Genomic DNA, 144,179 nt, shown 5'->3' on the forward strand with positions numbered 1-144,179 from the left:
CACCCAAATATAAAGTTCTAGCTACGCCTATGTTTGCAAGCGCACATCCGCCATATTGAATTCAACTCAAAATTTTTAAATGAAAAGGGTGTGATGTAATGTATCAAATCAGGTTACATTTTCACAATAAATGCAACAGTTAAGATTTTTTCGGCGTACCTTTGAGCAATAAAAAGTTATGACTACATGATTCTAACAAATTTCTTATTTTCCATGTGTGAAAAAACAGTGCCAGAATGCTCCTAGCGCGTGAGGAGCGCATCGAAATCGTGCTGCTGTCTGGAAAAAGAAGTTCACGCGCCACTGCAAATGATTTTAATCAACGACACCCCCAATGAGATCCAGTGTCGCATGTGACAGTTGCACAATTACTCCGAAAGTTGAGACAGGATCAGTCAACGACAGGCGACGATCAGGACGTCCCAAAACTTCCACCGACGCCTTAGAATTCTGGCACTGTTTTCTCACATCTGGAAAATGATACATTTGTTACAATCATGTAGTCACAACATTTTACTGGTTTAAGATACTTCGAAAAACCTTCACCTTTGTATTTATCGTGAAATTGTAGACTTATTTGATACATTACATCACACCATTCTCATTTAAAAATTTTGAGTTGAATTCAATATGACTGATGACCGCTTGTAACACATCAATATGGTTCCCACTAGGCCTAACCTGCTTCTATCATGACCCTTCTTACCCAGCCTAACTCCTGTAGGTGTTAAGATATTTTTTAATTACTCTGAATGTAAGAAGAATAGTTGGAAAACCAGGAACAGGTAAAATTAGGAATCAAACAATTATGATAACACTAAACTCCAATCCAGTGGAACAAAATGTCATCGAGGCACAACGGAGATGGTTTGGCCATGTTACTAGAATTTCAATTTCAATTTCAATTTTCCTTTATTCAAGGGCAAGGTTCAGAAGAATGGAAGAATACTGAAGGAAATATTGGGGGCAAAAACAAGAAGAATGGAAAACAAGAGGTTAAACAAGAGACCACGGCAAACATAGAACAAGAACATTGAGCAGATCCTGACCAGAAGAGGCATTAAATGGGGTAAAGCCATGAAGATAGCAATGGATCGTAACCAATGAAGAGTTCTCTGGAAAACCTTGTTATCTGTGTAGTACCAAAACAGTACGTTTATGGGTGCCTTATCAAAACTTGATCTAGAAGTGTGTAATAGGAATTCTGAATCACTCTGTAAATATATGGGAATAGTAATAAATTTATATCTTTGAATTCATGAACTTGTTTTTTTTATTATGTATCTCTATTATCTCTATCATTGAATGTATTGTATAATTGTATCAGTTAAGTTTATTATAATTATTATGAACGAGTACAATGCAACAAGTAAGATCTTATGCATGAGATTATAACTGTTCTTAGCCTTTGTTAAATACATTGTCACAGTTCAGTTTATAGAACGCTGTAATTGGGCATCTGCCTGATGTGTTCTTAATAAATTAATAAAAACTCCTCAAGAACACTCACGCCCAGGCCGAAATTCGAACCGGAAACCAATTGCATTGTAGCGACTGGCTGTGGCTGTTCTAATGACTCCGCTACGTAGGTCAACAGAAAGATCGAGAAGTTGTAGCAGAAAAAATAAGGTGTTTCGGTAATTACCTTGAACGGATTCGTACTGAAATCGTTTCTGAAGAATTTGTATTACATTCAGTGGGCGGGGGCGTGCTTGTATGGATCAACATGGAGACATTGCAATTGTTGTAGGGATGTTAATGTAAATATTCCTAGCTAGAGAGCTGCTTCATGAACATTTTCTTAACTGGGGGTAGCATCCCCCGCATCCCCCACCTAGCAACAAAGGAATCATTGACCCGACAGGTGGACGCAGTCAAGCGATCCACTGAGCGTCGTCTGTTGACAACACAATTACCACGTGAATCCAATGGCATCCATTTCTATATCATCGGGCTGAATATCACTTAGACGCAATTAGAATGACAGGTTATGAGCCGTTAATGTCTCGTAAAGATAATTCTATCCATTTGTGACACAGGAAATTACTATGATGCAGTAGGGCTTCAATCGCTTTGCCATATGTGATACGTAAATTTATAACCTATTCACTAGTACTATTGCCGAGAACTTGCAACTTGGGCCTTCTCGAGTGTAGAGGTTAAGGCTTGTATACAAGGGTTCCGGGTTAAATTCGCAATGGGAACACATATGGAATGATTCGAAATCCATATTAAACCATCTATCCGGGTCCTGTAAGCCTATCAGAGCATAAACTCGTCGAAACACAGAGATTGAGAAATATTTGTATTGGTAACTTGCCGGTTTCTAAAATCTTGTATGTTTCATGAATCTCATTGGAATAAAATATTTTTGGTTTACTTAAAACAAATAAATGGCGTTCTATTTCCTTCTGCTCTTAGTGGAATTTAGCTCTCAATAATACAATCGCCAATCCATCTCCTGGCCACCCCAAGTAGGTTGCATGAGAAATTTACGAAATCATTTAGATCAAAAAAAGGAGAGAAGGAAATAGAAAATAATGATAGATGGGACTTGATAAACAGTGGAGAAAGAGAGAGAGAGAATAAAATGAAAGAGAGAAATTGTGAAAAATAAAATAATAAATAGAGAAATGTAAAAATAAAGATAGGAAAATAAATATCAATACAAAGAGACAGAGAGAGAGAGAGAGAGAGAGAGAGAGAGAGAGAGAGAGAGAGAGATAGATAATAATAGATACATACAAATAAACAAATATGGAGAGAACATCGAAGGAAAAACTTTTGAAAATGTTGTGTTTACTCTTGACTCCTTCTGAACAAATAATCTCTGTCGGCGGAATTAGTTTTCTATTAACCAACTACCTTCCCTATTACTTACATTATTTCTCGCTCCTTGGCATGCATGGTGCTGGATTCGCACTTCGTAGTAGTTTTTTTCCCTTTCTCTGGCAGTTTCGTCACAGAAAAACATCTTATGAGCATATGTAGAAGTACAGGAGGAAAACCTCTGTGCTGACCTCCTGCTGAGAATTGCCCTCCTCAAAAATTTTCAAAATTATCCGTTGAGAGGCGCCACTCACACTTTTGATTCCACTTGTTCTGACAAAAGGAATATGAGATGGCGCTGCTAAATATCAACGCTGTCGAGGGCTAAGCCTGACGTCACCAGACCCTCTGGAGAAATGGATGTTCCCGAGAAAACTTTTATCTGCAAAGCCTTAGTGCTTCGTCATTGAAAATTACTGTGAAGGCTTGGCTTTTACTAGCGGTTAGGAACAAGAGAATGATGTACTGTACATCTATGTAAAGACTAGATTCTGGAGAATACATGGATATTATAGTCATTCCTCACAGATAAGTGGTTATGACGGTTTACGGTCATAATTCCCTTGTTGATAAAACGTAAGTTAGCTACAGTAAAATTCTGATGGTTGGAGAACTGATCTAACCTATCGAGATTGCTCGTCCATGGTGTGTACGTACAAGAAACTCGGAGAAATTTACGGGAGAGGGCAGCCGGTTACGGGAATAACTTGATCTGGAAACTAGGGTTACAAATTTAACCACTAGAGGTCGCTCCCTCTTTGTATTAATCTAAAAAAGGGAGGAAATACTAGTCGACTTAGTAGTTAATATTATTAATTTTTTTGTAGAACTTTCAGTTTATTCATTGGGAACTTGACAGCCATCAAACATTTATTTTCAAAATTACGTGAATACTTTTAATCTAATTATCGCTCGATGAGGGACATTTTTACTAATCAAAAAGAAACGGTAGTGTTCGGAAACTCGGAGGGGGAAGGGATGGAAAAAAGACATCAAAATATCTACGTCTCGAGGGAATATTCTAATGTTAAAATTCTAAAGTTGGGATATAAGCAATTGATAATTGTACCTTAACACACGCACCTGTAGTAGTTAGAAACAAGTGGACGTTAAAGTGATTTGCGTGTGAAAGTGTGATTGAATTTGGGTATGAAGTGTTCGGAGACTGCGTGTGGCGTTGAAGAGACAATGAACGCACCCAAAGTATGGTGGGAAAAGCAAGCTGGTGGTTGACAAGAAAACGGCGCGATAGAATTGACAAGTTTTGCACGGTTATGGACGAAAAACCAGAACGAAAGTGTATTCGTGACCACCCAAATGGGGATGCAGATGGATTTTGGTTATAATTAGCAGTGAGTAACAGCTGCGTGGACTGTGAAATGCGAAAGATGCGAGCTCGCCCATGATTAAAATAAAAATAAAGTGTTCCCCTGTGCTTAGCACCACGCCATGAAGGCGTATAGGGGGTGTGGGGGTAACGCCCCACACTTTCTTGATCCGGTCGTGAGTGGGGGTGATGTGATCAGCATCACGCCCCTGACCGCCTTTACCCCCCAGGGTTTCCCCAAGATACCCATGTTATTCGACGCTGGGTGGGCGCCGGGGCCGCTTCCATCGTTAGAAAAGTTCCCGGATTTGAACCGGCCGGGGATCGAACCCGGGACCTTTAGCATGAGCCATTCGTTCTATTAATTGCAGCAACGGTCGAGACAAAGGAAACAGCGTCGGCTAAACCTACCCTCACGTCAATCGCGACGAGAGAAAATAAAATAAACGTCACATACAATTTTTAGTTATTGTAATAAACTTTCATAAGTGTCATTCACACTACTGGATAGCAATGTTCAGCTTAAATCCAGGAATGCATGTGACTCAGAGGAAGCCGCCATATTGAAATGAGAAAAGGTACTTTTCCTCAACGGAATTTTCTGTAGAAAACTAAATCTAAACCATACATAAAATGTTCCGCAGCTGGTAAATGAAGAAACGTGACAAAAACCGTATTAATTTTGATCATATGATATCGTGACGTCACGTATACATTTATTTGCGTTGCTCGAGCATGAATAATTGATATTAGCGCTATTGGGTTGGGGTAACGACCAGTGCACGGACAAATAAGATATGAAAAGCTAGTAGAAAGTACAATTGATAATATTTGAATGTATTGAAACCTGCTTTGACATAATACGAGGTTATTTTTGTAATATTTAGTTCGTGCATGTACTATTTAGATATACTAGGTGCACCAGCTGGTTTATTAGTAGGACATGAGAATTTATTTTGGCGATTAATCTTAAATTCATTCTAGTTTTTGAAAACGAGGTACCTCAGGTATTCTATCATTTTGATATCTTATGAAGTACATTAAAGTTAACGTCATTGTTTGTAAATCAAGAATTAATAAACATAAATTGTTTATTTTGAACCAAAGGAATATCACTCAAACTAATTGCAACATTTGATGTAAATTTGGATTCATCACTAAATTGAATAAATAATTGAATGTACGACTAAGTTATAATTCACCAAGGTGCTCATGCATGATGTCTAGTTCTCCATTTGTGAATATTTACTAACCATGAAATTTCTTTCAGGTGAGAGAGATGTCTGAGTGCTTGTTTGATATTAGTGACATTTTTCAAGCATGACACTGAACTAGTTTAAATTCATAAATCATAAGAGTGAAAGTGAATTGACATAATCACGTCTTGCCGCGATTTGATCTTTCAGACTTATCAGGCATGATGCAGGGAAAGAGCAAGAACGCTAATTAAGAGATTTTCAGTAAATGCTTTGTGCATCTGCTTAATACAGGGCGGTTCTGAACAGATTGGCTATTTTTTTAATTTCTCTTATTTCATCTTAAATCATAGTAAACTTGAGACATAGTTATGCTATTTGACTTAATTAATTGACCGACCACCAATTAATCGTCGCCGGTGAGACCGTACGGTTATTCTATGAGAGGGAACTGATCGCAAGAAAGTTAGGTTGTTGGAATCTTAAGTGTGATAGGTGGGAGTGGTAATTTAGGAGATATAAGTAACCTCACAGAATAGTTAGGCTTGGGCAACCTCGCTAGAGCCAACCGTTAAATGGTTACTGAAGAAGTAACGTCATAAAATCGGATACTTTTTCAAGGAACAGTCCAGCAATTTACCACAGGTATATCGTTTATAAATTCTAGGAGACGAAATCGCTGATAAGCCTTCGGACTCCAAGCAAATTAAATCTCAGTCAAACAAGGAGTTTGATTCTATTATCTACAATATCTTCGTGTTCACACGAAGCACTTGCAACCTATCCCATGAGGCCCCAAATGCAATACTAGATCAGATCTCGGAAGGTTCACTTGTAAAAATTTAGCTAAGAACTAAATATCCTTGGCGGACTGGTCAAAAAATGGCCCTACGACGCCAGGTTTCGAATTCCGGCTTGGGCATGAGTATTCATTGTGAGTTTATTTTGATCAATTCTATGATATCATTACTCATCCTCATCTTAGCGATTATCCGGAAGTGGCAGAAAACAGAATGAAGTCAAACCTCTCTACTTCCATTGTTAACAGTTTGGTGTCCATGAAGCAATGAACAAAACCCCTGCCTCATATGCAACCCAAAGTGCAGATGTCATTTGGGTTGCATAAAAATAAGGATGAGTTTACATATCTTCAAAGTTCCTAAGATGCTCTTCGCACGCTTAGTTAACGTCACATTTTCTAGCAGAAAACAAATTGTGGAAATCCACTCTCTGGTCCAGGTGAAAGTTCCTCCGTGACGCTTTCTATAAAATATATAGCTAAATGGGAATGCACAAATGTATGTACAGTTCATCAATCCCTACCACGAAAACTAGGTAATAAGAAAAAATGAAACTAGTAGAACATATTACAGGCACCACTAAAAAGGCCATGCGTCTCTTAGGTTTACTGTATTGTTTCACTTAAATTAGTGACATCTCAGCCCTCACCTTACACTTCAAGTCATTCATTTCCCCAATAATATGTAGAATACTGCTCTCCAGTCTGGTCCATGCCATGTCCCACTCAGCTCTCTAGAATCGATTCGGTCCACTTTTTCCTGGCTATAGTTTGTAACTGGGTTCTCCAATTGCGGAAATTTTCATCACCGCATCTCCTGCCCTATTTCCACTTACAGACTCCCTATCAGCGCCATTTACTAAATGATTTCAATTATCTTTACATAATTGTCAATGGCAAAATCCGCGGCAACACACTCCTCCAGGACTTTCACTTTCGAGTGCCCATGAGCACAACACGTAACACAAATCTATTTTACACAGAATAGCATAGACTGAAAATTCTAAACAGGTCGCTCTTCCACATACTTCCCACTCAATATAGCGATCTCCCATCCACAGAGTACGCCTTTCGGTCTTCCATCGGAACTATGTTGCTAAATAATATAAAATTGTGCCATCTTGACTTATTTTTGTTAATCATTCGTGGTTTTTGTGATTTTTACTTTGTTTTTCATTGTTGACGATTTCAGTGTAAAATAGTCATTCCTGTCGTATTCAGACTTGTGTTAAATTATCAGAACGTTTTCTGTGTGGGCTTCTGTGGCACATATTCTACATATCGTCAAGATATGTGCTTTCTGTTTGTGGAGTATACATTTATTTACTGAATTGTGGACATTGTTATACAAGCAGGTTCATACCCTGTTGTTTTCAGCTGAGTTACAATGAAGTGTGTTTCTTCCCTTTGACTTTCAAAATTTGTAGGATAAAGATGCTTATGCCGAATGACTTAATGAGTCTTAGAAATGCAACAATACGAAAATTGGCTGCCAACTCGTGCCTACTCGCACTTACGAAATGTAAAAAGAATGACAGTTGCATACGACTTCACAATGACAAATAAGTCTGCGTTGAAACAGAATTGCATTAGAACTCAGAATTTAACGTAAACCGAGCAAAATCTGAATGTACTGGAGACCAGATACAACATCTCAGTCCTACATACTTATCAATTGGCATTCGGGAAGATCTGACAGTTTTTCTCATATTAGTTTGTAACAAAGTGAGCGGTCCATCATTACTCAGGTGTGTTGCATTTGTGGTTTTTGACCAACAAAAATGAAAACAATTTTGATAAGATAACAAAGAGCGACAAATACTCAGTTCTGACTGTCAATACTGCGTGCACATGATTTGATTCTCGAGTTCTTCCTTCACATGTGGTTTCGGATAGAATTCAAGAGGGAGGAGGCTTGTGGAGAAGAAAGAAAAAAACGAAAGTCCGAAAACCGAAAGTCCAGAAGAAATTCAAACGCTTCACTGGCATTGTCATTGGCACGCCTAAAGAAGATGGTAGTGCCACCTCCAATAATGGGAAGACAACACATCAGTTCTTTCAGAGTCCCAAAAAAGCCAGTCGAAATCACCGGAATCAACGAGGTGTTAATCAAACGATGCAACTATTTTCTAAACACAATCGTCAAGCCACCGTACTAACGTCCATAGTTTTCGTTGACATGCGTTGGAAACTGTGAAACTTCTAGTAGTAGAATGTGTCTGGTACTATATGCCCGATGGGGTACCCAAGATCTTCTTTCATGGTCCAGATGCCGTAGCAGAAGCTGTTCTTCCAGTCGGCAGCTCTGGGAAGAGGCTCATAAAGCAAGAATCTCTAGGACATTAAGAGAGTGACTTTCCCGCTAGAGATCCCGAATTTCTATCACGATGATCTTATGCATGATCTGCTTATCTCGTCTGATCCACTAATAACAAATCTTTGTCTTTTGCCTGCTAAGAAATCATGTATACTCTTAGAAGACATCACTCACTTGCTCGACATCACTGAGCATCAGATGATCTCCAGTATTCTGCCTGACGAACGAAATTCTATCCACTACTACAGTGAAAGTAAAGATTAAGGTTTATCTCAGTCAGTATCTGAACACAGGTCATTTTAAATATATATACGAGGTGTGGCTAGAAAAAAAAACGGATTGATGTTGCTGTCGACAAACGACAAACGCGGCAAGGTCAAGCTGTGCATGAGTGTATAACGTGATATCCTGCCTATCCACTGTGTGATATCCCATGGTTTGTGGCGCTCAGTTCCGCTGTAGCTTGTGGACGAAATGAACCGTACATCTGTGCTCCGTCGGAAAAATGCTAAGTGTGAGAGTGGAATAGCTTTATCAATGTGAAGTTTCTTATGAAACTCGGAAAATCCGCCACAAAAACTTATATTTTGTTGCAGGAAGTGTACGGAGATGAGTGTTTATCACGCACGGAAGTGTTTGAGTGGTTTCAAAGGTTTAAAGAAGGACGAGAAGTGACCGCGAAAGACTTGCGTTCTGGACGCCCTTGCACGTCAAAAACGGAATCAAACATTGCAAATGTCGGTGGATTGATTCGAATTGGGTAGCCGCAGTTCAAACTGTCAACCAATATTATTTCATTACGGTGCTGACGAGCCTCCATGAGCGACTACGAAGATGACGACCTGATTTGTGGAAAAGCAAGTCATGGATACTTCATCAGGAAAATGCTCCTGTCCACACGGCATTGTCAGTCAAGGCTTTTTTTGGCCAAGCATGGGATCCCAGTGTTAGAACATCCACCCTTTTCGCCGGATCTCGCTCCGACGACATTTTTCCTCCCAAAGGTCAAATCAGCACTGAAAGGAACGAGATTTACGACCGTAGAATCTGTGTAAACGAAAGCGACGGAGGTCATGAACATGGTTTCTGAAAATTATTTCCAGCACTGCTTCCAGCAATGGAAGATTCGTATGGAGTGGTGTATCGATAGTTCAGGGGAGTACTTTGACGGGGATAATGTTCGTATTGCACAAAATAACAAATAAAATATTTTGTAGCAGCAGTCCGGTTTTTTCTAGCCACACCTCGTATATATATATATATATATATATATATATATATATATATATATATTTCATAGTGTCAGCTAGATGAATCACCGTGCACCCTGCATCGTGCTATGAAGGAATATAAGGGAATGAGAAGACTCCACATATTCATGATGATCTCGCTCATTTGTGGAGGTAATGCGATGACAAGCAAGCTGCCCCCTTCCCCTTCCAGGGTGCATTCAGGTACCCATTTATTACATGTTGTGTGTAAACTCCAGATCCGTTTTCATGCAGAAAAAAGGCCTGAAACAAATCCGACCGTAGATCACCCACACCGAGAATCGAACCCGAGTCCTCGCCTGGCAGTCAGCCGCTATACCGACTGGACCACGAGGAATCATTTGTTAGTGTTTTCTTGTCAACAAGCACAGGATTTATCTGAGTTTATGTAATATTGCAAACTGTAGTTTTTTCTCAGTACGTTAGCACGAAGCATTCTTTGTACACAAGACGTTACTTTATTATTTTGCACTGTCATTATGTGAATAATTACAGAATTTAAATCATTTTATGTTTTTTATGTATTATATTCTGTTCATAGAAATATTGACAGCGTGAAGTATCCCTCTTCACCAATTGAGATTTTTGTCCCCATTTTCAGAATTCTGACCCACTGTGGGCTGGTGTGGTAGCGCGATGTGCCAACCACCCTGTCGGTGGCCGCAATCTTCATTCGAGCAGCGAGTTTCATGAATAACACACTAACATCATAGACATTATGAGCAACTAACCTCGTCTACCTTAATAGCAACATATTGTAGACACTGCAACGCAATTTCCTTCACATCGTCTCCAAGGACAGTTTCTGTACCGTGCTGCAAATTGCTCCAAGCTTTGTACCTCCTCGTTTTTGCTGCCGGGAAACAACAATTACGGCGTCTTCCGATGGGGAGACTTTCCCCCAGCCCCCCAGCAGCGTCTTGGCTTCGGCGTAATCCCTTGGCGGCATATATCATGATAAAAGGAACATCTGTTACGCTGGGTTTTATTAGAGCCTGTCGGTCCCTCCATTGCATTTCGAAACGACCGAGGCAAAAAGATCATATTTCACTTCCATGTCATTTGTGTACATCAGATAGCGATCTCGCAATTTCGGAAACAACCGTTGCACACGCGGTGTTTTGTACGATATATGGCGCAGTTACCTGCGTCAAAACAGGTGGGCTGTGGGCCGAACATATCTCGATCCTAAACAATTTATACAATGAAATTGGGGAATGGTTTATACTGAGGAAATGCGATATGTTCTTTAGATGGAGACCCGATACTGGCCAATCGAAAGTTCATTGCTTTCAAATTCTCGAACCAACTGGCTTATCAGGTTATTTATATTGCCCGGACTTAAAATATGTCTGTCGATATACGAGGGATGAGGCATAGGTCATGGCAAAGTATTTTTATCTCATGATGAATTTCATGACGAAATTGATGATTGATTTGCTTTATTTTACTTAGCTTTTGTGCCACTTTTGGCTAATTTGCAAAGATGAGGATGAGTGATGATAAGATGAAATTGATGAATGGACACTCACAAACATCCATGCCCAATCCAGGATTCGAACCCTGAACCGTAGCGCGATGTGCTAACCACTCTGCCACGGAGGCAGTAAAGATGTACGGAGAGCGGGGAAACAACTCACACAGCGATATTCGTTGAACTGTAGAAACTGCGGGCTGACCCAGCGAGTCAATGCGTGTGCGGTGTTGCCACATTCCACGTGCATCTTTACTCCTTTGAATAACAATCTGCATAAAATTGGTTTCGCAACGTGAACTAGCAATGACAATGGATTTTAAACACAGATGCAAAGAGTTTCAAAACGATAGCAATATTGTGTTTGTAGGACTATCCAATACCAAGGAAATGTAATTTCGCAAAACTGAAATGAACGATTTTTTGACAACTTTCAAAAATCTGAAAATTTAGAATGGTATTTAAAACCTTTCTCTCTGCACCATACTAACATTTCATCACGATCCGACCACCCGCTTTTTTATTCATAGAATTTCAAAGGGAGCGATCGTTTGCAAAACTCGAAAAAAATTGGATGTTTTTTGTTCTCACGATGATAATAACTAGAAGACCTACTAAAGCAGAATTGAATAAGCAAAATGTTCATGTAACTCGTTTTTACGTAGATCTACTAGTAAACTTTTAATTGGCGTCCAAACAAGGTATCTATAATTTTTAATCCGACAGTAGGTGACGTCAGTTCCGGCAAGACCATATTTTAAAGCTGCTTTCTGGCCTTTTCGGAAACAGCGTTAATAAGAATATGATCACATTTTTAAAAAGAAATATATCACATAGAAGCAGATATATCATATTTCATCAGCTTCATAATAATGTGTAGTAAGTACGAATACAGACTTACGTTAGCACTAAACTTTCCAGTGTACCATATAATACTTGGCTTGGTAGTTTACTGAATTGGAATAGTAAGGATGCATTCGAACCGTGAAACAGAAGTTATGGCATTAAAGCATTTGATGCAACCAGCCATCAGATAACTCGGAAATCTCTTTGGATGTTAAACAAGTAAGCAGTCCCCCGTCTCCCTCTCTTGCCGCAGGCGGTTCGCATGAAAGTCTTCAGTTTCCCCCCAGAGCAGTGGAGTTAAGTTGTTCTTGAGAGTTGCGAAGCAAATTCCCTCCGTGAATCTCCAGAGAAGTGGAAAGCGTTTCTCAGAATCCCCGAGTGAAAAGTCACCGCACGAGTTCTCTTGTCCGTCTGTCATTGGGAGATGAGTGTGTTACGTGGCTTACTCTTTCTTTGATCTGTTCCGTGGGTCTCCTTCCGGCAGTGGACATCTGGAATTACTCTGAAAACTTTAATTATTAGCCTCGTCAGCTAGGAATCAAATTAGCAAACATTTTTTTTAACCAAGTTGGAGCATAGATTACTGCACTGAAGATCACTTCTTCTTCTTCTTGAAGCGCTTCATAATATTGAATGTTTTTGCCTTCTCAACAACATCTCTCCACTTTCTTCTATCCTGGATGCCCTTAGTCCAATTCGTTACTTTCACGTCTTTCAAATATTTATTTCTTCTTCTCATCGTTTCTTTGGCCTGCCTAAGCCTCGTGGTTTCCATTTATATATTTCTTCTAGTAATTATTCATCAGTCATTCTATTTATGAGCCCAAACCATCTAGATCTTTCTGATTTTATGAAATTTACAATGTTTTTATTCCCTCTTAAATTGTTGACTTCTTTGTTAGTTCGTATTCTCCAATTCTCAAGTTCTGTCAGAGATCCATAAATTCTTCTTAAGATTTTGCTATCAAATATTACTGCATTGAACATCACTAATGTTGAAAATATCCTCTAGGATTATTTATTTATTTCGTCTTACTTTCCATGCGGACATTAAGACAGTGAGAACTTTCTTTACCACATAACGATGTTTATATCTACACTTTTCATTGAGTTTTTTGAAATTTGTTATTAAGTCCACTTTATGCACAGAAAGGCTAATCGGAACTAGAATACAGATTAAAGTGGGACCCAAACCTCATCTTGCCTTCACCGGGTATCGAACACGGGACCCCTAGATTACAAGATAGCGAAGTTACCATTACGCCATCTGGGAGGTCTATAACAATAAATATATTTTCATTCATTTTCAATAGAAACAGTCTCATTTTGGACATATTCCGCTACCCTAATTAACCAATCTGCGTATAAAAGTCTACTTGAGCGCAGGCGGAAAAGATCGCGCGGAAGAGAGGTCTGTGCTCTGGATGGTCGTAGGTTCGATTCATCGATTGATTTGCTTTATTTACTACTGCCACTTTTAGCTAATTTGAGAAAATGGGTATGAGTGATGATATGATGAAATTGATGAAAGGACACCAACATACATGCCCAGGCCAGGATTCGAACCTGGAACCTCTGGCGTCGTAGCACGATGTGCTAACCACTTAACCACGGGGGCCGACCGATGGGGAAGGGGAGAAAACTTAGCATTACGCTTAAGGGAGTATTATTTTAGTTGTTCTCTTAGGAATATAAAACTTCCGATGGTGTAGAAAAACACATCAGCGGGAACAGGACAGGTTGAAGATTTTACTAGTTTCAGTTTTTGTTTTAGGTCCACTTTATGTACACAAAGGCCAGTTTAAAGTGGATCCAAATAAGATTTTACTTGTCTTTGAAAAAGTGGAAACTTTCATTTGATTAACCGCTTTTGACAAATCGTATCTAGTTACAAATCAACTTACATAGCCGCTTCCACTTGGAACATAGGAAAAAAATTATATTCTGTTTTACTGTGTTTTGCATTTTTCAGTAGCAGTGAAAATAATGAAATAAAATAACGTCTGGTGGGAAACTGTCGCTCTTCACCTTAAAAAAAAATCAAACTTCTTTCTGCTGACGTCACATTACTACGACGTCCTGTCCGACGAAAATTAGTGCAGAAAACAGTCCCGAAATTAAGGAAAACCCTTCCCTGTTCTCTCGTTGTTCGAAAAGAGCGTTTACACTCTAATATCATGAGTTCGTTAAAACCGACGCGTAGTACATTTCCACGCTGATGTTCGCAAAATGGCGGAGTTCGTGCCACGGCAAACATTTTCCGCGGGAAGTGACGACACATAAACGCTCTCGCCTCTCTCTTCGCAGAACGAAAGCTGGAGATATATATTGGCGAATCCATCGGCTATCGCGTCAAATCTCCTCCCTGCGAAGTCCCATGGGAGGGGGAAGGGGAAGCGGGGGAAATAAGGATGACAGGATATAGCCTGGAATCCGTGAGAGCATTTGCGCGCCAAATCTGCCTCTTGATCCAGCGAATTGTATTCTCTGCAGGGACAGGGGTTTTTCATTTTCAGGTTCTACGAGAGTTATTTTTTTCCGTGACGTCGTTGGAATTTGTACTCTGGTCCTCGGCTACAGGACCTTTCACCTTAAAGTCAGAACAACTCACATTCATTCGTTCTTTGGTATAAGAAAACACGTGCGAGCTAGCAATGTCTCCACAACTTCTGCAGCTATAAGCATAGGCCTGCGCACGGGGTGTTAGAGGGGCAGTTGCCTTCCTAATAGCCTCGCTTAGAAATTTATTGTAGAGAAATCTTATCACCGGTGTTAAGCTATTTATATTATGCTATTTACAAAATAATTAAGTATTCTCAAGTCGAGGAACGTTCGAAACACTTATGGAGTGGGAGAAAGGTGCATTTTTCCTATGAACTTGAACTAGCCAACGTTGTTATCTTTGTTATTAACATTCCCACCACACACTTTATTCCTTAGTTGTAATGTTACCTCTACATATAAAATGTTGCTCATACATTGGAAATTAGTAGTGGCGATTGGGTAACACAAGTGGGGAAGTGGGGCAAGGACAGTTTGCTTTTTCTTTGTTGACAAGGCATAGTCCCCCATGCCCCTCTAATCCATGTCCCTTTTGGAAATGAATAAATTATGTGTATACTCTGTCCAGGGAACCTCTGGAGCGAACGGACGAAAGCAAGTCTCTGCGCAAGAAGTGATTCAGGAGTCCTCGACCAATGAACACGTGCGAAGGAACGGGTTTGCTTGGAGGGGGAAAGCAACTGCCGCTACAAACCTTTAAAGCAGCTTGTACTGCTTGGCTCCGCCCAATGGCTTTCTTCTATTCTTCACAGCTATATGCGGGCTTGCTCCAGAGTTTCCTGGGATATAGTGTAATTGGAGTTATTGTATGAGTATCATTGTTCACTTCACAGCCAATCCATTTTTCACGAACGTTATATCACCCTCCATTTTTGTTAATGTAAAGCTAGTCTCAGCTACTTTTCTTTCTCAATTGTAACGGAAAGATAAGTAGTGCCAGAGTGGTTAGCACAGCTCGCTACGACGCCAGGAGTCCCGGCTTCGATTCCCGGCCTGTACATGCTTGTTCTTTGTGAGAGTCCCTTCATCAGTTTCATCATATCATCACTCACCCTCATAGTCACCATTAGCCAAAAGTGGCAGAAAATCTAAGTAAAATAAAACAAGCAAGTCAATCAAAGAAGTACAATAAAACTTCTCCTAACGGACACCTCTGAATAGTAGTCACCTCTAAATTACAGAAATTTTTAAATCCTCCGGCAGAAATACATGGGGTTTAATGGCAATATTAGTTCTCAATAACGGACATTCTTAATAACGGACGCGGACACTGAAAACTACCTCCACAAGGCAAATAAAACTTCTTAATAACGGACAGCCTGAAAGAAAACGGTCACAATTCCTGGAATTCGACACAACAATGGCCAGTATTTCATGTTACACCGAACGTATTTCCTTTTAAAAGTGCAGACAGTAGACAGTATTCCTTGTGGTTATCTTGAGAAGTGTGTGTCACTTTTGCTACGATGTCGCAGAAACGCAAACAACTGACTTTAAAGGGAAAATTTGAAGTCATCAATGTCTACGAGAAAGAGAAACTTAGTGTTCGAGACATGGCCGTGCGATTTGCTGTTGGAAAAACACAGATCAGTAACATTTCAAGAAACAAAAGTGGCATCCTTAAGTTGTGGATTGCAAATGAAAATCTTTCTGGTAAACACTGATTTCCCAATACACCGGGCTTGAAAGTTTACAACTTAACATTTGAATGGTTTTGTCGTGCTCGTAGCAACAACATGCCTCTGAGTGGACCTCTTATTCGTGAAAAAGCACTCGAAATCTCTAAAGAATTAGGGTATCATGAGTTTAAACCATCCGTGGGCTGGCTTGACAAGTTCAGGATTAGGCACAAAATCGCTTTCCGAAACGTCTGCGGCGAATCGGGTTTGGTTGACGAAAGCATTGTTTCGGAGTGGGTAAAAAAAGTTACCGGGAACTTTGAATGTAGGAAAAAAACACATTATGTTCGTAATGTACGTACTGTAATATGCTTATCCTATTGTGTAATATCCTACACTTTTTTCTGAATAGCGCACTTCTTAATAACGGACATTTACTTTTCCCCCTTCCTGTCCGTTATTGAGAAGTTTTACTGCAGTAAGTACTTAAATAACCCTGTAGACAAATTCACATCAACTAAAATAACAACATTGTTCGATAAATTGAAGGAAAAAATGCGGTAACGGGTGTTAACAAATTTGTGAACTGTTTTGCAGCTGGAAAGCTTTAAATTATAACAATCTGGTCTCTGAATGAACCTTCTGCATTTACATGTATATTGTGTTATACAGGTATACAAAAAGTCACGCAACCAAGATTACAGACATGAAATCTGCACTGGGTATTAACATTATCTATGTGGATGTTTTTTAAACATTAAACAAGAATATTATTCTCTACATGAACGTCCAGTATTGGGAAAAAGTTACAAAGATGAAAAGTAAAGGCAAACATGAATAACAGACAGCAGTGGAGTCGCTTGCAATAATTTTCGCTGTGTATGGATAGTGTCCGTGATTATTTATCGAATTTATAAATGAACGATGACGTTTCACGCATTTTGTGCATTAGAGAACGATTTCAGGGGTTAATTATGACCAGGGCCTGGATTTTGATGACAAGTCAACTTCTTTTCCTTATGTAGTATTTATTTACTTAATTATTCGTTTGCTTCCAACAGAGAGAATCTCCAATTACATGAAAGCTTACATGTCTTATATTTAAAACATAAACATATAACAGTGTAGATTACATATAAACACACACACAAACAAACGTATGCATTGGTCTTGAGTATTAAGATCCTGAATAAGAACCTCTGGTTGTAAAAATGTGAATTTTATTGTGTATTTTTCGTCACATTTTCTATTTTCTAAGTTTTAAGTCATTCATTCAAATTGTACGTCAGTCTTAGTCAAATCTTGCGTTTTACGTCCTTTTCTGGTCTTTTTTTTAAGTAATTACAAAGAAACTTAATGTAATTGCATTACGTTACACTTACTCACGTTTAGCTAGGAACTGACATTTATCTGATTTAGATTTAGATTTATTCTTTCATGTGCGATCCATAAGCTGTATGTATACATATATATACATACACACATACATACATACATACATACATACATACATATATATATACATATATATATATATATATATATATATATATATATATATATTGCATTAAGTTTATCTTATATGCTGTCTCTTAGTTTGTCCCCTATGTACACAATTTATCCCCTCCTCTAACAGCTCATTCATTCCACTCATTCTTCTTCCGGTCTTTCTCTTTCTTCCTTCTTCCTCGCCTCTTTTCCTTCACTTTCACCAAAAAACACTCCCACTTTCTCCAACCTTTCAACACTTGCTTCACTCTGCTCTACAACTAATTTGATCGCTTCTTCTTTTCCCACACCCTCCAGCCATTTGTCCTGCAGGGCGGGAATTCTCGGGCATGCAAACAGATACTCCGTCCCGTCATTCCCCTTACATATTATACATTCATATGAATCCCCCTATCTTTTCAGCGCACTGTGTATCCACCCCCCAGTCTCAGCCATGCTAATCCCTCTCTTGCTTCCTTGCTTACTTTATTAATATAATTTGCTAGTCCCCATTTCCCAATGTCCCTTGTCTGGAGGTCTAGTGATATTTTAGTTGCAGTTTCCATCATTATTTCTTGCCGATCTGTATCTTCTAGTCGCTGTTTAACGAGTTCAAGTGTTCCTTGGGCTACGTGCTCTTCTTCCCATACACATCACAACACGATTTGAAATAGTTTACTTTTAACTTCTTTTGCCCACGAGCCCATTTCTCCTCCCCTTACTTGTTGTATGAGAGCCTTCCCTTTGATAGTGTCTCCCCCTGCTATGATAAGAGTTGCCCAATATTTAGCCCTTCTCCACGTTAGTCTGGTGTTCTCGCCCATGTTCCTGTCATAGTGATTGTTATACCCAAGTAATTTATCCGTTTAACCCTTTCCAGTTCTTGACCCATAAAGTTCCACTTCTCCCCCTTTCCCGTATACATACCCATTTGTAAACATTTATCGCTATGATGTCGGTAACAATTAAAACAAAAATTCTGAATAAGGTAATATTTGTATACCTAAAATTCACATACACCTTGAAATTGCAGTCCTGAGGTTACAGAAGTAAGAACTGTGCCTTACTAACTATCATGACCTGAAATAAAAACATTTTAAAGTCATTTTGTAGGTCATTTTGTAGGTCATTTTTCAGATATTTTTAGGTCATCAAAATTCAGACCCTGATTATAATATATTATTAAAAACTTGTAGTTTTTCTTTCTAAATTACGAGGCGTACTGGCAACATTGATCGTGTCAGAGGACACTCGTACAAAAAGATAGGTAGGTCAGCCTTATAAACTACAGCCCACACGGCCACGGTGCGGGACGGATTCGAAATCTATGCATTATCAAATGAGAATCGAGCATTATAGTAACAATCTCACTACCGATAACTGAACGGGTTAAAGTTACAGTGGTGTAAGTCACTTTCTTAAAAAGTAAAAACAGTCTGACTCACACCACTCTCCTAATCAACACAACGACTGTTTCCTTTATCACTAGACCTTAAACTGTTATCTGTTGACAGTTAAATGCGTCTCTGATTTACTTGACGTTTTCTGTTAAGAGATTGACTTATATAGATCTGGTTTCTGTGTCTAAGTCTTTATTTTTAAAAAGTGACTTACACCACTGTAACTTTAACCCGTCCAACTGTTGATTCAATTCTTAACCAGGACTTGAGTTTTCCTTCGTGAGTGTTCCTGCATCAATTCCGTCTTGATTGATTAATAAATTTGATTTATTTTACTTCGCTTTTCTGCAAATTTTGACTAATCGCGAAGATGAGGATGTGTGATGATATGATGAAGCTGGTGACGGGACACTCAAAAAGAACATCCATACCCAGGCGGGGATTCGAAATCCGGGACCACTGGTGTCGTAGCGCGGAGTGCTAACCACTCTGCCACGGAGGCCGGCCATCAATTCTGTCTAATCATCATTCCATCGCATCGTCGAAATTAGCCTAAAATTTCAGAAAACTGACGAAAACATTGAAAAGCCTTGATCAATACAATGCAAATACGAATACAACATGTGGTGCACGAATTACACCCTTAAGATCTCCGCAATTTTTCCCTAGAGAACTTCAAAATACCATTCCTGTTAGTAAGTAGAGGAATTAAGTTAGAAGCCTGTTCGTGAATAGAGAGAAACTCTGCTCCGAGATGTTCCAAAACAACAGCATCCCTGGAAATATTATCCTCACCTACTCCGAGCCTCCTCGCGAAATGAGATGCAGGATCGGAGACTGACGTTTCATCTCGGAAGAAGACGCGGCGCGAAATTGGCCAGAAGACAGGAGAAGGGATTGAGCGGGAAGCCGATGCGAGATTACTCTGTTTCTCATCGAACGGATGAAGGGGATTCCCCCGATTGTGTGTCACTCAACTCTCGGGCCTTTTCCAAAACCTCAACCACTTTTCTGCTTTATATTGCGAATTCTGTTCTCGTTTCAAAGTTTTCTGGAAACAGTGGTGTCTTCAAAGGATGAAGCCCACGGGCGTCGCCAACAGGTGGGCGAAGGTGGGTTCTAGCCCAAACTTCTGTCCTTAAAACAGCCTGCATGTGAAATTTGGATTAAGATTAGAGAAAGAAGCATACCCACAGAGGGAGAAAGCGTCAGAAAGAGTGAGAGAAAATAGAAAGAAAGAGTTAGAGAAAGAGATTACGATAAATAGAAAGGAAGCTATAGAGAACAAATAAGAAAGAGAGATAGAATAAATGTGATGAAGAAACAGGAAGACAGAAATGCAGAGAAGAGGATGGAACGATAACTAAAGATACAACAACAAATGAAGAGAGATAGAAAGGAAATGATAGAGAACGGACACGAGAGAGAGAAAGAATCAGGAAGAGGAAGAGAGAGACAAGATTACATAGAAACAGTAAGAAGAAGGGAAAGTCAAGGATACACAGAAACAGGAAGTAGAACGGAAAGTCAAAGATGCATAGAAACAGGAAGTAGAAGAGAAAGATAAGGATATATAGAAACAGGAAGAAGAAGGTAAGTCAAGGATGCATAGAAATAGGAAGTAGAAGAGAAAGACAAGAATACATAGAAACAGGAAGAACAAGGGAACGTCAAGGATGCATAGAAACAGGAAGAAGAAAGGAAAGTCAAAGATGCATAGAAACAGGAAGTAGAAGAGAAAGTAAAGGATGCATAGAAAAGGGAAGATGAAGGGAATGTCAAGGATACATAGAAACAGGAAGAAGAAGGGAATGTCAAGGATACATAGAAACAGAAAGAGGAAGAGGAAGTTAAGGATGTGTAGAAACAGGAAGAAGAAGGGAATGTCAAGGATGCACAGAAACAGGAAGAAGAGAAAGTCAAGTATGAATAGAAACAGGAAGAAGAAGGAAATATCAAGAATGCATAGAAATAGGAAGAAGAAAATAAAGACGACGACTCATAGAAATACAAGGCTACATAGAAGAAGAAAGAGAGTAAACCAGAGGTTGATAAGGTGAAGGAAATATTGACAAGTAGAAAGGGATAGAGGAACAGAAAGAAAGGAAAGGAGATATAGAAAAATGAGACACATATAGATTCGGAGTAAGCAAGAAGAGAGAGAAAGATATACGTGATACAGAAAGTGAGAAAGAAAGGAAATAGATTCAGAGAAATTCTTACTCTTCATGACCAAGAAAGTAAAGCACAGCTAAAAAATATATCTTCTACTCTTCTGTCCACGGAAAATAAATTTTCCATGTGCGCCACTGGCGGAGCGGATGGGATTTGAGCCACGAAAATGCTCCCTATAGATGGGAGGGAGTATTTATAAATTTCATGAAGTCCAACGACATAATACAAGAAGCCACAGTTTCTTGAATGTTCAAAAAAGGGAAACTAAAACGTCAATCAAGGCGAAGCCACAAAAATTGAAGAGAAATCCAGTTGCATATTTCAGCATGGAAACAGTTAAGATTAGTGGAAACGTGTCGTGTGTGATATATCCAAGAGGCAGTACAGTGGTTACTTATTTCCCTACCTTAGTTTTCTTATTTCTGCCAACTGTTTGTACATTGTATGTGATAAACTAAGTGAACATTTTCCTATTCCGATAGTATACGAGTCGGTGAAACCGTGCATAGTGTGTTAATGATATGCATTTAAATCTACGTAGGGAAATTTTCATTCGTTTTGTATTGATACGAGTTATAAAATCGTATGCACACATATCGAGATACATTCTTTCTCGTTGCTTGCTGAAAATCACACATCCAAGAACACTTCTAGTGTACTTTCCATCTCTCATCCAGGTGTTTCATAAATACTTGAGGTGTTACAAAAATTTATTGCAAGTAAACTATTGAACTTACGTTAATGAAACCAGTCCGGAACGATCGAGGAAAGCAAACGCTTTGTACGTCTTTGTTTTGTTAATCTGAGAGTTGACATTCCTACCGCTAGGCGACACTCAAATCACCCACATCACTCACAGTGTTTTGTTCAGTGTCTTGGTCCTCAAGATGACGAGACTTTAGACCGCGTAATTTCGTTTTGTGGTGTTTCATAAAATACAGGGTATTCATCTTACAGATGCCGCGTGATATCGCAGCCCTAAGGGAAGCGTATCATCGCAGCGATAGACACTATCAACAAGCTCGTGTTGATGCGTGGCAAGAAGTAAAGGTGGTGATGATACTCATGATTGTTTTTTAAAGTCCACTTTATGCATAGTAAGGCTAATCGAGACTAGACCTACAGTTTAAAGTGGGATCCGAACCACTTTGTGCCTCCAGTGGGTATCGAAGCCGGAATCCCTTGATTACAAGGCGAGGACGCTACCTCTATGCCATCGGGGAGGCCTTCTAAGAAGTAGACCATCGTGTCGATGTGTGTCCTGTCAACTGTACCAAGAACCGGCACAGGGCATTGTTTCGGAGCATATTGGACGAGAAGGGTGTTGGACCAAGTTGTAACTTTTCCTCCAAAGGCTCATTCTCCTGCAACGATCTCGACATCCCGGTGTGACATTTTATGTAAATTGCATTGCGGTTTGCTTTAGTAGGCCTTTTCCAAAGTCTGCACTCAACAAGGAACTGCAAACGTATGGATTATCAAACCTAAAGTTTCGTAGAATTCAGTCTTCTGATGCAAAGCATATAGACACGCAAAACGAAAAGGAACCCAGGTTGGAAAATAAGAAGTCATGTTTAACTTTGAACCATGTCAACGATTGAATATATTGAACGTGGAACAGGCTAGCACGAAGGTAATATTTTAACAGGTACGTTACGAAACAAACATTTATTTTAAGGGAACAGATCGTTGACATTTGAAACATCGTATCGCCTGACAAAAATTCCACAGAGATCACAAAACCTGGAAAAGATCAATATTTACCAAACCGGTTCTTACACACAGCACTCACGAGTTGAAAGTCCCACACGTTGTCAATGTCACAACGTTACTTCAAGCTCACCTTGTCGGAAGAACTAATAGACTCTAAGATACACTTGCTGAGTTAAAGTATGAAAGGCGCCTGCAAGAGGGAGGCAGAGGAGGCACATGACCCTCATGAATTATCTGGAAAACGTTCGTGTAATTCGAATGGTGGGATTGTCGTGAATTTTATTACAAATAACAATGGTTTCTTTGATTTACAGGCTGTAAGTACAGAAACTGCCATATCCAACAAAATAACGAGAGAATGTTTTCATCAGAGATATTACAATCCATTTGACTGCCGTAACTAGGGGCGTGCCAAACGAGAAAAATGGTCAAGCTTGTATTTGAAAAGGAAAATCTTTAAAATTCCGACGTTCGTGGCTGAAAACAGTCGTCATTTCTCGACCACGTCACTGTTCTTTCCTTTCTTTCTATTTCCATTTTTATCTGTATCTCTCTCTCTCTCTCTCTCTCTCTCGCTCTGATTCTATTCCCTTCTCCAACTCTATTTCTCTTTCCTGTTTCTTCCTTTCCTTCAAACTCTGTTTCTCTATACTTTTTCTTCCATCGACTGCATTTCCATCTTTCTCTTTCTAGCTATTTATCCTGTTTCAATTTTCTTTTACTACTCACTTGTTTTTCAATTTTTCTTTCACTAATTTTTCTTCCTGTTTTCTCTTTATCTGTTTACATTTTTATATCCCCCCCCTCTCTCTGTCTGTTTATTGTTTCTATATCCTTCTGCAACTCTATTTCTTTTTGCTGTTTCTTATTTTCCTTCTATTTCCATCTTTCTTTCTGTCTCAACTTCCTTTCCCACTCTCTCCGACGTGCTGAAAATCTCGAATTCTACACTCTCTAGTGACTCTTTTTGCACTTCTGGAATACAAACTTCAGTAAATTTCAGACACTTATAGTCACTTTTAAATACGATTTTTGGAATTTCTAGACTGTTCTGGATCTTGTAAAGTCTGGAAATCTGACCTTGAAAATTCAATTCAATTTCTTTGACTGAACGACAAGACACGGAAATCTTACTCTCCCCCCTTGTAAAGACAATTCTGATGGCGCCCTTGCTAACTATTATTTACTTTCAAATTTATTTAAGGCATGGTGACCATAACCATATCTCCATAGAAATTTTGCGTTTTGTGAGAGATTATAACATTTCTGATATCGTGTATACAGGGTGTATCAGAAGTCCCTTACCACTCCTTGTAAAATCGCCAGTGATGTATTTTCTTGGAATTTGATATGGGCGGTATATAATAGGCCTAGGGGGACACCTTTTGGAGTATGTCACGCGGACCATCTTGGTTCCGCCATCTTGAATTGAACTGTTTTTATTTAAAATGATAGGTGGGTCATGTGATACATGTAACATCACAAAGTCTTTACGACTTTTTGTGATAGTTACACGTATGAGTACATACGAAAATAGAACTTATTTTTTTATTTAAGTTCTCAGATCCGCATTCAGGCGGCAGCAGCTCTGCACGTTGACCTTAGTCGCCGTCAAGCGGAACAAAATTAAACTAACTTCCACCTCCCTCCTTTCACCCTACTGCGATCGGAAGCAAACAGTTGCTATCTTCGCAATAGACTCTTCTTCGTACGCTTCGCCAGAAAGGTGTAACGGAAGCCTTTTCCTGTCGCCGAGTGCTTCGTATTCATCTTGCAACATCTAGCCGTAAAAGTGGGTACCGTACGGTTATAAGAGGAATCATCAAGCCGGCGTTAAGGAATACAAGGTAAACCAGTGACTTTATAATATGTTCCGTTACTAGTTCTACGATACATCATATTGTCCGCGAAGTTAACTCCGGTTAAAAATTCGCGAGAACTATGTGTCTCTTTGAATGGTTGTTATTCAACTCATAGTAAGTGAACTTGAATTTATGCCAACACGTCGGGTAATCATGGCACTTGAATGATTTATACGTGTCAACATAAGTTTGAACATAATAATGTGCTTTCCATTTCAAATTATATTGAAATAGCCTTTTTTTACTTGCATGTTTGAGAAGGACGGATAAGGAGCTTGTCCACATATCCCTGTTATCATTCTTTACGATTTGATCATTGAATAGAAAGAAGAACAACCCCCCCACTTTGCACGAAAAATTAAAGAGGAAAAATGACCCATGCATTCCTTGTCCTTGTTAGTAGCATCAATCCGCGAACAAAGGGTTAAGCGCCAATAATGTATTGAATAGAAAGTAGGAAGACCAATATTGTAGTTACTGACCCAATTTAATTATTTGCATTATTAATGAAATTTGACGGACAATTGGTCATTGCATGTCCCCCATTGTAACGTAACTGTTAACGTTAATCGCTGAACCAGAATTAATGAATTGTGCGACTGTTTGAAAACAGCGTGAATTTTAAAAAGGTATTTATTGTTTGTAAACAAAATCGCGAAGCATTCGCCTGATATACGTGTGAATATGAATAGTGCAGTTTTTGCACAATGTAATCGTTGAACGGGTAGTTATACATATGTATGAAGGGAAGCCTTTGTGGTGTCATTGTTGATGTTGAGTTTAATTGATTAGGTGTGAGACACAGAAATAAAAAGGAATTGTTAAATTTGTGAAAATTAAACCAAGATTATTTAATTGAACCTAAGTGTGTCCTTAAGTTAAATATTGATATATATATATGTAAATACACATTCCCTTTAGTTGTTTTATGAATCTGCTTTAAAAAAAGGATTATATAGTTATAATCGCCCTGTGGATAGCATGTGTCTTATATATATAGGCTATACCGCGTGAGGCACCTAAAAGTACCACCTGAAATAGCGAAGAAACCAGAAACAGTAGCCATGTGAGGTTTGCGGGAAACAATAATATCAAATGGGGCTCGTAAATCGGAGGTATGGGGTGGGTCGAAAAATATCAACTAATGGGGCATCTGGAGCAAAGTCATATTTTTTTAAATGGAACGATATACAATAACATGCATAATATAAAAGAGCACACGCAGAGAAACACAACGCCGTTGGTCTCATGCATCTACTGCACATAGGAACGAAGATATGGCCATGTGAAAATATGTAAACAAACTAACAAGTGGCCCACTTGACCGTCAGTACCACGGCATGTACAAGTATGAGATGTCGGAAGCCATTGGACAAGATGAAGACAGAACGTGTTAAAGGAAGAAAAAATACAGTAGATATCGTCAGCACCATGTATTTGACAGTGTTACAGCATAATGAAAATGACCATGACAGTATGTCGAAGAAGCACTGCGTAAGAAGCGAAAACCTGTCAAGGTGTGTGTTCAAAGTGGTGGCCGTCAGCTGCGATACAGGCAACGAGGCGCCCACGCAAAGATCGTTGCACAGAATGTAGCATCTCGTAGGGAATGTCCCTACAGGCCGCAGTAATGCAATGTTGCATATCCTCTGGTGTTGTGGGCACATCCCGGTAGACCTTCAGCTTTCCCCACAGGAAAAAGTCTAACGGTGTCTAATCTGGGGAACGAGCCGGCCATTTGACAGGCCCTCCACGTCCAATCCAACGATTTGGAAATGTATTTTCCACACATGCTGTAGCGCTTCTTGCACTGTGAGCTGAGCACCCGTCATGTTGGTACCACATTTCCCTACTTGTCTGAAGTGGTATGTACTTCAATAGTACAGGCAGTTTATGTTGTAAAAACTTTATGTATCGGTCAGCATTCAGTGTCCCTTGTATAAAAAATAGGGCCAATGAGATGTTCACCCACTATACCACACCACACGTTCACACTCCATGGGCGCAGGCGTTCCACTTGGCGAAGCCAATGTGGATTTGTCACCGACCAACAGTGCATGTTCCTTAGGTTGACATTTCCATGATTGGTAAAAGTTGCCTCGTCAGTGAAGAGGATACGTGACAAATCGGGTGTGTCGTGTCGTAACATCCATGTGCAAAACCGAACACGGTCCACAAAATCATTCCCGTGAAGGTCCTGATGGAGGGAGATATGATATGGGTGAAACTTGTGTGTGTGCAGAATGCGAAATACACTTCGCTGACTCATCCCAGCATCCCTGTCAATTTCACGGGAGCTAACGTGCGGATTCACAGCAACAGCGGCGAGAACATTTGTTGCACCTGCCTCACCTGTAGTTGGCTTGTTCCGCACACGTGCTCGTGGTGTTATGCTTCCGGTGTCTCTTAATTTAATAAATAACTTACCAAACAGACGTCGAGATGGCTGTCGTCTGTCCGGATATCTCTCTGCGTACACACGGTAGGCTTCTGAGGCATTCTTTCGGCATTCCCCATAAATCAGGATTATGTCCGCTTTTTCTATGTTTGTGAACACCATAATCTTCGCTCTTACCACTACGACTGCTTGCTATGAACTAACACGATCTCTTGGACCTGCTATCAAAACGTGCTCTGCGTAAAGGCAGTTCTGTCAGGCACCTGAGAAGTCTTACATGCCGAAGTACTGACGGTCCAGTGGGCCACTTGTTAGTTTGTTTACATATTTTCACATGGCCATATCTTCGTTCCTATGTGCAGTAGATGCATGAGACCAACGGCGTTGTGTTTCTCTGCGTGTGCTCTTTTATATTATGCATGTTATTGTATATCGTTCCATTTAAAAAAATATGACTTTGCTCCAGATGCCCCATTTGTCGATATTTTTCGACCCACCCCATACCTCCGATTTACGAGCCCCATTTGATATTATTGTTTCCCGCAAACCTCACATCGCTTCTGTTTCTGGTTTCTTCGCTATTTCAGGTGGTACTTTTAGGTGCCTCAGGCGGTATATATATACAGGGTATCGCAAAACTCTTTCAACAACGCTTGGGTGCTGGTAGATATCATAAAAACAAGTGACTTTTCCCTATAAAGGTTACCTCGAAAGCGCTTAGTTTCTGCGCTATAAGCGCTTAAAATCTATCCTGTACGTATGCAACCCAACACAGCAAACGCTTGCTCTGACATAATTACCAGGGGCGCGTGGCAGGGTTGCCACTAGCTTTCCTCGTTAAGAGAGACGACTTGAAAACAACAACTTGGGAGTTTTGCCTGAGCAAAATCCAAGACATTAATGATACTTGCCATTGACAGTATTTATAAACTGACCAAGTCAAATAATGGCAGACTGAAATTCAAGATTGGTCATTCTAAAATATCTCCATAATTGATTGATTGATTTGGTTTATTTTAATTCGTTTTTCTGCGACCTTTGGCTAATCGGGAAGATGAGGATGATATGATGAAATAACAAATGACACCAATGTCTAGACCATCATTTAAACCCGAGATACCTGGCGCCGTAGCGAGCTGTGCTAACCACATGACCACGGAGTGTTTCGTACATCATGCGATATCAACAATTGCAAGGGACACGTGAGATATAGGAAATCCACGAACAAACAAATGTACACATGGTGTGTTTGCTGCCTCGTTTCGAACACGCAGAGCTGCCCTCCGTGCCGGAGTTAGTGTTGCCCACGAGACGAGACTTTGACCTGTCTCGTCTCGTGGAAATGCTATGAAATGCTGTCTCGTCTCGAAAATCTTCGTTTGTCTCGGGACACATGATTAATCTCGTCTCGTCTCGAATTTTTAAAAGCCTGCCACGTCTCGTCCCGTGGGCAACACTAGCCGGAGTGGGTAGCACATCGCGCTACGACGCCAAGGGTCCCGGGTTCGAAACCTGGCCTGGACATGGATGTTTGTGAGTGTCCATTCATCAAATTCATCATATCATCACTCATTCCCATCTTTGCAAATTAACCAAAAGTGGCACAAAAAGCGAAGTAAAATAAAGCAAATCAAGCAATCATTAATTAAATTAAAAGAGCATTGCAATTATTTCCTTATGAGACGAACACGATTAGTAATAACACAGATAGGAATAATTTTCTAATAAATAAATTGTAATAACATTACAGTCTGCGTGTTCGAGACGAGGCAGCAAACACATCATGTGTACATTTGTTTGTTCGTGGATTTCCTATATCTCACGTGTCCCTTACAATTGTTGATATCGCATGATGTACGAAACACTCCGTGGTCATGTGGTTAGCACAGCTCGCTACGGCGCCAGGTATCTCGGGTTTAAATCCTGGTCTAGACATAGGTGTCATTTGTTATTTCATCATATCATCCTCATCTTCGCGATTAGCCAAAGGTGGCAGAAAAACGAATTAAAATAAACCAAATCAATCAATCAATTATGGAGATATTTTAGAATGACCAATCTTGAATTTCAGTCTGCCATTATTTGACTTGGTCAGTTTATAAATACTGTCAATGGCAAGTATCATTAATGTCTTGGATTTTGCTCAGGCAAAACTCCCAAGTTGTTGTTTTCAAGTCGTCTCTCTTAACGAGGAAAGCTAGTGGCAACCCTGCCACGCGCCCCTGGTAATTATGTCAGAGCAAGCGTTTGCTGTGTTGGGTTGCATACGTACAGGATAGATTTTAAGCGCTTATAGCGCAGAAACTAAGCGCTTTCGAGGTAACCTTTATAGGGAAAAGTCACTTGTTTTTATGATATCTACCAGCACCCAAGCGTTGTTGAAAGAGTTTTGCGACACCCTGTATATATATATATATATATATGTGTGTGTGTGTGTGTGTGTGTGTGTGTGTGTGTGTGTGTGTATGATTGTTTTTCAGGTATGGAAAGATAGCAGCTCAAAGAAGGAGTAACACAATCTGATATTAATAATTATAATCATTCTTTTGTCCTTACATGGTAAATAGAACGGAATCCGTAGGGTTAGTCCGTTATTCTGGTTTCTAGTAATTAGAACCTAATGTGACCTCCATGTTAGCGGAGTAGTTCCTTGAGCTCGCGCGAAGCAAGGACGTCGCATTATTGATTGTTTGTATCGCTCGGGTGGGTTATGTTAGTTGTCGATATGAGTTTCCTTTACACGCATTTTCTTTATATCATCTAATATTGACTGGTGTAAATCGATAGCAGCCCATTCCGACCGTTACATACATGACCATAGACTAGAATTTCGTCAGGATGTCAAATCTGAAATCAGATGTCATGTAACTTCATTTGGTGAAAGGTTATTGGCAACTTAAAGTGATGTTTATCTGTTACATAATGTGCTCCACATGATGGCCGTGTTGGGCAATACACGTCTGTGGACACCGAGCAAGGTATCTGGTGCAATTTGCTCAAAGGCAGCCATGATACGTTGTTCCAGATCACGAATTTTTACACCATACACCATAGCCTTAACGTGTCTCCAAAGGTATAAGTCCATTGGCGTTAGGTCTGGTGATCGGGCAGGCCATTCAACGGGCCAACGTCGACCAATCCATGCCCCAGGAAATTGTTCATCCAGGTACTGACGCACCTGGACGCCGTAATGGGGTGGCGCACCATCTTATTGAAAAAACCTTGGGAAATGTACCATCTTAAGACATCAGATCTGGCAGTATCTGTTCCTGTAGCATCCCTAGGTATCTTTCCGCATTAAAATATCTTGAATAAAAAATGACCGATTTTCCGTGATACCCATATGCCTGCCCACACTATAATCTTTCCTGCGTTGGTCATTTTGGAGGGATCTGTCCATGCGGGGTTGTCAGGCTACCAATAGCGCATGTTTTGCCTATTCACCTCCCCATTTACGTAGAAGTTCGCTTCATCGGAATGGAGTATCTGCATAGCGACGTTTGGATTTAGCCGTAATTGCACGATAGCCCACTCGCAAAACTGCACGCGGCGATCTGGATCGTCCTCGGAGAGGTGTTGCTGCATTTGCACCTTATACGGAAGCCACTTTGCCTCTGTAGCACCCGGTACACCGAACTGTGACTCATAGTACATTGCATTGCTATACAACGTGTGGCTTGCTGCGGTGACGTCGAGAAAGAGGCCAACACTGCCGTAGCTTGTGCTTCATCCGTGACTGTCCGCGGTCGTCCACTACGCGGTCTGTCCAAGACCATGCCCGTCTCCTCGAATTTGGTTAATAACTGTGTCACTGCAACATGTGACACAGGGTGACGTTCTGGATGACGCAGGTTGAAATCGGCAGCCACTGCACGGGGCACTTCTCCCACCCCACAGTTCGACGATCTGGATGCGTTCCTCAGTTGTTAACGGCATGGTTAAGCACCTGCAACAAACAGGTAAACACCACTTTCAGTTGCCAATAACTTTTGACCAAATGAAGTTACATGAAATCGGATTTCAGATTTGACATCCTGACGAAATTCTATCATTTTAAATAAAACAGTTGAATTCAAGATGGCGGAACCAAGATGGCGGCCGTCGGCGTGACATATTCCAAAAGGTGTCCCCCTAGGCCTATTATGTATCGCCCATCTCAAATTCCATGAAAATATATCACTGCGGATTTTACAAGGGGTGGTAAGGAACTTCTGATACAGCCTGTATATTCACCAGTTGGTCACTGATAGTAAACATTAGGAACCGAAAGGTAAATTCCGTTAGAGACGTGTTAAGAAAAACAATCAACAATATCTTTTTAATGTAATGTTTCATAAAATCATATTTTCACCGAAATAAAATTAATTCAATTTTAAACTAAATATAAACATGTGTTTCTTGAGAAACATCGGTATATGTTAAATATATTTCGATACATTGATTTATTTTGTTTATTTCACATCGCTTTACTGAATATTTCAGCTAATCGCGAAGATAAGAATGAGTGATGATATGATGAACGGACACTCGCAAAGAACACCCTTGCCTAGACCGGAATTCAAACCTGGGACTCCTGGCGTCGTAGCGCGCTGTGCTAACCATTCCGTCACGGAGACGGGCTAAATTCATTTCAAGCTTATAGTACTCAAAGTTCCCATTCCTATAAACTTTGTCGCATATATTCAGATATATCTTGTTGGTTTCAAAGTAGAGCGGCCGAAGCATGGTAGAAATTTCGTAGTTATATTTGTTACTATTTATGTATTATGATTGAATTATAATGAATAAACTTTTCTCTCAATAATTTCAACAAAAGAATGGGTTCATACATCTTATTATATTAACCAAAACTAAACTTCGTTAGAATTTTGCTTTCAATTTTAAAGCACTTCGTGTGTGATGTTAATAACTTTCATGACAGTTTCAACCAATGTAGTGATTTCACTAATTTTGAGAGGTTGTTTCCTTGATTACACAATTAGTGCATAATGTTTATTATACCAATTGGAATAGGTTTGGACCCATTAAACTCTTTCCTTATATACGACCAGATGAATGATGTTCAATTTCAATTACATTATGTAAAGAACTGTATGACGTCATTGATGATTCGCCATTCTGTTGGTCATTCCCATCTTGCAGCACCTCATCATACAACACGACCATATAGGACTGGCCCCTGATACTCAATCTAAAAAGAGGCTATAAAAATGATCAAAATGCTCTCCGCAGGGGCGTACGCTGAGTGGTCAAATTGTACAATTGGTAAAATATTACTTTCGCGCATGTAGGTGAATGGATCTGGCCGTACTCTGTAGCTTTTAGTCACTTAGAACTTTAGCTGCTAATGCGTGTTGTCCATTAACACATTTTAAAGCCACGCATGTTTATCTTCGGGGAAAAAACGCATACGCACTTTTTTAAAAAAATTCTTGCATCAAGTTATTCTTGGTGGGGGAAATTTTCCGACGAAAACAGAATATTCTAGGAACATGTTCTTCTATAAGGCACAGAAAGCTAGATATAGCGGTAGAAAATATAAATTTCTTTTGGTGTAGGAATTATTTACAAATGCGTTTTAATGTTTTTCCATGTTTCAGGTGATACTAACAACATAAATGAAAGTTGACCTTCCACGTAATAAAAGCAAATTATCAATCTCACTTCCACGTAGTACACCCTGGACTGCATTTTGTAGACTAACGAAGCTCTGGCGACTGGCATTATGGCCAGTATAATTATGTGTGTTGTCTTTTGTTTTGTCCTTATGTATGTTGAGTGCCTCTTTATAGCCTCAATTATTAAAGAAATCAGAATGTTTTAATATTTTAGTTACCCGACCCAACAATTATGTTATTTTTGTAATGATAAGGGGCTGGACCCCGTATAATGTGACGGGTGCAAAATAGCGTACGTTCTAACGCACCCAAAGTTTTAAATTCAAATCGTAACGATCCGTAGTATCTTCTAGTTATTATGGACAACGAACTCCAACTTTCAGTCATTCAACCATCGTTTTCCAATCAGGAAATATTCAGAAACATCAGAGGAATGCAGTGTCAGACAGCACTGAAGCTCTTCCTGGTCAGCGGTATAAACATGTAAACGGACGAAATCCAGGAAGAGGCTACAGTCCTGATTGTGCATTTGTTTAGTAAATTGAATTGCAAAAAATGTCTGGGAGGCAGAGAGTTCGGGGTCAGTGCGAATTGAGTTATTGAGGAGGAAGATGCGATTGAATAGAGAAAGAGGAGGAGGTTCTAGGGAGAGCGTGTTAACGCTAATCGCAAGTCAGACTCTACGTACAGTCACAAGCATAACCTCTCCCAGCAGATCTTCAGTTGGAGTACAGAGACAGGTATATCCTTACATTACCCATGCTGATCCAGTCTTTAGGGGTGTGAAACTCAAGTGTCATGTGTTGCCATTCAAGTGTGTAAATTTAATACCTCTAGAGCCTTACCACCAAGCTCACCGCGAGCAGAGAGTGCTTTACCATCAAGGATGAATGATGATTAGTGAGCTACATTCCCAAAAGATCCCCCCATACCAGAGGGTATGAGACGAAATAAAAAAAAATAATGAAAGTAGTAATAACGATGTTTTTATGTAAGATGGGGTCCGGACCCCATTCCCCTATCCCGAAAGACTAAAGACTAAGTGCTACAGTCAAATAACGAAAATTTACTTGCTTAGGATTTGTTGCATATTTATTTCCGCCGAACTTATTGGAAGGCAAGGATTATATTTGGATCATATGGCTTCGAATGACAGTACCAAGGCAGATTTATTCGCTACTTATAATAATATGCATAAAATGTTAATCAGAAACGTCAACTGGATCTAACACCTCTTTTTGCTATTCATAAAATTTTCAATTCTTTATCTTTTTGACATTAATTCCTTGTTAGTGCAGTTGTTCTATCCAAATTTGGCGTTCTTAACTACACGTAAGCTAGATAATGAATACGTGCTGTTATATCTCTATTCCTAAGTCGTCTTTTTACCTATTCAGGTAATAATAACAATGCAATATAAATTTACATATTATTATATGTGCTACATCTCTCTATATATAAAAATGGACGTATGTGTGTGTATGTGTGTGTTTGTTTGTTCAGCAAGAACTCTCGAACGCCAGGAGCGATTTCAACTAAACTTGGTACACGTATCACTTGCAACTTGGAAATAAATACTTTGGGGGTAAGACACCCCTGGCACCCCTAGGGGTGAGGTGGGAAACTGGTGGCATGTCTAAATAATCGAGAACCCAGATATTAAATTCCGCACAAACAGACATCCGTGACTCTATGCAATCCGCACAACGATAGTGTTTCTCGGGTTGTCTAACATTCAGGCGACGCCAGGTAATCAGCTAGTAATACAACATTACATAATATTAATGTCCATATTATTATTACATATAAATTACATTTCCATATTAATTTAACATTTATATAATTTATTATGGTAACACGATTAAGCCTTGTTTCCATGACAGAAAAAAACATAACATATGCTGGACCAAGGCAGCCACAATTTAATTTAATTTAAGTCTTCCTCAGACTTGAAACAAAACCTTTTTAAGTTTTTTTATTTGGTTTAGCTTTTGACAGTTTCCTACACTGGGAACAATTTTCCATAACTTGCCTCGCAACAAACCGACCTTACCGCTCTCGTGTGGCGGCAGGCGTGTACTCGATCTCCCGTCATAACCACACCACTTTTCTCGGAGAGGTAAAACATCCTCATAGAAGGTGAAAAATCGTAAGAAGCAACTATTTACATTTCATTTAGCTGTCGGGATTGTTCCATTAAACACGTACGAATTTAGAATTGGAATAAAGTTTTCGAATGAACGCATAAATATTGTACATTTATTTGTATCCTGAAACATTATTCGCGTTCGATAACAAATTCGCTTTATTTCGCGATTTCGAATGCACTGCACAATCATTCAACACCGGTTTGCACCAATTAATGTTTGTTAAATATCAAGGTGCCTAGTTACAACATATTCCGACCCAAAACAAGAATTTACCTTTGCAGTGCAATGGTTATCGCCTTCCTTTGTCCTTCGTCCGTTGCAAGAAGCAACGACGTAATTAACCAAACGCAGGCAAGCGAGAGAGCATGTCATAAAAAAGTTTTATTGCGCCTGCGAGAGAGGCTAGGAAATGCACGTCAAAGCAGACGCAGCCAACATATGGGGCGGAAAGGAAGCCTCTTCGCAGGGAATGAGCTACTTGCACCTTTTACTTGGTCGTTTATTACCCGGATTTACTACGCCTTAAAAAAGACGAAGATAACGAACTTCCACATACTGGGTGCTTTTAACTCGGCATAGTTACAGCACTGTTGCCAACCGACGAGTTTCGGAACCAGATCTGGCATGACTTAGAAAGTACACAAAAATCTAAAAGTAGAAGTCCCGGGTCCTGTGGCAGAGTGGTCGCGGGTCCCGGGTTCGAATCCTGGCATGGGTATGGGAATTTAGAAAATAATGGCAAAGGAAAAAATGGCAAAGTGAAAATGTCAAGCGGAAAAAATGGCGAGAATAGTAATGGCAAATGCAATATATTCTGATTTTATCTAAAAATTAAGAAATTATGTGTCTCGCGTTGCAATATTTGTAATTAAATTTAATATAATTGTCATGTCTTAACACTGTATTTGAATAGGTACATTGTATTTGATGTTCCCAATTATTATTATTATGCCGTTTAAATTCTTCATTCTCTAATCTGGTAGGATTTGCTGCCCCTATAACATTACTATAAAGCTAACTAACTAAACTAACTCTCTAGCCTTCTTAAACCCGAAGGTTCATTGCTGCAGCAATACAGGCCTTCCATCTGTCCCTAACTTGAGCAAGATCTATATACTCTTTTCCATCCCTACCGATTTCCTTTAGGTCCATCTCAACGCTGCCCCTCCATCTTCGTCTTGGCCTTCCTACAGGTCTCTTACCATCAGGTTTCCCAACAAGAATCCTGTAAACTCCTCTTTCCTCTCCCATTCGTGCCACATGGCCTGCCCACCTAAGTCTTCTTCATTTAATTATTCTAATAATATCTGGACATGAATACAAATTATGTAGTTCTAAATTATGTAACCTTCTCCACTCACCTGTCTCCTCATCCCTTTTAGGTCCAAAGATTTTCCTAAGGATCTTATTTTCAAATACTCTCAATTTATGTTCCTCTTTCAATGTAAGAGACCAAGTTTCATACTTATATAACACTACAGGCAATATTACTGTTTTGTATATTTTAACTTTTAGTTTCTTAGATATTAAACGAGAAGACAACAGTTTATGAATAGAGAATAACATGCATTTCCTGAATTAAGCCTACTTTTTATTTCCTCTTTAATATCTTTTTCATTTGTTAATATTACTCCTAAGTATTTGAATTTGGAAACTGGTTCAAACGAGTTGTTATCAATAATTAGATTTTGAATATTACCTATCACTTGGTTTCGGCCTGGAAGCAAAAATTACTATAAAGTCACATGTTAAAGAAAAGTGACCTTGTGAATAATTTGAAGCAATTGAAATGAAACTTGGGGGGTAGCATAGCAGGTCTTTTAATCTTGACTGAAAATAAGCTTACGTCTTGCGCTCACCTGCTGACCAATGACACGTGTTTATTTATAAGTATGAATTCACCCCAACCCTTATCTAGCCCCCAGTACTAATTTGTGACTTGCGGAGGAAGCAATGAACAATTTCTCATCTACGACAATGGTGCTGACTCTGAAATTCGCATCCTAATATTTGGTACGAGGTAATGTCTAGAGCTTCTTTCAAAATCTGACACTTGATTTATGGATGGAAATTTCACCGTTACACAACAACTGTTCGGCCAATTGTATGTTATACTGGTTCCATTGGGAGAAAATTCTGTTTCTGTTGTCTACGCACTACTGCAAAATAAAACAAAAGCAACTTACGAGGAGTTATTTGAGGTAAACATTCATTCCATTCCAATGTAGTCAGGTCAACATAAATAGCATAGGTATTTTCATAAGTTAGTCCGGAGTTTATTTTATAACTAGGAACACAGTCCTTTCTTAGATGATTAACAGATTCCTTATTAATCATTTTTCTTTCGAAAATAATGGCCATAGTGTTGCCATAAATGTGTGTTTCTTTCAGACAGAGTACTTCGGGAAAATGACAAGAACTTGGGCTCTCGACTATGTATAAAGAGAACAAGCAGTTTTCTTTATTTTGCTGTCAAATTGATTCTCTGGCTTTTTTACCATGTCCAGATGTGATCTCCGGCTTGGTACCTTAAAGAAATTGCTCCTCCTGAGGCCGAAGAACTGGTAGACTACTTTGACGCGACTTATGTGTTGGGAGCTTCTAGAATAGTTGGAACACATGTTGACAACTCATGGCTCAGAAGCGTCCCTCCACGCTTCCCTCCACATACTTGGAACACTCACGAGGCAACGCTCACAAACAACCCTTGTACAAACCACATCTGCGAGAGATGGAACAACAAGTTTTTGTTTTTTTTTTATTTGGTGGGCAACAAGCTTCAAAGTTTCAGAATACGTGCCTATTACTTTGCCATTGTGTGTACATGCAATCGTGCACAGTCTAAATAGAAAGAAGACTAAGTCTGTAATAATCCTATTCTGATACTTTGTTACGTTCATGAAATCATGTAAGATTTATTTCGAACTGTACCACGAACATTTATTAGGTTTGGTAATGTTATTCGGTAATATAGTGCATAAATTATCATAAACTAATTTCACACGTATCAGGTATTGCATTCTTAAGAACCTGATGAATACTCTTTACAATTTACATGTGAATTATTTATATCAATTTTTTATCATTTGGTTTTGCTTTCTTTTTATCTGCATTTGTACTTTCGCCATTCTCACTTTTGCCAGTTTTTCAGTTTGCCATTTTTACTTGGCCATTTTTACCAAAATTCCCATGCCCAGGCCAAGATTGGAATTCCTGGTGAAATTTTAGCCCAAAACAATACCCCACATGCACCCCTTCCCATTTAAAAAAATTAAGTTGGATCCAAGATGGTGGTCACCACGACATGTATTACTAGCATGACCAATTACTGCAATCTACATTCCATTTCATTTTATAAGGGATGGTCAGGGACTTTTGACTCACCCTTTGTGTGTGTGTGTGTTTGTATATATATATATACACATATATTTACATGAGATTTCTGAAGGGAACACCGATTCCAAGGTTGCCACAATAAGGGAATTACAAATAAAAGTACAACGTGCTTCCTAAAGCAACTTGATACCTAACCATTATAGCTAATTGATGAGTACTTCAAAATATCACGAAACTTTACCATGCTTTTATATACGTTTGACCATAGCTTCGTACAAATTTGAAAATCCACAGTTGTGTTTGCCTTAATGTTACGTGAAATTTAGTTAGTTTCTATTCCAGAAGTTGGAAACACTGATTTCCGCTCCTTTGCTCCACTAAGCTTGCCTTCAGAGCAAACGTATGCATATTCATTTTCGGTAGTAAAGTGCCGAAAGGTCCCTTAGATCACGCGGAAATATTAATCGTTTGGGGAAGAAAAAACAACAGTGGGCACAGTTGCCAGGTCTTTACGACTTCGAGTTTACAGAGATGAAATATAACCTAAACCATATAATTCTTTACTTCTGCCAACAACGAAATGCCATAAATATTCAGAAACAGGGACAGAAATATTACTCTATGTTGTGCAATAATTTTCACCTTATTTCAGTGATTACAAAAATGTCATTTTTAATTATTTTGATGCCATTATTCTCACTTAAAACCTTGAGCTTCTGTGTAGTCACCTATTTTGACATCTTATCTAGGATCATTTCTCTATTTACGAATAACACAGTTTAATATGTTTTTCTTTTCTATTGACAAAGGCTTGATTCAGAAGTATATGATGTTCGAATTTTGAAGTACTGTGTATTTAGTAAATACATGCAATGCAAGCGAATCTAATATTTATGCCTTGGGTTATAAATCGGATTTAACGGTGGACGATCAAAAGCTCCATAATGTATAAATACTTACACTATTAAAAAATCTATTGTACTTCGTACAAGGTTATCACTAATTTACTATAGAAGTTATTTTCATAAACGTAATTTAAAGCAACTTGAGTCAAGTGTTACCAACTGTCTCTTATTTACGCTTTCTGAATATTAGACAAATTTGGTACAGAGTTCGGAAACATTTTAGGAGACTAAATCCTTGAAGCGAAAATATGAAATTCGAGTTAATTTAATAAATTTCAAAATTATAAATAAAGAGGATTTTACTGGGTGGGCTATACAAAACTAACCTTCTGTACTCCGTGATTCGATATTCACACCATAAAATAATATATCATCATTATCTTTAACACTATGTCTTTTTTAACATAACAACAATGAAGTTGATAAATAATTCTTCATAACATTGCATAAGCAAGTTGATATCAAACGAAATGAAATATTTGCTTATTAGTTGATTGTTGTTGGTTGTTAATTTAATATAAGATTTAACAAAACTTGTAAATTACAAGCACTACAGTTACTTTGAAAATTACTGAAACTTGGTATCGCGTAAAAACAAACTTATGGTAGCATTAAATAGCTAGCAGAGAGAAAGTTTCCATGGCCTCCATTGTTGTTGTTGCTTTTGATTGATTGATTGATTTAGTTTATTTTACTTCGCGTTATGTGCCTCTTGGCTAATTTGCGAAGATTGGGATGAGTGATGAAATGATGAAATTGATGAATGGACATTCACAACAACCAAGCCCGACCGGGATTCGAACCCGGGACCCTTGGCATCGCAGCGCGATGTGCTAACCACTCGGCCACAGGGTCGGGCTGTTGTTGTTGCTGTTGTTGTTGTCTCTAATAAACTTGTTTCGTATTTTTACTGTCCGACTCGTAGTCTCTCGTTTGTTTTATGTTTGTACAAAGTATAAAGATCTTAAGAGAAAGAAATAGTGAACTTAAGGAGAGTCTCCTTGAAATGCATGATGGTCTGACTACTTTCTCCTGTCTCTTTTGTCCTTAACTGGACCAATGTTCACACTAATGCACTGTCAGTTTAGTCAGTGTAAAGGCTAAGGCACGGATAGAGCTGCTAGTCAGTTTCAGGCACCTTAGTTCCTGCGTTAGCAACTTTGTCTGACTAGTATTTAAACTAGGACAGGCATAGAGAGTCACTCGCTCCCCTGTGAGTAACATTGCGCGAGCTATATGGACAGAACCTACCTGTCGTGTGACACGTTAGCCTATCGTGAGTGTTATGAACACCAATTATTCCCTGACCTAGGTTAAATTTTAACAGTATTTCAATGGAATCGTACAGAATGACAATAGCAAGCATACACTGTACTTACCTAGCGGCTACTTTGATCACCTTCTCGTGCCTCCTTTTATTTCCCAATGCTTAACGATGCCAGCCTCTGATGGACACGGTGCTGAAATTACAAAGGGATGCCATCAAGACCGCCTGTTTTATCGTTTGATTTTCCTGTAATAAACGAAACAATTTTCGTAACCAGTAATCACATGTACAACAAAATAATAACTACATCAGTGTCGGCGATTAATGGGGCGTAGGGGACAGTCGCCCCCTCAAATTTTTTGCCTCCTTGGCTTCTTAATGTTAATCCTTGTGTACCATAGAAAGCAAACTGTCCTTGCTCCCACCCCCCGAGTTTTGGCGCCCAAACGCGACTACTGATCTGAAAATAAGGCAGTGCAATAGTTCAAAGTAATATTTCCAGACAATCAGATATTGATGGCAACAAGTGCGAATGATTCAAACTCTGATCAATTCTTACAAATTATGACATAACAATTTCAGAGGATAAAATAATGACAACAAATGTTAAAATACTTCCTAGAGTAAAAAAAAAAATAGTGATAAACGATCAAATAATTGAACAGATATTAGACTTGGAAGCCATATTTAACAGTTCGAACAACAAAACATGTTGATAAAAAGTTAATAAAGTGTATAATAGATTAAATGGAAATTTGAAAAGATGTTTTAGAAAGCAAATGAGAAAAGAAATTTAAATTAGATGCCATAACATAATTTCAAAACCGTTTCTTCTATATGGTAGCGAATGCTTTACTCTTTGTCAACATAAAACTAGAAATAAATTTTTCCCAAATTAAATTCTTGCGGTGTTTAAGTGGAGTAACCTTACTAACAAAATTAGAAGTGAAGAAATCTGAAATAAATCGTGGTAGAAATTAAAAATTATCAGTTAAAGTGGAAGAAACGTGTTCTTAGGATGCCAGATAGCCGTTTGCCTCGACAATTATTAAATTACAGGCCATGAGGAAAAATAAATTCAGGAAGATCATATCGCGGATGAAATGGTCAATTTTTGTAGTGACAGAACAGACTTTGGTTACACAGAGCTGCAAGAGGAAGCGGAAGAAGAATATCAGTACAAATAAAGAAAAATGAATTTTCGATGTGAAAACAAATCTGCTAAACCGGTTGAAACATAATATGTATAAAGTTAGAGAAGGCATGTGGAATGGTGATTGTAAGGGCTGCGAACATCACAATAATTCACTTCCCTTCTGAAAGTACATTTGAAATGGAAAAACGACCTTTTGTACTCGACATCTTCGGAAAGCGTCGCTCTACACGTGAGTGTGAAGAAATATATCAAAAGCAGCCCCTAGAGGACGATAAAGATCCCTGAAATCAACGTAAGGTGTAAGAAGGAAATGAATCCATTCGTTCTTGCTGTGTGCCAGGAACCTTGGCAAAATAAGAAGCGAGGACCGAATATACACACCTGAGGACTAAATGTATAATGACATGATAAGAAGTGCGAAAAAGACCGGTTACTCGATGACAAACATTGCGTCCGTAAACATATTGGACTTTAAGAACTGGTAGCCCAAGTGTTTCAAGAAGTCCACGAAATCCGTTGAGAAAACGGAGACTTTTTCCCTGTCGAAATACCGACATCTGCAGTATGATTCCTCCAGTACAGATTACGTAACGGTTTGCAAGTTTATTGATGGATTTGTCAAGAGGAGTTTTCTGCTGCAAAAACCAGATGCTGCTGTGACAATCCCCAAGAATGAAGATTACAATGCCACATTACCAATCAACGAAAAAAAAATAATTATGTTAGGAAAATCATCCCCTACATTCGTGGCGACAAAACGTCATTCTACGACGTCATGGTAACTTGGCCTACAACTTCTCACACCACGATGAAGATCAGTCGGTGGATGAATGGCTGTTTGTTGTTTCACTTACCTTCAAATTTCCAACATTTGGTCATTATTTTGTATTATTCATTCCCACTTTCCTGTTGTAAACTACACGAGAATATATTTTCTTTTCCATACGTTTTAAGAAGGTAATAAATCCACCACCTTTTTTACATTTTATACAAGTTCTGGTTGCATGTACTCCTCTACACCTACACAGGGTTCTCACGTTCCACTACGAATTTTGTTGCTCTTGGACGCACACTCTACCACTTATACAGTATTTTTTTCCCCATAAATCTTTTTGGACTTACTCCTTTCTTAAAGAATATTGTAATCTGGTGGCCGCGGTGGTTCAGTCGGTAACGCGTCTGACTACCATGCTAAAGGTCCCGGGTTCGATCCCCGGCCGGTTCAAATCCGGGAACTTTTCTAACGATGGAAGCGGCTCCGGCGCCCACCCAGCGTCGAATAACATGGGTACCTGGGGGAAACCCTGGGGGATAAAGGCGGTCAGGGGCGTGATGCTGATCACATCACTTCCACTCACGACCGGATCAAGAAAGTGTGGAGCGTTACACCCACACCCACTATACGCCTTCATGGCGTGGTGCTATGCACAGGGGAGCACTCCTTTCTTAAACCTGCCGAGTAATTTATTATCGGAGTAAAAAATATTGACAGAAAAGAATGCAAAATATGAATTACAGTACATCTTCGAAAGTAAAAGGATAACTAGTATTAAATGCAATGTCCAATAAAATGTTTGAGATTATTTTCTTAGTTTTCTGTTGCTACAAGGCTTGTAGTACAAGCATTTAAACCTTTTTTAATGTAATTTTTCGTACACACAAGTACGTGTCTGATGAAAGGAGCACGTGTTGAAGATGTGCAACGTTTAACAACAAAAACTTGTTGAGATTATTTTTACATCCATATAAATTTTGTGTGCCTGCATTCCATTAAACGTCAGTAACATATGGTTCAAATTGTATCATGTTTCATGCTCACCTCCTGTATATTTCTCTTTTAAGCCAACAACAAAAACTGAAAGTACTATTGTTTTTGTAAGCAGGGTACACTTCGTCAATTTCGCAGTACTTTAGATGTGTTGGATTCTCTTCTTCTAAAGAACAATTACTGCATCATGGATAAGTTTCGTTATACAGGTCAAAATGCATAACTGTACCGAATTTCCGCCAGTCCGTGCTGAGTCACGTGGCCGCTGTTGCCGATGCACTCGAGTCGTTTGATTCGCTGCTGAAGGAAGCAAGAAATCTCTGGCGCGCTTTCCACACTGCAATAATTCGTCGCACGGTGATTTGCTCTTCCATATTCACAGCTATATCTCCCTCGCATGCTCTTCTATGCTGAAAACATCCTAGAAATACTATAAAGAAAAATGCAAGAACAAACCCATATCGCCGGTAATTAGAAAGCCATAGCATTTGGTGGTCATTTACCCTCTCATTTGAGGTGCGGCGAGTTTTGACAACGGCGGTGGCCGGTTCGCCTACGTGGTTGGTTCTTCCTGACCCAGTCCCGTACTGTAGTTTTCTCTTTTGGAGGGAAGCCGGTAGAGTTAAGCCCGAATCACACGCAACTAGATTTCCAGTAGAAATGCCGTAGTTGGAGCTGTACTGGCTACCCATTTGCAAGTTTTCGACTCACACGATACTTGTCACCGTACTTGTCGACAGACTTTTCTTCCCATAAGACATTGCGCAGAGTAGACAACGTGTAAAGATGGACGATCAATTTCAAGAATGCTGTAGGAGAATTACTGATTGTGCTTTTATGAAAAAATAAAAGTATGGACTAGAGATTGGCTCGAAAAAATATGGTAATGAAAGGGTACCGAACAAGCAGGAATCTCAGGATTCATTCATAAATAACAATAAAAAAAATTAAACATTTAATACACTTGTAATAATAGGAATTTTCATTTTCAGCTAGTCATATTTGTACACATTTCATCGCTTTGCATAAATACCTAAATATTAATGAACTGAACACGAATGCACTGCACGCCATCTCTTTACTTCTTTTTATCGCGAAACTAACTAAAACAGCCAAAACTCGGAAACTACAGACAAAAGAAACTCTCCTTTGCAAATTCACATATTATCTTCACAAGGACAAACTTTGCTCTCATTGGCTGTTTCACAGAATCCAGTCGAGGAAAGCCAGTGGCAAATACAACATGACCTATTCCTGGAAATCAGTCAAGCAGCCAGCCAGGCAGTCATCAATCCCGGTGAGGTAGCCAGTTAATCAACAACTAACTGGATATCCAGGTTCCTGTGATTGGGCCTTCATACATATTGTCCTATGGATAATATTGCTTACAAGTAGGTGACTATCATTAATTGGGGGCGTAATTATCTGGAAGAATGAGAATTAATCTATTGCAAGGAATGTTTAGGTGTATGGGGGAACTGGCCCCCTCACCCAACCAGTTAACTTGAACCCTGTTCTCAAGGTAACCTTCCTGGCTAGGTTGTTAGAATTAGAATTAGAATTAGAATTAGAATTTCTTTATTCATGGGCGAAGTTCAGCCTGTGGCTGCTCTACCACTTAACCCACTTAGTACAGTGCATTATGACGCCATGGCTCCCGGGTTCGACCTGGGCGTTCTTATGAGTGTCACTTCATCAATGTCATATCATCACTCATCTTCATCGCGATTAGCCAAAACCTGGCAGAAAATAAACCAAATCAACCAATCCAGGTAATCATGAATCAAAATTTCCAGGACTGAAGAGACAGCAACCAGTCTTGAAGAAGCGTACAAGAGCCACATAAGAAAGATTACTGGATTCTAAGTAAAAATAACAAACCCAACATTTCAAGGTCAAGCAAGATGAGTTGTTCTCAACAGAAATTTTCAAAAATACTTGGATTTCTTTCTTTCGCTCATTTCATAAATATCTATCGCGCATGTGGCAACCCTGAAATTTACCCTATCTGCACGCAACCCACCAACGCCTTGTGTAAATTGGGTTGCCTAGTTTAAAATGTCGTTGTCCTAAGACTTTTGAGAGACACTGTACAAGTGATTCCGCCATAGAGAATCAAGAGGGAAAGTTTTACTAGCGCTGTCTGGAGCAGCATGCCTCTGGCGCTGAGAAGGTCACCAATAAATAAAGTCCGCCGACCACTCCCTCCCTTCTCCTCGGCAATCACCCCCCGCGGCGATTCGCTTTGATGCGTCCTTTGTGAAGACGCGGGTCATCAGCCATTGTCATAAACCGACAACTCAAATGAGTTCTCGCTCAATGTTGCCACCTGAAAGGAAATTTGACTTGGTGCAGAGAAATACAGACAGAATTTCCGCCGAAAGTAGAAAATATAAATTTCAAATACTGAAATTGTAGGGAAATTTGAAGATGTACGGCTGACATTTTAACTTGAGGTTCGTTTTAAAGTGACAGTACATTTTCCCTAATTTCGTATTTGCCTTTTTAATTTTTGTTACTTAGCGTTGCTTTTCAGCCACGGTTTGACTAATGAGGATGAGTCTTGATTACATGATATTGATGAAGGAATACTAACAAAGAACTCTAGTGTTCAGGCTGGGATTCTACCGTCGAAACGTCGATAGCAATGTCGAATTTCGACCACTGAAGCTCAGCCAGAGACTCTGTTTTCCTTTCTTTCGTCGCATAATTTATTCTCTCCCTCCAAAACTAACAATAATTAAAATTTCATATTTGGCTTTAGGCGATAATTAGCATTTTTCACAATATCACACAACTTTAATAATATTTAAAAAAAATCAAAATATGTAAACTCCGTTACCAGCTAACTGTAGACCAGGCGAACGAGAACAAGTGACGCGAGATGGCTCCACCAATCAACAGTGAAAGAAACGGGATTGTGTTCTCTCTCCGTAAGCGTTGCAAACTTTTGAAAAGGATAATATCGAACGCACATGGCAAACGGACAGTATTTTTGTCTCCAGGTCCGTGCGATTGGTTTAAGAATTTCTTAGGGAAATATTAGGGATAAAACTGCAGGAGCAAATTTTCACAAGCCGTGCTTTTAGCTTACGGACTAAGGTCTCTACCGTACGTCCGGACATACCACGAAATTTCCGTACATGTGCGGTGATGACCGTACGGTTGGCAACACTGCGCTTTCACCACTCCATTTCCTCCTCCTCCTCTACCGATATGCGCGGCCCTGCTCTACAGTTAGCTGGAACAGGGTATATATCGTTACGTATATCAACGTTTCTGCTAGGAACTAACCCTCCGTTCCTAACGTCGCGAGCGAAACGTTCTGATAATCTCAAGTGGGGTCAACGAAACCCGATTTAACATAAATATGCGTCGTACACTCACTTAAAACTTTTTCAAGCTTAATAGTAAAGCTTCGTTGCTACAAGTTGGTGTATTCACTTGCCCTTACTGTGATCACTAAACAGTTGACAATAGACAATATGAACGAACTCAAAACTCCAATGTTGATTGCCATACAACTGTGATTCACTTGTCCTGCTTATACTGGTTGTCTGCGACATAACAAAAAAGTAAGAAACTCAAGATTCAAAAGTTAAGTTTCAGTAACATACATACAACTGCAATGTAATTTTGGTGGAATTGCAATATTCTCTACACTGCTTCCTTATTTTCATCAATTCAATAAATTTCTGTGAATTAATCTATATACGAGGGTGAATCAAATATGAACGAGCCTTGATTGGCTCAGCGTCGGAATGGGTAGCAGGGTGTGATTGGGCATGTGCGGCCGGTAGGTGGGGCTGTGGTGAGTCAGGAACCAGAACAGCCGGCGTGTCGCATGCTTTGTTTAGTAGCTCTCACGATGAGTGAGCAGAGTGTGCCAGTGTCGTTTGCGCAACGCATAATCATCAAGTTCCTCATCCAGGAAACGTCAAACCGGCCGAAATTTACCGGAGACTGCAGGCCCAGTTAGGGAATGGTACCCTCTCGTGGGCAAGAGTAAAGGTGTGGTGTAAGGAATTCCAGCAAGGCCGTGAACGTGTTGCAAATTGAGTGCACCCCCGTCGTCCTCGCACCAGTGTGACGAATGACAACATGGCTCGTGTTCGTGAGCTTGTCGAACAGGATCGCCGAGTCACTGGGAAGCAAATTGCGGCAGAACTTGGTGTGAGCTATGGAAGTGTCCAATCAATCATCACAAAGCACTTGGGCTTCCGCAAAATCACAGCTCGGTGGGTTCCCAAGGTGCTGAATGTTGCTCAAAAAGATGACCGAGTTAGCATTGCTCGCCAGCTTCACACTCGTTTTGACGTGGAAGGGGAAGCGTTTTTGCATCGCATCGTTACCTGTGACGAGACATGGGTGCATCATTACACCTCAGCATCCAAGCGTGCCAGCACGGAGTGGAGGAGGAAAGACGAAGGAAACCCCGTGAAGGCCAAAGTTCGGTTGTCTGCGGGGAAGGTGTTGGCCACGGTGTTTTGGGACTGGAGGGGCATCCTACTGGATGATTTCTTATACGAACGTCGGACCATCAACGCACCCTACTACTGCGGCCTCCTGGATCACGTTAAGGTGCAGTATCGACGCAAACGACGAGGCTGTCCCATCCGCCAGGTCTTGTTCCTCCACGACAACGCCAGACCACATACAGCAGGTGTTACGCGGCAGAAACTGGTGGAAATGCACTGGGAACCGCTTCTGCATCCACCGTACAGCCCAGACCTTTCACCACGTGATTTTCACCTGTTCGGACCCCCCAAGGAAGCACTTCGGGACGAGCGATTTGCGACCAACGATCAGGTGGAAACATTTGTGCGCAACTGGTTGGCTACCCGCCCAGCTTCATTCTACGAGAACGGCATCAATAACCTACCACAACGTTGGGAAAAATGTATCACTAAGGGTGGAGACTATGTAGAAAAATAGGATGTGGCAATGTCTGTTTCCTTCAATAAATTTTGATTTTCCGCACAAGGCTCGTTCATATTTGATTCACCCTCGTATACTCTATGTGATCAAAAGTATCCGGACACACCGCGAAACGTGTGTTTATCATAGAGGGCGACACAGTACTGCCATCTACCGCGTGGAACACATAGTCAGCGAACTCAGTAGTCTACAGACAGTGTGAGACAGCAGTATGGAATGATCTGAGGAACTCGCAGACTTTCAACGTGGTCAGTTGGTTGGGTGCCACTTGTGTAGGAAGTCTGTGTGTGAGATTTCCACCCTAATTAACATCCCTCTGTCCACTGTTTCCGATGTTATAGTGAAGGAATGTATACAACCCAAAAGCGTGCAGGCCAACCTCCCATGTTGACCTCCAGAGACCATCGAGTGTTGAAGATTGTCGTACAGCATTATCGTCAATCATCCATCGCCAGCATCACACAGGAATTCCGAACTGCATCAGGATCTACTCCAAGCACCATTACTGTTTGGCGCAAGGTGCGGCAACTTGGTTTCCATGGCCGAGCAGCTGCCCAGAAGTCAAACATCACACAGACAAATGCCAAACGCCGCCTCGTGTGGTGCAAGGAGCGTCGAAACTGGACCATAGAACAGTGGAAAACCGTTGTGTGGAATGATGAATCACAGTACACAATGTGGTGATCCGATGGTAGGTGTGGGTGTGGCGAATGCCTGGTGAACGACATCTACCAGCCTGTATAGTGCCGACAGTGAAATTCGGAGGTGGCGGAGTTACAGTGTGGTCATGTTTCACCTGGAGGGGGCTTGGCCCCCTTGTTGCTTTACATGGCACTGTCACGGCACAAGCTTACGTTGACATTTTAACAGCTTTCATGCTGCCTACAGTCGAAGACCAGTTCGGGGATGACCATTGTGTCTTTCAACACGACCGAGCACCCGTCCATACTGCAGGGGAGTGGTTTGACGACGACAACGTCCCACTAATGGACTGGTGTGCGCAGAGTCCTGATTTGAATCCCATAGAACATCTCTGGGATGTTTTGGAATGCCGACTTCGTGCTAGACCACACCGATCCACATCAATACCTTTTCTCATTTTGGCGCTCTGCGAGGAACGGGCTGCCATTCCTCAGGAAACCTTCCGACACCTGATTGAAAGTATGCCTGTGAGAGTGAACGCTGTCATCAAGGCTAAGGGTGGACCAAAACTGTAGTGACTGCCAGTGTTCCCGATGGAGGGTTGCCCAAACTTGTACTTTATTTTCAGGTGGGTGTCCGGATACTTCTGATCACATAGAGTATCTTCTATATATAAAAATGGATGTATGTGTGTATGTATGTTTGTTCTGGCTTAACTCTCGAACGCCTGGAGCAATTTCAACCAAACTTGGTACACATATCACTTGCAATCTGGAAATAAATACTGTGGGAGGTAAGACACCCCTGGCACACCTAGGGGTGGGAGTGGGAAGGGGTGACATGTAAAAATAATCGAATACGACCGATATTAGTGTGGAATCCATAACTTTCGGGATCGCTAAGATGAATAGTGACACTCCAAATGCCGTTCAATTCATTTATTCTTGCTCCTGGAGGTGAAACTATAAATGTTGTTTAAAATCAAGTTCTGAGTTAAATTAATATTATAGTGAATTTGTAAAAGATTTTACCTTATAATTTGTATACTGTAATTATGCTTTTAAATACCTGTAAATAAAATTAATTACATTTTACAGTATACTTAGAATTCATTATTTTCTTGACTAAGAGAAGCAACGCCGGGTAATCAGGTAGTATTTTTATGTTTCTCAAGGAAATATTAATAATTTTACTACTACTAGTAACAGTAAAAGAAATAAATAACATATGAAGTTGTTGTCCGCAATTTCAATTTCTTGAACATGGAAACATTTAGATAAAAAGGGAAATTGCGCGTTTGAAAGGGGAATTGTCGTTTCTGATTCTGGCACCACTGCCTCCAACCCTGGCCGAATCCTTTGGCGAGCGGCCGTCGATTCCAGCACAGATAGCGAAGGAGCATTATGTGGCCGGTCGGAACAATCGCTGCGAGTTTTGCAATATACGGACGTCGATAGCTTCCTTCATTATCCAATGCTTCCTCCTCGAATTCGCTTTTGCCAGCGCCGTCGCCGTAAAACAGTTTATTGAGCAATAAACCTATTTGTACTAGATGACGGACGAACCGTCTACAACGTATTGATAAATCATAATTTCTAAGTGCTACAGACAGATTTTTACGCGTCGATTTAAACAAAAATTCGTTTCACTTGTTCGCCGTTTATGGTTAGGTGTGTGAAATGTACGAGGGGACGACAAAAAGTTCTTGTCCTTACCTTGATCTACACACGTAAAAGAACCTGCGCAGAACCGCGTCTCCTGCGCATTGTACTCGCGCGTGGAAGGGATGGATAGAGTGTAGAAGGTTTCACTGTGGCCGAGCTGAACGGGTGGAGCGGAAGATGCGCGAAGGCTTTTGGGAGAGATTTCTTATGTTTGTGGTCGCTCTATAAGATTATGGGCTCTATAACATTTAGATCTTTTAGAATCACACACTTCTTGCACCTGCGGAACAGTCTTTCAATACTACCAGACTATGTAAACGTCCGTAGACATTTAGCCGCTTTTCTCAGCGACGACTAGTCGCAATATGCGTATACGTATATTTTGTATTATTTTAGTTATAGGGAAACACTTCCTTTAATATTGTCTCGTATAAACCCACTCACCATTCATTCCTATGATTAGGTTCTGACCGACTTAAATTAATAAGGGAAATTAATATTTGCATAAAAAAATTGTTGTAATTTCGTATTACTCATGAAATTTATTGTTTACACATAATTAATGGTTATTTGTAAATATGATGACCATAGATCGAATTGTAAATTAATTTAAGTTCTTGTTAATTGCTGATTACATCGTTATTTGTTGCGGATTTGTTATCATAGCACGGTACAACGCCAGAGGTCCCGGGTTCGAATTCAGGCCTGAGCAAGGGTGTTCTTTGTGAGTGTGCCTTCATCAACTTCATTTTATAAATACTCACCCTCATCGTCGTGATTCGCCAAAAAGTATTATAAAATTGACGCTAAATAATAGAAAATAAAATAATCATGGAATAATGGAATCTGTCCTCTGTATATTTCCACTAGCGTCATGATTTTGGTAGATGCTGTGTCTGTCTTGTAAAAGACACTAGTCCCGTCCAGTTCGCTGCACTTCTAGACTCTCTCTGCACTCATGGGTCTAGTTGGTTACACGTTGCAACACCAACTCGTCTGCTTCGTTGATTTCGTGTCAAGTAGTGTATTTGGTGTCTGCACCCTTTGCACTACGTTCTGGAGAGAGCGGTGTACGGTATGGTGTATGATCACCTTATGCGTGCTAACCAATCAAACAAACGTATAAAGCAGCAGACAGACATTTGTTGAATCTTTTGAGCTTGAACACCGCGTCTACTTAGTTCAACACAATTGTCTGGCACCACCCTGACACTGGGATGCACCTACAAAGTGTAGCAAACAAGACTGGCTATAGAGTCAAATATTTACTCTGGAAAATGGGCCTTCTACAAAACAGAGTTAGAATTTCAGGAGAAATTTGAACTAAAATTAGTTCCCATTTAAGATGTAACTTAATCTTGCAAAAAATCTTGAACTGGAAGTATATCCTTCAAGGAATGAACTTCCCATGATCTATTATAAGATGAAGTCTTGTTTGAACATCCCTGTATTGTAGCCTGCTACAGGCCCAGAAGAGTTTCCGTGACCTACTTACCTCCAACGAAATTCGATCCACAGGCTAGGACAATGCCTTCCTTGAGGAGACGCTACCGAAATGACCGCCTTTATCACCCAATACTCATTACGACTAAAGCGTTCCAAGCCTGATCGCCCCGCTTAAAGGCGCCGTAACGTTGCTGCTTCTGTGTGCATCGCCTTCTCTTTAAATGATTCAGAACCACACTTGATACTTACAATTGTGTGCTGGTTGTTTTTATAGAAGACTAGCTGATTTATTTATTTATTTATACCAATCTTCTATTAGACTGGAAAATAATGAATTCTAACTATACTGTAAAATGAACTTGGAGTTGAACGGCATTGGGAGTGTCACTATTCATCTTAGCGTCCCCGAAAACTATGGATTCCACACTAATATCGGTCGTTTCAAATGTCACCCCCTTCCCACCCCCACCCTTAGGTGTGCTAGAGGTGTCTTGGAGTTGTCTTGGGAGTGTGACTATTCATTCTAGCGACCCCAAAAACTATGGATTCCACACTAATATCTGATTTTTTCGATTATTTTTACATGTCACCCCTTCCCACCCCTAGGCGTACCATAGATGTTTTGGAGTTGAACGGCATTGGGAGTGTCACTATTAAACTTTGCGTCTCCGAAAACTATGGATTCCATGCTAATATAGGTCGTTTTACATGTCATCCCCTTCCCACCCCCATCCCTAGGGGTGTCAGAGGTGTCTTGTAGTTGAACGGCATTGTGAGTGTCACTATTTATCTTAGCGACCCCGGAAACTATGGACACTAATATCCCTCGATTTACATGTCACCCCCTTCCCACCACAGCCCTAGCGGTGCGAGAGGTGTCCTGGAGTTGAACGGCATTGGGAGTTTCATTATTAACTTTAGCGACTCCGAAAACTATGGATGCCACGCTACAATCGGTCGATTTACATGTAATCCTCTTTCCACCCCCATCCCTAAGGGTGACAGAGGTGTCTTGGAGTTGAACGACATTGGGAGTGTCACTAATCATCTTAGCGACCTCGAAAACTATGGATTCAACACTAATATCGGACGTTTTCGATTATTTTTACTTGTCACCACCTTCCCACAAACACCCCTAGCGGTGCCAGAGGTGTTCTGGAGTTGAACGGCATTGAGAGTGTCACTATTAATCTTAGCGACCCCAAAAACTATGGATTCCACACTAATATCGGACGTTTTCGATTATTTTTTTACATGCCACCCTCTTCCCACACCAACCTTACCCCTAGGGGTGCCAGGGGTGTCTTACCCCCACAGTAGTTCTTTCCAGATTGCAAGTGATACGTGTTCAAAGTTTGGTTAAAATCGCTCCAGGCGTTCGAGAGTTTTGCCGGAACAAGCACATACATCAATTTTTAGATAAGATAAATTATTTAATTCTCAATTCCAGAGGCCTTTCGTTTCAAACTTCTACATTGCTCAGCCAATGTAATTCCTGGTTGGCGCTCTGCTCTCTTCCGTTTCAATTGTTAGTTGGGTGGTTAGATGAAATGATTAGGCGGCTTACTTGCATTGTTAAGCCAGTGGCGTGTTTGAGACTCTAAATGGTTTTCTTCCATCTTGCTACTGTTTTTAAACGTCTGAATGTAAGTATACATCATTATTCCATTATATTCCCATTCCTGTCCATACTTTCCTTACATAAACTACCACCTTCTTATTCCATACATACCTTCCTCCTATAACCAATTTTCCTAACAACTAATTAATCATTGACTAATGTTTTACCCTAATTTACTAACTGGTAACAGTTTTCTACACACATTTTGTTACGCATTCTTTACTGAGGATGCTGAACACGAAGATGACATTAAAATGTTCGATTGGCTCTTGTTTTGGAGTAAAAGAAGAGGGAGGGGGAGAGGGGGTACATTCAAGTGACCCAACTCAACTCAAGTATATATAGCAACACTGTTGTCGGTCTGGCACGTTGCATTCCATTATGTCACGCCATCCTTCGCTGTTTCAGATTCCCTTAACATTGGCCAGTTTGCATTCAGCAGTACAGTGTTTCCAGAGTATTGTTGGATTTTGTATATACAGCAACGTGGCAACACTCGTGGCTGCTTGGCAACGTATCATCCCAACAAGAGCACTCCATCCCGACATGTCATGTATTCAGGGAAGTATTTCACCTTTGGCTGCTAGTGAACCCCACAAGATAATTAACTAACGCTCTAGCCTTCTTAAACCCTAAGGTTTATGTCTGCAGCAACACAAACCTTCCATCTGTCCCTATCCTGGGCAAGATCAATCCAATCATTTCCATCCTTTTCCGATTTCCTATAAACCCATCTCAACATTATCCCTCCATCTTCGTCTTGGCCTTCCTACAGGCCTCTTACCATCAGGTTTCCCAACAAGAATCCTGTAAACCACAAGAAAACACAGGCCGAATTAAGTAGCCTAATCAGGGACTTAGAACTTCCCTAAAATAAAGCCAAATTATTGGCCTTTTGGCTGCAACAATGGAATCACCTGGCGGATGATGTGAAGGTACTACTCCCTACAGACAAAGAATTTATTCCATTTTTCTAAACAAAAGGGGATCTGATTGCGTGCCAGGACAAAGGCTTCTTTGCATCGATGAATATATCATATAAGACCGAGGACTGGAGACTTTTTATCGATTCGTTCAAGTTCTCTCTTAAGGAACAACGGTAATGTTCTAACTTCAATTCCTGTTGTCAATGTTGTTGACATTGAGGAAACTTATGAAAACATGAAAGAAATTCTTCGGTGACAGTGGGTGAGCTTCATGGAATGCATTTCGACAAGTGTGTTATAGTTTTATGGGAAACGGGAGAGCAAGGAAATATGAACAACCACTAAGCACTAATTAATTTGCATAGACCAACGTTTCTCAACCTATGGGGCGCGAACCATTGCTGGGTCCCGAGGGGGCGTTTGGTGGATCGCGAAGTCTGGCTCGAAAATTTATTTACTCTGTCTTGAAAACCTCCAGAAAGTCACAGTGAATTCAATTAGATTCGAGACCCGTTATCGTATTTTGAAACTTCAAACATGTTGTCAGTAGAACTAAGAGAACAACTATGTGATATCAGCTCTGATTCTGGTATTAAAACTACATTTTTAGATTCAGACTTAAGAAGGTTTTGGGATATCTTTAAGGGGTGAGCATCCTGAACTTTCGGATGAGTCAATAAAGTTGCTAATCCCGTTCTCCACCTTATATTTGTGTGAGAAAGGATTTTTCATCTCCGAATCAAGTGAAAATATTATATGGATGTAATATGATAATAATAATAATAATAATAATATATGGATATTATAATATAATACTGTAATATACTGTAATATTATATGGATGTGCAATCTGATCCCTTACATTGAAAGAGGCACAAAAATTGAGAGTATTGGAAAATAAGATCCTTAGGAAAATATTTGGGCCTAAAAGGGATGAAGATATATGTGAGTGGAGAAGGTTACATAATTTAGATGTACATGATTTGTATTCATGTCCAGATATTATTAGAATGATTAAATCAGACCATGTAGCCGGAAAGGGAGAGGAAAGATAAGTTTAAAGGATTCTTGTTGGGAAACCTGATGGTAAGAGGTAGTAGGTAGGTAGGTAGTAGTAGGTAGTATGTAGTAGGTAGACCAAGACGAAGATGGAGGGATAATGTTGAGATGGACCTAAAGGAAATTGGGAGGGATGGAAAAGAGTATATAGATCTTGCTCAGTATAGGGACAGATGGAAGGCCTGTGTTGCTGCAGCCATGAATCTTCGTGTTTAAGAAGGCTAGAGAGTTAATTAGTTAGAATCAAGTTAAAAGCAAGTACCGAAATAGACTTCACGCGCACTCAGATCTATGACTTAAGTTAACTATCACTGCACTCAACATACCCCAGCTAATGCGGATCCTACCGTCAGACTAGTTCGATGAGTAAAATAATATTTTCAATTTCAACAAGTGTTTAGGTGGATATTAGACTACAATAAATTAGTCTTTTAAATTACATGTTTACTTTTCTAGAATGAAGTATGTGCTCTCGTATTTGTTTAGCAAGCGTCAAAGAGGGTTCTTGAAGTACTCGATGTTAGTAAAAATATAATTATAAGGTGGGTGCACACCCCTAAAAGTAATTCTGCCGGCGCTAATGTTTATGGGTCCCATGAAGTGTAATATCCTTCAAGGTGGGTCCCGGACTGAAATAGCTTGAGAACAACCTGCCTAGACGCTTAATCTATCTTTCACTGCAAGGCTCATCTACAGGTACGTATGTTTTCACACCATAATTTCAAAATTTGAATTTGACAAATTCTTCCCAGATATCGGCGGTTTGGGGGGCAAGTCTTCCTTGGCATCCTCTTGCGGGCGCTCTTAATGTATCAAGTGATGCCCACGTTGCTTATGATTAAGTGTTATGTAACATGAATTATGCTTATCTTGAAAATATTTAGTCCCTATGCATTGCTTATGGGTAATATAATTATGCCGTAACTTCAAATTACGAACCAATGTTAGAAAATAAAGTGCATATTTGTGTTCAGGAGGTCAATTTTAGTAATAAAGAGCTACTTTCCTTTCTGTAACGGAAAAAACTGAAAATTTGTAGAACAGAGTAATTTGTAAACTAATCATTGATTTCTCTTAACCGAATCAATAATTGGTCAACATATGATAGGTTACTATATACTGTAGATGGCTAGGCATGCGGGTGCAGAACGTTTGCTTCCTGGTGTACTTCACATCCGCTTTCCTCCGTCTCCTGGAATGCTCCGAGTTGCAGAGGAGAATTCCACAGGAAACGGAGGTTCGAAATTACAGCAGAACTGGCTACTATATAACCCTCCCTTTCATTTACAAGTATTCATGGGTCCTGGATTCGAATCCCGGCCTGGGCATGGATGTTTGTCAGTGTTCATTCATCAATTTCATCACATCATTACTCATCCCCATCTTCGCAAATTAGCCAAAAGTGGTACAAAGAGCGAAGTAAATTAAAGCAATTCAATCAATAAATCAATTACCTACAAGTATATAAGTGCATCATTGAGAGTAGCAGCCAGTTCCGCCGCCAGGAAGCAGAGGTATGTGCTGGCTCATCCCTCAGCCATCTACCCTTCTCCTACTACTATTATTCGTCCAGCCCAGTAAACAGTAAACGCCATCTGCATTCTTCTTATTCTCCCGAAGTGTAAGCGCTCTATCCACGATGTAATCTAGGCGATTTTAGTGGTGGAGGCGCCGGGCTAATATTAATCTTACTAATATCACTCACCCTTTATCTCTAACAATTTACAACATGTTAACCTTGATTAGTTTGGAAACCAGAACAATCAGGGTACTTACAGCTGTAAATCAAAATTCGTGAGCTCTTAAATTCCAATTTAAACGTTACGAAAAATGTAAATATAAAAATAGTACACAAAAACGAAGGAACGGAAACTCTGAGGAAATGACGTCCTTGTTCATTGTTTAAAGGCATCAGGACACGAGGGAACACTCCTGAATGTATGCAAGTGAAGGCTTATATAATAGGCTTCAGTTGGTTCCCCCCCTTCACAAATACATGATTTTGGTTACTACACCAGCCAATTCCAGAGTTTTACAGGTGTAACAGAGAACGTATAAGCCACGGTAGGTTAGTTGTTAGGGTGTTTGACTACCATGCGAGAGACTCCTGTTCGATTCTCGGTGGGGGAGAACCAGAATTTTTTCGGCTTGTTCAAGCTGCTCCTGCACCCACCCAGCATCGTATAAAGTGGGTACCTGGATGAAACTCTGTGGGGTAAAGGCGGCGAGGGGAGTGGTGTTGATAAAATCACCCCCATCTTCGGCGTGATAGTGTGGGGCCATGACTTGACACCCATACACGCCTACATGGCTTGGTGCAAAACACAGGGGAGAATCTTACTTTTCTTTTACACGGAATGAATGGATTCTATCGGTTCGTCCGTCCTTCTGTCCGTCTTTGAAAGTGATTCAATGGAAAGCCAACCTCTGATATGTGAGAGACAAGTAAGGCTGGAGAGTGGTAAGTAAGTAAGTGGTAGAGTACTGCAGGAAGGGCATTTCTCTCGAGCGCCAAATAATTCACACGGTTGACCCTAGGTAGCTTACCGAATCGATAGCTTCTTCGCTCGAGTAAATAACGCAAAACGAGCGGTATACACTCGAAGCCCAGTAGTACACGTATAACCTTAATTTGTCTGTGGTGGTGGGCCTCAAATATGGATCGTGAAGTGAAAGACGCAGTAAAATGGAAACTTAAGTGAACCTAATCTCCATCTCCATGTTCAAATGTAGTCTAGTCTGTCTTACTACTACACAGTGATATATAAAAATAAATTTTTGTACTGAAACTGCAGGGACGGATATTTTACATGTAGGATATAGGTATGCAATTATTGTCACATTAAAATGATATTTCATTGTAAACGCTGGATCGTGGGAGACTCGAAAAAGTACGAGCGATCGAAAGTGAAGGGCAAATATCTCCCACTTTTATAACAACAGTGCAAGGGCTTGCAATTCAAGGCCCAACCTGTGCTGTCCTGGGCTTCAACCCTTATGTTATCCTGTTCGCCACATCCATCTCGCCACTGTTGGTGTGCCTCAAGAATCACGTCGCTAGTTCCTCATTTGTTTTTGTCGTTCATTCAAGCCGTGTCCGGATTGGCAAGCACTCCGTTCCGTCCTCTCCCGTTGTTATCGTGTGCCGTCGAAGTCGTCCAAATCTACATGTCCCCCTGCAGTACGGTTGTCACTTTTCCCGCCAGGTGTCAGCCCGAACGTCACTCACTGCGCTCTGGGGCGCAGGCGCACAGTGCAGAAGCAGAAGGGAGACGCCATGCACATTTACTACTCATATTAACAATGTGGAATATGATTTCTTTTACAATTTGTCTACATTCAGTGTTATCGATAAAATGTCCAAGAATCACTGACTTTACATCGTCGATTCAGTGAACGTTGTATCCGCGAAGCGAAAGTTGCAATATGGCTGCCAAGCGCAGGGCCACAGCGAGTTCAAGCGTGCATCTGTCGCGCCTTGCACCTCTTCCCTCCGACTCCACGTCAGCCGCGAATTCGGACAACGGAGTCCTCGGATGGAACGGTGCTCTAGGTCAAGGTCAGCCCAAGCCCACTTTCCCCCGCTCTAGAAGGTTTGGTCATAACAGGCCTTTTTGTCAGTCCTCGTGTATACAACCTCGGCAGGGTTTCTGTGACGTCATCTGGGTGATACTCTCTGCGTGTCTGCTATTTTCAGCACTGTAAAGCATGCAACGCTCTTGTTTTTAAGAGGAAAAACACATACTGAAGATCATCGCAAAACAACTTACACAGAATACATGAAAGTAATGGTGTATAGAAGAATTATAAGTATGTAAAAGTATAAACTTGCCCACGGCTAGCTGGAAAGAACTGGAAGGAGAGCAGCTCTGGGTTAATTGTTTTTGCTTCATGGCATTTCTCCTTTTTATTTCTTGGGCCCTGCGGTTCAGATATCGATCTCGGAAAAATGTTCTTGCTCTACAAAACAACTTGAGCATATTCCGATTTTTCAGAATTTCCAACAGACTGCTTATTTATTTTGCTCACCGATCTATTGTTTTTCTTGGAATTGCCGGAATATTCCCTCACACTCTTTATAACTTGCATCCAACGAGGATAAGGAGACAGACACAAGGCCACCTCGTGACAAAGTTTCTATCCATCCTCTACCCGATGAATTTGATGCACAAATTTCACCAGCTTCGACATTCCTACATTTTCTTGCGATATAGCCCGCAACATACCGCAGAGCCTCCTTTTTTTCATTCCTCATCAAGTAAAGCATGTCACTGTTTTCATCTGGTAGGTCTACAGATGATGACGTAAAGGTCACTACTTGACTTTGGTCAGTTGTTTGAGAATCGAAGAGAAAATCAAACATTGAAGCAAGCATCGTGGTCTCCCCAGCATCTTCCACAGGAGCACTAGCCAGATGAGGCAGGCGGCAACCTAGTATCAATAAGCGCAACCTGTGCTTCACTTCTACCGGTAGCGGATTGTTGTAAAAATTCCCCATCCCACGAAGTTGAGAGAAACGGTTCTCCAGAGCATCTTGGTTCAGCTTCTTGGTAAGAATGTATTTCAAACCTTTTCATTTTAAATCATGGTATAATCCTCTTAAGCTGCGGATGGAGACAAGAAATCCTTGTTGGAATGGAAGAAGATTGCGTTTTCCTATAACTCTTGCCTCTGATATTGCTTTCTCCATTTCACTAAGCACTTCCATTTGTTCGTCATAATGTATGCCAAAGCCACATTTGATTTCATTACTAGAATTCAGTGGCACACCTGAATTCATGACGTCAATAAAATTGTTAGAGAGATGGAAAAAATTGCCTCAACCTCATTCTCTGGGAAGACATACTCAACAAGAGCAGCAATGTGCCTGGAGAAAAGTTCCATTGCTGGCTCAATCCTTCGTCTGTCGTTCTGTTGCACTGATATGTGCATCCAATTTAACTTTGGGACAAGCCTGAGTTCGGAAAAATCCATTTTGATTATCCTTTCTATGATATTTTTCTTCATGACAGTTTCATTCCAATGGATCCCATTATCGATAAAATGATTCCTCAATAATTTTATTAAGTGTGGCAAATCCGAAAAAAAAAATCTGCCCCGACAATGGAACTGAAAAAATAACGGCTGCCCACAATTGACACTAACATCGTTTCACAGTTTTCTATTACTTCCACCTAGATCCGAAACTAAGCGACTATTTTACACCCAGCTACCCCAAACATTGATATAATATCAAACAAGAAAGCCTTAGTCATAGCCGTATCAAAGTTATAGTATACTGGCTGTTTCCATTCACCTATTAATCCTTGAAGCATTTCAACCTGAACATTTCTATGGGGACCCAAAACTGTCATTTTCACTGTCGTAGCACACGCATCTGTTAACATTCATTTCATCAAACAACAGAACACTCAGTTTTTCCACTTCAGTCAAACACTGTCCCTGCTGTTCCATAATATTCAAAACGGGTGCAAGAATTCCCGGTGGGAGTCTCAATTTCTGCGCCCAGCGACGAAGTGTTGCAATGCTGGTTAATGGAATTCCGACCTCTGATCTCGTGTGGGTATGCAATCCTTCACTGATCGCCCTTTGTGTTAATGCAGGAATTATATCTCCCTGTTTCCACCTCTGCTTTCTTTTCCCCGTAATTAACATGTTGATTTGCCCTGGAGTAAAGGTTTGGCTCAAAATTTGTCTCACTTTTTGTTCACGATAGTTTTCACTTTCTTCCGCTCCCTTGTGTTTAAAGCCACTTTTGACTACAATACCTTCTTATACCTTGCTTGCCATTTTTGCAAATTGAACTTAAGGTTTTTGATTTCCTCATGACAATTATTTACATCTGTCTTTAGCTTTTCATTTTCCCCACGAAGCACTTCCAGTTGATTTGTGTTTTCGATTTTATCACTTTCTATTGAACAAACGAATGACAACATAGATAAAGGCTTTTGTTCTTGAAGTGCCACGCTACTATTCACAAATAATTCTTCACTTGCCTGAGAGGGAACACTCTTCCTAGCACATCTTGCCTTTGCACGTCTTGCACGAACGCTGTTGTCGTCACTGACCTGCACATGTGTGACTGAAAGTAACAATGTAGGAATGGCATCTTTCTTCAGTCTCTTCTTTGGTGTAATTCCTAATAATTCCGATTTTAAATCGCGTTCGTAACATTCTGGTGAAAAATGTGAAGAACAAATACTCGAGTTAGCAACCTGAAATATGTCTTTTCGATAACATTTGCTCTTCCAGATTTTTCGGAACTTCTCGTCGGGAAGAAATTTATGGTAAACAATATCAAAATTTTTGTTTTCCTGAGATAGTTTCGACATGTGCTCACAGCACAGTTAGACGTTATTATTATCACTCACACTACAATATGAAAAACACAACAAAATGACTAAAAATACACGCGAATACACGAATATCAGAGCAAGGAAAGAACACAGAAACACGTTTCCCCTGCTAAAACTAGCTGATACTAAACTTTCCCCAGCGATCTGTCATTTGTATGACGTCACAGTTTTACAACCACCTCGGCTTGCTCAAAAGGCGCGTTATGAACGGACCTTCCAAAGCGAGCGGAAAACACAGGTCAACGGACCTAGCTCTAGGTGACATCTGCTGCCGATTCGGACGCTGTTTCACTCGCTGCGCTGCAAGGAGCTCGCCAGAGGAACATGTAGCGATGTCCTTGACTCATGAGGCTGAGTTGCCGAGAGCTGAGAGCAGTCAGCACAGTTCAAGCAGTTTGTTTGTGGAGTAGACATCGTGGTTACATAACAATCATTCCGCTGACGCGAATTACCTGCCCGTAGCATGGGCGAAGTAACCGGCAACGCCCCAACCAGCTGGGACTTCTGATGCAGCGAACGAATTGTTAAATGGGTCTGGTCAAAACCAAATATTTGCAGACACCATGATTTCTTGCATTGTGTTGCTATCGTCCCTGCACATTGTTAGATTCTTAATTGCTCGATTTTTATGTATACCTTTCACCATGCTCTCTCCGTTAAAATCATGTCGTAGTTTGAACAACCGAGGGTAACCACTAAAAGAGGGGATTGGTGACAGATTGTGTGTGGCTGAAATGTTGCAACACTGTGTAAGTATATTGCATATACCGTATATGTTATTTAATGTTGGTATTTGTTATGTATTTGTGTATATTGAATTGCATATAATTGCAACATGAGTGGCTGTGTTTCCCCCCAACTATAATAGTATGATGCTTTCATGTAAGACGGTTAAGAGGATATAGATTCTGTGATATATAGTATATATAAAATTTGTGAAGTTTTTGAGCTGTTTGAATTGTTACATATAATCGTGCATACATTATTTTTGCACGACTAGCTTATGAGTTATCTTGAACCTTTGTTACTAGTTAAATTGTTTTCGCTCATGTTATTGCCTTGTTATGACGACAAATATTGTTGTTAATAAATCGTCATTATAGTAGATGATATTTCTTATTGCATGCTAAGGGTATTACATAGTAGACGTCACCAGACCTTGTGATTTTCCTACAGAAGTCATTTGGTATACATTACAGTGCAGTATTTACTTGTACAAGAATTATTATTGGAATCTGGTTGTATTTATTCTTCCTTTGTACGTAACTCGTCGTGAGCACTACACGATGTCGTAATACGCAACTGCTTACGGGGAAAGAAGTATAAGGAAAACCTTTGGTAATAGAATTGAATATCCAGCGTATTACTTACTATTTGTGGTAGGGATTTGGGTCCTAGTATTTTTTTTCTCCTTGAGCCTCCACGGATTAGGAATTGAGGCACGAACGATATTACCACCCCATTGACTCTTTAAGGTTATTTAAAGGAGTGAATTTACCACTTTAGTGTGGGATTTATGTGATCCTTATTTCTAGAGTTGTACCCATCCACGAATAACTGGACTTGTGGCAGTGGCAAGTCGCTATGAAATAGCAGCACTTACCGCTGCACTTCACCAAGTTCCACAAGGGTGTCCTAGGAAGGACATGTACACTTGCATAGACATGCGTAATTTCACAATGCCACACGATTGAATTCCATCAATACTAAACGCCGTAGCTCTACAAAGAGAGATAAAGGGAAGTTTGCGAACTTCAAGGGCTACTCTATTTGTTTCCAATCTTCAAAGCCTATTCTCTCATAAATGCTGGACCCCGAGAGAGCTTACAATTGCGTCGGTGAAGACCATTTAATCACCTCAGCAAGAAAGAACTTGATAATTTGTTTGTTGGTCGGACTCCTCATCCATAAAGATGAGAGCGCAAGACAAAAGAAGGAGTCGTTTGATTCATAGTTCCGAAGAGATCGAGATTCTTTTCCGACTGAAACCAAAACTTTTGCAGTACAACTTTCAGCCTGGGAGTCGTTGAATATGGAAATGGAAGGACGAAGTGCATTCGCGCTAATTAGGTAGATTTCCGTGGATTTAAGGTGCTCTCTCTCTCTCTCTCTCTCTCTCTCTCTCTCATTCTCTCTATTCCCCTCTATCTCTCTCGCTGTCTCTGTCTCTCTCCTCTTCTCTTTAACTCCAGGAGGCATTCTACAAAGAATCCTTGCAATAATTTTTGCTACACTAATGCATCATTTGCATAAAACTGTGACATAAAGTCTGCTTCATTTAATTATTTATGAACCTTTGCTTGCGTACGTAAAGTTTAGGATGTAGTATAATTTCTACCGTTTATATACAGCATTGTACTTTTGCTTATAACAAAGCGACAATAACAAATGTACCAAAAAGTCTTGGCATTAAATTATACTGTTCTGAGTTCAGTTTATGGAGGAGGTACATTGTTGTCTTTCAAATCAAATTACTCACTAAACTCACGGCCATGAAATTAGGCGGGTGGCAGAAGTTCGCGCTGTTGCCACGTCGGAGCACAACCCCGTGTGTTCGGAGGTTTAAGAGAATGGAAGATCTCGTTGTAGAGTTAGTCCTAGTAATCCATGTGATACAAAGTGACAGTATTTCCTCGAAAGGTCGGAGATGACAGAAACGTGCCCCGGAGATAGGTCGGTCTGACACTCGAACTAGGCAACGCAGCCCGGTCGACGTTGCCACACAGTGCGCGGGAACCAGCGACTTTTGTCCCGCTCCCGCTTTGATTTTCCCACACGTGGCACCAGCGCAACTCTACCCAGCCGCGTGTTTCCATGGCTGTGCCTTTAGTAAGAACTGATTCCCTTTCCCCGTGCGAAGTAATGTATTTCTTCCCGGGGACAAGCCAGCGTTCCTCGTATATGCTGACCTGTGCCCAGACTTTGTAGATTTCTCAGTGGTGGACTACCTCTTCCAACTACCCTTAACCATTGCTGTATGGGGTTGAGATTTGGCACCTCAGGAGGCCAGTGGAGAACTTAGAAGTTAACTCACATTCCTGCTTTGTTGCAAAGGACATTGTTAGTCTGCCCATAGGTCTTGAAAATTAACTCCTATATTTTATAACCCTGCTCAGAGATAATACTTATTCAATCAAAACGACGCTTAATGTTTAGATTCAGTTATGCTATTTAAAGAAGAGATATAAAGAAATTATTATAACTTTAATTATAGTCCAATCCTTGATTAGATTCATTCTTGTTCCAGGTATGTAGACATTACCATATTTGACATTGTGATATCTTCAAGGTCTGCAAACAAATAATTATCTAGGAACAGTGATCATATCATGACCGATGTTTGTACACCAGACGCAATCAAATTAAAACGTTAGTTCAGAAGTATAGACGGGTGAATGAATTAGTGCTCCTGCTTGACCTCTCATATGATGACCATGGATAGGAACCTCAATTTCTTGGAGTATTTTTTTTTTTAATTTGTGCTTTTTTTTCGATGTCCTTTCCCAAAATTCGTGTTTTAGTTTTGACACATTTTTCTCCAAATATACCTAAAATTTTACCTTCATTGTGGTTTAAGGAAGTGTTTCAAATCGTACGTAACGGGGGCTAATCCTGTTTCTGTCCTGTCAGAACGCCGCCACTTTGCTCGGGGATTCAAAACTATCAGATAGAAGGGCAAGAATCGTGGGAAACGCCATTTACATGTGATTGATTGAATTGCTTTATTTTACTTCGCCTTTTCTGCCACTATTGGCTAATTTGCGAAGATGGAGTTGAGTGATGACATGATGAAATTGATAAATTCGAACCGGGGACCCCTGGCGTCGTAGCGCGCTGTGAAAACCACTGCGCCACGGGGGCCGGCCAATTTAACTGTGCGAATTATTTCAGGTATAAGACACATACTATAGTTGTTTTTTTTAAATAAAATTTCGAAAAACGTTCGCCTTATACATGTGTAAATATGGTACATTTTATTTTTTTAATTCTAAAACACAAGGCATGAATTTTCGCAGTATTGTTCGATTGTTAAGTAGAAAACGTATTTAAATTCGAGAAAAAATGCCACAATTCGCATCTAATGTCAATTCGGGTTATTTTGCGATTTCGAATGTACATACATACTTTTTTGCAACAATTAACATTTTTCGATTGTAAAGCATTTGCAAAAAATTAAGGTCCCTGCCAATGGATGACATTTTAACCCGCCAATTTCAGTACCTATATGATTTCGGGGCAAATCACCTCTCACTCGTTTATTTCGTCATTTTTGACATTCGTACTTACCTATTGTGCACTGCGAAACATTCTTTAAGGTGGCATTTTGCTTTTCTCACGAAAATAATTTCAATTTCTGACATTAACAGTAATTATTGTTCTTCCTTTTTTCGCTTCCGTAACACACAATTTGGCGGGCACAGGTTGAGCAGCGTCGTGGATCAGTGGGTATACAGGGTTTTCAACCTTCTTAACCGAAAATTCCCCACAAACCATTCACGCATAGCCCCATTCACGTAAGGTTAGGTTAGGTTCGGTTAGGTTAGGTAAACAAAGTTAAAATTTGGGGTCGTAATAAAATCGGGAATGTATATTTCGTTTTTTCATCTTCTTGCAAAACAACCGCGTGGTTTGAAACACTGACAAGAGGTTACGTCATCAAAAGTTCGCAACATCCGGTTCACGTAGAGGAAACGCAACGGAAATTGTGCGTCGGAGAGAATTTTTTCGTGAAAACCACATGAATTCTCGGTCAAACAGATTCAACGATGAAAGAAATTACCTCCATAAACTTTTGAAATTCTAGAGAAACTCATTTGAGTAAGTACTTTCTTCTGTAAAAATGAAGAAATTCATTATCCCGAGATCATACTGTTACGCCAATTTCATGAGACCAGGTTCACATTACTTTAAAATGCACTTAGGATGTTCTTCTGATCCCTTCCGACACTGCGACATAGTATAAAAGTACCAAGAATTTCCTTCCACGTACACGAAGGGGTTTTAATTCAAGAATGATAAGCAGCTGCATTTCCTCTATCTCTCTCTCTCTCTCTCTCTCTCCGCGTTCATGGCTTTAGACTTGAAATTCCTGCGGCTTTCGTGGGTTATTTTTTGGTCAGCCAACATTCTGAATTGATTTTTTTAAAAACAATCTGAACAACGCCTTGAATTTGAGGAATGCGCGTATTCCAGGACGTCTACGATGAGGTTGAATAATATAGAATACATTTTCAATATTAATGGAGTTAACATTTTACCTGCTTGCGCCAAATGCAGTTCCTCGAAAATGTCAGAAACGAAATATGCCGGTAGACCGAGTAGAGCCGTTTAGTGGTCGGCTTTCGATCTCGCCAACAACGGTCCCGAGTTCAAATCTCGGCGTGAATCTTGTTTGTGAATGTCTCTTCATCAGTTCATCTAATTGTCACTGATGCCCATTGTCCGAACAAGCAAAGAGTGGCAGAAAAGCGACGAGAAGTAACAGAGTTTTAAATAATTGCCTTCATAGTGACCACATGATCATCGCATTCTGTTTTTACATTCCAAAAAATTGGTTTAAAAACTTTCATCGCTTATTAGTCGCGTCGGCGCGTCAGATAACGAAACCAACTAGAACGGCGCAGGATCGTCGGACACATAAGGATAAATTACCCAAGTCCGTACTTATCAACATAGTAAATGTGTTATTGTGTAATGCTTGGACTGTAATGCACAAATCAATAACAGCTAATGTCCTATTTTGAAGATCGGAAATACAGTATGTTCGCTTAACTGTTACGAAAACTTATGTCAGTCGATTTGGATTGATCTGTTGGTGATTTATTGATTCGCTTTTATTTTACTTTGCTCTTGTGCCACTTTTGACTAATTTGCAAAGATGGGGATGAATGATGATGGGATGAAATTGATGAATGGACACTCACAAACATCCATGCTCAGGCCGGGATTCGAACCCAGGACATCTGGAGTCGTAGCGCAATGTGCTTACCACCTTCAGTAAGAAGTGAGTTTTAAGTACCGGTAATGCTTGCATAAAAAGCTTCAGAAAATGGTCGCAAACTTCTGTTCCCTTGGTGTTCCTTAAGATTTGTGGAGCAGTTTATAGTAGGCCAATTTAAGATAAGGAATTTTCGTTTCCCCTGACGTAAGAAGACTAATTTTTGATGATGTAAGGGGAGATCTTTCCACGTAGTACACCCAATTGGCAACCTCACTTCCACGTAGTACACCCTGGACTGCATTTTGCAGACTAACGAGGCACTGGTGTCTGGACTTATGGTCAGTATAATCTTTGTAAGACTGTGTGTGTTGTCCTTGTTTGTGTTGAGTGTCCCTTTCCAGCCTCAGATTTTAACTGAAGTCAGAATAGTTTAATCTCAGACATTACATTTGTCTTCTTAGTTATATTTTAGATAAGGTAAGGGATTGGACCTCGTATCATGTGACGGGTGCAAAATAGCCTAAATGCTGACGCACCCAAAAATTTAAATGTAATCAATCAATCTGTGCAACGACTGAAGTGGAAAGATAGGCTCTTGCAAAACCTTCAAAGGTATCCTTATAATCTTCCTAGGAAACAGCAATCTCTTTCTAATTATTATTTCCTGAGCAGAGGGACGTGTTATAGGTTTCAACGTCCTCCCGTTGGACACCAGTCACGAAATTAGTCCGCTGCTCCTTCGGTTGCTTTATTGCTCATCAGGGCTTGCTGGGTAGAAAAGAATCACAACATGGTTTTCAAAGTTAATCGCAATTTTATGATCAATTACATTTCATAATCACTTATATTTCCTATCGTATATGGACTTGCAAGCAATATACAGATTTACTTACGTTTCTTTGCTTTGCCTGAAGAGACGTAAAGAACAATTCTATAGCATATCATATCACAATCACTAAACACAAATGCACATAGAATTAACGTTGGACACGACAAACGTAAATACACGAAAGTTTCTGTACCGAGTTATTATTTTCGAGTATCGGTAGAAAGAAACGAAATTAATGCACCCCAATAACACTATTCTGGCATTCCATTTCCCCCAACCTCGTTCCTGTTGATTCCTCACCTTCACCTGTTTTTCAACTCAGTCTGTCGTCAGGTGAAAACATTGAGGCGGGTTCACTTCGTCTGTCGAGATGGAAAAGAGACATCACAACGAACATATTATGGCGTATTTGAAAACACATGTAAGAGTTCCAACAAAAACTGTACCAGTCTAACTATAGTTGTCTGTGACAGCTTGCACATTATTAGAAATAACTAATATTTAAAAACCATAATATTTTACAAATATAAAACATTCGGTACTATTATAGTATGGGGGTGACACCTATAAATCATATATTTCGCACTTTTTGCATTGCTAACATACTATTTTGGAATGCGGAACATTTCCTAAGGTGAAATAATGCATTTCTAAATAAAATATTGTCTATTTCTTACATTTACGATTACTTACTGTTACTTGTTATTTTGATTCTGTAACACATTATGGAGGGCGATAGCGTACTGCTTCAGGGCGCGTTGTGTGTGTGTTTTGTCGATTTATGCAGTGTTGCAACCTCGTTCACCGGAAAATACCTACTTTCGTGCCAGGATTTGAAATTATGCTAATACCTCACAAACCATTGATGTTAGCCCCACAAACCATTCACGTTAGCCCCACAAACCATTGACGTTAGCCCCAAAAACCATTCACGTTAGCCCCAAAAACCATTCTCCGTAAGGTTAGGTTAGGTTAAGTTAGGTTAGGCAAGCATAGATAAAAAAAAATAAAAATACTCGAAACATGTTGTTCTAGTGAAAACACGCCGAGTTTGAAACACTAACTTCGGGGTTACGTCGTCTTAACACACGGAACATTGTGCTCTCATGCAGAAAGCAAATGGCGGAAGCAGAAACAGCTTGTCAGACAAGAGATTTTCGCTGAAAACAACATGTATTCGCATTAAAATGGATCAAAACTACATTCACGAACTTCCACAACGCTACAGAAAATTATTTCCGTAAGTACTTTCTCCTGTAAATTTGAAGAAATCTGTCATCCCTATACTATAATGTTACCAAACATTCAACACTCAGGTTCGTTACATGGTTTTGCGCGACATTTTCATATCCTATTTGATTTCTTTTGTAGTACTGTTTCATTGTTCCATTGAATTGTATGCAATTCATTCGATGCATGTTATTGTCATCTTGACCGTTCCATATTTATATTACGAGCGTGCTGCTTGCGTTGATTTATCTCTTCTTCCAGATCATTGCTTCTCAAACTTCGTAATCCCCGAGTGCTGGTAAATGTTCCGATCGCAATAATTTTACTCGTAGATAGCTTTTTAATTTGTTTTAAACTTTATAAGTTAATTTAAGTGTACTCTTGAAATTTAGTAATGTATGGCAAAATCATAGAGTATTATTTGGATTATGTCTAGGCTTGTTGACAAACATAAAACTTAGTTCAAATTATTTGACAACGACGGGATCTAATGGAATCTTTTAGTTCCATCTGGCCAGTTTCATTAAATTAATTTGCTAAATCCTGATTTTCATTAGCGTCTTCAATTTCGGACACAGAAAAATTTCAACTGATCAGAATGTTCTAATTTTAATATACAGTGCGTTTGTTTTTGCTCTGGGCCGAGATAGCGCGTGAACAACTTTGAACAACTCTTATAACACAGGTTAGTACTCGTTATGAAATGTAAATATAATTGCCTACATGCTAAAGAGATGTGCGTAAATAAGCGAGACTTTATTTCGTTTGACCGCCCACCAGCACTGGGGAGAAAGGATTTCCTCTTCATCACTGCTGAACGAAAGGGTATCTTTCCAGGTGATTGCCAGCTCGCGCTGCAAGTCGCGAAGTTCAGGAGATCCTCCCGTGGCACGGTATAATTGACGCTACACTCTGTCCCAGCTGGACCAGGCAAACGCAAGGCGGCTCCACCAATGAACATGCAAGAGGAACGGAATTGCGTGTAGTGGGGGAAAGCGATTGCAGCTACCATCCTTCCCAGCAGCGCGTACTGCTTCGCTCTGGCCACTCGATTTCCTTCGCTTCTCTGACGCTATGCGCACCCTTGTTCCACAGTTACCTGGGACAGGGTATAGTTCCTGGTACCGGGCAGCGATCCGGCGGTTGAGAAACACTGCTGTAGAGGGTGTTCGGATTTTCCTATGTAAGCTTGCTTACCTTCACGTGGTATGTTGTATGGGATCGTTTGTCTGCAACAATAAACCAAAACAGCACCCTTTTCTCTGTGCAAATCCTCCGTATCCCTTTAATAAAATAAAACATACGGTGACAAAAGATGAAATACTTAAAAACTGGGCTGGTTGTGGCCGGACGAAGGGTACAGTTTTCCAGAATAAGATGGAGCCTCATCGTTCCTTACAGCACACAATCAAAGATCAATTAATGAGTCTGTTTTTTTCAGCAAGGCTAGTGACTAAATAGCAGAATAAAATGTGAAAAACAAAACAAAATAACGTAGCTTTGAAATTAATGATTGCGACGGTGACAAAAAAAAAACTTACAAAATAACTAATAAACAACCACTTTTTGTTCTCTATAAAAAAGAAATTTAAATGAAACTAACCAACACATCATACTTACTACCGTTCTGGTTACACATAATGGATTTAATCCTGCACATCAACAGTATCAATGAACCACGGTAGCTCAGTCGCTGTCGGTCTCAGTAGTGTAATCCCAAGTAGATATCCCCTATTTTCTATGGATTTATCCTCAGTTGTATCATATTATGACGATCGTTTTGTGGATTTTATGGCGTTCGACGACGTTCCAGTACAATTTTTATTGCAACTCAGTTTTTCCTACCTCATCCTTTGTAGGTATGCCACGATCTTACGTGATATAACTTAACCTATTCACTTTTTACAAGTTAGGTAACATACATTCACTCCAGTTGTGACTTGTCATGAGGATATTTCCTTTTTTTGGATCTTTTACGCACTAAACTAACCTACATGTAGAGTAGTATGAAACGGTAGGAGCTGGATGCATACTTTGACCTACTTTTGATTATACGACCTTTTACGTGCAAAGCTAACCTAAATGGTGAAAAAAATGCACAGTAGAGGCTCTGGCAAAATTTTTTAAACCTTTTGCAAATTTTCACCTTGATTTTTCTTACGCTGACCGCTTCCTTTGATCTACTTTTTTTGTGTTTACGACCTTTTATGTGCTAAGCTAACCTACGTATGCATGTCCAAGAAAAAAACAACAGATTTTGACCAAGTGTAACCGTTTTCGATACATCCACTTCCGGTCGCCATTTTGAATTTCTTTCAGTCATGGAGACGATGTTAACGGAAAAACCCCATGCCTCTACGATCATCTTTTCGAAAGTTACGAGCGATGAAAAAAATTCGGCAATTGGTGTTTAGACCAAACCCCCCTCCCCGTTGAACTTAGGTCCATCAAACTTGGTATACGTACTCTGCATCACAAGGGGTTCCTAATGTAAAACAAGGGTACCAATGGGGAGATTTTCCGATTTATTTTTGCCCTATCTCTCACCGTTTTCGAGATATTCGCAATTTTAGGTTTTTTAACACGGGACTTGGAAAATTTTCAGAGGGGGTCCATGACGACTTATGACAATTTCAGTTAGGGAGGACAGACGATTCTAAAGCAAAAAAACATGTTCCTACGATAGTCCCTTCGAAAGTTACGAGCAATCGAAAAAAGTAATTTCGGCAGTTGGCCCACCCCTTGACCTCTGAACCACCAAATTTCGCACGCGGCAGCGTTGTCAAAATCGACATTGGTGTTAACGGGGGAGATTTCTCGAGTTATTTTCGCCATATCTCTTACCGTCTCTGAGATACGTCCACTTCCGGTCGCCATTTTATTATTTTCGCGGAATTTTTGATAGGCGATGACAATGTTGGAATTTTCTGTCAACATTTTGTTTTTTTTAGTATTTTTGAATTTTGACAATTTTGTGCGAATTTCTAAAATGGTGATACTAGTTCTTAATATTAAAACTTCTTTACGTTAAAACTGTTCCGTGCCCCTCTCATTTTTGACATCTTGGACGAATGACTTTTCTGCGACCAGGATTGCGCTGCAAACCGTATCGTCAGGGAGTGGATTGTGAAAGTCACACACGATTTTGATAATGGTGCGATCGTTGACAACAACCTGCTTTCTTTTCGTGTGTTGATTACGAACATGGGTCTCTGAGATTTGAATCGCTTGGGGTGTAGTACATGTCCACGTTTCCCGTGATTACTCTTTTGTACGAGGTGTACGCTTCGTATAGTTTGAGGTAATCATTTGTGGTAATGTCGAGGTTGTAATTCTCGCGCGGGAAAACTTCGTTTCTTCCGTTCTTGAGGTAACTGTTCTTGATATTGCAGTTGTCGAATTTTCTGGAATCTTTTTCCTGACTGTTATCGCGTCCGGTCTGAAAAAGCACAATCACGAAATCTGGCATGTCGAACTGTATGTTGTTGGATTGCGTCGTGGCGTAGAATTCGTAATGGTTGCCCGAAGCGGGTTTCTGCACGCACTGGTAATTGTAAAACTGAATGGGTACTTGTGGATCTTTCAAGATTTCCGCTTTGTTCTTGAGCGCGTAGTTGGTTTCGTATTCTACCACTGGAATTCTCAACTCCATGCTCTGAATGACGCATTTGGCTGCTTCGGGTAGGGTGTTGGGTAGTGGCGTGCCGTTGGCGTTCAAGTTACTGTATCCCATCAAAACATTGTTGTCGTTCGAGGATCTGCAAAAAGTGATTCTCAAACCTCTTTTCCACATGATCTCCTTGTAGTCTGAGAAGAAACCCTGAAGTAGACGCATGGGAAACAGTACCGTGTGGTTATTTATCAAGATTTTCGTTCCCTCTTCGAATCCTCCTTTCTGGTAGTAAGCGACATCTTTTTTCGGTAGTTTCAATGTTCTCACTACCGTGGAAGTGATGCCTGGATGATCAACTCTATCGATGATCGTTCCGTGTTTTCCTAACTTCAACTTGCGTGAACAGGTGAGGCATGAAGTTGTCTACGAGTTTCAAATTTGCGTTGGTCTGAAATGCTTCTCGATTTTCTTTTTTCACCACGTCGAATTTAACGTAAAGGTTTTATCGTCAAGAATAAGAACAAGTATCATCATTTTAGAAATTTGCACAAAAATTGTCAAAAATTCAAAATAGTAAAAAAACATTTTTTTGACATACTGAAAAAAAAAAAGTTGACAAAAAGTTCCGTTAGATTTGAATCATCACATTACGTAATAACTTGTTGAAAAAAAGACCACGCTAGATATGAGTCATCACATTACGTAATAATAACTTCATGCAAAATGTTGTGCAATAGTTTTCCAACATCCGAGGTTTGCTCATAGATGACTCTGTAGTCGTCGTCTATCAAAAAATTCCTCGATCCTTCCAAAAAAAATATAAATTCGAAAATCATAAAAATGGCAACCGGATCTCGGAAACGGCGAGAGATATCGCAAAAATAACTCGAAACCGCCCCCCTCTGTCGATTTTGAAGACGTAGAGTACGTGTGCAAAATTTGGAGGTCCTGAGGTCAAGGGTGAAATTTATTTTTTTTTGTAACTTTCGAACGGATGTGGGGTTTCTTGCGTTAGCATGTCCTCTCTGACTGGAAATTCAAAATGGCGTAGGTTGTCATTGAACCACCTCTGAAAATTTTTCCAAGTCCTGCGTTAAAAAAAACTAAAATTGTGAATATCTCGAAAACGGTGAGAGATAGCGCGAAAATAAATCGAAAAATCTCCCTTTGGATACCATTAGGTGCCGTTACTTGCCGTTAGGTACCGTTAGGTATACCTTGTCGATTGTGGTGATGTAGAGTACGTGTAAAAAATTTGTGGGTCCTAACTTCATGGGGGAGGGGGTCAATTGCCGATTTTTTCATCGCTCATAACTTTCGAAAGGATGATCATAGAGTCATGGGTTTTTTTGCGTTAGCATCGTCTCGGTGTCCTCCATTTCAAAATGGTGACCAGAAATGGAGAAACAGTTTACACAAGTTGGTCCAACTTTTGACCAATTTAGAAAAGACATACATACGTAGGTTAGTTTAGTCCGTAATAGGTGGTAAAAAAATGTTCTCGTGACAGATTACAACTGGAGTGAATGTTTGTAGAAAAAAATATATAGTTTAAGTTATATCACGTAAGATCAGAAGAAAAAAGGACGAAACCAAAAACAATCATTGTAGGTTAACTTAGCCCGTAAAAGGTCGTTAAAAGTGAATAGGTTAAGTTATATCACGTAAGATCGTGGCATACCTACAAAGGATATTTATTATTTATTTATTAACCAGTCGCCTATAACAGACCGAATGCTCCAATTACAATAGGCATTACAATTTGCTATATACAATATAATTTACATAAATATGTAATACATGATACAAACACATAGTAATTATTACACAAAACCTTAGATAAATACGAATACAAAAAGTTATACAAATACAAAAGTTACACAAATACAAAAAAATACATACATATACATATTACAAATTTTAAACAGAGGAGAAAACTAAAGGACAGAAGAAACAAAACATAAACAAGTAACAAACTAAAAAAGCTTGGGAATAATAAAGAAATTATACGAATACCACTATTTAAATAAAAAAACAGGAATAATCAATACAAAGCAAAAGTTCAAATTTGAATTCGTTTATATGTATACAAAATTTAAAACACTATAAATTGTATTGGAGACTATAAATATATCACTCTAGAATTGGATCTGTTTTATTTGTATAATATATCTAATATGTTGTTTAAACTATATAGATAGTTTTTAATATTAAAAGCAAAATCCAAATCAATTCCATTCGAGACAATAATATTATGTTTACTTAATAATCTAATGATTGGAGAATTTTGATATAATTTTGTGTTTGATTTATTGCAGTAAAATGGTTGTCTTACTATTAATACCTTATAATTGACGTTAAAGTTTATCAACTGTAAAAGATTTTCACACTCAAGTATACCATTGATAAGTTTGTATAGGAATATATGGTCAGCCGTTTTGCGTCTTCCTTTAAGTGTATCGCATGAGAATTCATTTAGTAATTTAACATAGGAGATGCGATCTGCATATGAAGATCTCTTGTATTTTTTGTAGTAAATATGTCGTAAAAATTTATTCTGAATTTTTTCAATTTTATTGATATGGCATGAGATATATGGGTTCCATACCGTACTCCCGTATTCTAATTTTGATCGTACAAGATTATTAAATAAATATACTAAGGAGTTGATATTAAATAAATCTTTGGAATTTCTTAAAACAAAGCCAAGCATTTTATAAGAGTCGTTAACTACTTTTTCAATATGAGTATCAAAGGTGAGTTTGTTGTTTAACCATATTCCTAAATCCTTGGTAATGCTTTTTCTACTTAAATAATTACTGTTAATTATATATTTGTGAGTGTATCTCATATGTCGTCGAGCAAAAGAAAGTACAAAGCATTTATTGACATTAAAAGAAAGCTTATTTGTTTGTGACCAAACGTAACAATTATTTAAATCGGACTGGAGAGCTAGACAGTCAGTCTCATGGTTTACTTACTCTCTTGTATATTTTTACATCATCGGCAAACAATAAGCACTTGGAGTATTTAATTGTTCGTGGTAAGTCATTATTATATATAATAGAAAAAAATAAAGAGCCCAAATTTGAACCCTGTGGTACGCCAGAGTGCACAATAAACGGAAACGAGGTTATCTGATTATATGTTACAAATTGGGTTCGATTACTTAAATAGGAAGCTACTAGTTTTAATAAACTTATGGAAAAGCCAAAGTTTGATAATTTCTGAAGCAAAATTGAGTGGTCTAATTTGTCAAAAGCTTTGGCAAAATCAATATATATTACATCTACTGGGGATCCCTCATTAAATGAGTCAAAAACAAATTGGGTTAATGTGATCAAGTTAGTTGTAGTACTTCTGTTCGGGTAAAACCCATGTTGCTCTGTAGTTATAAATGGTTTGACATGGTTAAATGTTTTTTTATAAATAATTTGTTCAAATATCTTAGACGGAGCGGAAATGAGAGATATAGGTCGATAGTTTTAGATTTAAAAATAAGGACTACTTTACTAATTTTCCAAATATCGGGAAATATTTGGGTTTTTAATATCTGATTAAATATATGACAAAGTGGTATGCGTAATACGTCAGCACAAGCTTTAAATATATAAGTAGGAATTTGATCCGCACCACTAGATTTACTCCATTTAAATTTTTTTACAGATTCGTTATAATCATCATTAGTTACTGAGTGAATGTTAAGACAATGAGTTACCTCAGTATAGGAAGGTTCAGGAATTGAATATGATGGAGGAGAAGAGGAATACACACTGTTAAAATACTTAGCATAGGAATCGGCAATTTCCTTGCTGGACTCAAGATTTTGGGCTTCATAAGTCATTTGTTTCTGTGTACTTAAATTTCTCTTTTTGTTTTTAATGAAATTCCAGAACATCTTTGAGTTATCAGTGATATTTTCTTCAACATTTCTCAAATAAGACTTGTATGCTTTACTTATCATACTCTTTAAATTTCTACGTGTTTCTATAAACATAATGTTGTTATAATAGGATAAGTTCTTTCTTTTCCTATAATATTCTTTGTTCTTTAAGGTTCTTGTTATTTCAGATGTGAACCAGCTTGGATATGATCTTTTATATCTTTTCCTTTTAGGGACATGTCCACTTATAACTGCATCTAGTAATGAGTAGAATTGTGATAATGCAATATTTGGATTATGATGTTTAATTATTTGATCCCAATTTACTTTCTCCGGGTCCTTATAGAGGTCAAGAAAATTCGCTTTTGAATAATTATAAGTGGGTACGCCACTGATCTTTTCTCTGAATTTTATAAAAGAATTTACAATTTTGACAATCAATGAAGGGTGATGGTAATCTTCAGGTATAATCGTATCAGTAGATCTAATGACATTAATATTAGTTAAATTAGTTAATACTAAATCTAAGGTTCTTCCATTGCCATTTCTAATACTATTGAAAGAATGGAGATTAAACATAGAAAGAAAATTTGCTAATGCTAAACAAATACGATCACCTTCCAATAGATCATAATCTGGACCAGTTACAAGGGGTAGATTAAAATCACCAATAAGTATAATATTATAAGGGTTGAAATTAATTGCATCTTCAAATTTTACAAAAAAATCATGATATGTTTCAATTTTTGAATTTGGTGGAAAATATACTGAGACAATAATGTAAACATTTCCATCTATTACAACCTTAATACAAACCACTTGTACGTTGTCAATGTTAAATTCAATTTGTTGAGCACGGAAGCAATTTGAGATAGCTATTAATGAACCACCCACCTTTCTATAATTTCTGTCTTGACGAAAGACAAGGTATCTATCATCTATAAATTCGCTGTCAAAAATACTATTATTTAACCAAGTTTCAGTTAACAATATAAAGTCATAATTGGCGGCTAATATACTCCTGTATACTTGATCTAATTTAGTTCTAATTCCTCTTACATTTTGATAATATATTGGAAAATAGTTGTCGGTTTCGGTTATACCCTTACTTCAAGTTGAGGACATCATTTATTGAGTTTAATATATGAACCACCGAATCATTTGTTTTCATTCTTAACTTAACATTGCCAGACCAATCAATCCACAGATATTCATAACCTTTTGAGATGGGGAAAACCGAGTTGCAGTGAAAATTGTACTGGAACGTCGTCGGACGCCATAAAATCCACAAAAAAATCGTCATAATATGATACAACTGAGGCTAAATCCATAAAAATAAAGGATACCTACACTATGTTGCCATTCGTCACCCGACACACCTCAAAAAGTGCTCGGGATCGTCTGTACACGTCATACAACCTATAAAAGGCGTTGCAGGTTGAGAATACACTCATACGAGCTACACCAGTCAATATGGACAGACGACGCGAACTGAGTGAGGCGGAAAGAGGGATGATCATTGGAGCCCACAGGTTTGGGCATTCGACCCGTGAAATTTCCGACAAATTTCAGATACCCCGGTCGACAGTGAGTGATGTTATAGTGAAGTGGAAGCGAGAGGGGGTCATGACATGCCGACCCAGACCCAGTAAACCGAAAATATTAAGAGATCGTGACCGTCGATGTTTGAAACGTGTGGTGAAGTCAAACCGGAAGGCGTCATTACAGATGGTGGCACAGGAGTTTCGATCGGCTTCCAGTAGTGCTGCAAGTGATCGTACTGTCCGCCGGGAGATAAGTCGCACTTGGTTTTCATGGTCGCGGAGCAGTTCACAAGCCGCATATCACAGCCAGTAATGCGACCCGTCGGTTGCAGTGGTGCAAGGAACGCCGCCATTGGACTCTCGAACAATGGAAATGCATCCTATGGAGTGATGAATCGCGCTACCAGATGTGGCGGTCCGATGGACGTGTGTGGGTGTGGCGTATGACCGGTGACCGCTGTTTACAGGACTGTATCGTACCCACAGTGAAATTTGGCGGAGGTGGCATCATGGTGTGGTCCTTCTTTTCGTGGTATGGTCTTGGTCCTCTTGTTTTAGTTCGGGGAAACATGAATGCCGATACGTACCAAAAAGTTCTGGACAATTCTGCGCTACCAACATTGTGGGAACAATTCGGTATTGGCCCATTCCTGTTTCAGCACTACAATGCTCCATGTCATACGACAGGCATTATCAATACGTGGTTCGAGGACATGGGTGTGCAAACACTTGATTGGCCAGCCCAAAGTCCAGATACCAACCCCATTGAACACCTTTGGGACGAGTTGGAGCGCCGCTTGAGAGCCAGGCCATGCCGCCCAAAAAACACCACTGAGCTGTTTGCCGCTTTGCAGGAGGAATGGGGCAAGATTCCCGTCGACACGTATCGCAAATTCGTGGAAAGTCTTCCTCGAAGGGTTGCGGACGTCATTGCAGCGAAAGGTGGCCCTACAAGATACTGATTTGGTGCTGCGACCGGATTAACATACTGGTATGGGGTGTCCGGTGACGAATGGCAACATAGTGTACTTGGGATCTTGTGGAAGGAATGAATTTACACTACTCTCCCTAAAACTAAATACCTCGACACATATCTCATCGAGAAAGTATTGCGTAGAAAAGATAACAAAATGTTGGTCAAATGGCTAGGACTTCCCTGAAAGAGTTGGATCAATGCAAAGGAAGTGATTCTATGAGTACGTGGAACATGGTGAAGCGCCTACCTCTTTCGGAATATCAAACTAAAAAAAAGAACGCCGAGTTGCTACCCGATAACATTCGTTGTCTAATCGTATGCCCTTGTGGTTGTGGAAAGACTACGTTACTGGTGGATAATTTTCTGCTCGCACCTAATTGGTTAGATTTAAAAAACAGGCACCTGCACAGTTTGGAGCAATCGAAATACCAGCAACTCATTAATTTGTACGAGGGACTGGGCATAGCTACTTTTGAATCCGAAATAAAATCACTCGACCGTTGTCACGAAAATTCGGTAGTGGTATTCGACGACGTAATTTTAGAAAACCAGAATGAAATTAGCAACTTTTTCACTCAAGGTCGTTACAGGAGAATGGATTTCTTTTACCTAGCTCAAACTTTATTGTTACTAGGCGTCAATGATAATTTTATTTGTTTGTTTCATCAAGATCACACCAATCTCAAGCATTACGTAGGACGAGATTTAAACTAAACTACAATCAATTTTCAATATTCTGCTCTTCTTGTTGGAACAGTGACGATTTCGGATTTGCTACGATCGACATGACTCGATAACACAGCGATGGAAAATACAGAAACAAAATCAACGACTTTGTAAATGTTGCAACGTTACACGCCGTTTAAAATAGCCCCATATCAAAAAATGACAAAACGAAAAATCGAAGACAATTTGAAATTGCGCGATTACATTGCGAAACGCTTCAAAGGTTGGTTATCCGAGAATCGTGGATTTTACGAAGAGAACAAGCGCGAAGGTTAACCTATCATTGACGCAATCGGGAGTCTCGGTAAAGAGATTTAAAATCTCACAGAACAGAATAAGGATATCATCACGGAGCTTGTACCTCCTGCCGCTCAAAATTATGAATATTATCCTCCAACGCCTCTCTCTAGCATTCACACTCCGCCCGAACTGAGACAACCTCCGAAAGGTCAAGCCATAGAAAGCACTTCATCCTCTTCGGAGAAAATCGAGTTGGGTCCATTGGCAAGAGATTATTTAAGCACCGCGAAATTCGACAAGGACGAGGTGTGAGAATTGTATCCGAGCATGAAAACTAACGAAGGAGTGATTTGGAAAATTGGAAAATCGAAAGTCACATTCGAAGGTGGAAGCGGCGTCAAACGCTACAACACGTTACCAAAGGAATTCGTAAGGGTTGACGATGTTAGGAAACTCGTGGATCGTTTACTTGTCATAGCAGGCGAAGAAAATGCAGGTAATCGTAATTTTTACAACGAAAAGGTAGGCATCGTGGTCAAGATCAGCACCAAACTCTTCAACTTCATCGTGAACGACAATAAAGGAATAGGATACCTGATCAAAATAATCATCACTCTTCCACCGAAATTTTGGAACGTGGTCGAAGGCAAGGGTCTCATGAACGACATCATAAACAAATTACCTTTCCAAATGCACATCTCAGGTTACCAGTACTGCGGACCGATACCAAACTCGAACAACGCTTTGAAAAAGGAGACAGGTGAGTGAATCCGTTGGACGCAGTATGCAAAGATCACGACATCGCTTACAACACTCACACAAATCTAGATGCACGTCACGAAGCAGATAGAAAATTGGAACATGCAGCATTCGGGAGACTCATCAGCAAGGACGCTTCTCTGGGGGAACGGGTTGCAGCTTTGGGCATGACCATTGCCATGAACACAAAACAAAAATTGCAATGGGGTCTATAAATAACACCACATTGAAAAATTGACGCAGCTTCAAATAACACAACTTCCTCCCGAAGTGTTGCATAAAACATTTACGATTACGTTCGACGGAGGTGACGTGGATGTGTAACAAATCGTCGATTTGGCGAAAATAACGTCGGAATTTAGATCACCGTGGAAGATGGTTCTCATGGAGCTGAATCACGCCACACAACCACATATCCGAAACTGGATGCTTCGTGTAACTGATAAGATGTGGTGGAAGAAAATTCGAGATCCGGTTCGCAATAAGAGAGTGGTTTGAGGAAAGCCTCAAAATCTGTAATAATAATAACGGGATGCTCTAACATTGCACTGTACATTTTAAATTCTTCGACTGTCCGGAAAAAGACCAGGCCACACCACCCAGATGCGCCAACTGCAGCCAGCCACACTACGTGAGCTACAGAGGCTGTCCATTGTTGAAGAAGATACAGGCCGAAAGACGAGCCCCGTCTGACAGATAACGCCGGATTACTATCCGGCCCATCAGACAGGAAGTTACCGTGACGTCACCCGCCATGGCTCCACGACCAGCACCACAACAGAGACCGGCCAATCAACAGCCACAAAGCAGCAGGAGAGGCCCTCGCACTCCAGCGCCTCGACCAGCTAACTGCCCGACAACTCCAAAAGAGACCCTGTTGAACTTATTGCAGCAACTCGCCCAGCCAGACGTCCTTACAGGGCTCATAACCCTGTTACAAGGCCTGCAGCAGATCCGGCAAGCACCGGACCCTTCTACTCGACACCGGGTTATCACACACCTCGTCGACGCCCTGGTGCAGTAAGGTGCCATGTGTTGTCCTGTTTCGTATTTTTTTGTTATAAATGTCTCCTTACAGTGTACAATCCCAACGAATTCTCCTTGCCTCAGTTGCGGGAGGGCTCGTTGGGATTGTGATTCTCATGTGAGAATGGTTTTGATTTTGCCTCTTAGTTGCGGGAGGAAATGGAAAAATCGAATGTCTATAATTTAATGCACCTGTATTGTAAAATGAAGTTTCAGTTAAATAAATGTTTGAAACTGACACAATCCCGACACGTCAACGAATTTAAAAGAAAAAAAAGTGTAACCATACACATTTATCGATAAGCATTTGCCTTCTGCATCTTGTGTACGCGACTCTAATTTTGATATATCTTTGAGAGCAACTGGATACTCGATACCCGCCATAGCATATTCAATGTCATCAACAAATTGTGTGTAATGACTAACCCGCTGTGGGTGATTTGACCAATGAACCGGATGCAGAGCTGCCAAGACACACCAGAGAAAACATTTATCGTCATTATTTTGAATATTCAGCACAGCCCTCTTATGCTGAATGTCTACTGGAAGGGGAACTTAGGTAGAAGCCGAAAAAGGTGTGAATTTGTTTAAATAAGCTATTAATTTGTGAGGACTACCACACAATGACCATCCTGATCCCTTAGCCTCGAAATCATCGTGTTGCTTAACAAGTTCGTTGGAAAAATTAGAATAGAAGTCGTCCAAATTATCGATGTCTGTCAAATGAAGAACCTGCTTTTTGTTCTGTGATAAAAAATATTTGTTGTGCCATCGTGTTTCTCGTATTCAGAAATAGATCAATATATACTTTAATGGAATTGTTTTCCAGTTTATCTTTCAGAATATTTATTATAGATGTTTTTGTTTCACTCAAGAAACTACGAATGTCACGGCCTGGTTCCGACGTAAAAGGGAAATCCTCGAGCTGACCGTAAAATGCAGTCCTAATTGGTATATGTTCATTGGATAACTTAATTTGTTTTGAAGTAAAAGCTTCAGTTCGTGGATTATCAATTTTCCTTTTCGGTAGAGATCCGGTCGATAGTTTGCAAATTTTCAGAATACTATTTAGATTAGGAATGCTAATTATCTTTCCGCATTGAGAGCAGGGTTTGGAAAGTAATCGATTTATTCCTGAACCTGTTTCGCTACATCTTGCCCTATGTACTGATACATTGTTTCTTGAGATTAGCTTCCCACAAGTAACGCATTCGGTTTTATCATTTTTACGAGTGAAACCGGTCGATGCCATTTTTTTAATACTGTATTTTTTTAATACTGTATTTATACGCTTTTTGGCAATCACACAAACAAGTAAGCGACGATAGAATTTTCAGGTATTTTATTTATAGAGAATTTCTCGGGGACGACACGTAACGCTCGCTCAAGTCAAAATTCAGTCAGGTTGAAATTACTGTGAAACACCTTTTAACTTGAAATAATTTGTCGAATATAGCTTTAAAACAAGTTAAAGGACTATGGTCGCAAATACGATAGAATTTTCAGGTATGTTATTTATATAGAATTTCTCTGGAACAACACAACTGGTCGAGACAATTTAATTTCTAACGTCTTTGTATTTTTTAAAAAAAATGCAAAATACGCCTTGGAAATTTCAACAAACCTATCTAACTAGATTGGGAAAACCGCTAACTATTGTCATTTCCGAACTTTTTTAATTGCCATCTCCATTGTTATTTTTGGCTCAATTTTCAAATTGGCCATAACCAAATTTACCACAAGGAGATGGTGGTTCCTAAATGACAATAGTTAAAAACATATTTTAGTGAAATGCGCCGGCATAAGCTAAGTTCTTGTTGCTAGAAGGCCTTCGTTCACTAAGAAAAGAGAAAAAAATGTCGACGTATTGAAAAAAGTTGTCAGAAAAACATCCAAGTTTTGTAGTCGTTGTCTATCAAAATTCCTCGATCCTTCCGGAAAAAAAAATATAAATTCGAAATTCATAAAAATGGCGACCGGAAGTGGACGTATCTCAGAAACGGTAAGAGATATCGCGAAAATAACTCGAAAAATCTCCCCCGTTGAACCCAATGTCGATTTTGACAACGTAGAGTCCGCGTGCGAAATTTGGTGGTCCTGAGGTCAAGGGGTGGGCCAACTGCCGAAATTATTTTTTTCGATTGCTCGTAACTTTCGAAGGGACTATCGTAGGAACATTTTTTTTTTGCGTTAACATCGTCTGTCCTCCCTGACTGAAATTGGCATAAGTCGTCATGGACCCTTTCTGGAAATTTTCCAAGTCCCGCGTTAAGAAACCTAAAATTGCGAATATCTCGAAAACGGTGAGAGATAGGGCAAAAATAAATCGAAAAATCTCCCCTTTCAGTACCTTTAGGTGCCATTAGGTACCCCTTGTCGATTTTGGTGATGCAGAGTACGGATACCAAGTTTGGTGGACCTAAGTTCAAGGTGGGGGTGGGGGGGGTTTGGTCTAAACACCAATTGCCGAATTTTTTTTCATCGCTCGTATCTTTCGAAAGGATGATCGTAGAGACATGTTTTTTTTTGCGTTAACATCGTCTCCATGACTGGAAGAAATTCAAAATGGCGACCGGAAATGGATGTATCGAAAACGGTTACACTTGGTCAAAATCTGTTGTTTTTTTTCTTGGACATGCATACGTAGGTTAGCTTAGCACGTACAAGGTTGTAAAAATAAAACAGTAGGTCAAAGGAAGCGGTCAGCGTAAGATAAAACATGGTGAAAATTTGCAAAAGGTGAAAAAGTGTTGCCAGAGCCTCTACGGTGCAATTTTTCATCTTTAATGTTAGCTTCGCAGGTAAAAGGTCGTAAAATCGAAAGTAAGTCAAAGTATGCATCCAGCTCCTACCGTTTCATACTACTCTACATGTAGGTTAGTTTAGTGCGTAAAAGATCCAAAAAAAGGAAATATCCTCATGACAAGTCACAACTGGAGTGAATGTATGTTACCTTACTTGTAAAAAGTGAATAGGTTAAGTTATATCACGTAAGATCGTGGCATACCTACAAAGGATGAGGTAGGAAAAACTGAGTTGCAATAAAAATTGTACTGGAACGTCGTCGAACGCCATAAAATCCACAAAACGATCGTCATAATATGATACAACTGAGGATAAATCCATAGAAAATAGGGGATATCTACTTGGAATGGCGTAGATACTATCTTATTACACTACTGGTCTCCGTGGCGGAGAGGTTATCTCAGCGCGGTATGACGCCAGGGGTTTTGGGTTCGATTCCCGGTTAGGACATGGATGTTTGTGTATGCCGGGGGATACTACCGCATAGGGGTATTCCTTTAAAAATAAAGTCGTTAGCACGCGTGACTACCATGTGAGAGACCCAGGTTCGATCGCCGGCGAGAAAGAATCGGGATATTCCCCACCTGTTCAAGCGGTTGTTTGACGAATGTTTTCCTGGATGCTGTTTCGACACGTACTGTTTGAGTAGTTTAATTAAAAGTAAAAATACTAGACAATGGAAAAGTCCAATTAACATAGCACGCTAAAAGAAAGGACATAGCCCACCGCTACGTAAATATATTACTCCGTGCTCTTCTAGAGAGTAAATAAGAGATGAAAAATGTTTTCCACTTCTTCCTCCAGGGTTCTTGGCTATCAGTACTAAAGGACTCACGTACGCCTTATTGTCTGCATATTTACGAGAAGTTCAGAAGTGAATAGGGAAGGGAAACGGGGTGTCCACCGACGGTTAAGTCAACTCAAAAAGAAGTTTATATTTACCCAAGTGGCAGACTGGAGAGAAAAAAAATGAAACAAAGGCTCCTCTAGACTTGTGCAATTAAGGACAGGAAACCATTCTTTCGGAACAATGTGTTTTGTTTCTTTGCAGACTCGGATATAAGACGTGAAATATTAACGCTGTCCTTGTGCTCCCAACAGAAGGTCCTCCCAGATTCAAGAGACGTCAAAAAACAAAAGAAGGAGCTCCAAGAATCGTTCTTCTCCTAATGTGCTTCTAAGACGTCACGTTGAACTCGTAAAATTTACATTTGCAAATTCCTAAGATAAGATTTGCGAATATGTGAGTGCATTGTGATCAGGTGGCAATGGAATATAATAATAAAGACATTTTAGGGTGGTTCAGTCGGTAGAGCTTCTGACTACCACTCAGGTGAGGGGTTATTAATTTCCAGGGTGGATGATTTCAGGTGGGCTCCGAGCCCAACCTAGGTGCTCGTCATTGGTTGGTTGATTCTGTTTATTTTATTTTGCTTTTCTGCCACTTTCTTTTGGGTAATCGCGAAGATGAGAATGAATGATGATATGATGAAATCGATGACATTTATAAAGAAATCCCATTCCAGTATTCGAACCCTGGAGCACTGGTTCTCGTAAACTGCACCATAGCAAGACATATTTGAGATCTAGGCAGTATTGTTGTTTGCCCCCTCCTCCACTCCCCACTACCAAGCGCTAACATTTTATGTTCGTCCTTCGATATTTTCTTCTTATACCATGCCTTGTTATATTTAAATCTTACAAATTTTGAGATGAACAAGCAAAGAAAACTCATTTAAAATAGTACAGGGTGTATTTAAAGTTCGCACTTCTAATTAAAAAAAGTGTACTATATTTAAGATTATTTCAGTCATGATGCCTGAAGTAATCTTTCAAAAACATACTATTACTACTGCTTTGGGAAAAGAGAAAATTCCAGCACTTGCCAGAATGTAAGTACATACAAATAAAAGAAGAAATGATTGAGAATAATAATTAAAATAGATAATACACTGCGTCATATCTTCTTAGTAGAAAAAATATAATCTCAAATTATTGAGCTCTTATTGAAAAAAAAAATCATCCCTATTATCTATGCATTATACATTTAAGTAAAATTTACAAATATTTATAAATGCGACTAATATCTCAGAACTAAAATAATTTAACTTATTTTGTTCTGATTGAAGCAAAATCATAAATTATCCTTCCCTTTGCCAAATGTATCGCATGTCCTCAGTTAAAATAATAATAATGAATGCCACCTTCTGTGCATGGCGCCCTAAAAAAACGCACGCCATGAAAATAGGCTTCTGGGCAGCATTGCGCTGGTGCGAGATGTGGGAAAAGCAAAGCGAGAGCGGGACAAAGTCGCTGATTCCACGCACTGTGTGGCAACGTCGACCGGGCTGCGTTGCCTAGTTCGCGCGTCAGACCGACCTCTCTTCGAGGCTTCTTTGTGTCATTCCTGATCTTTCGAACATATACTGACAGTTTGTATCTCAAGGATTTCAAAGACCACTGTAGTACAATGAGATCTTTCATTCTCTTAAACCTCCGAAGACACGTGGTTGTGCTCCGACGTGGCAACAGTGCAAACTTCTGCCACCCGCCTAATTTCATGGCCGAGCGTTTAGGCTTTAAGCCCCCTAACCTCCCACTAGCTACAACTCTGCTCGTAAACGGGTACCTGAAGACCATTCCGAGAGTTAACGGCGGTTGAGCTTCGTGCTGATCACGTCACCTTCACTTTGACCGATATTAAGAATGTGTGGAGCACGTTGAAATTCAGAGCAGAGATATTGGCCTGTGTTAGATATGTCACGTCAAATCAGTTTACTAGTGGTGAAACTTGGCGGCACTTTTTCAGCTTTAATACATGGTGGCGCATATTGTATCTACCAGTGTCAGTTGGTAATCTGTCCGATGCAGGCGTATAAGCGGAGAAATCTCCCATGCTTAGGCAGATATTTCTTTGTACACAGTGTGTCCGTAAAATAATGGCGGGGTTTTAAACAGTCATAGTTTTGGAACAAATCATGGTAGAGAGATGAACGATACGTCAAAGCAAAGAGAAACTTTCCAAGTTTCTTACTTGTTCAGTAGACTTCGATGATGTGTAAACCCTTAATTGCCCTGCAGACGTTAAAACTATATGCAGTCTCTTCCCATGCACGGCAGAGAACAAACATCCTGCTCGATAGACGAAACAGCTTCAGTGATCCTTGCTTTTAAATGGTCCAGATTTCGAACTTGACAGGAAAACACTTGTGTTTTGACATAACCCCACAAATAGAAATCCATGGGTGTAAGGTCTGGAGACCGTGGGGGTACGACAATCCACCCTCCTTGTCCGACCCATCCCTGAGGAAATGTTTCGTTAAGCAAATCCCGCATGTGTGTGGAAAAATGTGGAGGAGCACCATCTAACTGGAAAATGTAATTATCCCGTATTTTGGGCACTGCATACCATTATAACATATCCAGGAAGGTGGTCCCCGTTATTGATTGTTCAGCAAAAAAGAAGGGGCCAATAACTCTGTCTCGTCCAATACTTTAAACACAATGCGAGTGCGCTACAACTCGTGCCTGTAGGTGTCAGCGCGTAAGCTTTCGCATACATAAACTTGGAGAGTTTCCCTTTGCTTTGACGTATCGTTCATCTTTCTACCGTGCTTTGTTCCAAAACTATGACTGTTTAAAACCCCACCATTATTTTACGGACACACTGTATAATAGCGAAGATGATGATGAACTGATGATAGATAGGACCAGTGCTGTAGTCCCGACGTCTCTACGTTTCTTGCAACTTTAGGTAGGGACAATATTTCCATTAACTTTTGATTGTGTTTCCATTACATGTGGCTGAAATCATATAACTTCTAGAAAACATGTCAATGATGGTAGAATAGTGATGATGCTGATGCGCTCGGCATAAAAAAGGTTTAGCGGAATAATTCTAACATATAAAAATTAAACAATAATGTTAGTGGTTGCATTTAAACATAAAAGCTACAATAATCGAAAGTTGAAGGTAAAGAGCGACCACAAGGAAAAGAACCTTCTCGGCCAAAATTCTTCGCGCACCTTCCACTCCATCGGTTCAACTGGGGCCACAAGTAAGCATGCTCCACACTGCCCCTCCCCTTCAAGTTTTAAGGAACACCGCGCACATATTGTGTCAGAATTCCTGGAAACAGAAGAGTTCATCTGTATTGAGTGGCCTGCATGCTTGCTTGACCTGAATCCTATCGAGCATGTTTGAGATGCTCTTGGGTGATGACTTGCGCAGCTTAACTTACCACCACGGACCCTTCCTGATTTGAGGAACGTCCTCTTACAGGTGTGGCCCCGTATCTCTCCAGCGTTGATTACCAATTTGATCCAGAGAATTGAGGCCAGATGTCGTATTCACTATCTGAGCGCTCTCATACTCCAGTTTCATTTGCTGGGGTCTCGTGCTGTTCCAATTTGTGGATACCCTGTATACCATTCTGCAATGTTGTTGGTCATTTGCGTATTGCATATTGCATATTGCGTCTGTACCTTATTGGCGTTCATAAACACTGGTGAAATCTGTTTTTGTGTTTGTTTCCTTCAGTTCCCTTGGTGTTCCTTAAGTTTTGTGGAGCTCTGTAAATTAGAGGATTCCTTGCAGTGGTACTTGAAAGAATTTCCAGTGTATGATCAAACTTTAACAAACATTATGGCTAACTTTAAATGAGGAGGTGACAGTATCGACAAAGACTTTTACGCAAAATATTATTTTTCTCCGGGTTCAAGACATGTTCTTGTTTGCTAGTGTTTTGCCCCCAGTACCTCTTGCTTTAGTGTCCCATTCACACAGTAAACACGTATTATTAATTAAGTAGTATTAATTAAGACAATATTAAAGCTATTTTATATACTACTATACTATGCACTATACGAAAACTGGTTTTGTGAAAAACAAATGGTATGTCATACGACGTTTTGAGTGTCATTGCAGATTTCAGAACACAAAAATACATGAAGAAATGAAATTTTCATAAACGTTTTTTCATCGCAGGGCTGTGCAATTAGATAAAAGTAGTGGGTGTGTGAAAGTTTCCTGCAATTCTGTAACTTTATCCTATCTTGAGAGTGAACAATCTAAAATCGTCTTTTGGATAAAATTTCAAGTACTATACAAGATTAGGTAGAATTACGTATTGTTTGTTTATATTAACTTTTAGGTATACTCGTGTTGTCTTTGTGTCCCACCCGTGACATCAAGAAACAATCAATTTCTCCTTTAACTGTTACATTTCCCGCTCAACTCCACTAGAATTTTCAAAAGTCAATTACCTTCTTCTGTTTGTCTTTAATAATTTATTTTACATCGTTTGACATTTTACAGAAATTTAAATAAATTTCTTATTGAGTAACACAAAATTGTTCACTTACAGCTGTAAGTTTGGGAAAGTATTTTAAGGGTAGTTATATTTAAGCAACAGTGTTAAGTTTCATATTTCATTGCACAGAAACTGTAATAAAAATGTTGCTTAACTGTCAGTAGAATAGTTACTTTAATATCAAAAGTGTGGTCCGCGTTTCCCACCCGTAAAAATGGAATGCCCCTATGTACAGTAGACGCACGCACTAAGGAACAGCAATGCTGCAGACCGTGACTCGAACCAGGAACTATTTTTGTTACTACATCAATGTTTTATTCGACCAGCTATAATACCAGGAGGATTTCTCGAGAACTGCAATCTAGAGGAAGCAAACGCCAGTTCTTCCCGCGTATTTGTCAAAGGCAATGTGGAACTCTTGGAGAAATGAAGCAGGTTTGAGTTGTCTGAAGAAGAAAAGTTGCCTCTATCCGGTGACCACAGAGTTCGCCCTGAACATACCCTGAGAGGAGGAAGGCCGTCCCTTTAAGCCTTGGAGAGATGTTACGAAGTCAGAAGTAACTACGGGAAGATGGAAGTTGTTTGCGAAGGATTCTATTTCAGAATTTCCTTCCTGTGAAGAAACTTCTCTTGTGCGTGGCATGTTCGAGTGTTGAGTGTCTTGCCTGCTCTGAGAAGGAATTAAAAGGGCTGTGTTTAAAGTATGTGAGCGCGTCGACTCTCAGCTGGAAAATACAACATAGTTGTATGTTACTTAAACTTTACTTTGGAATATAGAGTTCGTTCATTTTGTATACGATCAACTGTATAGTGTATCACAGACAACCAATATCAGATTCATTCTTTATTGGATTTAGCTGTTTGGTTTGGTTTGATTTGGTTTGAGTTGGTGTTTTAAGTCCACTTTATGCACAGTAAGGCTAATCGGGACTGGACCTACAGTTTAAAGTGGAATCCGAACCACTTGTGCCTCCACCGAGTATCGAACCCGGGACCCCTTGATTACAAGGCGAGGACGCTACCACTGCGCCATCGGGGAGGCCCTGGATTTAGCTGTTAAAATGTAAGTCACACATGATATGGTTACATCAAATTACAAATTTTAAATATATATAGTTTTTATATGTCTTCATTAATATCATGAAAAAATATGAAAATGATAAATACAATTCTTATATCGGTGAGGATATTAAAGAGGTTAAGAGATTGGGAGAGGTAAGCCTTTTATATTAGATTCTTGAATATAGAACTCCCTTTGATTGGTATAAAGTGGACGTTGAAATAAAGCGTGATGAACATCTTCCTGGCCTAGATTGCACTTTCACATAGGTTAATTAACTAAATTAAATTTATATAAATGGTTATTTAATCTGATGTGACCTGATCCCAATCTTAGTATTAAAATTAAAAAACTTTCTGTGTATATTAAATGTGTAAAACCATGGAGATTACTGTTCAAATTTAGTACATTTTTTGTTTAAGCCATATCTCCCAATCTTCTTGCCGGATCCTGTGGCCAAGTGGTTAGCACATCGCGCTGCGAAGCCAAGAGTCCCGGGTTCTAATCCCGTTAGGGCGTGGTTGTTTGTGAATATCCATTCATTAATTTCAACATTTCATCACTCATCCCCATCTTCGAAAATTAGCCAAGAGGCACAAAACGCAAAGTAAAATAAACTAAATCAGTCAAATAATCAATCCCAATCTTCTTGAATTTGTTTTTAACTCTTGGTAACAAATCTTTATGTTCTATGATTCATTATTCTTGCTTCTTTAGTACTTTTAGCTTCCAGTTCATTATAATGGAACCCAACGTGGATACACTAAATATAATGGCCACCTGGCAACGCGATTGACCAATAATTATTCGTTGATTATAATGAACCAATCAACAATCTGACACCCACCATGGAAACGAGTTAACAGGATCATGAAGAAGTGTACTTTTAAGCTTATTCACTTAATATTGAAAAAACTTTGTGAGTAGTGTACGATAAATCGAGGGTTCCGTTTACCACCACTTGAGATTTTCATAGTCTTTTGCTCGCGATATTAGGAGCGAAGGGTTTAATTCCTAGCAGAGAGTTGGACGTATGTAACAGTCATATCATAAAGGACAATTTCCTCATGTGAAAAAGCATTGACGTTCAAACTACTATTGCTGCTACTAGGGAAACCGATAATATTTCTAGGGAGGAAATATTATAATTTTATATTGGACATCTGTAAAGATTGTAAACAGTGGTTAATGTTTGCTGTAATGTTTGCTATTAAAAGAATACATATAAATAACTGTCTGCTGTAAAAATGTATTTTTTGACTTAAGTGCATTTTCCCTAAAAGCCTAGATTTAACTTAAAATCAATTAAAATATGTTAGAACATAAAGAAGACAGTAATAAATAAATACAAGCGGATACCGTAAATGGATACTCGCCATAAATATTTATGTATTGAAGTATTGGATTATTCTGCTAAGAAACAGCATACAAATTTCTCATTTTCCAGACTTAAGCATTGAAAGAGTAATTGTTTAAGAAAGAAGCACTGACAGCAAAAATATGCAAAAAGAGCTACTATGTATTCTTAGAAGAAAAGTCTGAAATACAAGGGAGACTCAAATGTACGCCTTGATTGGTTTTTGTTTCTTATGTAGTCGATTCCTGTATGTAGGGTTGCAGAAGTTTGCTGCGTTTTACCACAGACCTATTGCTAATCTATACATATTTTCAACTTTGAGTACGTGCCTGTGTACCTTAAGAAGAATAAATCTTTGCGGTTCACGTGCAGTCACTTATGAGTCACTGCAAAAGCCTTTCCACCATCTGCCTGTGACCTGAGGCCATTCTCGAACATTCTCCTCCATTACTAAACTTGCTGGTGTGGTAAGCATGCACAGACACAGATATATTGAATTTTCATTTGCCGAAACATTTCTTTACGTTTTAGTGTGGCGAAGGGCAAGAAACTACTCCTCTTCACTGGTGCAAGTGTGTATAGGAGGCGCCATCTTTAAAATAACAAAAATGGTGTTGTGAAGCTCACTTGATTAATGTTGAGGCCTTGAGGTCGTTTTGTAAATAACAGTTGATACCTCGTATAAATTTCAGCTGTATACAGTCTGTCCTACAATTTGTATTGGACTTTTAAGGTTTTCATTTGATACTTGTAATAGTTTTTAAACATAAGCGCCTACATTTTCTGGTCAAGGAACAAAGAAAATCGTTTAAGGGAAATCCTCAGCTAACTTCTGATATACATTTTTGCATAAAGTTACGAAAGTAGTCTCGGAATTCAGCCCAACCAAAGTTTTTCAAACGATGGCGCCACTGTACACAATAATAGCAATAACGTTAGAATTTCCATGAAGCTGCATGTTAAATAAAGAAGTTTTTCATATTTTCTCTTCTCAAAATACAGCACCCTTATGTAGGAGATTCCTGGCGGCATATCTACACGGGTGCCTTTCACAAATTTACTCATAAACTCGAATAATACGGCTACACGAGGCGAGTTGGTTAAATGAGGCGCAAGATGGCGGGCTGTGCGGCGAGAACAAAAGGCCACCATCAAGTTCACAAGTGAGGAAAATTTCAACAACGGGTTAATACATAACCATCAGTGAGATACTAATGGGTCTTAAGACGCGATGGAGGCCCCGAGGGGGTTTGGAGGGGGCTGTTTCCCCCATCGTTCCTTTATGCCCCATTATTCCGTTTTCCGTTCCATTGTTTCTGGATTCCAGCGCCTCCGGCGGAAGAGCCTGAAGCTTTTCTTTCGAGGCTGCTATCGTTGATGGTGCACAGCTAATTAATACGATGTGGGGCTGGAACTAAAGCGCCACTGGATCTGGAGAAAGTGAATATTCTAGAATGTGGAACGAAGGCGTTATTTTGATCTGCTTCTTCGTTGGGAGATAATCCTATGATGTATCAGCTGTTGAAAGTTTAAAAAAAATAATATAGCTCTTGTCTGTTCTTACGGTGGGTGACCTACATGCTGGCAGGGGAACTGACCAATCCAGCGCGATGAGAAACACAGCAGCCTGTAGAACAAGGTGCGCGGAGCACATCGTCCCGTAACGTCGTAACTCTCGCCGCCATCGCTGTTGTCTGGTTGGTCTGTTGCGTATTCCCCGCTCCCAACTTACCTTGCCAACATGTAGAGCGCCCGCCGTAAGACGAGACAAGTGCTATATCCACAAGTGATGACGTAACTTTGCACGGTACAAGTGAAACGTCAGTTGGGTTTGAATTGATGCTTTAAGTACACTTTAGGTTTATCGGGACCGGACCTACAGTTTAAAGTGGGAACCGAATCACTATGCAATGTGCCTCCGCCAGGTTTGGAACCAGGGGGCAAATTGATTACAAGGCGGCGACGTTACCACTACGCCATCCGGGAGGCGCGAAACGTCAGTAGGATAACAGGAGTTTTCTAATGTTAGAGGAAAAATTGATTTAGTTCTGGGTCACTTTAAATGGAACTAGTTGTTGAGTTGTTTTTGTTGTTGAGTTGGTATTTTAGTCCATTCTATGCACAGTAAGGCTAATCGGGATTGGACCTACAGTTTAAGTGAGATCCTAACCACTTGTGCCTCCACCGGGTATCGAACCCGGGACTCCTTGATTACAAGGCGGCGACGCTACCACTGCGCCATCGGGGAGGCCCCATTTTTTGTACCAGTTTTTAGAGGCTTAAGAATACGAGTTTTGGACACCCCTCATTCATATTTACTAGACCCTTAAACATTGTGTAATATCCTTCCACTTTCCCCCTCCGGAGGACGGGTTAGATGTCATAGGCATCAAATTATAAAACAATACCAATATTTTAAAATTGCCCCTTACTTCTAATAATAATTGAATCAGGTGTAATTAGGCATAATTAACAATCATTTTAAGAATGTGATTACGAGAATCAATGAAATAATATTACAGCAGGCAATAACTTATACTCTGTGCCGGTTATCTCCGGAGCAAGGCCTCGCATGGTGGCAGAGAAGGAGGAGAAATCGAGTGGGCAGAGGGAAGCAGTACACGCTGCTGGGAAGGCTGGTAACTGCAGTCGCAAGCCCCATTCCCTCTCACGTGTTCATTAATGGAGCCGTCTCATCTCATTGTTTGCTCAGATACTTGTTTTCGTTCGCTTGCTCCAGACATATCTGGGACAGAGTATATATTTACGTCAAACTAAGGTGTTTAGGCTTTGAACATCATATACGTGGATGACATCGTCAATTAAACTTTCTGCAGGTCACCTGCCCCCCTTCAGTTAACATTTTTACACAAGCTTAAAGACCACCCTGACAATAATTTAAATACGTTCATTATTTTGGCATTCAGTTAAGAAGTGGACTGAATCAGTGAATATTACAAGGAAAGGAAAACAGAAAAACTACCTTCAGCGTTGAATTATAGTGGATGACAGGAAGACAAAGTGAACATGGCCTAATTTGTTAGCAATTTTCCGAATGCTCTGCCAGGTCACGAAATGTTTCGGGTCAGACTTTATAATTTCCGGCGGGATTTACAACCCCCAACCAAGGCCAAACCCCTAAATCTATCACTACTCTTATGTTATATTAATATTAATTGCATTTGCGTAGTGTTTAGCAAAATAATTGTAAGCATGACAATACTAGATTATATTTGAAGGTATCATCACAGGTTTTGTCAATTTGTTAGACAATGTTTATTTTTAAATTAATTGATTGCTTGTCATTGTTCTATTAATTACTGATTGCTTAGCAGAGTGATATCCTCAACGCTGTACCAAGCCAGAGGTTCCACGTTCGAACACTGGTCATGCATCGTGGTTGTGCTGCCACTAGTATTTGTCGGCTCAAGAGTCAGGGTGTCTCCTGAGGCTGTGTGAACCTCAGAGCTGCTTTATGCAGGAGCAAGGTCGAATCACTCACCCTAGGAATCGAACCCGGCTGTCCCGCATGGAAGTCAAAACACCTTACCGACTGCTACCGGCTCCATTAACGTTAAAAAAGCAATATAAAGAATGATTCAGAATTCCTATTACTTACTTCTATGGGTTGTAGAGGGGACTTAGTAGATTAAGTTTTGATAAGGAACCCATGTCCGGAAACGTACAGTTTTGGTGCTACACAGATGACAAGACCACATAATTTCACATCTGCATCATCATCTAATCGGGCAAAAATGGTACGTGACGGAGAGACACGATGTGGCAAACGCTCTGCATACAGACGTTGCACAGCTCTACCATTATGTCCAGCTTCACCGTAAATTAACATGTCGGTGTTCTCGGCAAACGTGTATTCAACCATACTGTCCTGTCTTCCGCAACGACTGAATAACAACTGACGTGAAGGTCGAAGCACACCGGATTATAAACAGAGGACGTTGAAAGCAGCACACATGACATCAGGTGACTGAAGACGTCACCCCGTTAATGTGTGTTGCCTACCGTGAAGCGGGTGATGGTTATAAGGCATAGCCAACTAAGCAGTCCCGAACCGAGGCGGCAGTGATATCAGGGTCTGGAGTGCGTGATCTGTGGCAGGATCACGCCCATTAAAACCCAGAAATGCCCAAAGACAGCACTGTGACATGGCGAGGAAGTGCCGCCATTAAATAAGCACAGCCCCTGCTGCCTTGCAGGGAGGGGAGGGATTCCCAAAGGCTAAGGGAAGGATACCCTGACAAAAAAACAAGGGGTAGGAAGGGCTCCGATGACGAAGTAAAACCAACCTACCTAGAGGAGTAAACCTTAAACAAATCCTGGTCCTCCAGGTTGGGGGTTGGGCGTAGGGTTGGTTAACTCCCCTACCGTGTTAGAAGAACTTGTTACGGATACCAAAAGATTGCCTCTGAGGAGATCGGATAATTTGTTGACGACCCGGTGAAGATAAAGGTTAATAAGAAGGAAAACCGATATAAAGCTTGCAACCTTGAATGTGAGAACATTGAAGAGACCAGGAAAGCTGAGAGAAATAAGAGAAGAAGTAGAAACGTATGGAGTGAAAGTGGTGGCATTGCAAGAGACACGCTGGAAAGGAAAAGGAACGATAACGTCTGGAAATCACATACTGATGTATAGTGGAGGAGATTGTAAACAGAGGACGTTGGAAGCAGCACACATGACATAGGTGACTGAAGACGTCGCCCTCCGTCAATGTGGTTGCCTGCGGGAGATGTGAAATTATGTGATCATGTCATCTGCATAGTACCAAAACGGTACGTTTCGGGACACGGGCTCCTTATCAAAACTTGATCTACTAATTCCCTTCTGCAACCTACAAGTGTGTTATAGGAATTCTGAATCACCCTGTATTTATTGGTATTCAAAACAGAAAACTGTTAAAACCACCAGTTATGTAACATTCTTAAATAATTGAATTGACCAACGATTTCTTCAAGCCATTCTGCAGTCATTTCACGATTTTGTTTCCTTGTTTCTCGACAAGATACTTCTATATTCAGAAAACAAATTATCTCAACTTCGTAAGAAGCTTTTACGAGATATTTCACTTGACAGTCCTGCCTTTTAAAATCAGAGTTATCCTCTAATTTATTCACAAACTTTTCATCTTCTCTTCACCCGATGGAAAGATCGGGGGCACGAATGTACTTGCACATTATTCTTTGTCTCTTTTGTTAGTAACTAATAATAAAGCAAGATACTAACAGTCTAAGTAAGTAATGTTTAGTATAATAGAATTTACATACGTTGATAGATGTAAACTAAAATAAATTTTAGTGTATAATGCCCTGAGCATTACAGTAAGTTGTACGTTACTTAAACTTTGGAATCTTGTATATTGTTAGCTATTTAGTTTGTCACAGACAACCAGTATCAGATGGACAAGTAAATATACTAACCTCTAAATGTCAACCTGGCAACGAGATTAGCAGGTACTTGCTTTTCTGAGACAAGCTAATATGAAATTGGAAATTTGTATCTTGTAATAAATGAGTGAAAGTAGTTATGTTAAAATAATAATGTATATTTAAGAACGTATTTGAACTTAAGATGTAGAAATTTACATTATAAAATGTCTACTTATGTATTTAAAATGTATGCTGCGTAAACAGCCAAATGTAAAGCTTTAAGTTCAATAACATTTATTGATGATGATGATGATGATGATGATGATGATGATGATGATGACTAATCAACAGTGTGGTAACGAGATTACATAAATATGAATCTCTGAACCTCGTACTGTGGTTATGTGAATACTTTATAGCTACGCCCGGAAGTACAAAATTGCAATATAAACATACTCAACCCTGTAGAACAAGACCTCTTAATACCATAGAAGCAGAGAGGACAACAATAAGTGATAATGAAGGATATAACTTTCTGAAGAAAACGAAGGATATCGATGTTTTGGATCTAGATCTCGGCACCTTTGGCTTGAAATCTCTAAGCAATAAGCGGTGTGAGCCAACAACAACGACAAAGAAGAAGAAGTTGACTTATGTTTCCTTAAGTTACACATTCCCATGATGTGAGCCTGTGGTTGATGGAAACTGAGCTGTTTGTGTAATATTGTGGTAATATTAATAGTTGTTAATTAAGTGAGTACTGTTTATAAAGAGAGAATTTTGTGACTGGAATTGAGTTAAACCCATATACTTATTTAAGTTGAAGTTTAAAACTACGGTAAAAGGAATTATACTCATTAATGTGATTTTCGTAAGGCAGTTCTTGTTAACGTCATGGCGGATGCCATAGGTTATATGGAACTTAATAATCAAGTAGAAATTATAACGAACTTGGTAGAAGACAATGAAATTGTTATAGAAGATAACATTATAGAAGAAACATCTAGAAAACAAGCTAAAAGAGTCAGATCTTCTGAAGATGATCAAGTTCCAGCAAAAGCGGTAAGGATAGACAGGTTAGATAATAGAGATAAAGTAAACACGTTTGGAGAAGGTCGAAGAGAAAATAATGTAGACAAGTGTAAAATGTATTATGATACACATAATGGGCCATATTTAGTAATAATGACTAGTACTAAAGGTGCCGAAAAGAAATTTAACTCTATGAAAATAGGCAATGAATTGCGAAAGAAAGATATAAGGGTCAGATATATCCAACCAAGTGGTTTATATAGAGCAAAGATTTATTTTTACACCAGGAATGAAGCTAACAATTTCATGAAAAATATGCATTTTCATAAAGAAAATAATATTGATGTGTTCATCCCGGAATCCTTATTGGTGAAGGAAGGATTGATATATGGTGTGCCCACTGAATTTGAAGAGGAGGAAATTAAGGAAATTATTGAAGATCCGACAGTAATATCAGTGGAAAGAATGAAAAAGAGAATTCGAAAAGATGATGGTTCATATTATTTTGTTCCTACTAAGCTAATATCAATCACGTTTAGATCTCAAGAAATGCCTAAACAGATTATAGTGGTTAGTCACATTTTCGATGTTACTCCTAAAGTTAGAAATGTGATGCAATGTAAGAAATGTTACAGGTTCGCACATTCAGCAGCCATATGCAAGGATAAAGCTAAGTGTGCTAGATGTGGAAGAGAGGAACATGAAAATTGTAATGAAACTCCCAAGTGTTTAAATTGCGGAGGAGAACATGTTGCTACTGATAAGTCATGTGTAAAATGGGAAATGGAAAGAGAAATCATGAGAGTTATGGCATAGGATAATTTATCCCGGCAAGATGCAAGAGAGAAAGTAATAACAGGTAATGTTCCAAGCAATTATGTTGTTCAAGGCAACTCATATGCTGATCAAATAAAAAACCATATAAACAAAAGTCAAATAAGTGAAATTAACACAAGAAAGACTGGTGTTGTAGGAAATAGCATAACAATACAAAACAGATTTGAAGCCTTAAGTGATTGGGGTGAAAGAAAATCAGATACATACTTGGAAAATGTTTCATGGAAAAGAGTTCCTCCAGAACATCATAGAGACTATTCCAAATTTGAAAATAAATATGGAAAAAAAATTCAGACTAAATTCCTATTCACAAACAAAGAATTATAATGGAAATTCTGAAGGAGAATCAAGTAAAGGTTCTCTAAAAAAATTACAAAGTAATCAAAAACAATTAAATGGGAAGTCTACAGGAACTGTAATTAAGACAAGGAAAAATGAGGAAGATGTGGATAGTACAAATAGAAGCATGCAGGAGGTGAGCACCGGAATCTACAACAATGAAGAACATAAAAAAATCGTGTACTTTCCTCACATAACATCTCAGAAGGATCTTATGTATAATTTGTTACAATTAATGGCGAAACTTATGGCGACATTAACTAAAAATTCTGATTTATTAAGCATAAAAGAAATACTAACAGAATGCTCACAAATAAATGGCCAGGTGCAGAAAATTATTGAGGATTTGGAAATTTTTGGAGAGACACCTTAGGGTGTGGAAGGAAATATAATGGAAAACATTCGTGGGGGTACACTGGAATGTAAGATCATTGAAAGCAAGAAAGCAAAATCTGGTGAAATTAATAGATGAATATTGACCTGAATTTTTATGTTTATCGAAAATCTCTGTGAACCCATCAAACATAAATTATTTTAAAGTAAATCATTATCACATAATTTATGAAAAGATTAAAGATGATAGTAAAGGAGTTGCAATTATGATTCATGAAAGCATTCCATTTGAACCTATATCTTTTGATTATACATTGTCTATATACGACACATACAAAATTGAAGTCGTAGGAATTAAAATCGCTTTTATGAATCAAAAAGTTAGTATTTATATCTATATATATTCCTACAGGTGCAGAGTCACAGAAATTAACGACAAATACATTATCGCAAATGTTTCAATGCACAGAAAAGCCTTTTATTATAGCAGGGGATTTCAATTGCCATCACACAATATGGGGAGATCAGGATGAAGGTAAGTTGGGGAAAGTGTTAGTAGAATGTATGGATTTGTACAACTTTACTGTAATTAATGACGGGTCTGCTACGTATATAGGAAGATTAGGTACTCGGCCAACAGCTATAGATTTAACGTTAATGTCAGATGATATATGTGGTCAATTTCAGTGGGAAACAGACAGTGATCAAAGAACTAGTGACCATTATCCATGTTTCTTTTATACTGATACTAATTCAGTGAGATCTTTCACTATTCCGCTCAGAAAATGGAAAGTTAACGAAGCCGATTGGAATAAATATTCTAAATTACTTACAATCTTATTTAAAAATACAGATTTAAATAATATTGATAAGAGTACATATGATTATTTTGTAGATTCTGTTAGTATTGTTATGGACAGATCATGTACAAGGGCAAAAGAGGAAGTTGTAAAAAAGTATCCAATAGTACACTGGTGGAATAAAGATTGCCAAAATTTTAAAATACAGAGAATTGAAGCTACTAAAGTTTATAAAACAATACCAAATCAGGAAACTTGGATTAATTATAAGAAAGCAATAGCGCAGGCCAAGAAATGTTATATCAGCGCAAAGAGACAATCGTGGGCAAAGTATTGTGAAGTCATAAATAACAAAGAGAGTATCAGTACCGTGTGGGCTAAATTTAAATCAATCCGCAAACTACATACCCCTCGATTAATACCACTCAAAGAAACCTGGAAAGATGAATTTATTATGAAGGTAACATGTAATAATAAACAAGAACCTGCAGATGCCCCTGATGAAATTCTCTCTTTCAGTCCTAAAGATAGACATTCACAAGGATTATATACCAATATCATGATCGATGAAATAAGAGACATAATAATAAGAGCCAAGGACACAACTCCAGGAAAAGATGGAATAACATACTCGATGATTCAAAACTTGCCGGAATGTGGTATAATATATCTTTGTAACATCTACAACTATATAATGAATTCAGGAAATGTACCGCAATCGTGGTACACTCAAATGATTTTACCAATATTGAAACATGGCAAAAGTCCACATAAAGGAGAATCTTATAGACCGATAGCTTTGTCTTCAGTACTGGGGAAAATTTTTGAAAAATTAATTCTAAAGAGAATAAGTTGGCATATAGAGGGACAGGAATTATTTTCAAGGCTTCAAGTTGGATTTAGGAAGGGAATGGGGTGTACAGATGCGTTGGCAATGTTATCATCAAAAATTAATGATACAATGAAAAGGAAAAGTAGTCTTATTGCTGCTTTCTTAGATATTAAAGGGGCATATGATAATGTAAATATAAATAAATTATTAAACATTCTACAAAATCTGAAAATACCTTATATGCATCTAAAAATAATTTGGAATCTATTAAAAAATCGTTGTTTATATTTTTACTTTCACAATAAAGTTGAGGGCCCTAGATGGATAACAAGGGGAATTCCACAGGGAAGCCCTTTAAGTCCTTTACTTTTTAATATATATTTAATGGATGTTCAAAGAATATGTCCTGAGCCATTTGGATTTATACAATATGCAGATGATTTATGTATATATGAGAGTGTCAAGCAAGTAGATAAAGGAGTCACCAACATGGAAGCGAAAATAATAGAGATAAAGAAATTTCTTGAGAATAGGTCTATGAATATATCGTCAGAAAAATCAATGTTGATTATATTTAGTAAAAAAGGAGCTCCGAAAAATGTGAATCAATATACAAAAAAGTTACACATTCCCATAGAAAATTCAGTGAAATATTTAGGCGTTATATTTGATAGTAAATTAACATGGAAACCTCATGTAAAAATGTTAGTGAAAAAGGCAGAAGTAATTTACAATGTATTTCGTTCTATGGCTACAACAAAATGGGGAAGTCATCCTAGTACCATGATGAATTTTTACAAAAACTATTACAAACCAACAATAGAATACGGGATTATAGTCTTTAATACAATTTCGGAACGTGTATTTCGACCTTTGGAAGTAATGCAGAGGAAAGTTCTACGAAAGTGTCTAGGACTGATGAAGAGTACTCCCAATGTTGCTGTATACATGGAAGCATGCGAATGGAACTTAAGTTATAGGAAAAGAGAAATGTCTATTAAATATCTGTTGAAAACAATGTCAGAAGTTAATCATCCGTTTAATGACATTCTATTCGACTTGGTTGAATTATATGATACAGGCAAAATTAATAACTGCGAAGATATAGGATGGGTGCAATTATATAATGAGTACTATGAGGATCATCAAAAATTATTGAAAGTAAGGAGTAAGCCCATATATACTCTAGATTTTCCTGTTTGTGAATATAGAGATATTTATTTCCCTGAACAATATACAAAATATGATTACATGGAAAGATGGAAAGATTATTACTTTATATATACAGACGATTCAAAAAGTAGTCAAAATGTAGGATGTGCTGTTTATGATGTACAGAAGAAGGAATCAATTATGATACATTTACCGGAAGATTTTTCCATTTTTACAGCTGAAGCTTATGCAATTTACCAAGCACTAATTTATACATATAAATTGCAAGAAAAAAATATATTAATATTAACGGATTCCAAAAGTGTATTATATTCAATTCAGTCCAATTATGATTTATTATTTAAATGCTCCCCATACATTATAAACTGTGTAAAAACTTTACAAAATTTAAGGAGCAGGGGAAAGATAATTCATTTAACCTGGGTTAAAGCACATTGTCAAAATTTAGGAAATAATATGGCAGATTTGTATGCAAAACAAGCTAGGGTAATTCAACCTGTACTGGAGCTGAAAACCTGGTACACAGACCTTCTACCGAGGGTGAAGAAAAAGTTGAAGGAAAACTGGACGGAATGGTGCAAAGGTGAATTTCAAAACGCAGGCAGCTTTTATCAGAGGATAGCTAATTTCAATAGAATGAGACCTTGGTTTACAAAAGTTCAAGGTTCACGGAATGTGATAGTATTACTAAATCGTATTAGGTCAGGACATACAACTACTAAAAGTCATTTACAAAAGATCCGGATTCTACAAAACCCAAACTGTACATGTGGCAACAAGGAAGATATACACCATATCCTATTTGAGTGTAATAGATACACACAAGAAAGAGAGACATTCTATAAAACTCTTATAAACTGTGAAATTCCTTTTCCTCAGTGTTTGGAATCTTTGATTTGTGAACGTAACCTTACAGTTGGATATATATTGTTATCTTTTTTTAGAAAATGTGGCTTAACTATTTAATAGAAAAAAAAATGTTCATAGTATCTTTTAATAATAATGTACTAAAAAATTAAGTTTATGTACAGTACATATGTATATAGATATGGGAAAAACTGCTTAGCTGTAATCCCAAGTAAAATGTAAATAAATAATAAAAAAAGTTACACATTCCCATGATGTGAGCCTGTGGTTGATGGAAACTGAGCTGTTTGTGTAATATTGTGGTAATATTAATAGTTGTTAATTAAGTGAGTACTGTTTATAAAGAGAGAATTTTGTGACTGGAATTGAGTTAAACCCATATACTTATTTAAGTTGAAGTTTAAAACTACGGTAAAAGGAATTATACTCATTAATGTGATTTTCGTAAGGCAGTTCTTGTTAACGTCATGGCGGATGCCATAGGTTATATGGAACTTAATAATCAAGTAGAAATTATAACGAACTTGGTAGAAGACAATGAAATTGTTATAGAAGATAACATTATAGAAGAAACATCTAGAAAACAAGCTAAAAGAGTCAGATCTTCTGAAGATGATCAAGTTCCAGCAAAAGCGGTAAGGATAGACAGGTTAGATAATAGAGATAAAGTAAACACGTTTGGAGAAGGTCGAAGAGAAAATAATGTAGACAAGTGTAAAATGTATTATGATACACATAATGGGCCATATTTAGTAATAATGACTAGTACTAAAGGTGCCGAAAAGAAATTTAACTCTATGAAAATAGGCAATGAATTGCGAAAGAAAGATATAAGGGTCAGATATATCCAACCAAGTGGTTTATATAGAGCAAAGATTTATTTTTACACCAGGAATGAAGCTAACAATTTCATGAAAAATATGCATTTTCATAAAGAAAATAATATTGATGTGTTCATCCCGGAATCCTTATTGGTGAAGGAAGGATTGATATATGGTGTGCCCACTGAATTTGAAGAGGAGGAAATTAAGGAAATTATTGAAGATCCGACAGTAATATCAGTGGAAAGAATGAAAAAGAGAATTCGAAAAGATGATGGTTCATATTATTTTGTTCCTACTAAGCTAATATCAATCACGTTTAGATCTCAAGAAATGCCTAAACAGATTATAGTGGTTAGTCACATTTTCGATGTTACTCCTAAAGTTAGAAATGTGATGCAATGTAAGAAATGTTACAGGTTCGCACATTCAGCAGCCATATGCAAGGATAAAGCTAAGTGTGCTAGATGTGGAAGAGAGGAACATGAAAATTGTAATGAAACTCCCAAGTGTTTAAATTGCGGAGGAGAACATGTTGCTACTGATAAGTCATGTGTAAAATGGGAAATGGAAAGAGAAATCATGAGAGTTATGGCATAGGATAATTTATCCCGGCAAGATGCAAGAGAGAAAGTAATAACAGGTAATGTTCCAAGCAATTATGTTGTTCAAGGCAACTCATATGCTGATCAAATAAAAAACCATATAAACAAAAGTCAAATAAGTGAAATTAACACAAGAAAGACTGGTGTTGTAGGAAATAGCATAACAATACAAAACAGATTTGAAGCCTTAAGTGATTGGGGTGAAAGAAAATCAGATACATACTTGGAAAATGTTTCATGGAAAAGAGTTCCTCCAGAACATCATAGAGACTATTCCAAATTTGAAAATAAATATGGAAAAAAAATTCAGACTAAATTCCTATTCACAAACAAAGAATTATAATGGAAATTCTGAAGGAGAATCAAGTAAAGGTTCTCTAAAAAAATTACAAAGTAATCAAAAACAATTAAATGGGAAGTCTACAGGAACTGTAATTAAGACAAGGAAAAATGAGGAAGATGTGGATAGTACAAATAGAAGCATGCAGGAGGTGAGCACCGGAATCTACAACAATGAAGAACATAAAAAAATCGTGTACTTTCCTCACATAACATCTCAGAAGGATCTTATGTATAATTTGTTACAATTAATGGCGAAACTTATGGCGACATTAACTAAAAATTCTGATTTATTAAGCATAAAAGAAATACTAACAGAATGCTCACAAATAAATGGCCAGGTGCAGAAAATTATTGAGGATTTGGAAATTTTTGGAGAGACACCTTAGGGTGTGGAAGGAAATATAATGGAAAACATTCGTGGGGGTACACTGGAATGTAAGATCATTGAAAGCAAGAAAGCAAAATCTGGTGAAATTAATAGATGAATATTGACCTGAATTTTTATGTTTATCGAAAATCTCTGTGAACCCATCAAACATAAATTATTTTAAAGTAAATCATTATCACATAATTTATGAAAAGATTAAAGATGATAGTAAAGGAGTTGCAATTATGATTCATGAAAGCATTCCATTTGAACCTATATCTTTTGATTATACATTGTCTATATACGACACATACAAAATTGAAGTCGTAGGAATTAAAATCGCTTTTATGAATCAAAAAGTTAGTATTTATATCTATATATATTCCTACAGGTGCAGAGTCACAGAAATTAACGACAAATACATTATCGCAAATGTTTCAATGCACAGAAAAGCCTTTTATTATAGCAGGGGATTTCAATTGCCATCACACAATATGGGGAGATCAGGATGAAGGTAAGTTGGGGAAAGTGTTAGTAGAATGTATGGATTTGTACAACTTTACTGTAATTAATGACGGGTCTGCTACGTATATAGGAAGATTAGGTACTCGGCCAACAGCTATAGATTTAACGTTAATGTCAGATGATATATGTGGTCAATTTCAGTGGGAAACAGACAGTGATCAAAGAACTAGTGACCATTATCCATGTTTCTTTTATACTGATACTAATTCAGTGAGATCTTTCACTATTCCGCTCAGAAAATGGAAAGTTAACGAAGCCGATTGGAATAAATATTCTAAATTACTTACAATCTTATTTAAAAATACAGATTTAAATAATATTGATAAGAGTACATATGATTATTTTGTAGATTCTGTTAGTATTGTTATGGACAGATCATGTACAAGGGCAAAAGAGGAAGTTGTAAAAAAGTATCCAATAGTACACTGGTGGAATAAAGATTGCCAAAATTTTAAAATACAGAGAATTGAAGCTACTAAAGTTTATAAAACAATACCAAATCAGGAAACTTGGATTAATTATAAGAAAGCAATAGCGCAGGCCAAGAAATGTTATATCAGCGCAAAGAGACAATCGTGGGCAAAGTATTGTGAAGTCATAAATAACAAAGAGAGTATCAGTACCGTGTGGGCTAAATTTAAATCAATCCGCAAACTACATACCCCTCGATTAATACCACTCAAAGAAACCTGGAAAGATGAATTTATTATGAAGGTAACATGTAATAATAAACAAGAACCTGCAGATGCCCCTGATGAAATTCTCTCTTTCAGTCCTAAAGATAGACATTCACAAGGATTATATACCAATATCATGATCGATGAAATAAGAGACATAATAATAAGAGCCAAGGACACAACTCCAGGAAAAGATGGAATAACATACTCGATGATTCAAAACTTGCCGGAATGTGGTATAATATATCTTTGTAACATCTACAACTATATAATGAATTCAGGAAATGTACCGCAATCGTGGTACACTCAAATGATTTTACCAATATTGAAACATGGCAAAAGTCCACATAAAGGAGAATCTTATAGACCGATAGCTTTGTCTTCAGTACTGGGGAAAATTTTTGAAAAATTAATTCTAAAGAGAATAAGTTGGCATATAGAGGGACAGGAATTATTTTCAAGGCTTCAAGTTGGATTTAGGAAGGGAATGGGGTGTACAGATGCGTTGGCAATGTTATCATCAAAAATTAATGATACAATGAAAAGGAAAAGTAGTCTTATTGCTGCTTTCTTAGATATTAAAGGGGCATATGATAATGTAAATATAAATAAATTATTAAACATTCTACAAAATCTGAAAATACCTTATATGCATCTAAAAATAATTTGGAATCTATTAAAAAATCGTTGTTTATATTTTTACTTTCACAATAAAGTTGAGGGCCCTAGATGGATAACAAGGGGAATTCCACAGGGAAGCCCTTTAAGTCCTTTACTTTTTAATATATATTTAATGGATGTTCAAAGAATATGTCCTGAGCCATTTGGATTTATACAATATGCAGATGATTTATGTATATATGAGAGTGTCAAGCAAGTAGATAAAGGAGTCACCAACATGGAAGCGAAAATAATAGAGATAAAGAAATTTCTTGAGAATAGGTCTATGAATATATCGTCAGAAAAATCAATGTTGATTATATTTAGTAAAAAAGGAGCTCCGAAAAATGTGAATCAATATACAAAAAAGTTACACATTCCCATAGAAAATTCAGTGAAATATTTAGGCTTTATATTTGATAGTAAATTAACATGGAAACCTTATGTAAAAATGTTAGTGAAAAAGGCAGAAGTAATTTACAATGTATTTCGTTCTATGGCTACAACAAAATGGGGAAGTCATCCTAGTACCATGATGAATTTTTACAAAAACTATTACAAACCAACAATAGAATACGGGATTATAGTCTTTAATACAATTTCGGAACGTGTATTTCGACCTTTGGAAGTAATGCAGAGGAAAGTTCTACGAAAGTGTCTAGGACTGATGAAGAGTACTCCCAATGTTGCTGTATACATGGAAGCATGCGAATGGAACTTAAGTTATAGGAAAAGAGAAATGTATATTAAATATCTGTTGAAAACAATGTCAGAAGTTAATCATCCGTTTAACGATATTCTATTCGACTTGGTTGAATTATATGATACAGGCAAAATTAACAACTGCGAAGATATAGGATGGCTGCAATTATATAATGAGTACTATGAGGATCATCAAAAATTATTGAAAGTATTGCTCCCCATACATTATAAACTGTGTAAAAACTTTACAAAATTTAAGGAGCAGGGGAAAGATAATTCATTTAACCTGGGTTAAAGCACATTGTCAAAATTTAGGAAATGATATGGCAGATTTGTATGCAAAACAAGCTAGGGTAATTCAACCTGTACTGGAGCTGAAACCCAGGTACACAGACCTTCTACCGAGGGTGAAGAAAAAGTTGAAGGAAAGCTGGACGGAATGGTGCAAAGGTGAATTTCAAAATGCAGGCAGCTTTTATCAGAGGATAGCTAATTTCAATAGAATGAGGCCTTGGTTTACAAAAGTTCAAGGTTCACGGAATGTGATAGTATTACTAAATCGTATTAGGTCAGGACATACAACTACTAAAAGTCATTTACAAAAGATCCGGATTCTACAAAACCCAAACTGTACATGTGGCAACAAGGAAGATATACACCATATCCTATTTGAGTGTAATAGATACACACAAGAAAGAGAGACATTCTATAAAACTCTTATAAACTGTGAAATTCCTTTTCCTCAGTGTTTGGAATCTTTGATTTGTGAACCTAACCTTACAGTTGGATATATATTGTTATCTTTTTTTAGAAAATGTGGCTTAACTATTTAATAGAAAAAAAATTGTTCATAGTATCTTTTAATAATAATGTACTAAAAAATGTAAGTTTATGTACAGTACATATGTATATAGATATGGGAAAAACTGCTTAGCGGTAATCCCAAGTAAAATGTAAATAAATAAAATACACATTCCCATTGAAAATTCAGTGAAATATTTAGGCGTTACATTTGATAGTAAATTAACATGGAAACCTTATGTAAAAATGTTAGTGAAAAAGGCAGAAGTTATTTACAATGTATTTAGTTCTATGGCTACAACAAAATGGGCTAGTCATCCTAGTACAATGATGAATTTTTACAAAAACTATTACAAACCAACAATAGAATATACAGTTTCGGAACGTGTATTTCGACCTTTGGAAGTAATGCAGAGGAAAGTTCTTCGAAAGTGTCTAGGTCTGATGTAGAGTACTCCCAATGTTGCAGTAAACATTGAAGCATGCGAATGGAACTTTAGTTATAGGAAAAGAGAAACGTCTATTAAATATCTGCTAAAAACAATGTCAGAAGTTAATCACTCGTTTAACGACATTCTATTCGACTTGGTTGAATTATATGGTACAGGCAAAATTAACAACTGCAAAGATATAGGATGGGTGCAATTATATAATGAGTACTATGTAAAAAATTGATATGGGAAAAACTGCTTAGCGGTAATCCCAAGTAAAATGTAAATAAATAAAAGCTAGTAAAAGGGGATAGCCTGTTGTTGATGGAACTGAGCTGTTTGTGTAATATTGTGGTAATATTAATAGTTGTTAATTCAGTGAGTACTGTTTTTAAAGAGAGAATTTTGTGACTGGAATTGTGTTAAACCCATATACTTATTTAAGTTGAAGTTTAAACTATGGAAAAAGGAAATATACACATTAATGTGATTTGCGTAAGGCAGTTCTTGTTAACGTCATGGCGGATGCCATAGGTTATATGGAACTTAATAATCAAGTATAAATTATAACGAATTTGGTAGATGACAATGAAATTGTTTTAGAAGAAAACATTATAGAAGAAACATCTAGGAAACAAGCTAAAAGAGTCAGATCTCCTGAAGATGATCAAGTTCCAGGAAAAGCGGTAAGGATGGACAGGTTAGATAATAGAGATAAAGTAAACACGTTTGGAGAATGTCGAAGAGAAAATAATGTAGACAAGTGTAAAACGTATTATGATACACATAATGGGCCATATTTAGTAATAATGACTAGTACAAAAGGTGCATAAAAGAAATTTAACTGTATGAAAATAGGAAATGAATTGCGAAAGAAAGATATAGGGGCAGATATATCCAACCAAGTGGCTTATATAGAGCAAAGATTTATTTTTACACCAGGAATGAAGCTAACATTTCAAGGAATTGTGCAAAGGTGAATTTCAAAATGCAGGCATATTTTATCAGAGAATAGCTAATTTCAATATAATCAGGCCTTGGTTTATATATTGTTATCTTTTTACAAAAAATGTGGCTTAACAATTTAGTAGAAAACTTTTATTGATAGTGTATTTTAATAATAATGTACTAAAAAATGTAAGTTTATGTACAGTACATATATAGATATGGGAAAACTGCTTAGCGGTAATCCCAAGTAAAATGTAAATAAATAAATAAAATAAGCTTGTAAAAAATCTTCTGGGTGAGTATACGAGAAATAAACCTAGTATTAAGGTTACATCTAGTTTCGTTTACCACCACTTGAGATTATCGTATACCTTTGCTAACTACATTAGGAGCAAAAGGATAATTCTAAACAGAGACGTGAAGGTATGTTTCTGAAAGCATACGAATCTCTACCTAGGTACATGTTAACAAAACTTGCAATTAGTTTAAGATACGTAACTTTATTAATATTCAAGTAATATAGTTTAACTTTATATTAAGTTACCTTGGCAACTAGTGCAAAGTCCCGTCTCTGCGATAATAGACTATTTGCCTGATATATCCCTTGTCGTCGGCTGTGTATTTCCCTTGTTACGTAGAAATATTGCTTTGATCATTATAGACAAAAAGCGTACTAGTCTTTAGAAATAAAGTGCAGTTTATGCTTGTATTAAGATTCGATGGTCCTTTTTTATCCATTCAGCTTCGTCAGTTTCTGGAACATTGATAATTAACACAGGCGTTTTTTCGATGAATGATATTTATGAATTTCAGTATCTCTCAAAAGGTTCAAAATTAAAATTGATTAACCTTTACTATATTAATAAGTGGCGCATTACAGTTAAACGTTGATTTTTCATCACAACCCAGCTGTGAACGCTGAGAGATCGATCCGATTTTATTCCGAGAGAATTCGCGCTTCATAACAATGTCCCTTTGGCGGGAACACGGATGGCAACAATGAAGCCTGTTATATCGGAAAAATGAGCTATCTACCAAATGAAGTGTGTGATTCTACATGCGAAGCACCTAATCTCTCGTGCATTCCACAATCTCTCGGCAAACACGCATTAAAATCCCGACCGGACCTCATCACATGCACGTACGCACGCATGCAATATTCATACGCACATCTATTAGAGCCGACACGGCTGCGAATTTCCCGCCGAATGCTAACATCCAGCCGTAAGAGAGCAAAGTCCGTGCTCAGATGGGATTTTGGAGAGAATTTACGCACGATATTTTTTTCTTCCTTGTATCCCAATCTTTTCATTTTTATTTTCCTTATATAATTAGATTGATCTGCTTTATTTTACTTCGCTTTTCAGCCACTTCTGGTTAATCGCGACCATGAGGATCAGTGATGAATTTGAATTGTTGTTTAAAGTCCACTTTATACACAGGTAGGGTAATCTGAACTGGACCTACAGTTTAAAGTTTGATTGAAACCACCGTGACATGTACCTCCACCGAACATCGAAACCCGGGACCCCTTGATTACCAATCGCTATCGCGAAGGACCAGATGAGTGATGACATAATGAAATTCACAAAAACGCCCAGGCCTATTTCTAACCCGTGACCCCTGGCGCCGCAGCGCGATGTGCTGGCCACTTCGAAATTGAAAGTGTTGGGCGTGTCAGCACTTAACTATTTGCACCCGTCACACTACACCCACCGCAAAATGACTTCGGACCTCGTAACAAAAGCACAAAAAATGCAGAAAATTCATGTTAAAAGCTATTATTAAGCTATTAGATACAGCAAAAAATTCATACGGAGTCATGTTGCCTTTACTTTTGAGAGCCATTTGGATGCGCTTGGCATGGAATCACTAAGACTTCGGAAGTAATTCATTCATTCATTCATTCCTTTATTTGGAACCTAACAGCTTTTATGCCGTTTTTTGTCCATAACAATACACACACAATTGTTTTACAATAAAATTATCAGTCCATCCACCCCCTATTTTACAGATATTAGATTTTTTTAAAGAACATTTTGCCTTTTACAATTGTATGTTACACTTCCTTAAAAATGATAACAAACTATAACCAATTCTCACATCTGGATTAACAACTAAACTTAACAAATTTGTTGGAAACTGAACCTTTAGATTATTTAAAGTTTTATACAAGATATTTCTCTCTCTATTATATTTTGAGCATTCCAGTATTATATGTTGTGCATCTGCACTTCCCCAGCCACATTCACATTTCTTATTGTTCGTTATTCCAATTTTGGATAAATGTTGCCTAGTACACAAATGGCCCGTTCTCAGTCTATTAATTAATACAATTACATTTCTTGTAGCACTTACATGATGAAACCATGGTTTTTGTGTTTTGAATTCAGCAAATGGTCTGTATGATTCTCCAACTGTTGTAAGTTCATTTCGATACCAATCAAACCATTCATTCAGAATTTTCTTCTTTACTCTAGGGAGAAGATCTGTATAGTATAATGATATGTTCGTAATATTTGGAAGGCGCACTGCATTCTTTGCACATTCATCTACATGAGAATTACCTGTAATATTGCTATGAGCTTTAACCCAAGAAAACTCAATGGTTTTTCAAGATTTTTGTATTGTTTGAACTAATTGTATGCAATTTATAATATAAGGGGATAATTTGTAAATACTCTTGTAAGAAGATTTAAGAGCCTGTAATACACTTTGCGAGTCAGTAAGTATTAAGAACTTTCGTAAATTTAATTTTTGGACATATATTAAAGCTTGCTAAATTGCGTAATATTCTGCTGTAAATATTGAACAGTCTTGTGGAAGCCGAAATAATAGGTAAGTAAGTCCTAAAAATGAGATTCAACTTCCCATTGTTAGAAAGGTTTCCATGGAAACGAAGCCTAAAGATTGGATGGAATGAAATTTTTGTACGGAATCTGAAATAATAGCTTTTCACATGAATTTTCTGTATTTTCTGGGCTTTTGTTATGAGGTCCCAAGTCATTTTATGTATATGTGATCCAGCCCCTTACCCTAAAATCAATACCTGTACGTGAGGAATAAAATCTCCTTACCTAGTTCAAAACTGAGACAGTAAAGGGGTACTCAGTAGATATGTGGGCAAAACACAGAACAACGCACAGCCCTAGAGAATTATACTGGCCGTGCCAAGGCGCCAGAGCTTCGTTGGCCTGAGAAACTGCAGTGACCGTGGTGCACTACGTGTGAGGTTGACATTTGGATGTCCTCTGAAAAGGTCACCCCTATTTATAACTTGAAGTAGTCAGTGTAAGCCAGATACCCCAGGCTTGAACCATTGTCAGGGAATGGAGGTGTCGTTGTGTATGTTGGAGTCCCACCATCCAATTAATTCGTTTGTCTTTCATTCTTGTCGTCACTTCGTGACCTTGGTTTCAACTCACGAGTAGCATGTTTACACACACTGGTAACTTGCGAAGTTGCTTCCGATGAAGAAAACTGACTACAGGAAGATAAAAAGCTAGATAAACTGGTTTGTGTGGACGAAGCATATCTTCCGAGTCAGTCACGACTCAGGAGACGCTATATTTACCTACGAAACACAGGGGATTAACATTGACCCACGTAGAGAGGAAATGTCAAGCTCCTCGCATGCATAACAACATAGTGACCTTGGTGAATCATCATAATAGTTTAACTGCTGTCTCACCAATCAGTATTACAAATACGTATACCTAAAAATGTAACCACATGAGGGACTCAATTGTGGAAATTTGTTATCTCCTACTTCACTCCCCTGAGTTTGAGATACCAACATTGGTAGGTATTTACAAACAACTTTGCTTGCCTTCTATGTTTGTGTGTAAAGTAATTCTCCGCAATCCTAATGTGGACTGGAGTAAAATATGGAAAAACATACATGCAAAGCATTTGCCGTCTTCTGTTAAATATGAATGGTATAGTGTTGTTCATGATTTAATTGTTACCGAGACAAAACTACACAAGATAAAGTTATCTGATGATAACTTGTGCAGTCACTGCAATCGGGAAGGTACGAGAGAACGCTGATTATGTGAATGTACCAGAACACGTGAAACTTGGAAATACTTATCTGTACTTGTGCGTTACCCCCACACCCCCTATACGCCTTCATGGCGTGGTGGCTATGCACAGGGGAACACTTTACTTTACTTTACTTGTAGGAAAAATGCATCGAACACCGCCTCATTGCATTAATGTACAGTTTTTTGATGTTGCCGCCCTATTCTTATAATCCTGGGCCAAAAATGGGAAGTGTGCAGTGACTTTTTGGACGCAATATATGGTTTGTGCGCACATATCAAGATGTAGACTTTCATGAACAATTCTTAATACTAACTTAGCTAATAACACGAGAACATTATTTTGAAACTTTCGAAAGGTTCCTACTGAAAGTAAACTTGAAAAGCAATATTGTAACAAAGCAAATGTAAAATGTAGTTATCTACTATGAGATAAGTGTATATTGATAGGTGGAAATAAATATAAAAAAGAAAAAAAGTTGTTAGGGCACGTGACTACCATGCAAGATACCCGGGTTCGATCGCCGGCGGGGGAAAAACCTGATTTTTCCCACCTGTTCAAGCGTCTCCAGCGCCCACCCAGCGTCGTATAAAGTGGGTACCTGGAGGAAACTGTGGGGGGTAAAGGCGGCCTGGGGCGTGGGCTGATCACATCGCCCCCAACTTTGGCTTTTATCAAGAAAGTGTGGGTCCATTACTCCACACCCTGCATACGCCTTCATGGCGTGGCTCCAAGCACAGGGGAGCACTTTACTTTTTTACTATGTTCTGGTAACTCTGTTATGCAAAGTAAAACAGAGTTATTCAGCATCAAAGAACGGTTGAATACACCATATCCCTTCATTCTGAAACGAAATCAATTTCTTTCTGAGATTCTTTCGTAGTATGATAGTCAATGAATGGACTTTATTGCGTCATAATATGGATGAGTAATTCCCTTTTCCTGCTCGGCGCAGAAAATGGCCTTAGATAGGAAGAAGAAGAAAAATGGATGACAAAGAAAGTTGAGGCTTCCAGGGACTGGATGTCCGCAAGTTCATCTCCTGGAAGTTTGTCGTGTCCCTTCTCCGGTCTCCCCCAACTTCCAGAAGAAAGGCCGGATTCCCGGAAACTCCAAGATTTTCCTGAAGTTTTGATTCGTGGCTGGGACGGACTTCTTGTTTGCGACCGACCTCTTCTTGGGTGTCGAGATGCAAGGGAAACGTTGGTACGTTGCTTGGAATACCAATATCATTAGGTTTGGGAATGTCAGTGTCCGTATAGAAATCTCAAAGGTTTTTCTCTTTCGTTATTTAACGCATGGTTCTCCATATATTAAAGAAAAACTTATAATTTACCAATTATTTTATATTCTAAAGATAAGACACACACACATACGCATAAACACATGGTACCGCCACACCTTCTCATCTACTTTCATGGCATGTTGTAATATGAAGGGGCTAGATTTATTTCCTGTAAATAGTTTAATATATATATGCATATATTTATATTAAAATATACACTGAAATACAGCTTTCCCTACCCCTGGTTCGAATCCCGACCTGGGCATAGTTGTTCATCAATTTCAGCATGTATCACTGATCCTCATCGTCACGATTAGCTAAAAGTAGCAGAAAAGCGACGTAAAAGAACCAATTCAATCAATCAATAAATTTAAGAACAAGCTATATGTGCTCTTTTCCCTCTATTTTTACACCAACCTTTTACCTATTCATGTATTATTATTAATGTAGGTAATAATGATAACACAGGGCCGCAAATTAAATTCAATTTAATGTTGTTTTTTTGTTTAATAGGTGAACTTTATTACTTGTGCCATGCTGATCACGAATATGAAATTCGTTTTTCTCTATCACGCAAGGTTTTCTTACAAATCAAATTTCAAAATTTGGGCTTTGTCCAATATTGCATACTGTTTTATTATATTTTTTCTTTTCTTCAATCAGAATATGTAGCTTATCACAGTAAACGCATCAACATGTTTATTTTAAAATGAATATAGACAGACACAAAGGACCCATATAATATAGAAAACGACATATAACAGTATATAATATACACACAAGAAAATCATTACACAATACAGATTTTTCAGTTCTGTTTAGCACGCTTTCTTCTGTACGCTTTCCTAACTTTCTTGTGATTTTCTTCTGGCGTTTCTCTGTACAATGCCCAACAGCAGTCAGCCGTCATACTAACACTCAATGTCCTTGATACCTTTTCTCCATATCCGTCATGTCCTGATGGAACCGTTCGCCTTGTTCCTCACTTAATTCACCGAGATTTTGTGGAAAGTTATCAAGGTGTGAATTAAAAAAATGTAATTTGAGATTCATGTTACAACCCAGCTCTTGAAATTTAAGTAACATATTCTCAACAACTTCTCTGTAATCAAGACTTTTGAGGTTCCCCAAGAAGTTCAACACTGCACTTTTAAATGCTATCCAAGCATCTCTTTCAGCGACAGTCATTGTTTCCTCGAAATCTTTATCATTCATTAATTTCCTAATGTCTGGTCCAACAGAAACACCTTCTTTCACTTTGCCGTCCGACAGGGATGGAAATTTGTTACATATGAACTGGAAACATTGTCCTTCCTTGTTAAGTGCCTTCACAAATTGTTTAATCAGCCCTAATTTGATATGAAGAGGGGGAAGTACAACTTTCTCAGGACTGACTAAATGTTGTTGTAGGATGTTCTTTGAACCCGGGTTCAACGTTTTCGGTATTGTCCATTCTTTTCTTTCCCAGTGGTAATTTCGTGCCCTACTATCCCACTCACAGATGTAACATGGCATTTTCGTATATCCACATTGGAGTCCAAGTAAAATGCTCACAACTTTAAGATCACCACACAACAACCAACCATGGATCTCATATTTAATTTCATTAAGAACAAGTTGCATATTGCTGTAGGTTTTTTTTGGTGACACAGAATGAGCAATAGGAACTGAGGGGAACTTATTTCCATTATGTAACAGAAATCTTAAACTTGTTTTATTCTAGTCAATGAATAGCCTCCAATCAGTTGAAAAACAAGGAAAATTTAACTTAGTCAGCAAACCGTACACATCACAACAACGAGAAATAACGCACAAACTCTTTTTCTCGGTGTCTGTACCAGTAAAATGTTGGTCCACAAGCCAGCAAGTTATTTTCGTTAAGTCTGGAACCAAGAAGCTCAGCTGATTCTTTAGATCAATTAGGTCTCTAACTAAATCATTGAGTTCGCTTTGAGTGAACGATATAGGGTCACGAGATCAGTGAGGGGTCATAAATGTCATCTTCCATTTCACTTCCTTCCACTAAATCACTTAGTGAACCAGGATCACTTACACACTCAACACATAATGGAGGTGTCGGTACAGGCAAGTCTGGACCGTGCAACACAGGTCTCATTGCAGAGGGAATATTGGGATACACTATCCTCTTCTTGTTTCTAATATTTCGACTTACAATTTCACAGGAACAGAAGTAACAATCATTGCTGTGATCCTGAGGCTCCCTCCACACAATGGGTAATGCAAATGGCATAGATGGCCGCTTTCTCGTGCTCCAGTTTCGTAAAGATTCCACACATGATCTACATACCTTGTGTGGGGCCCACGATTTATCTTGATCTTCTAGTTTCATTTTAAAGTATGCGTAATAAGCTCTTCTTACAAAATCTGTAATTTCCTGTCTCTGTAGCCGGGGAACAAATTCACCGCAGATGTAGAAAAACACATCTGGGCCATTCAGACAACCAAGAGATGCCATGGCCACACCACAGTAATGTACCACACTGAACAACCAAATGTTAATGTAGGAGATCAACGTATCTTACATACCATGGAAGCAAATTAGGACTTTTGACAGTTACATATAAAATTAATTTCAAATGATATGTCAATGTTTTACATAGTATTATTTTCAGTATTTAGGCAAGAACCATATTAATTAATTTAAATAAAACAAAACTTCTCTGTATTCAAAGCTTACTCGTCTTTATTACTTGTTGAATAATTTTGAAACGTACCAGTTACATCTAGCGACAATCACTTCAATTGCACTGAAACGTGCATACCACAACTCATATATATAAATCATCGTGAATTGTAAAACATTCTTGCGTGATGTGAGAAAACTAATGCCAGTTTAAGCATCAGCAATTTCAAAAACATGTAAAACACCAAAAACAACAGAAGCCATGCGGCCCTGTGTAATCATTGTTCACAAATGAGATTGTTGTGGTTTTTAAGTGGAGTAACAGTACGAGACAAAAGTAGAAGTGAAGATATCGGAAATAAATGGAAGGTTGAAGCAATAGTGAAATAAATTGAAACATATAATTTAAAGTAGAATCAATATGTTCTGAGGATGCCAGCTAGCAGTTTGCCTCGAAAATTATTATATTACAGGCCAAAGAGAAAAAGTAATTTAGAAAGACCACAGAGCATGGAATGATCAATTTTTTGTAGTCGCAGAACGGGTTTTGGATATCCAGACCTATAAAAGGAACAGTGGTGGATTCAGAAGTTACAGTTGGACTCCTCACCTCACCAAGAATCAATTCTAACCCACACTTGCGCTCTCTAGTTTAATATAGTACTGGAAACAGAAACTTTCCAACCTCCGTGTTCTAGAGTTTAGCGTATTTTGTATTTGCAAAAATAAGGGTTCAGTGCTTGAATAGATGGTTATTGTATGTTGTTATCATAATTCCTACCATTGCCACGGTACACTGAATGATACGATGAGTAAAAATAAGCATACGAAAACCAATTCTCTGAAAGGGTCTCGAGTTCGTTTCCTTTTGAGGCATATTGCACAGTGGTTCGGATCCAAATTTAAACTGAATTGCGATTAGCCTCTCTGAACATAGAGTGGAATTATATCAAACTTTAAGAAATATTCTCGAGCCTCTTAAACTTGGTGATACCATACAGAACATTTGAGTCTTCAAAAATATTACGCATGATAATACCGGGTTGGCGTAGGGATGTGACGACCTCATCGCCCAGTGACTTGTTCACTGAAGTTAGTCAACCAACAAAGTGAAATGGTCAACATTTTGCTCTGTTGGGATTTACAGATCTGTCCTGTCATGGCTCAATGAGCGTCCCACAATCGGCAGATGTGGGGTATGGTTGGTGGACTACAATGTGATCCTCCCAGCTAGATCCGAGGGATCCGCTGAAAAACGACAAGTGCGGTCCTCCATTCATGTTGGGGGTTAGGCGTAGAGCTGACAACTCTGCACTGTAAAAAGACATGTCAAGAAACAGCAATATGAGGCCATGGATGTTTCCAAGGTAAAATATTCCGGAGGTAAAGGAATCCCCCGTTCGGATCTTCGGGTGGGGACTACTTTGGGAGGTCTCTGGACTAAGGATAAGATCTACATTAGGAATGAAGATATTAAATTAGGCACCTGGAATGTTCTGAGCCTTTACCGGCCTGGGGTATTTCAGTGTACAGTTAATGACATAGTTAAGTATAAATTAGATGTTGTAGCTGTCCAGGAAGTTAGGTGGCCAGGAGAAGGGAATTGTAAAACTAAAAATTATACTTCTTTCTATGGTGATACTGAAAATCACAATTTTGGAACAGACTTTATCATAATTAATAGAATTATCTCTGCTCTTAAAACAGTAGAATTTATTAATGATATTATATCTATCATATGCAGTTTTACAGGGTAGGTGGTGTAAAATTATTTTAATAAACATACATGCACCAACGGAAGATAAAGATGATAATACTAAATATGAGTTTTATGCAGAGTTAGAACAGGTCTTTGATAAATTTTCTCAGTATGATATGAAAATTCTGGTAAAGAACGTCTTCATGAATTAAGTAATGATAATGGTATAAGATTGATTACTTTTGCAACCTCAAAGAATTTAATTGTGAAAAGTAAAACTTTTAAACATAAAGATATCCATAAATATACCTGGTCTTCTCCAGATGGTAAAACTAATAATCAGATAGATCATATTCTCATTGATAAGAGAAGGCATACTAGTATAATTGACGTTCGTACACATAGAGGTGCAAATAGATTTGATGTTTTGCAGGATTTAAATGATGATGAAAATATAAATGAAACAGACGCAAATAAGAATTGGGAGCACATGCGTAATGCAATAGAATCAGCAGCTAAAGAAAGTGTAGGATACCATAAACCAAGAAAAGTAAGCCATGGTTTGACAATGAATGTCATAATCTAATAGAAATAAGAAATCAGGCTAGACTTAGGTGGTTAAATAAATCTGATGATACAAATCTAAGCAATTATAATAGAATAAAGCGAGAAGTTAACCACACGTTTCGAAGTAAAAAAAAGAGATTACTTGAAAAGCAAAATTAACGAAATTGAAACAAACAAGAAAAACAAAAATATCAGAGAGTTATAAAAGGTGTAAATGAATTTATAAAGGGGTGGCAACCTAAAGTAAACTTGATAAAAAAAAAGACGGTGATTTTCTAGCTGACCCAAGCGATATTCTAAATAGATGGAAGAACTACTTTAATGACCTTTTAAATGTTCATGTAGGAGATGAATCAGAAGTAAATGAAGTACACACAGCAGAATCTTTAGTTTCAGAACCTAATTTGACTGAAGTTAAAGATGTTATTAAAAGGCGAAAGAAAAAAAGCACCTGGCATTCATGTAATACCAGCTGAGTTAATTAAATATGGTGGAAATTCATTAATATGTCAAATTCATAAATTATTTTGTTTAATATGGAATAAAGAAGAAATCCCTCAACAGTGGAAAGAATCCATAATTGCTCCTGTGTTTAAAAAGGTGATACAAATAACTCCAATAATTACCGTGGAATTTCTCTACTCTCAACAACATATAAAATGTTATCTAACATTCTTTTAACAAGACTCACCCCATATGCTAATGAAATTATAGGTGATTATCAATGTGGATTTAAACGTAACAGATCAACTACAGATCAAATTTTTCACATCAGACATACACTTGAAAAAAAGTGGGAATATAATCAAAATGTCCATCAGCTATTCATTGATTTCAGAAAAGCATATGATTCGGTCAAAAGAGATAAGTTATATAATATATTAGTCGAGTTTGGAATACCTAAGAAGCTTGTTAGTATGATAAAAGTATGCACCAGTGAAACAGAAAGTAAAATTCGTGTGGGTATTAATGTGTCTGACAAATTTACAATTCATGATGGGTTAAAACAAGGAGATGCATTATCTCCATTGCTCTTTAATTTTGCCTTAGAATATGCTGTTAGGAGGTAAAAGAAACTAACGAAGGACTAAAATTAAATGGTGTGACTCAGTTGTTAGCATATGTGTTACGTTTAGGCCGTTCACCGGCTTAAACTGCTAGGCTGCAAGAGGATGTGTGTATGAAGAATGGAATAAATTACTCTCATTGCTCTTTACCAATATTTAATAGAATCGCACAAGTGAGGGGGAGGGGGGGAGATCACGCACGAGCCAGCAAGATATCTAAACACTGACAATGATAAAACCCAAAGTGTCACCACTGTACCTGATTTCCTTCGCGGTTCCTTGGCTGAGTCAAGACGTGGCGCTCCATCGGTCCATTGAAGGTGTCCTCAGTGGGTTCGCCCAAACCTTTTAAATGGACCGACTTAACACTGTCACTCGCAACACACCTCGCGCTTCGCTCCCTCGACCAAGACTCACCCGGCGATCTCTCGTCACCTGGGGACTGCTGGCGTTTTTGATTACACAGCATTTTATTTCCGGCTCGTGACATATGCACATGAAGTACACTTATTAGGGGATGATATAAATACAATTAAGAATAATGCTAAAATATTTTTCAAAAGTGCTAAAGAGATAGGTTTGGAAGTTAATAAAGAGAAAACTAAATATATGCTTACAGGCCGAAACCAAGTGTTAGGTAATAATCAAAATCTAATTATTGATAACAACCCATTTGAACAAGTTTCCAAATTCAAATATTTAGGAGTAATATTAACAAATGAAAATTATATTAAAGAGGAAATAAAAAGTAGGCTTAATTCAGGAAATGCATCTTACTTATCTCTTCATAAACTTTTGTCTTCTTGTTTAATATCTAAGAAGCTAAAAGTTAAAATACAAAACAGTAATTTTACCTGTAGTATTATATGGATGTGAAACTTGGTCCCTTACATTGAAAGAGGAACATAAATTGAGAGTATTTTAAAATAAGATCCTTAGGAAAATATTTGGGCCTAAAAGGGATGAGGAGACAGGTGAGTGGAGAAGGTTACTTAATTTAGAAGTGCATAGTTTGTATTCATGTCCAGATATTACTAGAATAATTAAATCAAGAAGACTTATGTGGGCCGGCCATGTGGCACGAATGGGAGAGGAAAGAGGAGTTAACAGGATTCTTGTTGGGAAACCTGATGGTAAGAGACCTGTAGGAAGGCCAAGACGAAGATGGAGGGATAATGATGAGATGCACCTAAAGGAAATCGGTAGGGATGGAAAAGAGTTTATAGATCTTGCTCAGGATAGGGACAGATGAAAGGCCTGTGTTGCTGCAGCCATGAACTTTCTGGTTTAAGAAGGCTAGAGAGTTAGTTAGTTTAGAAATATATTGACCCTTAACATTGATTCATACGCAGTCAATTTTCTAATCTGTTTGCGATTTGTAATCAGTTCGTACATGGTTTATGTCTTTGAAAACTACAATTATAAAGCTAACAAAATATAGCTTACATCTTTCAATTTGCGAGTGTGTGTGTGTTTGTAAATTGCATATATCTGTTATTACCTATGTACCTTGAATAGACCAATAAATGAATTTCTTTACAAAATGGTTCATGATGCAAATATGTTAAAGAATGACAGTGTGTTTTGAAGGGGTTAATTTTGACACGCACCTGATGCCTTTTGGGCTTTAGGTTAGTCCGTATACAACCCTTTATCTGACTTCTGAAGGGCATCAGAGGGTTAGTAGGACCATGCCCCTGCGTGGTCTGTGGTGTAGGATTTGTTTTGTTTTTACCTATATTGATTTGGAATGAAGGAGTATTCGTATATCTTACTTAGAGATGTATTCATGCTTCCGAAGATATTAAAGTTCTTTTAACAGACAATTCACCCGATTTAAGTTGTAGGCCGAAATTAGTTATACCGCAATTTAAAACCCGGGTCTTTTGATGATGCAAAATAACCCCTTTTCAGCGTTGGGTTCAGAAATATCCTCCTCGGAATACAAGTACTCCAAAGCCACCCCTAAGAGCGCGGCAAGTTATTTCCCCAACTGTTCCCTGAATCACCAGCCTTTCAGCAACCGGGAGTGTATCCCACAGGCTCACAGAACTATCGCTCTTTCATACAGATTTTATTTTTTACATTTTTTCATATCAACGCTATAGTTGTTTACACATTCATAGTTACAGAACTTTTTACAACTTTTTACAATTTTCGTTAATTCTAACAAAATACCAAAATATTTAAAATTATTGTTTATTAATAATTCATTTAAAAACTCTTTACATATGTGAGATTAACAATAACGTATTTTAAAAGAAGGAAATGCAAAGTATTTTAAAGAAAACTGAATTGAACACAGATTAATGTTATAAAGATGCAACAGTTAGGGCTTGAAAAAGATGCAGTCGACTGGGGCGACAGAATTTTATGCACTTTCTATCTTTATATTTGTGTTTCATGTACGTACTTTATTCGTTTAACACACTATTATGTATCAATCATTTGTAATGAATTTCATTTTGAATTATTCACTCAACATTATTTAACTTTTATACTGTATTATATGCTATTAGTAGCAGTGTAATTAAAAAAAAAATATGTTCAGGATAAGTGGTTCATCCAAATTCCGCCTCGAAACAAGTAAACATTGAAAAGGGATGCAAGACGATAATGTTCTGTTCTGACATTATTTCGATCACTTGGGTAGCACACAAATTAAAACATACAGTGTGTCCCAAGAAAATGTTTACACTCTTTGAACGTTAATAACAGAGAAACTGTTATAGATGGCTTGACTGAACTTCTTTTGTGGTGTGTTAGGAAAGAATGAGGAACGAGAAAGTGTAAGCGTCACCACGAGCTAGAACAGGTGTTGATCGGGAGTTTTGGTGTAAAAGAATGAACGAGGGTAGAGAAGTTGAATTTGAGCCTACAACGGAATAACATCCTTTCAGGAGAAGGTCCTCACACATCCAAGGTACATTATACCAACCTAGCACCTAAGTGTGAATCTGTCTGTTGTACCAGTTATTTATAAATGTGGGAATAAATGGCTATTTTGTAATTCGACTACTTAAATTAGTAGTCGTGTGTTAGTTCCTTTTGCCAAGGATGAACATCCACCTATTTCATCCCCAATGAATCGACATAATTACTTTTCGCAGTCCTTCCTTATTTCTAGCAAGGCTACGATTTGAACTGTTCCTGATATTGGCGTTCAAATAGTGAAAACACTATTTTGGCTCACTCTGTATAATGTTGCAATGTAACCAACAGTGTATTCCTCTATTCATTTTTAGATACATGACGTCGTTTCCCCACGTATTGGGTTAATAACAATCGATAATGAGATGATCATCAGAGTCTAAGGCTCGAACCTTGGTTCTCGTACTTCGTAGCTAGTTAAACTTATTATTCTTCCACGGAGACTTGAAAAAGTGTTTTCTAAGGGGATATGTATGGTTTCATTGCATATTTCAACTTTGCGTTCAAAACTGATTTAAGTTGTATCAGCAAATTTGGTGCAGAGTTGCATATTTTAAAAGTTGAGAGGGTGTCAATGTGTTGTATTAATGGCAGGTTGTCGCAACATGCTTCACGGGAACAAATCAGCCCATTGGCTCATCGAACTGTAGATTGATTGTAGGTTTTAACGAATTGCTAATGAGGGTAATTTATAACATAATTACTCAGCATTTGAATCCGAATTCGTTACACATTTGAAACAAATACCTATACAACCTGACACGTACCTAACTGTTTGCACGAACGTTCTATAAATGTTGGTACTTTATATTATTCCCCTTAATCAGACTTGTCTGAATTTATAGGCAAGGGGATACAACAGGAAAACTCAACCCAGTTACAGTAAAACCTCGTTAATCCGGACTAATGGGGGATAAGTTGACCGGTTTAACGAAAGTCCGGATTAACGTAAATCACCTAAAATAACAGTAGAATGTGTATTAATACTCCGTTTATAGCAACAAAACAAGTTTATTATGGTGTATTTAAAGGGCATAGGCCTAAATACACTATACAGTACAGTACAAAGTCTGCGGGAAACAGAAATTCATCAGTGATTGACGGCCTTTTCTTTGGAAAGTTCTCTTGTTCACTTCTAGACACATTTAAAACCTGGCATTCTGCTCTATTTTTTTAATTTTTTTTTGCCTTTTGCCTGTCCGGATTAAGCGAAGTCCGGATTAACGAGGTTTTACGGTATAAACTTGATATTTCAATACTTTATCGGTTTCTATTAGGCTTACAGCTTAGATGTTCACGGTTTCATCTGGCAGTTTTTTATCCCCCTGGTTTCACATGTGCATGTTATCCTCTCACACAAAATTCTGCAGTATAGCTCCCAACTATACCCTGTCTCAACTATCTGTGGAGCAGGCGAACGGAAGCAAGTCTCTGCCCAAGTAGTGACGCGAGACGCCTCCACCAATGAACACGTGAGAGGACCGGGATTGCATGGAAGGGGGAAGCGACTGCAGTTACTAGCCTTACCAGCAGCGTGTACTGCTTCGCTTTGGCCACTCGATTACCCCCCTTTTCTACCGCTATGCGCGGCCTTCCTCCAGAGATAACTGGGATAGGGTATAATTCACTGGTATCAGAATTCATAATCTATCTTCCACTTTTTAGAGAAATTCCAAAGAATTTATACTCAATGGCCAATATAACAAATATTTATAACATTAAGTAAAGAACATATGAAGCAATGAAACGACAATGTTGCAATATGCAGATAGTATACACTTAAAGAAGAACAATATTCACGTAAGGATGTTTACTCATACCCTGCTACGATCTTAAGGGGTTATGGTTTGGCAGAGACTTCGTTTCCGTGTAAGTCGGCAGGTGACAGAATGCATAATTTACATTAATATTACTCAATTAGAGCAACTTTCTTTCTATTTATATATCTTAGTAGTGGTGCTTAATTATAGTATATGTAATTTTCATTAACTTTGAATATTTTCAAGTTTTGAAATTGTTTGTTTCACATTTTATATTTTGCAGGCACATCTCATGTTCGTATATATTACTCCGAGTACTATTAATAACATTTTAATTTTTGCTTTTTTGGTCACATGTCTTCTATATTCGTAAATTTATTTTTGATGATAGGTAATAGTTATCTTAAGATTGATTGAGTTGGTGTTTTAAGTGCACTTTGTGCAAAGTAAGGCTAATCGGGACTGGACCTACAGTTTAAAGTGGGATCCCAACCACTATGTGCCTCCATACTTATCTTAAGTCAAAGGTCTCTAAATTTTATTTATGAATTTAGTTACATAATTGATGTAGGTTATAATCTATAAACTAACTAAACTCTCCTAAACAGACTACAATAATTATCCTAAATGACTTGATAATAAAGTTATTCTACTCTCACCGTTACAGGTCAAAGTTTCTTATAACACTTAATATTTATTAATGTAAAAATGTTGATTTTTTAATGTTTATCTTCATATTGCACTAGAACCAAAGCTAAACCATACGAATGACATTGAAACAATTCTGCGTTTCCATGTTACGTTGCCCTCAATGAGTATTGTTGCAAATGTAATTGTTGGAATTTCAATTCCAATTTCTTCCACTCTTTGTCAAAATTTAAAATTTGTTTTATGCTCAGACAGGCTAATCGGAACTGGAGCTACAATGAGATCGAAACAGTGTTGCCACACATATGGAAATTCTCTTCATGGTAAGTAAATTCAGGTGGAATTTTAGTCGGAAAGCGAAGAAAGAAAATGTTATTAGAAAAATATCGAATTTCAAGATATCGGACTCGTATATTAGGCTGAGACTCATTTAAAATTTGAAAGCTTGATATTTTACTTCCTTTCATCGTGTAAATTATTCCCCCAAAATGAACTATACATTTTTTTTATAATTTGGCTTCGGTTTAAACGATAACTTTCCATACGTAAGAGATTTGGTTTATTTTACTTTGCTTTACTTCCACTTTTGACTAATCGCAAATATGAGAATGAGTCATGATATGATGAAATTGATGAAGGAACACCCACAAAAACACCCATGCCCATATCTAACTTGACACGGGTAATATTAACCTAATTTAACAGTTCACACGAAAATTTTCATACATTTTTTGGAAGTATACATATTACATTTTTGTAATTCCCTCCTAATTATGTTATGCATAAAAAGTATGTATATTCAATTATCTGAAGCCAGAAATTGTAATTTGATTTATTTCTTAACATCCATAAATGTGCATTTGTGTACTCAATTGGTTCAGTTGTCTGGTATTTTTTGTTTCTTACATAGTGCAACACTAGTTCATAGATTTCGTATTCGTTTCATGGATAAATTCACCTTTTACCGTGGTTACGTCATCAAGAAGAAACCAATTCATCTACCTAACTAGAGTATTGTATTTCTTAAGACTTTCATTTAACTAGTGAGATAGCAGCAACTTACATGTTTTCTTGGTAGCTTTGTAAAACATGTAAAAAACACAGAGTATCATGGTCATTCTTCAGATCGTAATAAAGTTCAGTAGTTATTGATGTTTTATGCTCACTACTACTTTCGTTAAAAAATAAAATTCCACAAATATAAAGCTAATCTTAACTGACAGCAATTTTGTTTGACGAACTGCTCGTAATCTCTCCAATAAAGGATAATTTGAATTAGATCATCAACAGAGGATATTACAACATAACCCTCATACCACTGGCGTACGAAGGGAGGAGCTGATGGGGCTACAGCACTTTCCTAAATTGAGCAAACCGATATTCTGAAATGAAAACTGTAATGAACTGGACAAGAAATCAAAGTGATAAATGTAACCTTCTCTTTAAAATGACCCCTGAGTAACATTTCTGTCCTTTCACAGCTATGGAAACGAATGTTAAAATGGTAATCACAAAATATTTTATTTTGTATCCGTCGCCCCGCCCCGCCCCCCCCCCCTCCCCAGGGACACATCTATATAATATCCACCTGTACAATTTCAGCTCTCTGAAAAATAAACTTGCATACGTCAGTGACTCACACTAACTAATATTTTAATAAAATTATTTTTTGGGCACTATAAATGTTTCACTACGGACAGATTGCTACAATGAAGTTTGTTACCAATTGTTTACTCCCGTCGACACACACAAGGACAGATTGATCTAGATAATAAACACGGCACTATGCTGGCACCTGGCATTCTTTCCAGTAATGAAATTTTATCCTTCTATCTGTATACGTCAACAGATATCGAATCGTTCGTTTTTGGACAGAGTCGGACAAATGGGCCGACAAATTGATACGTTCTTGTCTGTATTATTATACTATTAAACGTATTATTATATTTATTAATAAAAACTTAATAATAATCAGCGGTGAACGATGAGACTCGGTGAAGTATACAGACTCCTCTCAGGTACAGGGATAGTGTTAGCCAAAGACAATATTTACAGCACAGAGAAATAAAACCACATTACTGCAGTATGTATAAACTGAAAGGTTTTATTCTTTATTTATTGCAATTATAATGCAAATATACTTGAAACGAAGGCGAGGATTTCGCTTTCTCGATGAATTGACTCAATTAAAACGCATAAACTCAATGCGTGGCTATCGGCAAGCCTATGATCACATAGACCTAGCTTGCGCCTTGAACTACCACACCAAGAGATATGGAATAATAACTGAGCCAATATTTGCTCTTTACCCTTTTATTTCCAAATTAATCCTTAGGCTAGCTTTATTATTTAACGTAAAATGGTTCCAGTATTGCATATCATCAATGCGTGGCTATCGGCGTACCTATGATCACATAGGCCTAGCTTGCGCCCCGAACTACCATACCAGGATGTATGCACAATACCGAGGAGTTCTTTTTAAGTTAAAAAGCTTCGACGATCCGTGGCGAAAGTGTGATATTTCTTACGCGATATCCTCGCTTTTCAAGTACAGATGAATCACTCACTATCTACAAAAGGATACTATCAACAAAACTGACATCTACATATGTTTAGAAATACAAATTCACATAGTGCACTCTTGCAAACATGAAGATACATTAAACTACTCATAATAGAGCATAAAGTACAATAAACATTGAACAAAAGTTATACATTACAAACAACTTGCAATATTACATATAATAACACAACATTTACCTGTCCTTTCATGAAAATATAATATATCAGTGACATATTTTAAAGTTGTGACGTCACATAAAAATATGAATCATATCAAAATCGCATCATGTAGAAAATTCAATTCGCCAAGTTGATGTTATTATTATAAGTTGGCATTTTGTATTATTTTAATACTTTTCTATTTTTCTGTATTGTGTACATTTAAGCTTCTCATAAGAAATTTTTGATTGTGATATTTAGAGGAAAATTCGACACATATGGATAAGAAAGGAGGAGAAAATAGGTTTCGACCTGTGACCGCCGAGATCGTTCTAACCTGCTCTTCAATCGCCTCATACGTCATTCCTGAGAAAAATATGAGACGGTTGTAACCCGATATCTAGTAGCTTTTCCGTGCGCCGAGCATTCTGTGCCTCTAAATCCCTCCTCCAGGAGCATTTCTGATCCTAATACACCGTCGAGTCGAGAGAGAGAGAGAGAAAGTCAGGAGAAAGTTCGCTGAGCTGGCCGGAAAATTTCTCTAATTCCCCCATAAATCAGCTGAAGAAACATCATGGCTCCTCGTGAGGAATCTGTGTAGGAATATGACATCGATTTGGAACTACTTTCAAATTCCCATCGTAACAGTCAATTTTATTTTCGCTCCATATACGCCAGGAGAAATCACGAGTCGATGAAATGAGAGACAGGGATAAGTTGGGATATCTATCGCAGCGCCACTGTGGCAGATACGGGAAATACTTTCTGTTGGTTCTGTGAGGATTGGCTTATAAAGCGCTTGTAGCATCATGCCGCAAGTGGGACTGGACGATATGCTACACGAGTAATGTTGACTAATACTTGTAACCAAAATCGTATTGGGGAGGGGGGATCAAGTGATCCGGACCCACCCCCGAAATAATTACCAAGAAATAAAATTAATTAATGAAAATATACTTGTTTAACATTTGTTATACAGGGTGATTCAAAAGTCCCTTAACACCCCCTATGAAATGTAAAGGAGTTAGCCTGGGTACAAATGGTTATGATAGAAACAGGTTACGCCTAGGGTACCATATTGGTGCTTTCCACCATATTGAATTGAACTATTTTTTTTAATTGGAAGAGGTTGGTATGATATATCAAAGCAGGCTAGACTATCACGAGAAATGTAATATTAATGTTTTTTTTTCGACGTATGTTTAACCGGTAAGAACTTGTTAGTGAATGTTTGCACCCATTTCTCCCATTCCGAGGTGGAGGAATTCTCCGTCGCATTCACAATACCGAGAATTTCGTCCTGCTGCGCAGGAGTAATAGATCGTAGTCTACCTCTTTCGACACCACAAGGTGCAAAATTCCTATATTCCCATAGGCGGCGATGGATACTCACAAAATGTTTTCCTGTCTGGGCATTTTCAATGTTGGAACTTCCCTGGTACAAACTACGAGCCTCTGTAGCGCTTCTCTTGCGAAATCCGGTTCGTTGAGGACCATTTTTATGAACGATGAATCCGGTCCTGTAGGACCATTTATGATTGATGATCCTAGTCGGCAGGATTTAAATGTAAGCAAAATTGTACGTTGCTACTTACACCTCTCCGGAATGAATTGTGTCAATTATAGGGCTAAGTTCACCGCAATCTTCTTGGGAGTTGTAAAGAAAAATACAGGTACACTGATAACCATAACTATGTATTATAATTTATACACGCAACACGAAATCATGCTTCCCTGCACTCCTGTCTAGGGAAAACTGTTTTACACAAAGTTTGCAGCTGGTGTCACGATAACACGCCACTAAAAACATAGCCACGTTACCGTAACTGTCCGCGACGGTTTCCAGTTGTTGCCCGAGTGGCTTCTCCGCGCACACTGAAACTGTAGAGTGCAAAGATATGGCAGTAACAAAACACCGCGCTCAGAATGAATTAGCCAATGGGAGTGCAGGTTTCTTATGGCAATTGATATACACAAATAAACAATTGAAGCTATATGCAGACATAAAGAAAGAATAAACGTGGTTAGTTTTATAGATAAATCTTTAACAGCTTCCATTATCCAAACCATATCTGCTCGGTCCTGAGTTGCGTTCTGGACTCAACAATGTCCATTCAACATGTACCACTCAACAGACAACTGCCATATTGTGTTAAACTGTACAGGGTCAATAAACGAAATATCTATTTTGATGAAATATTGATTTTTCTCGCAATGTATTTTTTCATGGAGTATGCTCATTACACTTTACTTTTAATATGCGCACAATTCACATCACGACACACTTCCCATCTGTCGGCAGTGGCGCGAAAGACGTTCTGGAGCATTGCCGGTCTTATGGCGGCAGCAGCTGTTTCGGAGCTCCTCCAATGTGGTAACGGGTCAGGTGATCCCACGTCAGCAAGTCGAGGCATCATGCCATTATGTCTTAAATGTCCGTATGTTCCTGAATGCTCACTTGCCTGGGAGATGGATTGACCTCGGGGACCCTTATGTGGACAGCGCGTTCCCCTGACCTCAGACTTCTTTGTGTGGGGATTTATCAAAGGACGTGTGTAGACCCGACACATTACCACATTGGAAGAGCTCCAAAACCATTATAGCTGCAGTCATAACACCGACAATGCTCCAGAACGTCTCTCACACCACTGCTGACAGATGGGAAGCGTGTCGTGATGTGGATGGTGCACATGTTGAAAGTAAGGTGTAACGAACCTGTACCATGAAAAACATTGCTAGTAAAATCACTATTGGAATGAAATAGATAATTTGTGGACGCCCTGTATATTGAATTGCGGGAAACCACCCGTTGTAGATAAATGCGTTCCGGCTAACACGTGTCGTGTTGTAAAAATCTATAACTCTGAACCAAGAATTTTCGGTCCTATGTTTGTGCAAACTTTTGTCATTGTTTATAGGTACATGTAAGGAACACATTCCTGAATTTAAGTACGTACAAACGGGAATTCTGCAGGCCGTGTATTTCCTTTCCGCTAACGGTGGTACCTTTACATGTAATGCTCAGATAGGATACGCCCTTTGGAAGATGGCGGCGTCACATCTCGAAGACCCTCGCCGTAGACGAAACCGCTGAAGCGTCGCGCATTAAACAATGAACACAGCAATTCGCCAACAATGAGACAGGGGTCGTAACATCTCTGATTGAAAAGGTAGAATCTCTTTTTACGTCTTTCTCATTTCCTCTGATGACGTCTGCAATGGAGCCCGTCCCGGCGGGGGTTCGGAAAGAGACGAATGAAGATCCTCTCCGTTTCATGGATCTTCAGTTCTTTTTCCTTTTTTTAAAATGCCTTTCCCTTATCTGGTGACTTTCTTTCAAAATTGCTGAGGATGCTTTTCGTGACTCGGAAGTTTCGCCATTTGAAACGGACTAACTTATTTACACTTGGTAGTAACCTTCCCTTATGTCAAGATCACGAAACTAAAGGCTTTTAACCTACTTGACTTACGGTGACTTTAATTCACTTGCGCTGGCAGTTTGCAGAACTACAGGGTGCATCAAAAGTCTGGAATCATAGGGTCGAGCATAATGCTGATTGATTGATTTGGTTTATTTAACGTCGCTTTTCTACTACTATTGACTAATCGCGAAGGTAAGTGATATGACGAAATTGGTGAAGGAATACTCACACATCCATGCCCAGGCCGAGATTTGAACCCGGCACCCCTGTCATCGCCTGTCATCGTCACCACTACGCCATGGAAGCTGGCGTAGATTATCATAAAGAGATAAAAAACGACACATATAAGAAAAAAACAAAACACCTTGGACGGTATTTAGCAGAGTAATGAGGATGTGGCGTCTGGACTAGCCTCCCGTATATTCCTCCTTGAGGCTTGGGTTTGTGTCCTGTTCAAATATGTCTGTTGATTGTTTTCATTTATTTTACTTTGCTTCTAATCGTGAAGATTAGGATGGGTGATGTGATGAAATTGATGATGGGACGCTCACAAGGACATCCCGGGACACCTGGGATCATAGCACGCTGTGCTTACCCACCAAGGAGGTCAGCACATATGGATGAAGAGACAATCGCAGACATACAAGAGTGAATAAATGAATGAATTGTAATAATATAATCAAGCCTTGTTTCCATATTAAAAAACACTAAGTTGCTGACCAACTCGGCTAAGCGAATAGGAAAACAGAAGAGAGAACTAGTGAGAAAATGGAAGGAGGTCAAAGATATACAGAAGAAAGGAGAAGACATCATGAATTGGAATGCAGAACTCAAGATAAACAAGGAATGGAAGAGAGTGTTAGATTAAGTTGAAAGGATGAGAAAAAGGAAGAATGGAAAGAAGAAGATGAATGGACAAGGAAAATAGAGAAGAGAAGAGGAGAAGACCAGGGGAGGAGGTATTCATCCATATCCAAAAAGGCAGGAGGGTTGGGGGAATGATAAACAGGTAGTTCAAGACTCTGGCTAATCTTGACCTGTCATCACCTGTCAGTGTGGTAGACCCTTTAGTCAACTGTGAAGAGGCAATATGTATTTAATTCCTTTGGAAAAATTGTTCAAGATAAGGACTATCATCATGATTTGTTTTTGTGTGGCTACTCACCCTGCTATGTGTATGTAATCTTTCTGTATCTGTATTTCGTCATTTTAGTTTAGTTCTTCGTCTGAGGAAGACTCCGATACAGGGTTGAAACGATACATGTTAAGCGTTTTTATATCTTAATAAACTGACTTGGTCAGCACCTTAGTGTTTTATGATAAATTATTTTACTTCGCTCTCGTAACACTTTTAGTTAATTGCAAAGATGAGGATGAAAGGTGATAAAATTAGATGGATGAAGGGACACTCACAATTACTCAAGGCCAACACACAACACAAGCCCCACACAGGATTATACTTTCTCCGAGTTCAGACGCCAGAGTCTCGCTATTCTCCAAAATGCAGTCTAGAGTGTACTGCGTGGAAGAGAGCTTGACATTTGGGTGTTTCTGGAAAGAGTCACACCTTACACCTTATGATTGAGTTTGTCCCTTCATCCATTTTATCGTATGGGGTGTAAGTGCTGACTCTTCCACGTAATACACCCAAATGTCACTTCCACTTAGTACACCCTGGACTGCATTTTGCAGACTAGCGACGCTCTGGCGTCTAGACTTAACCCGGGATCGGTCGCGCTTGCTGTAGTCACGTCGTCGCCGGTCGCTCACCCTTGCTTTCCAGGCATATTTCACCGTATTTTGTTTTCTTTAATTTATTTTTTGTACTTGTAATGATCTGTTTATTATAATCCTTCTTATTCATTACATTTTTGTTTCAAAATGTTTATTTGTTTTCAAACAGTGTAGTATACATCGTCGAAGCCAACAAGTCTCAGCATTAACAAAAAGCCCATGTTCCATGATCTCCAGAAATCTGAAATGATATGAAACACTGGGTCACTTCTCGAATTTTCTATTAAAACGACAAGAACATATAGGTACAAAAACTCACTAGAAACAGGATAGACCTATTGAATAAATAATGCACAAATATAAATAAAAAAATATATATATAATGTAATCGGTTGCGTGAGAGCTCTGCGCTCTCACTCTGACAGCACTATTTCCACAACGATGGTCTCTCTAATAATGCAGTTTACGTCATCTCATAAAAATGTGATCAGGTCGCTCGTGAAACTCTAAAAGTCAGCTAGGGAGCACCACAGACCAATATTTTAAATACTGTTAAAATGGCATTTCATTAAAATTTAAAGTGAGCGCGGCGCTCACCCGCGACCGTCCGCGGGTTAAGGCCAGTACAATCCTCCGCAGGGCTGTGGGTGTTGTCCTGTGTTTTGTCAGTATATGTGCTGAGTCCCCCTTTATAGCCTCAGTTATTAATCCAGGTAAGAATATTTTAGTCCTACCATATAACAGTTATGTTGTATTAGTGATGTTTTAGTTATGGTAAGGTGCTGGGCCCCGTATCATGTGACGGGTGCAAAATAGCCTAAGTGCTGACGGACCCAGAATATCCAGTTCAATGAATGGATCATTTCATCTTATCACCATTCATCCTGGATTGGCCAAAAGTGGCTGAAAAGCGAAGTGAAATATACCAAATCAATCCATCAAGTAAATAGAACTGTTCAAGTTCCCCAATGAAGTTGAAATTAGGTAAATTACAGCACTCCCCTGTGCTTTGCATCATGCCAAGAAGGTGTATAGGGGGTGTAGAGTTAGGGCCCCACACTTTCTTGATCACGGTCGAAGATGGAGATGATGTGATCAGCACCACGCCTCTGACCGCATTTACCCCCCCCCCCCCAGAATTTCCTCCAGGTACTCACTTTATACGACGCTGGGTTAACGCCAGAGCCGCTTGAACAGGTGGAAAAAATCACAGTTCTCCCCCGATGGGATCGAACCTGGTTGATCGCATAGTAGTCAGACGTCCTAACGACTTTTCCTTTTTTTTAGGAAAACCCCTAAACGGTAGTATTCCCCGACAATCACAAACATTCATGTCCTAACCAGGATTCGAACCCGGGATCCCTGGCGTCGTAGCGCGCTGAGATAACCATTCCGTCACGGAGGCCGACCACTAACGACTGAGCTACCGCGGCTCAATGAAAAACAGAACACTTTCACGGTGAACTTCATATTAGATGCTCTCGTAAAATAACACAAGGCATACAAGTTCTGAGTGCTCCAAGACTGGCCACTCCCAATCGGCTGCTCTTCTTCTTGCTTATTTCTTTCCGGTTTCTGGAGAGAGAGAGGGGGAGAGAGAGAGAGAGCGACGACAGGAAAGAAACGGCCACTGGTGAAGCAGAATCGTAGACGCAGCTGCGATCCGCATTCCAGAATATATTGAGCTCGCTTCCTATGGAAATGTCTTACAAGACGAACGTAGCTCTCAGATACCCAACCCCTGCCCGGCATATCTGGAGAAATATTGGCCGAAAATCTCCATGCTGGTGTTTTTCCTACTTGCCCTTCCACTCCCTTCCAGGGACTCTTGTGGCAGCAAGAAAGAAACTCGGAGATGAAGGAATTCTCTTCATATATGCAGACGACGTTAGATAAGAAAAGAATTTCTGCAGCGGCACTCCGCTTCTCCAATTGCATTTGCCAATAAGGAAGCGCCGTTCGCAGCCAATGGGATGGTGAGGAGTGCTCCTGGGGCCTTTTGTTTCCGGGACGATTCTCCGATTGCGATCGAATTGCGAGTGGGTGATACTCGAGCGTGCTTTTTCTCTGGGTGCTGACATTACGCGCCACGGTTTGGGATAGGTTTTATTTATTGGAGTAGGGAAGGGACGGGGAGGCCAGTTCCCAAATAAAAGAGAGTGAGAATTAAATTAACCCTTCCTTGGTACTCGTGTTCAAATATCTTCTTGCATTCATCATATGAAAAATCTATATATATATAAAAATGGATGTATGTGTATACATGTGTGTGTTTGTTTGTTAAGCAATAACTCTCGAACGCCTGGAGCGATTTCAACCAAACTTGGTATGCGTAACACTTGCAACCTAGAAAAAAATACTGTGAGGGTAAGACACCCATGGCATCGAGAAAAATGATATTAAATTCCGCACAGACATCCGTGGCTTTATGCAATCCGAACAACGATAGTGTTCCTCGGGTTGTCTAACATTCAGGTTGTGTTGCGAATGGAATCCATAGTTTTCGTGACACTCCGAATGAGGTTAAACTCCAAGTTCATCACTTATCTGCATGGGGGTGAGAGGGAGTGAAACAAAATGTCACAAATGACCTAGATTAGTGTCGAATGCATAGTTTTCGGAGTCGCTAAGCTAATTGGTAACATTCACGATCACATTTAAATTTAGTTATATTTTACACTATAGTTAGAATTCATTATTTCCCTGTCTAATACAAGATTGGGATAAATAAATAGCCGGACAACGCTGGGTAATCAGGTAGTACTTTGTAAATATCAATTGCTTATGTGTGTATATCACTCATAAGGTAAAATTTATATTATTTATTATATTTGCAACGTCCACCCACGCAGAGCTCAGCACCACGGCGCAGGAATACTGGTACTGGCTGCGTTCAACACGCTAAACACTGCAGTTGGGTGGTCGGCAAAAGTTTACCCATATGTGCTAACTGATTCAGTCGTAGTACAAAGTCTCAGAAATATCTCAGGGCTTGCTGGGTGTAAAGAAAGACTAAACCAGGTTTATATATATAGATGTAACAGTTTATTATAATCCTATCACAATGATGTCCGTTAGCACACTTACACACGTGTCTTTACCTTTACCCTTACCACTCACGTGCATTTACCACTACCACCTTTAGACTCGAAGAGATAAGGGGGGAGCAGGGAACATCCAATTTATTCCTCGCAGTGAGGCGCCAATGGGGAGTATGGGGACCTAATTTTATTTAGGGCCTGGTCGCCGCTATCGTCACGGGTTACCCTGAAAGAGAGAGTAGGTTGTCTGGAAACCCAACGCCACACTACCCTGGCGGGGTGCCGCAGGTTGATAGGGAAAGGAAACCTCTCGCAGCAAGCGGAGCGGGTCCTCTCACTCTAAATTGGAGTTGTTCTCTCTTGCCAATAAGCGGAGTGGGGTATCTCTCACTCGAAAGTGGAGTGAGTTCTCTTGCCAAAGGCAGAGTTCAACCTCTCTCGCTGGAAGGCTGAGTGCGGCTTTTTTTCGGGTGCTTGGCCTCTCGCAAGAGCGGAGTGCACCTTCCTTCCTTCTTTAAGAAGCTTGGCCTCTCGCAAGAGCGGAGTGCTCCTTTCTTCCTTCTTTAGGATGCTTGGACTCTCGCAAGAGCGGAGTTATCCTTCTTCCAGGCCCGTTGGTAAGAGAGATCTTATCGGGAGCCGACCAGAAAGCCAACTGAATTCCGGGCCTCGCTGCGCTGGCTTTATACTCGCGGTGGCGCAAGGGTGGTGAAAATAGTAACTACAAGTACGCGTAGCTAACTCATTTTTTTACATATTGCAACCTTCGTACTGAGAAACATCCAAGAAGTAACATTAAGAAAACACTACTGGGAAAATCACTAGTTGCACGTGTCAATATAAACTAAAACTGTGTGCATTCAGACAATACAATTAATAATGAGCCTCGCAGGACTCTGTAATCCTAAACATCGAGTTGAACAGTGTAAATTACAATAAATGATAACATTTACCAAATACAACGACCACGCAGGGTCTAATAATGAGCGAAGTTAATAAACGTAGAGGTGGACCCGTTAACATTTACAGAATACAGCGACCACGCAGGGTCAAATAATAATAAGCGAAACTAATAACCGTAGAGGTGGATCCGTTAACACCTTTAAACATTTAGCATGCATTTTTCATCCATACCTTCTTAACAAAATATAATATTGCGACCTCGCAGGGTCGTTAAATGTGGCGACCACGTAGGGTCGTTACATATTAAAACAAACAATTTTATAGTGCAATATTACTGATTACCTATTATGAGAACCTGCCCCGATGGCGTGGTAGTAATAAAGAGGTCCCGAGTTCGATACCCGGTGGATGCATATGGCACAGTGGTTCGTTCTGAACCCAGTTTAAACTGTAGGTCCAGTTCCGATTAACCTTTCTGAGCATAAAGTGGACTTACAACAACAAATCAAACCTATTATGAGAAAAAATCATGAGGAGAATCATAACAATTTTTATAATTTTTATGTTGACTAATTTCCGTAACATTAGTAAAAAAGTCAATAATTTATTACTCGAAAATATTGAGAATGAAGCACAAGTTAAAAGAAGTTCATGTTTATAAGGAGATTGATCAGTTTTGCTATCATCAATACCAGTGGCGACGATTGGGTCTCAAAACCGGCGGGGGGGGGGGGAGATGTAAAAACAGGGGATACTAAGATAGTACATTTCCCTTTGTAGATAAGATTAACATATTGCGGAAGCAAAAGTGCCCCTCGCCCCCCTAACCGGCGCCACTGATCATCACGTAAATATATAATCGTAATGATGAGGATGAACGGTGTTAATGTGAGATGCATGAAGGCACAATCCATGAATATTATACATCGCAATCGCAATGCTACCGTGTAGAGTACTGTCTGCTATAAGATTTTTGTAAGCATTTACGTAGCATTTATTGTAGCAAAAAATATGACAGGAAATGCTTGCGTCTAAAGCAAACCTTAGACTGTTGTTGGAGCAAGTTGAAATAGTTACTATTATGCGCCTATGCTATGAATGCAGCTTAGACATTTGAAAGTTATCTTCCGGAATGTATTTCGGTTTCTGCATTCCTCTCTCTGCTCCTCATTTATTCCGTTGAGTGGAGACTTCCTATTCCCCCCGAGGGCACTACTTTGTGGCGTTTGTGTCAACCTCTAGCCATCCCGGGGGCACACTGGACATCACCCGCACCTCTGCGCCGGACCAAGTAACTCGATTTGGAGCTGGCATAGGTTGGGCAAAGTGCTTCAAATTCTCTGCAAAACAGTACTTTGCGCTGGGACGATGCCGAATAGCATAGGCGCATCTTCAATTTTCATCTGCGAGTAGCACAGAATATACTATAAGCATATGGTAAGATGTAACACTGGAGATATACGTGGAAATTTTCGACACATTACACATTAAAGAAAGCCTCCCTCTTTCTCTCTCTCTCTCTCTCTCTCTCTCTCTCTCTCTCGAGTGCTATTGTTTTGTTTCGAGGTTGGCAGTCCTGTTCTTACCAATGTTGGCATCTGTTGTCATACCGATTAATGTAGCCTCAATTCTTTTGACTCGTTTGTTGTGGTTTCCTTCCGAAAATCCTCGAATAATCTAGGAGCGTGAAATCCATCCATCCCCTGAGAACGACTGCGTGGTGTGGGTTTTGGCAGGTGCAGTGTGATCTTATACCCTGTGATTTCTTCTTATGGGGGTTTGTGAAATCACAGGTGTACGCCAACAAACCACGAACCCTTTTGGAACTGAAGGCTGAAATCATACGGGTGATTGAGGCATCGGACAGACATCTGCGAGAGGTTTTCAATAATTTTGTGGAGCGTATAAATGCATGCAGACTCAGTAAGGGTAGATATGCCTGACATTGTCTTTCATACGTAAATGGGAAATGCTACTGCTTACATGTATGTGAAATATAACTATTTTCATGATATTTTCCCTATTTTTATTTAATTTTCTAATTCCGCGTCCTATACGGAACACCCTACATTACAACAGTCAAATTAAAACCATAAAAGTCCAATAAAAATTGTAGGGTATACTTAAATCAAGAAGACTTAGGTGAGCAGATCATGTGGGAAGAATGGGAGAGGAGAGAGGAGTTTACAGGATTCTTGTTGGGAAACCTGATGGTAAGATACCCTGTAGGAAGGCCAAGACGAAGATGGAGGGAAAACGTTGAGATGGACCTAAAGAAAATCGGTAAGGATGGAAAAGATTGGATTGATCTTCCCCAGGTTAGGGACAGATGGAAGTCGTGTGTTGCTGCAGCCATTAACCTTCTGGTTTAAGAAGGCTAGAGACTTAGTTAGGGCAGACTGTATGCAGCTCAAATTTACATCAGGTATCAACTGTTATTTACAAAACCACATCAAGGCTGCAACACTAACCAAGTGAGCTTCAAAAAGACATTTTTGTTAGTTTAAAGATGGCGCCTCCTAGAAACACGAAAATTCAATGTATCTGTGAATCATTACCACACCAGCAAGTTTACTAATGGAGGAGAAAGTTCGAGAATGGCCTCAGGTCACGGGTAGATGTGTGAAAAGGCCTTCGCATTGGCTTATAAGTAGGGCTCGGATAATTATGCATTTTGCATATGCATATGCATATTTAAGGATTTTTATAAAAATGCATATTTCATATGCAGATGCATATTTCTATGAAAATAAATTGATGTTGCGCATATTTTTGTACCCACAACGAACACTGAGCATGCACTGTGTTTATTTATCTTCTCCTCGTTTCTCTTCTCTTTTCGTTATCTTTTCTCTGTCTTTCTTGTTTCAACTTCAAACAAGCATCAAAATTATAGAAGACATTAAAGAGGCCCTCGCCCAGGTTGAAGATCCTGTGTATGTACAGACATTGGATGCAGTATTGAAAAAGAACAGTGGGTATGCAACAATGGTGAAAGTTTGCAAAATTCTGCATACAAATGGACAACGTGTGAATGATCTGGAACTTGACGTGTCTGACTTTGTTGCCCTAAAATACAGTCCATTTGTATCTTGTGAAGTGGAACGTGTGTTTTCTGAATATAAGACTATTCTAGCTGAAAACAGAAGGAGTTTCAAGTTCGAAAATTTGAGACATCATTTTGTTATCAAATGCAATCATGATCTTGATCTGTAATGTATTGTGTTTCATTTAACGCAGAACCATATTAATAGAAAAAAATATGTGTAGCGAATGAGCATTCAGAATAATGCATATTCATTACCTGGCATGCAATCTTTCATAGTTTGTAATGTACAGTATTTATAAATTAAACGGATTTTTAAAAGTGCATATTTAAGCATATTTTACACTTTTTTAGTGCATATATGCATGCACATTTTGCATTTTTTTTAGTGCATAACTATCCGAGCCCTACTCATAAGTGACTGCACGTAGAACCAAAAGATTTGTTCTTCTTAAGGTATACAGGCACTAAATCAAATTTCAAAATAGATGTGGATCAGCAAAAGGTCTGCGCTAAAATGCAGCAAACTTGATCAACCCTACATGCAGAAATCTAATACATAAGAAACCAAAACAAATTAAGATTATCTTTTGACTCTCCCTCGTATATAATCGCATCAAAATAATTACACGGGTTATTCACTCTGAAACACACACATACAAAGTTATAAATATTGCGCAAATTCTCTTAATTAAAACAGTGAAGATTTGTTTCTGAGCGTGATGGTGTCACAGTGTAAAACCCACATGTGTATGTTAT

This window comes from Lepisma saccharinum, chromosome 19, assembly GCF_977018435.1.
Source record: "Lepisma saccharinum chromosome 19, izLepSacc3.1, whole genome shotgun sequence".
Lineage (NCBI taxonomy): Eukaryota > Metazoa > Arthropoda > Insecta > Zygentoma > Lepismatidae > Lepisma > Lepisma saccharinum.